The sequence below is a fragment of the Pongo pygmaeus genome, chromosome 7, assembly GCF_028885625.2.
Source record: "Pongo pygmaeus isolate AG05252 chromosome 7, NHGRI_mPonPyg2-v2.0_pri, whole genome shotgun sequence".
Taxonomy (NCBI): Eukaryota; Metazoa; Chordata; class Mammalia; order Primates; family Hominidae; genus Pongo; species Pongo pygmaeus.
The window spans coordinates 127,404,840-127,549,018 of record NC_072380.2 but is presented as its reverse complement, the minus strand read 5'-3'; the positions used below and the strand labels follow the sequence as shown (position 1 = coordinate 127,549,018).

General features: G+C 33.7%; 1 long non-coding RNA gene across 1 annotated transcript; it reads right to left on the bottom strand.

Annotated features, from left to right (window-relative positions):
• Positions 1–38,473: 38,473 nt before the first annotated feature.
• LOC129042776 (uncharacterized) lies at positions 38,474–125,654 on the bottom strand. The gene is made up of 4 exons (XR_008504202.1): positions 125,609–125,654; positions 110,946–111,125; positions 75,279–75,358; positions 38,474–38,585 (listed from the first exon to the last, which is right to left on the bottom strand). It is a non-coding gene; the product is annotated as an uncharacterized LOC129042776 (long non-coding RNA).
• Positions 125,655–144,179: the final 18,525 nt, after the last annotated feature.

The window sequence follows — 144,179 nt, the reverse complement described above, 5'->3', positions numbered from 1 at the left end:
CCTATACATGTATTTACTGTCACTTATTACAATGTGCCATTATATATTTATTTTAAACGTTTTATAATTTTTAAACTTTTACATTTGTCTCATCAGCTATCTCCGTGGGGTGAGCTTAAAGAAGTCAGGACTTACCACTGAACGCCCAGCAAAAGACCAGGCAAGCAGTCAGTTTTCAATAAATACTTCTAAAATAAAATGAATTAAAGAAAATGATAACATGAAGTTATACAAATCTTGAAAAACATTCATGTCGATAGGGATTTGAGTTTGATCTTGATATGTAGCAGCTGTATAAATATATATATCTTTCCATAATAGTTTGAGTCTTCTTGAAGCCAAAACAATCTTCTTTGATAGGCAAATACATCAAGGCAGTCAGACAGTGATCTGTAATGTGTGCCTTCTGCTTCAAGAAGAAAGCTTAAAGAATGCTTGATCCCAGGGATTCTGACCTGATTAGACACTTTAACAGACAAAATAATTTTCTTCTTAAAATTAAGTTTCTATTTTAAGTTAAGACATCGTAGGAGGGATTCATGTTGGTTTTCAAGGACTGATTTGTGTTAATTAGCTAAGGCCCTTGAGTTCCATTCAAATTTGAATGTGAGTCCGCTCCTATGTATAAAATCTAGCGGTGGTGCTGATTTCTCAGTCTTACTATACTCATATTTAGAGTTATTAACAAATATTGAGATTTAATCACCATCTTTGTATATGTAATAATTCATGGACAAAAACATACAGCCATAAAAATATTAAACTTGTCATCCATAGGTTTTAATAACCATGCATACATTTGTATATTCAGTAACTTTTAGAAAACATTTTCTTGTTTTACTTTAACCTGTCAGTAACACCAAATCTCAGCAAACCTCCATATCCCACTTATAAATAGATGTTACTAAGGTTTAAATAAATTAAAATGATTTTGTTTTTTATAAAAAACCAAAAGCATGACTACAGTATATGAACTAAAGGACTGAAATTAATGTTCAAATTTGAATGAGAAGTTTGACATTTGGGTTAATAAACTAATTTCAAGTAACATAAAATCGATACTAATAATAAGGAAATGTATTACTGTGTAATGTTTTAACAGGTGTTTAACTACGATGCAAGTAAAAAATATGTTTCATTTGAATATGTCAGGGCTAAGTTCAAAAGCAGAATAATAATATGTGGGTGAAATTATTCAAAATAAGAAAAAAACCCAGAAATATTCTATAGTAATATGTAAATTGTATTTGTTAAAACAGGAGGAACTGTTTTACTGACCTAGCTCTTCCCAAATCAAGCATATAAACTCTATTCCTATGTCTCCCTTTCTATTAATAGTCAGTATGTCCTATGAAGGTTAGCTTCCACATATTTTATTTTCCTACCATTTCAACACTTCTTCAATATTAGTCTCCTGTGCTATTGCAATACTCTTTTAGACATTCTTTTTTTTTGAGACAGAGTCTCACTCTGTCGCCCGGGCTGGAGTGCAGTGGCGCGATCTTGGCTCACTGCAAGCTCCGCCTTCCGGGTTCACGCCATTCTCCTGCCTCAGCCTCCCGAGTAGCTGGAACTACAGGCGCCCGCCACCAAGCCCGGCTAACTTTTTGTATTTTTAGTAGAGAGGGCAGTTTCACCGCGTTAGCCAGGATGGTCTCGATCTCCTGACCTCGTGATCCGCTCACCTCAGCCTCCCAAAGTGCTGGGATTACAGGCGTGAGCCACCGAGCCCGGCCTCTTTTAGACATTCTTTGACATTTTGGCATTATTTCACACAGCGTGCTCTACTGATTACTTGAGATAGTTGGCCAATAAACAAATCCAATGGCTAACAATTGTGTAAAATGCTGCATGCATTATCTCTATGTTTGAACTAAGTGATCCACAAAAATCTCAGAGATGCGTGATTGAAATCTCTGATAACTTTTTAGCAAGCCCCAAACCTCTTGTTTTTATTTTGGTTTACTCCAAAAGCAACTAATAAACAAGGAAAAGGTAAATAGAAGGAAAAGATTGCAGAGAAGTAATAGATCTCTGTTGATTTCCTGATTTCTTCAGCTGGCACATCTAGGTCAGTGGTATTGGAAGCTAACATGAATTAAAGTATTTGTCAGGTGAGAGAAGCCAGAAGAGCAAACAAACTGCCTGTTATATCCTCTACTCCTGTAAGTATCCAGAAACAATTCATACTACTCTTTAAGGGAATGCTACTGCTTTTCAGCAAGCCACATCTCAATGCCCTCATGGCTTGATTCTTCACCTTTAAATTCTTGTTATGTCAGCAAAAGAGGCATATCCTGTTATCTATTTCTCCAAAATAAGACCAGGAAGTTTCCATTTATATTCCCTTAGGGACTTTTATTATATATTGCCTACTGGCAGTCTCTGGTAAAGCAATCTGTTTAATTTTGCTTAACCCAATGCTCCCAAACAGATCTGATCAAATAACTTTTTCCAACTTCCAGTTAGTGTTTGGTACAAATATGCTGTAGAGAATGCAGACCTACATGGTCATCTCTGCCTGTATTTGTATTTCTACATGAATCCTATTAGAATAATATATTAAAAGAACTGAGACATAATTTCTGTGATCTCAGTGAGCTAAAGCTACAAAATTGCAACTGAATACTTTCTATGGAGCATATTTTTAATGAGAGTATACAACAGCATAACATACATACTAAAGTTAAATGTATAGGGTAGAGTGTGGTTTCTTGTATCAGCCTCCAACTCCTCTTGTCTAAGAAACCTTTACCCAGTGGGTCTAAGGAGAGAGTTCCAAAGTAATTCCAGGTCTTCCTCTGTAGACTTCATTCAGTTTCTGTTGCGATATCCCTTTCTTGCTACAGATCAACCTTTGTTGAATTTTGTTTTTAATTTTATTTACTTATTTATTTTTTGAGATGGAGTTTCATTCTTGTTGCCCAGGCTGGAGTGCAGTGCAGGATCTCGGCTCACTGCAAACTCTGTCTCCTGGATTCAAGCAATTCCCCTGCCTCAGGCTCCCAAGTAGCTGGGATTACAAGCACCCGCCACTATGCCTGGCTAACTTTTGTGTTTTTATAGAGGCAGAGTTTCACCATGTTAGCCAGGCTGGTCTTGAACTCCTGACCTCATGTGATCCACCCACCTCGGCCTCCCAAAGTGCTGGGATTACAGGGGTGAGCCAGTATGCCCAACCTGAATTTTTTTTATTTAAATGACTTTCAGTTATTTCTGAAAGTGCTAAGAACACTTAATCCCGCACTGCCTAATTTCCTTTTTTTCCTTATTACTTCATGAACTGATTTTAGTAAGTCGGTATGTATTCTCCCAAACCTTCTCTATACTTATGTAATCATATCTTTAGCTATACAAATATGTGCCCTGTATTTTTTAAAACAATATAGTATATATTATATATGGTCTGGATATTTCTTAACCTCATATCACTGAAATCCAGTATATATAATTGGGCATGGTATGTATGTTATAAAGTATTTTGGAATATCATGTAGCTGGTGAGAATATAGGGAAAAGTATGATTGTATATTGCAGTGGAAAATGTGAATTAATATAGCTGTTTTTGGAGGGAAATCTGTTGATATCTATTACAATGATAAATTCAACAATGCTTTTATCTTTAAGAATTAAATCAGTACAATATACCTTTAGATATGTGAGTTTTATATGATGGTACAATTTATGGCAATACAAAAATGGTAAATACATTAAATACATTTCAGTAAGGTTATGTTTTTAAAAAAAATGGTGGTGTAATAGTCTTTTAACCTAATGTTCTCCTGTTGTCACCCTATTTCTATCTAATCAATCCTCAACTTTACTAAAAAAAAATTCTGACTTAAGAAGGTGCTAAAGAAACATATATTCCTCTCTGAGTACCCATTAAAATTAGCAAAAAGGCTATAGGTAGTTGGATATATAAGTCAATAACTCAGAAAGAAGTATAGGGCTGAATATTCAAAATTAGAAGGACACTACGCCGGTCCTGGTAACATTCTGTTCCTTGACTTGGGTACTGGTTACCTAAATGTGTTTATTATGGAATTTTTGGGGGCTGCATATTTATGGTTTGTGTATTTTTCCTTATGTATCTTAATGTCAATAAAAATTGCATTAACAAAAGATATACCTTCTTATAAAGTATGACTTTCCACATTATGCTGGGTTTTAATAATCTGAAAAGAATGTGCATTATTCCCCCCTTCTCCTCTGATCTTTGTAGTACAAACATGCTGTTAATTAGCAGCCATTTTAGAAGGGAAATGGGAAAATTTAAGTATAAATCTGGGTTTCTCAACCTTGGCACTACTGACATATTTTTGCTGGAATAATTTTTATTGTGAGAGGCTGTCCTGTTATATTGTAGGATACTTAACAGCATCCCTGTCCTCCATCCACTAGACGTCAATAACACCCTTCCAGTTGTAGCAATGAAAATTATATCCCGACACTGCCAAATATCCCCTGGAAAGGAAAATTTTCCTTTGTTGAGAATACCTGGTCTATATAAACTAGACATGACAAAGAAGAAATGTGAGGCAGAGTCTAGAGAAATACAACTAGATCATTACCCAGATTAAAAATCCAGATGGAAAATATGCTGAGAACCTGTCAATAAAGGGAATCAGGTAAATTTCATGAAGAATGAGCAAAATTATGAAAGCAAAATCTATACCAGAGGGATTGTAATACCAATACTATGTATCCTTGTCTTCAGTCATAAAACCAAATTTTAAAATTCAAGAGAAGACCAAGTTGTCATGCAGAACTGTTTTGACAAAAGGAAGACCCATAAATCTACCATTATAATCACTGATTGTATGTATTTCTGATAGTCAGCCATACATATTCTTTCATCTCAGTCAGTAAGAGTGCTATTTATTATTCTAACTTCATTTATATTTGATCAGTTTTAGCATTTTTGATATTGTGAAGAACACCAATGATTCTAAGGAACAAAGGTTTATGTCCAAAAGAAATGTATCTCAAAAGAATGCTTTTGATTATGTGAGTTCTTAGAGGTGAGCAGTTCTTAGTCAGCTTGTACTAACATTTTATATCAGCTGCTATGGTGAATGGGGTATACCTTAAATACTTCTTACTTTCGGTAACATCTTTAATGGAAAGTGCCATCCATCAGCTACTGTGTAATATTTTGATCTAAGTGGTTGTGTTAACCTAGGTGACCCTAGAAAGTAAGGAAACGAATATATCAATGAGGATGTAACTGCTGGCAGATTGTGAAGATTTTTATAGCTTATATAGTTAAAATTCGCCATATTATTAAGTGCTGTTGTACTTTAAAGGATAAAATATTTTCATGGGAAACGGCTTCTGTTTGTGTGGAATGCCTTCGGGGACAAACTATGCATAATGCAAAACCCTATGAATGAGGTATTCACTATTATAGTGATTTACAGAATAACTGTAGAGTAATACACCCACAGATGCAGAGAGGATTGCATTTATCCTGCTCCTTCCGAGGTGAGGGCCATATTTAATACATTTCATATGTAATAAGTCTTGAATTAATAAATGCTTTTTATCAATCTACCTCTCATAGGAGCTGAGAGGACATCTAATCTCTAAGACGTTTGGGTACAGACAAATAATGTTTAAATAAATGCACTGTCAATACAATATTATAATGTATTTACTAAATATTATTATGTTTTATCTCAGTTACAACTTTCATCTTATGTGTATTAAAAAGCTTACAGAGTTATTTTTGAAATTGTGTAAGGACTTATCGTACTGAAAACATGGTTTTGGAAAATAAATGATGCCTGAGCGTAACATTCCCCATTCTCTATTTTTCTTGTGCCATACTCAATACTAATTTTAGAACTACATTGAAGATGCTTTGCCCAGATGTTAATATTTTTGAGTTTTCTGCATCTGTATTGCTATATAAATGGTAGAAAAGATTGTGTAGGGAAATCCCAGCTGATAAAACATTTTACTCAGTCCTGTGTAGATTTACTACTCTGCATTAAGGGACCTTTCCTATCCCAACTCGCTGGACTTATATATACACACATAAGGTTTTTAGAATTCCAAAGGATTCTGAGAGATCTGGCATGCTGTGTGATTGGATGAGCATCCATGTGTGAAATGCCGTACATGATTAGAGCAAGGAGGAAATATTTCTGCGTCTCAGTCAGGTGCCAAGAGCAGTTCCATGTCTTGAATAAATTTTTCCTGTGTAAACAGACTTTTCAAGGAAAATTCAATCCCATCTCTGTGGTTTGAACTCTCTTTGGCTACAAGTGGAGATAGAGCATTTTAGGGTTGTGTGTATTTTAGGGGACAGTCTATTGATATTTACAAATTTTTAATAAGATTTGCTAGTCTTTTGTGATCACAGATTCTTTGCTGTGGTAAAGGGTACAGCTCTGAACCATTGTTGGCCCTTGCATCTTTAGGTTTCTGAAATGCAATACTAAATTGAGTTTATTTTTTGAAAAATCATGTGCAGCTGACTCTGCTCCCTGCCTGGATTAAGTATATGTGTGATAATGGAAGCTCTGGCTGGGATTTGGAATTAGTAGTAGTTTTAGGCTAGGAGCCCTGATAAGGAGTAGGCTTGTTTTTGGGAGAAACAGAAGGGGGAGATACTGACAGAAGATTCTGTAACACGTGTTCCTAGTGTTTACAAGCAGCTAATATTTTGTGGCATTTGATGATGTTACTTTTACCATAAAGACCTGTTTTCTAATCTTGGATCTTTTCTTACTGGTATTTTGTCCCTTGCTAATTTTCCTAACCTCTTTAATACTCACTTCTCTTATTTATAATGGGAAACAGTAGAGCTTGACATGATTATTTTGATAAAGAAGGTAAGCATTAAGTAACTTTAAGGCAACTAGGTGGTTGGCAGGAAATTTGAGTTGAGTTTTGAGATAATTCTCCTCTCCATTGTCCAGTATGACACACTGGACAATGGATTCACAAAACAGATGTAATTTATTAGATTGAAAGATTCAGGGGTCATGGACTATATCTAAATTCACTTTACATAACAACATTCATTGCAGTATGTAGTATAAATAGTTGCAATGTGTGTTGAATGAACTGATTGATGATGGAGTAGATTCATTTTTGGAGGAGAGAGGAAAATCTGGCACTGTACTGTTATACCTAGTTGTGTGCTGCAGAATGGAGTAGATGAGACTGGAATCTGGTTCTAGAATTTTCTCATCATCACAGATGCAAAATATTAACTTACTGACCAAAGTATTAATGTCATGTATAAGAATTATTTTCTTGTCATTTTTTAGTCTACAATCAATATGATTTCTTTGATAATTTTAGGAAATAAGCTTCATTATACACAAATACTAGATAATTTATTATCATGATGCTACTCTAATATTAAGGAAATTCTGTCCAAGATGTAATTTAGTGCATATATTTTACACACTTATGGAAGATATTCCTTTATTCTCCTCACAAAAATGGAATATTATATTAAACTTGGAGTTAGTATATGAAAAGTGTACTTTAAAAAGGTAACATTTTAATGGGTAATTCATAACATTTGTTTCTGCTTTCTTTTTGTGTCACCTCTTTATATACATATTATTTGTTTAAAATTGGGCTTCAGGGTAGTTTTTATATTATCAACTTCACATATTTTTGATGTATTAGCAAAGTACTGTAATATTGGCCTATTACTTACAGAGGAATTTATTTGCTAGAGAAAATAACCATTTTAGTTATTTGGTAATTAATAAGAACTGTATACAGTTTCTAATATCTTAATGTTTAGGTCCTTTAAAAACTTTAAAAATTCTTCCTGCTTAGATTTTAACAATAACACAGCATAACTCTAACACTGGTTTATTTCTAAAGAAGATGTTTAATTCTATAGTTAGTATGCAAAATGTAGACCCAATTTATTTGTACTATTTAGGCCCATATGAGAAAAAAATAGATGTAGATATAGATAAAGAGATAGATTTAATTTGCATTAAGACTGGCTAAGTCTCCCTTTGGGGGCCACTTATCCCAGGTATTACACCAATTTCTGGTTTACCTGAGATCTTTTCAAGATTAAAAAGCTTGGAAGGCTTCTATTAAACATAACCAAAAATAAAAAACAAAAAACCCTGAGAAAGGGGAATAATATTTGTATTGAAGAGTTTCACTGGTCAACTAAACACACAAGGAAGACAAGGAAAAGGACCCCACTTTCTTATTTAATAAAAGTAAATTCCTTCAGGTTGAAATGGCAGGATCCTTTCAGAAATGGTAAGAAAGAGGCAAAGAAACTGGGAGAGCACATTCCCTATAAAAGAAGAAAAGAAAGGCTGTGCAGGGGAAAACACTGATTTTCAATACTGTAAGTATTTCGGAGGTTTGTTATCCATAAAAATAAGATCTTATCTAAAGTTTTGCAGCTATGGAGAAAACATTATGCCAGATAGCCCTAAATGAATGAATTTGTTGTGATCATTTACCTGACATCTGTGAAAGTGGTTTATAAATGGGAAATTCCCCTACCAGTGTGATTCTATTGTGTCAGATTATATGGACTCAACCTTGCTTCATCCACTTTCAGAGATTTCCCAGAAATTTGGACATTCTTGGGAATCTCTTCTTCTCAATTATTTAACTATTTCAGCACCCAGCAAAAAATATTTTATTCTATGTCCCAGAGAAGAAAAGCGAAGCTATTATTCTGTATTTACCACTATAAAACTGTAAAATTACTAAAACCTTACCTATAATCACTTGTCTCACTTTTATCTATTCACTAAGTTTTTTTCTCCTGAAGGAATATAATTTACCTACTGTGCTATAGACATATCTCCTTCAGATTCTTGGGGAGATTTTTACTCTATGCACTCTTGGGTGAATCTTTTTCACAAATATGTTAAATATGCTCAAATTTCTCCAAGCTCTCAAAATCCTTATTGATTCCATATCCTTTTCTTGCTCACATATAGTAGCTGATTTTTCTTTTAACAGCCAAACTTAAAAAAAAATCCTCTTCATTTTTTTTTCTTATTTCACTTTCATTGCTATCTAATCTGTTGAAGACTGGTTCTTCTGCTACTCCTAAAATAGCTTTCTTACATCCAAAGGACAGTCTTCAGTCTAACAGTCTAACAATTCTGAATAGTATTTAGTACTTCAGTCTTTCATGGGCCTCCATTCTACTGCACTTTTGTGGTAGTTCTGTTCCTACTTATGTGGTCATTCCTTGACAGTCACACGTGGTACTTCATTTTTCTCTAACTGGTAATGAAATATTAAAAACAAAAGTTTTTCAAAGCTCTTAGATCATACTTTCTCCCTAGTGACACTTATCCAACTCCCTTTGTCCAGTCATGATCTACATTTCAATGATTCTCAGCTTTAAAAAGCTGAGATTAAAAAACCGAATTAAAATCCAGTTCAGGCCTCTGATCTGAGCCTTAACATGCCTTCTTATTCCATATTTTTACATGATATTTCCCTGACTCTCCCTTCACTCTCTACTTACAAGTCATAACCAAATGTTGCACATTATTTCTCTTAAATATCTTTAAAATATGACCTCTCCCTGTTATGATTATGATGCAAGTACGAACTAATGCAATTTATTATTTAAAATTGTGTAATATGATATCTCATTGATTTCACTGCATTCATTCTAATCTCCTTATGTCTGTCATTCATTTTGTCACTAAAGGGATCTCTAAAAATCTCAGGATTAATTTTGACCCCTAAATTACACATTTTCAACCTTGGAGAGATTGCCATTGATTCTTGCATAAAGAATAAAATCTTAAATGTGTCTGTGCCTCAAGCATATACTCCATGCATTTTCTGGTCACGGTGTATTGCTCTATTCTCATTTCATATCAACCTCCAACTTTTCCTCTGAAGTTGAGACAGACTGACCTTATGGTTCCTCAGATCACAGTCCAGAGATTTTGAATGAGTTGTAGACTTTGTCCAGAAAATTATTTTCCCAATCTTCTCTCTCCACCTAGTTTAGTTTGAGCCTCGCTTCCTTACATAAACTTTCCTTAACCGCCAGATTTGTTTGTGTTTCCTTTTCATGTTCTTTCTTAAAATTACGTTCTTTTTCTCCAATTTATCTCACTTGTAAGTATACTTTTTCTCATATGTGTGATAATTTTTATGCCGGCACCCATCACATCTCCACTAACTTTTAAGCTCCATGAGAGAGGGATCTTGATTGTTCATGCTTACTACTGAAAACTTTGGGTCTGACACTGGGCATGTCACATAGCACATACTGATATGGTTTGGCTATTTGCTCACCCAAATCTTATCTTGAATTGTAATCTGAATTGTAATCCTCACCTGTCCAGAGAGGGACATGGTGAGAAGTGATTGGATCATGGGACCAATTTACCCGATGCTGTTCTCATCATAGTAAGTTCGTTCTCACGAGATCTGACTTCTTTTTTTTTTTTTTTTTTTGAGACGGATTCTTTCTCCGTCCCCCAGGCTGGAGTGCAGTGGAGTGATCTCGGCTCACTGTAACCTCTGCCTCCCGGGTTCTCGCCATTCTCCTGCCTCAGCCTCCCGAGTAGCTGGGACTACAGGCGCCCGCCACCACGCCCAGCTAATTTTTTTATATTTTTAGTAGAGACGAGGTTTCGCCCTGTTAGCCAGGATGGTCTTGACCTCCTGACCTTGTAATCCGCCCGCCTTGGCCTCCCAAAGTGCTAGGATTACTGGCGTGAGCCACCGCGCCCGGCCGATCTGATGGTTTTATAAGGGGCTCTTTCCTCTTCATTCTCTCATGATTGTGAGTTTCCTGAAGTCTCCCAGCTATGCGGAGCTGTGAGTCAATTAAACCTGCTGTCTTTATAAATTACCCAGTCTCGGTGTGTCTTTATAGCAGTGTGAAAATGAACTAATACACATATTCAGGACTATTTATCAGACCAATAACTAAATTAGTTGCACTGGCTAAGGAAAGCAGTGATTCAGTTTCAAGTTGGAAGTTTGAGTTCCCGTGATTTCTTTTCATTCCTTTAACTTATTGGCAATTATTTCTTGATACTTGTTGAGTACAGGGCTCTGTGATGGGAACAGAGGAAGCTATAGAGATTGCCAGTGTCCACAGAGCTATATGACTATAGCTATATGAATTACATAATGTATGTAAGAAGAATGGTAGTTACTTAGTCTGCCTTGTACTTTTTGAATACCTAGAAAAAGATCTTCAATAAATTGTCCTATTTTGTTAGGACTTCTTTTATTAGAGTTCTTGCATAGTACCCCAAACACCTCTCCATTATTACTCTTATCATGTTTTATAAAATATCATAACAATAAGATCCTTCAGGCATAAAATATGGACAATTCAATTTTTCCATTTTCAAAAAATTATTTGGGGCTCAATAGGATACTCAATAAATCATTGTAAATCCATTGCTACTAACAGATTTTAATTGTCCAACATAATTGGACCAGTATATAAGTAGGTATGAAGAACTAAAGAGCCCAAAGATGTGGTCTATTTTTCTAGTTAGAGAGACAGAATTAAAATCTGATGAAGAGGATGTCAAGAAAAATGATGAAAAAATAAAAACATCCCTCTAGGTTCAGGGACAAGATAAGGGTGCCTACTTCTGTCATATCTTTTAAATAGTATGTTAGAAAATATACTCCATGTAATTTTTCAGGAGAAGTAAGTTAACAGCAACCAAATCAAAAAGGAATAAGCAAAACTATTTGCAGTTGACATGATTTCATGGTCATGAAGAAGCTACAGAAACAAAAAACCAGCAGAGCCCAATAAATTCAGCAAAGTTGCAGGATACAAGATTAGCAAACAAAACTATTGTATTTATATATATTGGCAATGAACACTTGAAAGGAAATTAATAAAATATTAGGTTGGTGTAAAAGTAATTGCTAGTTTTGCCATTACTTTTAATGTGTCCAGGGAGGGACCTGGTGAGATGTGATTGGATTGCCATTACTTTTAATAGAAAAAACAGCAATTACTTTTGCACCAACCTAAGAATTATTTTTACACAGCATCAAAAATAACAAAATACCTAGAAGGAAGTTTGTCCCAGGAGGGGCAAGACTTATTCACTGAAAACTAGAAAACATTGCTAAAAGAAATTAAAGAACTAAATAAATGGAAAGATATCCCATATCCATGGATTGGAAAGCTTAATATTTTAAATGTTCTCCAAAGAGATTTACAGATTTGATGCATTCATTATTAATACACTATGTTTTATTAGAAAGGTGGATAGTGATCCTAACATTCTTGTAAAATTTCAAGGAGGCCTTAATAGCAAAAATAATCTTGAAAAAGAAGAACATAGTGGGAGAACTCATACTTCCTGATTACAAAACTTAATACAAGTCTTTAGTCATAGAAAGTGTAATACCAGCATAAAAATAGAGATATAGCTTAGTCAAATCAAATAAAAATCTATAAATAAATTCATATATCTATGTTAAATTGATTTTTGACCAGGGTACCAAGACCATTCATCTGTGAAAAATAGTCTCATAAACAAATGGTACTGGGACAACTGGATAGCCACATGCAAAGGAATAAAGCTGGACCCTCATCACATACCATATACAAAACTAAATGAATATAAACATAATAAACTATATAAACATAATAGATTTTTAAATCTTGAAGAAAATATAAGGGTAAATCTCCACATCTTGTGGAGCATATGATTTGATAGAAGAAATAGACATGAATCAAGTTTCTTCAAGGTTTGCCAATGGATTCTTAGATATGGCACAAAACCATAACTAAATGAAGAAAAAAATAGAGAAATTTAACTTCATCAAAATTAAAACTTATATGCCACAAAGGACACTATAAATACAGTAAAAAGACAACACATGGAATGAGAGGATATATTTGAAAATCATAAATCTGATAAGAGACTCATTTCTAGATTATACAAAGAACTCTTACATCTAGAATAAAAAAGAATACTTAATTAAAAAGTGGGCAAAGAATTTGAATAGACATTTTTCTAAAGAAGATATACAAATATCCAACAAATGTGTAAAATGATGCTCAAAGTTATTTGCCATTAGGGAAAAGCAAACCAAATCCACAACGGAATACCACTTTGTAACCCCTAGGATGGCTATAACTTAAAAAAGGAGAATAAATGTTGGCAAGAATGTGACGAAATTGCAAGTCTTGTACATTACTGATGGGAACAAAATATTGTGCCACCACTGTTGAAAATGGTTTGGTGATTTCTCAATATATTAAACATTGAATTACCATGTGACTCAGGAATTTTCCTTCTGGGTGTATACCCAACAGAATTGAAAGCAAGGGTTCAAACTAGACCTTGTACAGGAATGTCTGTCACAACAGTATTCACAATAATTTAAATATGGAAAAAATGAAATGTCCATCAACTAACCAGTTTGTAAATAACGTTTGTATTCTTGCAATGGAATATTATTCAGCACTTAAATGAAATATAAATAAATGTTGCAAAATGAATGGGCATTATAAATGTCATGATGAATGAAGGAGCCAGAATAGGTAAATTCATGGAAATAGTATGCAAATTAGTGGTTGTCAGAGGCTTGGAAGAAAAAGGAATTGGGAATTAATGAGATTGGAGTTTCCTTTTCATGTGATGAAAATGCTGTGGATCCAGATAATATTGACACTTTCACAACACTGTAAATGTATTAAATGCCACTGAATTGTAGAGTTTCAAATGGTAAAATTTTTATATATTTCACCACAACAAATGTTTTTGAAGATGTGTAGGGTATCAAGAGGGGCATTAATTCTAGGTTAAGATTTATTTGAATTTGAAGCCCAAATTCATAATTTATTAACTGTGGTTTCATCGGCAAGCTACTTAACTTTTTGAATTATAAATTAATTAACTATATTATGGAAGACCATTCAATCACCAGATATTTCATGGAGTCAGAGACTGTGGTATAATAGGGAACAAAACCAATATTGATTCTTCATCCTGTGGAGCTTACAGTTCAGTAGAGGGACTAGATATGCAACAAGCTTCTACAGAATGAAAAATATAATAATAACATTCTTAATGTTTGTCACTGTTACTTGAATTAGACATATGCACTGCTCAGTGAAATAATAAATACAAGGTTGTGTTATTGTTATTAAGCTTTTAACTTTCACCTAAAACTTATTCTATTCCAGAGTGAATATCTCATTTCAACCATCTTGAAAATGTGTTCAGTGAGTCATGAGAAGTTGACACATTGATATTTATGGCTAACTCAGTGAAAATCATTAGCACCTCTGAGGTTTTAAATACACACTCAAGCAGGTATGAAAGCACACTTACACATGTACAACACACATCCACACACACGTGTTCACACACACAAATATTACTGAAAATGTACAGAACACCTTTTTGTTACGTCAGAAAATAGCATAGCTCTTAGCTAGTGAATATTTCTAATCAACTCATAACTCTACTTTTCCTGTGTGTATTTTCTGTGTGCGATACAAGGGAGCCTCGTAAAGCCATAATGAACTTCTTTATGAAGTTTATAGCAAGCTAAAATCTATATGTTCTTTTCGAACAATATTAAACCACATGTACTTGGTGTATGCTGTGAAACCACAGTTCCATTTACAATATTTGTATTAAATCTCTTGGTGGTATCTGGCTACTTCAGATTCTAACCATATGTAGTCCCTCGATGATAAGCCTTTGATCTTGGAACCACAAAGAGAATAAAATTCAACCAATCTTATATTTAAACACACTGTTGCATATTTAAACACACTACTATATAATAGACACTACATAGTTGCAATAAATATTCAAATTCTAAATTTAGAATGATATATTTTTGGCAAATAGCAGAGCTCCATGAGCCCACATATTATTCTTAGTGTTGCATCTTATTTTGGCATAGTACAAATATACTCACACTGCTGGCAAAGCAAGAGCTCCTGAATCATTCCAATCAGCTAACTATAAATTCTGACAACTGAAGAATCATCAATTTCCTTCCTCCTTTGTGCTATGCTGACACATTTAAATATTTGGACAGACATTTTTTTGTTAACTGATCTTGCTCCATGGATTCAGGCTTTCCAAGACACTGTAGTGGTAGCCCATTATATGCTCATTTGGCTAATGTTTTCCTTTGCATAGACACTTATTTAGACTTTAGTGTTTTCAGATGGTTCCAATATAAAGATTCTAATAAAGTCAAGATTTTGCAACCATTGGTATTATCAATATGACAAATAAACCAGTACTATCTGATATTAAGCTTTAAAAACTTGAAAATAGCACAATATAGTATATGATTTGTTTTAGACCATGGTTATATGAGACCTCAGGACATCCATGGTGTCATATTATAAATATAATATATATAATGTTTTTCTCATTATAGTAACGTGTTTTCTTTAACTTGTAGTTTTTCCAATTTGGGGACATGAAAACTCTCTTAACTTGGAGAGCTATTCCTCTCTCATTTCCAATGTAGTTCTCATAGGGCCAGAAAATCATGCTCATCCTGAGCATAGCTCATTGATAGAGTTTCTGAGCATATTACACATTTATCCAGATAACATTCTTATGGTATCAGTAGTCGTTTTTCAACAGAATTTAAAATTCTTTCGTTAAAAAAGAATGAATGTTGAAAGAAAGACTACTGATACCATTAAAGATTTGTTCTGGTTGCTCCTGAAGCCACCTATATTTCCCGTGGTTTGGCTGGTCACGAAGTTTTCCTTTTCCCCAGGCAATCAAAATAGATTTTCTAATATATTCATCTACAACAATGTTTTTAAAATGGCAGGTATGCTTGCTGGCTTACTGAAAAAGAGCTAAAGGTGTTTTCAGGTGAATTTAGAGAGGTCATAGGAACAGGGGCAGATGTTGCAGGGCCTTATAGATCATTGTACAGACTTTGGTTTATACTCAGAGTGAATTTGGAAGCCATTTCCAGATTTTGAGAAGAGAAGTGGCATGATCTGACTTACGTTTTTAAAGAATCACTTAAAGTGTTAAGAATCAGAATTAAAGGAACAAAGAAAAGAAACTGAATTGGAACTTCTTCAGTAAATAAGGTGAAAGGTATTATGGCAAGTTACTCTGTAACCAGGTAGTTACAGTGGTGATAGTGAAATGTTAAGGTAGAAACAATAGAATTTCTTGATGGCTTACAAGAAGGGTGTGAGAGAAAGAACGATCTGTGATGAGCCTAAGAATTTCAGTCTGAGTTTCTATCAAATGAAATGGAGATTATATGAGTAGGTTTTCGGAGTTCAGGATTTCAAAAACAAATGAATAGAAGGAGTGGTCAATAGTATCAAATAACTACATAGTTATCTGTATTGCAAAGGCTGAAGAAGTATCGGATTTGGTAACTAAAGGTAAATTTGTGAGAGACAATTTAGTGCATTGGTAAAAAAGATATGAGACTGGAAAGCTGGAAATAAGAAATAATAGGCGAGGATATGAAAATGGTAATGAAAGTCGTCTTTTCAAGAAGTTTAGGTCTGAAGATGTGAAGAAACAATTGTGGCTAGAGGAGGACATAGGATTGGAGAGAATATTTACACATAATATAATAGAAATAGAAATAGTTTCCTACATTTTTGAAATACATTTTATTACATAATATTTACATTTCTTACATGTGTCCAATGCATATAGCTATAATTTACCTCTGGGAAATGTAAAATATTTTCCTGCTTTCAAGAATATTTATCTCAGGATGAGCTAAATAATGAGCAATTTTCAGTGAACACGACTTTCACTTTAACAAATTATAAAGAAAACATACTTTCTTGGGCACCATCCAATATGATTAAGATAATGAAATGTAATATCTGTTAGTACATTTACTTTCTTCTAACTTTACATTGTGTTTCCTGAAACTTTGGCACTCCTAAAAAGTGTTTGCAATCAGCTGGTGACAGAATATTTTTAGAAAAATTAGGAACAATTTATTAATGACATATTCCTTTGTCTTAGTTATATGTTATCTTACCTCACTTTCACAGTGGTAAATTTTTTCCTAAATGATGTAAGAATCATACTAACTCTTCCTTAAAGTTCTTTATGGTGAATGTGACATTTTAAAACTCACTGTTGTTATTTTTAAAGCTGGTATATAAAACTTGTTAAAATTTACTCTGTTTGAAAGAGATTGATGGGTAAACCCAATAGCTGTCCTTCTTTCTTCCAGAGTAAAGAACTCTTGGTTTTTAGAAGAGTACATCATGGTAGAAAGTAAATCTTTTCTTTCCTAACCTTCTTTGTTTCAAGTGATTAATGTGATAAATTTCAGACTAATGGCATGAATAAATATAGCCTTGTGGAACTTTCCTTAAATTACATTTGTTTCACGCACTTTTTCCTTTCTTTTTATTCTTTCCTCAGTTCTCCTGCCTGAAACAAGGTGTTATTGTTATTATAGTTTTTTAGCCATTGTCATATGCAATGAGAACAAGACTCATACATCAGGAATTGGAAGTAATCACTGGAATGAGGTGTATCCTTGAGGACTTTGGGCAGCAAAGCTAACATGCCAGCCTGAATTTTTTTTAATAATAAAAATGTATATATTTAGGCTGGGCACAGTGGCTCACGCCTGTAATCCCAGCACTTTGGGAGGCCGAGGCGGGCTGATCACGAGGTCAGGAGATTGAGACCATTATGGCTACCATGGTGAAATCCCTTCTCTACTAAAAAAAAATACAAAAAATTAACCAGGCGTGGTGGTTGGCGCCTGTAGTCCCAGCTACTTGGGAGGCTGAGGCAGGAGAATGGTGTGAACCCGGGAGACTGAGCTTGCAGTGATCTGAGATCATGCCACTGCACTCCAGCCTGGGCGACAGAGCGAGACTCCATCTCAAAAAAAAAAAAAAGTATATATTATATATTTAAAGTATGCAGTATGATGTTTTATATCCCTGATCTTCTTACCTGTAATTTCTTGTTCAAGATGGAAATACATTTTTAACTTATTTAAGTCACTATTTGTGGTCTCTGTAATTTATGCCCCTTAAGTGATACATTGCGATTATCATTATTAAATTTTAGAACACTAAAATTCCGAACAATAAAGCATATTCAATATTTAATGAAGTGTATTTAATATGCCTTTCAAATAGAATGACAATTACTATTCTATTTCTATGATCCATTTCACAGCCATATTTTAATGCCTGTAAAAATACATCTTTAAAGTATTATATACACAGAGAAAAATATAGAGTTCCTTAAGGGAATCCAGTTGTGTAATCCATGCTGAGATACAGAAATAAAACATTTATAGCACACCAGAAGATATCCTCGCATAAACTCTAGGCTTTTACCATTTGAAGGTAAACACTACGTTTACTTCCAACACGGTTGATTCATTTTGTCTGTTTTTGAAATGCATATATTTAGAATTATTCAATGTATAGTCATTTTTGAGGGGGTGGTGAGTGACTTCTTTCACTAAATGGTATGCTTATGAGGTATCATGTAGCAACTGTTTGTTCATTATTATTCTATTATAGCTTCCCATTGAGTGAAAAATATATAGTTGATTTGGAGATGTGCCACCTGGATCTCCCCTCTACAGTGGGTTTGTTGTCCACTGCAGGGAGTGTGGTATCAGATGGTTTCCAGCTCTAAGCACCTTAGGATCTACCTGAGTTGCAAAGGACCACTTTCTTCTTTTTTTAAAAATTATAGACTTTAGTTTCCTAGAGCCACTTTAAGTTTACAACAAAATTTAGCAGAAGGTACAGAGATATCCCACATATTATCTGCCTTCACTTGTACGTAGGAAAATTGTACAGAAGATACAGAAAGTTCCCACACACCCACTGCCCTGCAATCCATGACCTCCTCTCCTATGAACATTCTGCACCAGAGTAGTACATTTGTTGCAACTGACAAACCTACATAGATACATTATTACCCCAATCCATAGTACACATTAGGGTTTAGTCTTAGTGTTTTATAGTCTATGGGTTTTAACAAATGCCTTTTCCAGATCATCATACAGTTGGAATCAGAGAATATATAATCTATCCAAACTGCCTTCTTGCACTAAGTAATATGCATTTTAGTTATTTCCATGTCTCTTCATGACTTTATAGCTCATTTCTTTATAGCCCTGAATAATATTCAATTGTCTGGATGTACCAGTGTGTATTTATCCATTAACCTACTGAAGAACATCTTGGTTCTCTCCAAGTTTGGGCAATTATAAATAAAGCTGCTATAAACATCAATGTGCAGATTTTTTGTGTGGACATAAGTTTGCAACTCATTTGGCTGAATACCAAGGAGCACGCTTGCTACATCATATGGTAAAAGCATGTTTAGTTTTATAAGAAACTGACAAACTGTCTTTCAAAGTAGCTGTATCGTTTTGCATTACCACCAACAATGAACAAGAGTTCCTGTTGCTCCACACCTTTGGCAAAATCTGGTGTAGTAGATGTTCTGAATTTTGATCCTTTTAATAGATGTGCTGTGGTACCTCATTGTTGTTTTAGTTTTCATTTCTCTGATGACATATGATGTGGGACATCTTTTCATATGCTTATTTGCTGTCTGTATATCTTTTTGGTGAGGTGTCTGTTGATGTCTTTGGCCCATTTTTAATTCATATGATATTTTATTTAACATAGAAAGCTCTTAGGTAATATTGGCAATTTTACTCCATATATATTTACTTATACTTATAGTTTTAATTTGTAATTGTAAATTGACAAATAATAGCTGTATATACTTATAGGGTATAAAGACATGTTATGATTTATACATATAATGTGGAATAATTAAAACAAGTGAATTAACATATCAATAATCTCAAACACAGTAATTTTTTGGTGGTGAGAAGATTTGAAATTTACTCTCAGTGATTTTGAAATATACAATGCATTATTATACACTATATTCACCACACCCTACAATATATCTTAAAAAATACCTATTCTGCTTGTCTGATTAACCTTTTCACCCTTTCAACATCACCTCCTCATTCTTCCACCCTCTTTCCCCAGTCTCTAATAACCACCATTCTATACTCTACTTCTTTGAGTTTGATTGTTTTAGATTTAGCCCATTTTCTAGTCAGTTTTTTTCCTTATTGTTGAGTTTCAAGAGTGCTTTTTGGATGATAGTCCTTTACAGATACGGCTTTGTAATATTTTTTCTGTCTGTGGCCTGTTTTTTAATTCTCTTGACTTCTTTCAGAGAGCAAAAAATTTAATTTTAATGAAGTACAGCTTATTATTTTTTTCATGTTTTGTGCCTTTTGCACTATATGTAAAAAGTCATAATCATATCCAAGGTTATCTAGATTTTCTCCTGTTATCATCTAGGAACTTTATAGTTTTACATTTTACTTTTATATCTGTTATCAATTTTGAGTTCATTTTTGTGAAGTGTGTAATATCTTTGTCTAGATTTTTGGTTGGCATATGAATGTCTATTTGTTCCAGCACCATTTGTTAAAAACACTATACTTTTTTGTATTGCGTTTGCTCCTTGGTCAGGGATCAGTTGACTAGATTTAAGTGTATCAATTTCTAGCCTGTTTATTCTGTTCCATTGCTTATGTTTGTCTATTCTTTTACCAATACTACACTGTCTTGAATGCTGTAGCTCTACAGTAACTCTTGATTTAGGGTGGTTTCATTCCTCTGACTTTATTCTTCTTTTTCAATACTGTGTTGGCCTTGTGGTTCTTTTTACCTCTCCCTATAAACTCTAGAATTAGTTTGTCAATATTTACAAAATAACTCACTGAGAATTTGATTGAGATTGCATTGAATCTATAGATCAAGTCGGGAAGAACCGACATCTTGACAATATTTAGTATTCTCATCAACGAACATGGACTATCTCTCCAGTTATTTAGTTCTTTGATTTATTTCAACAAAGTTTTACAGTTTTTATCATACAGATCTTGTTAGATTTATAACTATTTTATTTTGGGAAGTGTAGAATTTGGAAATTCTACTTTTTCATTTCTGACATATAGAAAATGATTGACTTTTATATGTTAACTTTGTATTCTGCAACCTTAGTATAATCACTTACTAATTCCAGGAGATGTTTTAATGAATTCTTTTGGATTTCCCACAAAGATGATCATATCATCTACAAACAAAGTTTTATTTTTTCCTTCTTAATCAATATGCTTTCAACTTCCTTGCCTTTTCTTAGTGCATTATCTAGGGCTTCCAGTATGATGTTGAAAAGGATAGGTAAGAAGGGACAATACTGCCTTGTTCCTGACTTTAGTGAGAAAGCTTGTAGTTTCTCATCATTAAGTGTAATGTTAGCTATAGTTTTTTTTTTTTTTTGTAGAAATTCTTTATCAATTTGTTGAAGTTTCCCTCATTCCTGGTTTACTGAGAATTTTTATCATGAATGGGTATTAAATTTTGTCAAATGCTCTTTCTGTATCTCCCCATATACGGTTTTTTTAAATAGCATATTGATGCTATGGGTTACATTAAATGATTTTTGAATGTTGATTTAACCTTGCATATCTAAGATAAATTCCATTTTATCATGATGTATAACTTTTTTTATACATTTTTGGACTTAACTTGCTGGTAATTTGTTAAAGATTTTTGCATCTATGATCATGAGAGAAATTGGTCTGTAGTTTCCTTTCCTTTTGATTTTTTTTTTTTTTTTTTTTTTTGAGACAGGATCTCTCACTCCTGTCACCCAGGCTGGAGTGCACTGGCACAATCACAGCTCATTGCAGTATTGACTTCCTGGGCTCAGGTGATTTTCCTACCTCAGCCTCCCGAGTAGCTGGGATTACAGGCAAGTGTCACCATGCTCGGCTAATTTGTTGTCTTTTTAGTAGAGACAGGGTTTCGCCATGTTGCCTCAGCTGGTCTAGGACTCCTGGGCTCAAGTGTTCTGTCTACCTTTGCTTCCCAAAGTGCTGGGATTATAGGCATGAGCCATTGTGCCAGGATATAGTTTTTTTTTTCTTTTAATATCTTTGTCTAGGGTATTAGGGTGATGCTGGCCTCATAGAATAAATTAGAAAGTATTTCTTTTGCTTCTATCTTCTGAAAGAGATTACGGAGAGTATACCAATATACCAAATTATTGGTATAATTTTTTTCCTTAAATGATTGATATAATTCATTAGTGTGTTTATCTGGGCTTGGTGCTTTCTGTTTTGGGAGGTTATTCATTTAATTTCTTTAATAACTATATGCATATTCAGATAATGTATTTCTTGGTTACTTTTGCCAGACCATGTTTTTCAAGGATTTGTCCATTTAATCTTAATCTATAAATCTATAATTACTTTTATAAATCTATAACCAAATTTATACACATTAAGTTGCTTATATTATTTCATTATCATTTTACTGTCCATGGGATCTATAGTGATGTCTTCTCTTTCATTTCTAGAATTATTAATTTGTGTTCTCTGATTTCTTAGTTATCCTAACTAGAGACTTATCAATTTTATTGATCTTTGCAAAAAAAAAAACAGCTTTGGATTTTATTTTTCTTAGTAATTTCCTGTTTTCAATTTCTTGAATTTCATTGATTTTCAGTTATCTTTCTATTAATAGTTTTTATTTTAATTAGACCTTTAATGATATGTATTCTTTAAAATTTGTTAAAGTGTGTTTTATGGCCTAGAATGTGATCTATCTTGACAAGCATTCTATGAGAGCTTGAGAAGAATGTGTACTCTGTTGTCATTAGATAAAGTAGTCTATGAATATCCAGTTGGATGATGGTGATGTTGAGTTTAACTACAACAACAAGTTAGATCTTTACTGGTTTTCTGCCTTCTGGGTCTGTCCATTTCTCATATAAAGGAATTAAAGTCCAGCTATAATTGTGGATTCATTTATTTTTCCTTGGAGCTCTGTTAGTTTTGTATTTTGATGCTGTGTTGTTAGGTGAATAGAGATTAAACATTGTTATGTCTCTTTGGAGAATTGACTCTTTTATCATTATGTATTGCCCCTCATTATCTCCAATAAGTGTCCTTACTTCGAAGAGAGAGGCCCTTTTTATAGACCTTGCACCTTTCTCCAGGGCAGCTTGTATCTGCTGTAGAAGGTCAAGGGCATAAAGGCCTGTGTACTTTGTCCCAATAAAGGACACTCTGATAAGCAATACTCACTCCAGATTAAACCTCTTTCTCAGCATTTGCTGAGGTTATGTCATGCCTTCATTACAGTTCAGTTCTTCTGCTCAGTCATGCTTTAACTTCTCCTTTCCCTAAAAGACACTGATTCCCTAATAAACACCTTGTTTTCATGTCTGCTTCCAGATATTCCATGCAGTGATATTTGAAACCAAAAAAGTATTTAACAAAATAGGGTTTTAGAACTAGAACATTACTATCTGATTGGCTATGAAGACAACATTACTGGTGGTAGGTGGAACACAACAACCCCACACACCAGGTCATGAACCAATTATTGAAACATTCACCAATAGTTAATTTGAAGAATGTCACCCATGGAAGAGAATGTACTAGCTGGCAAGATATATCAGGTATTAAATATGCATGAAGAAAAGAGTAACAATAAGGTAAAGAGATACAAGGGCTAATTGCCATTGCTGCTGCAGGACAGCAATGGCAAATAGGGACAAATAGGGATAAATTTACTCCTCATCGTACCCCAAACCCAGGAAATATTATGCAATGCGTGAAGACAATCTTGGCTGTCGTGATGAGGGAGGGGTGCTACTGGGTTATATGGGGTAGAGAATAGAGATTCTATAATTCACAAGACAGGCCCCATAACAAAGAATTATTTAGTATAAAACGTAAATAGCACTACTGTTGTAAAACCTTGTTCTATTCAAAGAGACTGAAGAAGCAAATTTACATATTAATAACAGGCAACTGAAACTAACTGTAAAAGCTAGAGGGTATATTTTGTTGTATTGAAAATCTCTCTTTCTCTCTAGAGACTGAGTGGGCACATATGGAAGCAATGTAATAAATGGAGTAGTCCTGACCAAGGTATGTACACTGAGTCAAAAGACCCACACAATGATTATTTCCCCAGTCTCCTAAATTATAATTTGGATTGACATAGTTGGCAGTTGAAGAAACCCCACATTGGGTTCTTTTGTCTCCAGGGTAAATAATATGACAGTGAAAAAGCCAAATAGAAGCCTCTGAAACTACTCTCCATCCCAGCCAAGATAGTAAATCAACGAAGCAGACACAAAAACAAACAAACTTATTTTACCCTGGGAAGGGGATGGTGGTATTTAGTACTACCTTTAAGGACCTAAAAGATACAATGGTGATAGTTCCTATATAATTATACTTAATTCAATATTCTGGATCCTGCAGAAATTAAGTATAACCAAGAAAGCAATTATACTTCTGCAGGTTTAACCAAATATTGGGCCTTATCTCAGCTACTGTGCCAGATATACCTTTGATAGAGCAGATTAATATGATCGCAGTGATATGTTATACTGCCACTGGTTTAGTGAATAGATTCTTTTTATCTCTGTCAGAAAAGAATATCACAAATACTTTTTAACCACACAGAATAATAATATATGTAGAAAGATTCTCCTCAATGCTATGGTAGTTCTCTTGTCTCTGTCACAATATAAAACACAGAGATCTTGATCATCTGAATATGTCATGGAGTATCACACTGATTCATCACATCAATGATATTGGACTGAACAGGAAAAATAAGCAACATATTACCGGTATAGTTAATGTAATTGTAAGACTCATGCAAGTATTCAGGGCCTGAAACATTTATAGAAGTTTCAGGGTTCCCATTGTCAGGGGCATGGCAGGAAATTTGTCTGAAATAAAAGAGACATAATTATATCTTGCACCTCCTGAGATGAAAAGGAAAGCACGAAGCCTCATAAACTTCTTCAGCTTCTGAAGTCAGTCTTCTAAGGAACTAGGAATATTGCTGTGGCCTATATATAAGGCGACACAAAATTGTACCAGCAACAAATAGTTCTAAAGCAGTTGCAGGATTGCAAGGAAAGCCATGTTACTAAGGCCAGACCACCATGCTTTATAATGTTGGAGATATCAGTGATGAAAAAAGATGCTGGGAACAGTTTGTAGTAAGTCCCATGGGATAATTGTAACACAGAATTCTGGAGTTTTGGAGCAAGGTTATGTTCAGCAGAAAATTATACACCTTTTGAGAAACAGTTCTTAATGCTACTTGGCCCTGATTGGAGGCAAAATAATGACTGTAAGATACAAAGGGTCATATATCTGGAACTAGAAAGAAGGTTGGTTTGAAAATGGATAGTAATTGCAGTACAGCCTTACTCAGGGGTGGCTATACAAGACGTTAGTAAGGAATAATTATCTCACTCAGCAGAACTTTCAGAACTTCAGGTGGCACACTTTGCCATCCAGTGTGTACAGAATAAGAAGTGCTCCAACGTTGTACTACATATAGATTTATGGGTCATGACAAATGAGCTTCTGGGCTGGTCAGGAGTTTGAGAGAGAGAGAGAGAGAGACTACACCACTTTGTTACTTTTGTTATAAATAATACATATAAATACATGTTGAAATCCTACTTTTTCCATTGTTTTATTGCTCAATCCTTGTGTCAGTACATACTGTATTGATTCTTACAGCTTTGTTAACTAGATAACTAAGAGTATGAGACCTCCAGCCTCTTCAAGTTTATCTATTTTACTCTTTTGGGTCCTTTGCATTTAACCATAAATTATAAATTGAGTTTTCTAATTTCTACACAGAAAGCAAAACCTAATGGGATTTTTATTTTGATTATGTTGAATATATAACTCTGTATAGATATCAAAAGATAGATAAATAGATATAGACGTTGGGTCATTTAAATATTAAATTTGTTTTAATTATAAAATAAAAGGTACAGTTTACAAAATATCCAGTTCAAGTCTCCTCCTAGGCATTAAAGCATATGTCAATCTGTCTTCCTAAATAAATGTTCCAAAGGATATCAAGATCAATATATCTGAATGAGATTTGTAATCTAAACTCCCCATAAGTTTTCTCATGTGTTTCCTGTTTCAGTTAATAATAGTTGTTACACCATTTATAAAAATATTAACATAATCATGAAAAATCATTCTTCCTCTTTCTCAAAAATCTAGCCATCTAATGATTCCTTTACTAATTTGTTGCTAATACCATATATGTGTACACACACACACACACAGAAACACACACACACACACATACACACACATACACAGGATTTGAACAACATTCCAGAGTTCCATGCCTCCAGATTTGAACATGTTGATATTGAAGACAGTGCTGACTGGGACAGTCTACCTCAAACCAGAATCTAAAACTTAGGAATTCTATATTTGAATGCCATGTAGTAAAATAACATAAAATGGATACCTAACTTCAAACAAAAGAATGATAAATTATCAAATATCAGTAATAAAAAGTGAACTCAAAAACAATATTGAAAAACGCTTGAAGTTGAGTGGATAACAAGATTGGGAAAATTATTATAGGCATTTATTAGGTATGTAAAATTCTTGCGGAAAGAAGTCGAAGACTCAAGTCTGTATAATGCAGAGAGCTGCAACTGAGATTCAGTAATACACATAACAGCCAAAAGTAATGTTCTATTTATGAAATAGAAATTTAAAAATATGAGCCTGTATCCTACAAAGAAGCCTGATGCTTATTGATATCTGTGGTAGAAAAATAGTCACATAAATATTTTGCAATGTCAAATTTGGATTATTCATGAAAATAGGAATAAAATACATATAATCCAAGACATTGACATGAAAAAAAATGTGGGACCATGAAACCCATTAGTCTCCCAGGAAAGATAATCAGGTGGACTGGACAGCACTGCGTTTCAGTGCAAAGCCACCAAATTACTTTGTTCTCTCTCCCCGGAGCAAACAGATTCTCTCCATGTCATACATCACTGCCAGGAAATAAGTAGGGGTGATGCAGGGAATGTAAGACTGTCTTTCCAGCCCCCTTTAGTGCCTTTTTTCTTGATATGATGTCAAATCCAGATATGTGGGTCACTTAGCTTATTTTTTTTATTTTTGTGAAGGTGGTTTCTTGTGTGGATAGTTTCTCAATTTAGTGCTCTTTTTGGAGAGGACAGTTGCCGGACTGTTCTATTTGGCCATTTTACTCGACTTCCTTCTCCTCTTTTTCTTTCTTTTTTTTAAAATTTTACTTTAAGTTCTGGGATACACATGCAGCACATGCAGGTTTGTTACATAGGTATACATGTGCCATGGTGGTTTGCTGCACCTATCAACTCGTCATCTAGGTTTTAAGCCCCACATGCATTAGGTATTTGTCCTAATGCTCTCCCTCCCTTAACCCCCACCCCCCAAAAGGCCCAGGTGTGTGATGTTCCCCTCCCTGTGTCCAAGTGTTCTCATTTTTCAACTCCCACTTATGAGTGAGAACATGCAGTGTTTGGTTTTCTGTCCCTATGTTAGTTTGCTGAAAATGATGGCTTACAGCTTTTTCCATGTCCCTGCAAAGGACATGAACTCATTCTTTTTTATGTCTGCATAGTATTCCATGGTGTACATGTGCCACACATTCTTTATCCAGTCTATCATTGATGGACATTTGGGTTGGTTCCAAGTCTTTGCTATTGTAAATAGTGCTGCAATAAACATACGTGTGCATGTGTCTTTGTAGTAGAATACATATATATTTTTAAGTGTAGTGTTGTTGGCATAGTGGTGAGCATGACTGCCTCCCTCTTTTTCATAATATCTTCTGTTCAAAATAATATTTTATTGTGAGTACTGATATAATCTCTATACTTTCTATCAGGCTTTGTGTTTTCTACATACTTGAGTCAGCAGTTCTTTCTGTGAATAAGTTTTGTGTAATTTGATGTGTGCATAATTAGTAATGTCATTATTTTATCTTGACTCTTGAAATATAGGTTATCACTGGAGACTCAGAAGGGTGAGAGGGTGATGAGAGATGAGAAATTACTTAATGGGCACAATGCACATTATTCTGGTGACAGTTACACTAAAAATCCAGATGTCACCCATACGCAGTACATCCATGTAACAAAACTGCATTTGTACCCCTTAAATTGATATTTAAAAAGCCTGTTTATATTGAGAGTTACCATTCATGACCACTGGAAATACTCTCCCATAGTCTTCTGTGGTGTGTTGTTGCTCAGGAGAAGTCAGCTGTAAATCTATTTATTAATATTTAAATAATCAATGTTTTTGTACTTTTAAGATTTTGTCAGTACTTTTTATTTTGCAGCATAACTGTAAAATGTCTACATATAGATTTTCTTAAACTTTCTTATTCAGGTTCACATATGCTCCTTCAAAATTTGAACACATACATTTCTTTAATTTATAACATCATTTGACCATCAGCACCTGGAATGTTGTCTTTCTGCCATTCTTTACCTTGTTTGCTTCTATAACCTAAAAATTCTCTTTTTTATTTTCTATCACTTTATTATTTTGTAATTATTTCTGGATAATATCCTCAAGCTTATTTTGCAATTAACGAAATACCTTCCTTTATTTAGATTACTCTTTAACACATCCGTTGAGTACAGTTATTGCAAGAACTATGCTTTTTATTCCAAGGATTTCTATTTGGTTTTGTTATATAACTAACTATCTGTTCATATTCAGTTCTGTTCTCACCTCATTCTTTATCTTCCTTCATCAATTTTTTTTTTGAGACGGAGTTTCTCTCTTGTCCAGGCTGGAGTCCAATGGCACAATCTCGGCTCACAGCAACCTCCCTCTCCTGGGTACCGGTGATTCTCCTGCTTCAGCATCCCAAGTAGCTGGCATTACAGGCCTGTGCCACCATTCCCGGCTACTTTTTGTATTTTTAGTAGAGACAGGGTTTCACCATGCTGGTCAGGCTGATCTTGAACTCCTGACCTCAGGTGATCTGCCCTATTCAGCCTTCCAAAGTTCTGGGATTATAGGCATGAGCCACCGTGTCCAGCCTCTTCATCAATTTTTAATCTTAATTGTAATATTTGTAAGCACATTTAGATTATTATTTATTGATGTGGAATATAAATTATTCTTTAATATTCTGAATTTCCCAACATTGTTCAATTTTTCACACTATATGTTTTTTTAAATTTGCGGTGTTCTTATCTGGAGTGTGTGATTATGCATTGGTGGGTGTACAGGCTGGAGTATTTTGAAGAAGTCCTATATGTATGTGTTGTAAATGGATCTTATTAAAGACCACTAAGGCAATACTTCTAAAAGTCTGCAAGATTTACAGCATTATTGGGTTTGGGGTGCTCCCTAATGCAGATATGGCTGCAGAGACCAAAGACTTAGATCACAAGATTCAATTCCCTTTGAATGCTTGGAAATCTTTCTCAAGATGGACAAGTGCAAACAAGCCCAGTATGCAAAGATTACAATAAATAACCTAACTCTTCAATGCCCAGACATCAAAAAACCATCCACAAGCATTCATACTATACATAAGAATATGACCTTACCAAATGTACTAAATAAGGAACCAGTGACTAATCCCAGAGTGACAGATATGTGAGCTTTCAGACAGAGAATTCAAAACAGCTGTTTTGAGGAGATTCAGCCAAATTCAAGATAGCACAGAGAAGGAATTCAGAATCCTATCAGATTCTTACAATGGGTTATAAGATATTATTTATGATAACCACATGTGGCCACATGGTAACCACAAATCAAAACACCTGCAACAGATACACAAAAAATAAAAAGCAAGAAAGTAAAACATAACACCAGAAAAATCTACTTTCACAGAAACAAAGGAAGAAAGAGAAGACCACAAAACAGCTAAAAAACAGTTTATAAAATGGTAGTAGTAAGTCCTTATTATGAACAATAACATTGAATGTGAATAGGCTAAACTCTTCAATCAAAAGACAGGTTTGTCGAATGGATGAAAACAAGACCCAACTATCTATTGCCTGCTAGAAAGAGTCTATGTGTATAAAAATACACATAGACTGAAAATAAAGGGATGGAAAAATATATTGCATGCCAACAGAATTAAAAACAAGGAGGAGTAGCTACACATATCAGAAAAAAATAGATATCAAGACAAAAACTATTAAAAGAGACAAATAAGGACATTATATAATGATAAAGGGGTCAATTCAGCAAGAGGGTATAACAATTGTAAATATATTATACTTTAAGAAAAAAAATAAATGTTTGCAAAAAAAAATTGTAAATATATATGTACCCAATGCTAGAGCACCCAGATATATAAAGCAAATATTATTACAACTCATGAGACAGAGAGATAGACCCCAATGCAAAATAGCTGGAGACTTCAACACCCCACTTTCCGGATTGGACAGATCATCCAATCAGAAAACCAACAAAGAAACATCAGACTTAATCTGTACTATAGACCAAATAGGCCTAATAGATATTTCCAGAACATTTCATCTGATGGCTGCAGAATACACATTTCTTCTCTTAGCACATTGACCATTCTCAAGGATATATGTTAGGCCGCAAAACAAGCCTTAAATTTTTTTTCAAAAAATTTGAAATTATATCAAGTATCTTCTCTGACAACAATGGAATATAACCAGAAATCAATAGCAAAAGGAAATTTGGAAACTATACAAACACATGAAAATTAAACAATATGTTATTGAATGACCCGTGGGTCACTGAAAAAATTAAGAAGAAAATTAAAAAGTTTAGTGATTAAAGAAAAAAAAAAAAGACTAAAACAAGGTGATTTCAGAATATGACCGGAGGATGATAGCATTTTTCTGAAGATTTTATAACTACAAAGTAATACTAAATATTATTAGTGGAACATACATATAAACAAATTTATAAACATGTATGTGCATCAATAAAACTATTTCCTCTGGAGAGAGGGGAAGGGCTAGGGATGTGCTGGGAAAGAGAACAAATAAGATTGAATTGTATCTGTACTGCTTTATTAAAATCAATATGAAGGCAAGATAAAGTCCTAAAAATAAAAAAGAAGCCAAAACATGCACAGTCCACATTATGTATTAATGAGCTCACAACTTAAAGTCAAACTAACAAATAAGAATAAAACTTTTTAAAGTGAAAACGCCATTAATCTTGTTAAAAATTTTAAATGGTTTTAGTTTGCCTCTGTAAGAGTCCAGACTCCCTAGTTTAGGTTAAAAATGTCTTTATATGTGCCACATTTTCTTAATCCAGTCTATCATTGATGGACATTTAGGTTGGCACACATGCATCATGGAATACTATGCAGCCATAAAAAGGATGAGTTCATGTCCTTTGTAGGGACATGGATGAAGCTGGAAACCATATTCTGAGCAAACTATCGCAAGGATAGAAAACTAAACACCGCATGTTCTCACTCATAGGTGGGAATTGAACAATGAGAACACTTGGACACAGGGTGGGGAACATCACACACTAGGGCCTGTCGTGGTGGGGGGAGCGGGGAGGGATAGCATTAGGAGATATACCTCATGTAAATGACGAGTTAATGGGTGCAGCACACCAACATGGCACATGTATACATATGTAACAAATGTGCACTTTGTGCACCTGTACCCTAGGACTTAAAGTATAATAAAAAATAAAATAAATAAATAAATAAAAATGCCTTTATGAACTAGTGTCTGCCTATTTCCCTAGCCAGTCTTTCCTAATCTTTGACAGCTGTTTTTTTCACAATGCACTTACGTGGAATTTATTTCAGATTCAAAAGAACCTGTTAAATCTGCCAAATCTCCTATCTAGACTCTAACTCATACTGTGCTTTGTTTGTTTCACAACTTCAGGTTGGTAATTCTTAAATATTCCTCAGGTTTCAGCAGTTTCTTCTTTGTAAGCCCTCCTCGACCACTTCAGAATTTTTCAGGTTATCTGCATTTTCTAGATTCTATGGTTATATGCTTTGTTATGGTTCTAATTTATTGCTCCCCCTACCAGTTCTAACACTGTCTTAAGGAAGGACTTGTGCCTGTCATAGTAACTATTTATCCAAGTGCCTCACATAGTAAATGGCATATAATAAATGCTTAATTTACTTGAGATTAAATGACCTTTAGATACATAGATCACAAAATAATCAAAAATAGTTATCTTCAACGATTCTTTTGTATTCAAATTCATTATTTTATAAAATCCAGGTATTAATTTCTGATTAACCCATGAAAAGGTACAAGACTAAAAATATTCTTGAAGGTTTGTTTTATTTCTGAGGTCAATAATTAAAAGAGATTCATAGGCTTGGAACTTAGTACAGAAACTGGTAGGTCCCATTTCTTTCTCTCTTCACTTTAAATTTCAGTGACCATATATAATGTTCTTTTTCCCCCCAGCCTATAAATTAGACAATAGAAAGGTATCACACATGATGAGTGATGAGTGAAACTGTCCATGACTTTCTAAGAGAAAGTCTCGTTCCTTCCTCTTAACATCTTTGTTCCTTTTACATGATTGGGCACACTGTGGTTTACTTGTATCCCATGATAGAAATAAGACGATTCAGCTACATAGATAGTAGTAACTACAGCAAAATTGCTGATAAAGTTTATGCATAATGACTGTAGCTCCTCATATCTAACACTCTGGGAGGCTAAACTTTTGCATAATACAGTAAAACCGTGAGTTCCTATTAAATAGCACACAGATAATAGTAAACATTTATTTGAGCAAACATTTTTGGCTGTTTTAATTATTTTGTTCAAGCCAATGTGTTTTCTCGAACATTTTCATTCCCTGGACTCCTTAAAGAAGTTCTGGAAAAGGATTGGTATCTTTAAAATAATAATAATACTATTAATAATATCCATTTGAAACTGGTTTCTGATTTGGGGCAGTAGGCAAAGCCAGAAATTCAATGATTTACTTTAAAGTGTGTCAATAAAAACAAGTGCTTTGTATGAGTTTCATGAAGTAGTGGATGGCAGGAGCTGTTGAAGGATTAGATGTATTAGATGCAGTTAACCCAGAATTGTGGTGTTAGAAGTAATTCTGAGGTTTCAGTCAGGGGACTCATCAAGTTCTCACGCTCTCTAAAGTTAATAAGGAGGTTGAGGGAGTTCAGAAAGTAGCGAAGAAGTTTTTTTCTATTTCCATATCACTTTCTGCACTTGATCAAGTTCAAGCAGCTGTTTCAAAACATTCTGCTGTCTTGAAATTGCCTAATGCCTTCTATTTTGGAATATGACTGCAAAGATATTTTACTGTTAAGTCTAAGCCCGTTGCACTTGAAGTCATTATACCCTTTTCTTCCTCCTCTTTACAAGTTTCCTCAGGCTCATGATTCATTCCTGATTCCTCTACTTCTTTCACACCTCACATCAAAACGTTCAGCCAATCCTGTGAGCTTTAGAATGAAAATATATCCTGAATCTTACCACTTTGGACCATTCCCCTTGCTACCATCTGAAGGTAAGCCACACTCTTCTATCACCAATAGTATTGTAAGACTCCAAATTGGTCTCCCCGCCTTCTTTGCTCTCTTAAAATCTCTTCTCAACACAGCAGACGAAATAATAATTTTCAGGTAACTAATCTATTCAAATCTTTCCATCAGCTGCCCATTTAACTCAGGGTAAAATCTAAAAATCTTAAAATAACCAACCGTACCCTCCATGAACTAAACCCTCATAGCCGTCCTGTCCTCATGCTCTGTTACTCTCTTCCTTGCTCATTCTAGGACCTCTCTCTGCTTTTGCTCTAACACCTTAGCTATGATCCCACCTTAGGGCATTTGTACTAACCCTTTCCCCTTCCTGAAATTCTTTTCTCTCAGATGTTTACATAGCTAACCTTTGTCTTCATTCAGGTCTTGGTTTAAATTTGTCAGTAAAGCCTCTCCTGACTAATTTATTTAAAATTGGATCCCCATTCCCTTTATTATTGTCTATAACATTTATCATTTTGTCTTTTCTCCCCTTCCTCCTTTCCTTCCTTCCTTCTTCCTTTCTTCCTTCCTTCTGTTCTTCCTTTCATCCTTCCTCCTTTCCTTCCCTCCTTCCTTCCCCCTCTGACTCCCTCCCTCCTCTTTTCTCCATCTTTCTCTCTTTCTCTGTCGTTTTTGTTTGTTTGTTGTTTTTTTTTTTGAGATGGAGTCTCGCTCTGTCGCCCAGGCTGGAGTGCAGTGGCGCGATCTCGGCTCACTACAAGCTCCGCCTCCCGGGTTCACGCCATTCTCCTGCCTCAGCCTCCCTAGTAGCTGGGACTACAGGCGCCCGCCACCACACCCGGCTAATTTTTTTGTATTTTTAGTAGAGACGGGGTTTCGCCATGTTAGCCAGGATGGTCTCGATCTACTGACCTCGCGATCCACCCACTTTGGCCTCCCAAAGTGCTGGGATTACAGACGTGAGCCACCGCGCCCGGCCTCTCTGTCTCTTTCTTTTAAAATCATGTAGTTGATTGAAAAATTACTTTGAATGATTAAATAACTGCTTTTGGCAACTAAAATGTAAGTCTCGAGGTCAAGGAGTTTTGCTTGTTTTGATCACTGCTGTCCTCCAAAAGTGTAGACAGAACTATGACAATAGGCAGACACTAAATAAATTTTTATTAAATAAATGAATTAATTATTTCCTTCTTTCCTTCACCATTGGATAGTGGAATAATGCCTTTCCAGTGTGAACTACCTTTTGTCTGTGTTATTGATCCTTTAAAATATATGCTCATTAATTACTCCTGTACCTTTTTCCTTTAGTATTTATCATCACTTATCTTATGAATATATTCAAATTTCCCTTAGCCTTGAGAAAACCTGTAGCACTTCACCTGCTTATCACATGGACATGTTGTTTTGGCACAGAAATTTACATTCAGCACTTTTACCTTGGCTCTTCCCTTCACATTTCATTCTTTACAACCTTGTTTCTGTTTTTTTAATGCTTCTGAAGTTTCCTAAATTGTTGTCAGTTTTGGCCTATTGTTATCATTAATCCATCAGCTTATTTCAGTCCCTAGGTGGTTTGATCTCTGGATAATATTTTGAGGTGGAGATCATTCTATTTTGGAGAAATTTATCTCATGATTAGTGAAGTAGAAAGGAATTAGATGACTGATTCACTCTTACTTCCATTTCTTTGACTTTCAAAACAAAGAGTTATTGGGAAATTTTCCTAATAAAATATTTCTGCAGCTTTCGATGAAAAAGACACTTTAGCTAACAACCTTAGTTTAAAGCAAATATCAATGACACTCTTTAACATAATCATCTAGCTAATACATATTTGTTGAAAATACAACATGAACATGGAAAGAAATATTTACTTAGTTCAAGAAAAGGAAAGCAGACTTTCTATTGTTAAATTAGTATCCTATTTATTATAGCATTTTTCTATAATATCAAGGATAATATAAAGGAGTAGAAATAATAATTTGTAACTACATGACACAGATGTAGAAAATATGTTTCCAAAAATAAACCTGTGAAAGATTTGTTGCGATAAAACTACAAGTTCCATGATCAGTTGAAAATGTGAGTGATAAAAAAAGTGCTTATAGGAAATATATAGTTCATAAAGAGTTTTGATAACATTTGGATTTTAAAATAAATATCTTATATATTCATGGTATCATTATTCTGAGGAAGCTTAACTTTAGAAAATTTATGGGTTTCACAAAAATTACACAGATTATGGACCTTAGTTAATTTTAGTCCAGAACTCAAGCTTTTGACTTAGTACTGTTGTACATGTTTAGAGAAGTTTGCATTTCCCTGCTTTCCAGTTTCTATGTGGAGGAATTTCCACTAATGTATTAGTTCTCAAAGTTCAGTTCAAAGACCCCTGGAGATATGGAGCCCCTTTCACAGGGTCCATAATGTCAAAATTATTTTTGAAATATTAAGTTGTTATTTGACTTTTTCTTTTTTTTTATTATACTTTAAGTTCTAGGGTACATGTGCACGACGTGCAGGTTTTTTACATATGTATACGTGTGCCATGTTGGTGTGCTGCACCCACTAACTCATCATTTACATGAGGTATATCTCCTAATGCTATCCCTCCCCTCTCCTCATCCCACGACAGACCCCAGTGTGTGATGTTCCCCACTCTGTGTCCAAGTGTTCTCATTGTTCAATTCCCACCTATGAGTGAGAACATTTGGTGTTTGGTTTTCTGTCCTTGTGATAGTTTGCTCAGAATGATGGTTTCCAGCTTCATCCATGTCCCTACAAAGGACATGAACTCATCTTTTTTTATGGCTGCATAGTATTCCATGGTATATATGTGCCACATTTTCTTAATCCAGTGTATCATTGATGGACATTTGGGTTGGTTCCAAGTCTTTGCTATTGTGAATAGTGCCGCAATAAACTCCCTTTCTTTCACAAAAAAAAGGTAGAGATTTCAAGAGGCTAGCTGGCATGTGGTAGGGTAACAGATTGAGTGCTGAAGCAGATTTGAGAAACTAGCTGTCTTCTATTAAACAAAGCATTATAGAGATTTGGGAAAATATAGAACAATGACACTTCTAACACTCTTATATTTTTTAAAATGTCATTTTTATAAAAATATATTCTTTATTTTAACATGTTATATGTTTATTTTAGATTAATTAATAAATAACTATGTTAAATATTTCTCAGCTTTTAATTTCCAGCACAATGTCAATGAATTTCATCCATAAATAAAAGCTTTTTAAGGTATCTGATAATTTTAAGCATCTAGAAGAGTTCTGAGACCAAACGTTTAAGACCCAGTACCCTAGAGTAGCGATGCTAGTAACACTTCTTGTCTTATTATCACTTCCCTGAGGAAGAAGGATAGGTCATTAGATCAGTGGGTTAAATCCATTGTACCATATTTTGACTGCCACTTGTCATTATCTGCGTCTGATTTCTTAATTGTTTGAACTTGAGAAAAGGGAGAAAGGGAGATTGTCCATTGCCGTCTCATGAAACACATGCTATGAAGAGAACAAAGGATTTAAATTTATTTCATTCTAGACTTTGGATATTAGAATAATCACCCTTCTTGTGGCATACATTTGTAAAATAAAAAAGTTGTGATGAATTAAGGTCTCACTTTTACTATCCTTTATTTTAAATAAAACCCATTGGTATAATGATTATATTATACCAAAATATGTTACCTCCCATCCTCCTTCATCTTAGGTTCTGTTTCTTATGAATATACTTAGAAGATAAATATTAACCTACTCCTAACAATTTTACATCTAAATATAAATTCTCAAACATCAAGAATTTTCCATTTGAAATATAGTTTGTCAAATGTTTACAGAGATTAATAGTAGCTTTGTTTCTGAATTAGTGATTTCTTTCCAGAAGAGTATTTGCTTATTGACAGAGAAAATGACAGTAATGTTAATATCTTTGATCAACACTTGAGATTTGAAGAAAATCACTAATGAATTAAGTTGGCATAAGAATCACCTATATGATGCAACTTTGATGTGCTGTGCAAAATTTGGTGAAAGTTATGGAAAAATAATCTCAGAGTGTTAAACATATTTTCCTAGGTTTCCCTCAGGCTTTGAAAAATATTTACATTGGATAATTTCAAAGGAAATTTCTAAAACCTGTCTGCCTAGATTGGAATATTTGTAAATCAACATACACAAAGGTAAAAATATACATAAACATAACCTGAGAATTAAATTCTAGATATATTACATGAGTTTTTGTATGCTATTAGGAATGAGGATAAGCTGTCCTGCACTTAATCTCATGTAAATATTTAAAATCTAGTGAAATATTATATTAGCTGTTTATTCAGAAAGTTATATTAGTGTTTTAAATTCTTAGCCAACATTTGTGATTTGAAAGTTTTAAGATGATTATGTTATGTTATAATACACCTTCTATTGAATACACGATATGTACTGGGTAGTATGGTAGGTAGCTGGAATAATAGTACTTTGAAACCTCTTAAAAACATAAAAATTCCTAGGCAGCTTCTGGGTGATTTTAGAAGCATAGATAAAAGCTATTAATGATTTGTTAAAATAGAAACACTTATGGATAATATGCTAAGAGAATGCAAGGAAGAAAGTAAATAATATTTCTCAGAGGAACTGGGAAGGAGTATAGGAACGGTTATATTTAAGACAAGCTTTTTAGAATATGCATTCTCCAAGTAGAGAAAGAAAATAATTTAATAATAAAGACTACAGTTTCAGCAGGGGCATGAAAGATTAAAATGCTTAGTATATCTGACAAATTAGATAATAGAATTAAATATGTTCAAATAGAAGTAGCCTTAAGAAAAGATAAGTAGAGTACCATGGTGTAGCAGACACTGTTGTGGCCTGGCCATGTCTCCTTGGGTTGTATCCTCTACTGCATCCTGACCTATTTTCAACTGTCTGAGGGCTCTCTCTGGTGGCTGAAGCCTGCTCTGGAAGTATTCTGCTCTGGAGAATAATGGTCCCCTGGAGCTACCTTCTGCTAATGAATACAGGTTAGTTGTTGTATTAATACTCCAGCTCCCTCACCTTTTGGCTGGCGAACTCTAAGGTACATGTTCTTCACTAATTCCTTGAACTCCCCAGAAGGATAAGGCTCCAATCGTACCATGATAATGGTTTTAATACTGCATTATTTATTGGCTGACTTGTTTTTCCTGTCTCACTTTCTTCTCTGTTGGTGTAGCCTGGAATTAAACATAAATAAATTAAACAGATTCAACTGACTGTCATACTCTCTGCTGCTTGTGGAATGTAAACTAAGACACATATATTTAATGGATATGTAATATTATCGGAGAACAATTATGCCTTTTCATATTCTATAGCATGGATCTGTACCAATATCTTGCTTTCTACTCTCTCAAGCTCACTAGACAAAGTATATGACAAGTAATATAAACGTATAATTTGGTGTAATGTGATTGTGAAAGCTGAACATTTCAGTGTTTGGCTAAACCCTAACCCTAATCCTAACCATAATCTAAGAAATATGACCTTTGTTTCAATGCCTGTAATGCTTTCTTACTTAAAACAGGCCATGAGCTGGCTGCTTAAAAGCTAAGAATTGAGAGACAGATCCGTTTGATGGTTAGTGTTCTACTTCTGCCATTTTCTTATTGTGCAACCTTTGACAATTATTAATATCTGTTTTTAATATGAAAAAGGACAATTATAAATGTAAAATAAAACATTCAAACTCTTAACAGAGTTCCTATTATGCACAAGAATACTCATTAATTGTGACTTACTATTTTTTTGTTGATTTTATTGTTAGGCTAGGTGTTAAGATACTCAATATGCAGCAAAATACAAATTGAGATTTTTAGCTTTAAAATTAAACTATATGTTCACCTTCCAGATTATTTTATCACATTGGTTATTTAGAATAATAACCTTTAGAATTCAGGAAACTTTACTATGTATGTGCCAGACTCTGTTAAGTCATCTTCGAATACTTCCTCATTTATGACCTAACCTAATAAAAATCTTATGAGGATATTCTATTTTTCCAGTGATTAAATTAAGGCAACCAACTGTCCATCCTGTTTTGCCTGTCTCTAAAGAGTTTCCTGTGACATGGGCTATTCAGGGTGAAATCCAGGAAACTCCCAGGAAAACCAGGATGATTGGTCAGATGAGAACAGAGTATCAGTGAAGATAGCAACTTCAATATCACAGAGATTGTAAGTGAAAATGTTTTGAGTTTAAACCTTACTCGTATTGATTAAGAAAACCATGTATCCTTGCCTCTTTGTAATAGGTTTGTTCACATTGTCTATTCCTCTAAGAGAAATTTCCATGTTATGTTGTCGTAAACCTCAGGAGGGAGCTGAAGACCCATTGGAGCTGTGTTTTCATCATGGGAAGTACTAATCCTCTTTGAAAAGCATTTTTGAAATACGGAAGAGCATTTTTGTTGCTACTATTATTCTGTGAGCACCTCTGGAATTAGTGGAATGGTCTCACAAAATAAAAATTTTTCTCAATTTTAACATGATTTTTGAATGCTGTGTTAGTCATTCATATAGTTATCCATTGAATCCCGTTTATATATAAATCACAATTTTAATAGATTTAAAGAAATAACCATTAAATAAGAAACATAAAGGATATAAACAATAGTTGATAAAAACATTTTATTGTTATTGAAAATTATAACAATGATTAAAAGGTGTCTTTTGAGCATTACATATTAAAATGTTATTTATCTGAGGGTGTCTATTTATTTCAGTCTTCTGGTAATGTCTCCACATTTCACTTATTTTTTGAGACAGAGTCACGCTCTGTCACCCAGGCTGGAGTGCAGTAGTGCAGTCTTGGCTTACTGCCCCAGGTTCAGGTGATTCTCCTGCCTCAGCCTCCCAAGTAGCTGGGAATTCAGGGGCACGCCATGACACCAGAAAAATTTTTGTATTTTTAATAGAGAGGGGGTTTTACCATGTTGGCCAGGCTGGTCTTCAACGCCTGACCTCAGGTGATCCACCGACCTTGGCCTCCCAAAGTGCTGGGATTACAGGCATGAGCCACCACGCCCAGGCTACATTTCATTTTCTGTATAGCTCATCTTACTTTTTCTCTCCAATTTGTCTTATATTACATTTAACTGAGTAAAATATATTTCCTTTTGGATTTTTTTTAAGTTTTAGAGTCTGAATGCGTGTCTTGTCAGGTGGTGGTAATTCAATATAGAAGATTTATTTTCTGTAGCACTTGCATGCTGTACCATAAATACAGAATTACGTGGACACTGTCCTATTAATAAGGCCATTTGTGACCACGTGACATTTTTTAGTTCCTCGTTTTTGGAAATCCTTAACTTGCTCTAATATTTTGTTTCTGCTTCAATTAAAACTATATAATGTATACTTTTTCTGTTTTCATATAACAAGAAAGTCTGGTCTATTACTAACTTACTGAAATACCGGTAGTTATTCTGATATCAAAGTTTTTACTAAAATTTCTTCTAATATTACTTCTTATAAAGCACAGATATGCATAAACATGTGGCCACTTTATTTTGTCTTCCATTGTAGTGATGTCTGAGTATTTATATATTAAAATTTACATAACAATTATAACTCATGTCCCATTTTCCTCCATTATACTACACTGGACATTATTATTGTTTTTAAAATTTTGTGTTTGGCAACCTATATTATGTACTAATTTAATTTTAAAATAGTAGAGTCAGAATTACAGTATACACTTTCAAAAAGAGGTATCTAGTAGGGAAGGGTTGAGAACACATACATTCTATGAGGTTGTCTTCAGCAATAGAAAGATTATTTACAAGTAATAGTAATAGTTTTAAGAAGTGGATTCACTTGATAAAGTCACTTTTCTCCAATAATGACTGAGTTTAAGTCTTGGGAATTCTATTTATATATGAGAATACATTATTGAGCAGGAATTACTAATACCTAGGATATAATGCATGGGATGTTTTATATATTTTGAGATGCAGCAGTGCCTGACATCTGAATGTACCATGACAAAGCACTTTTGGAGAAAGTTGGCAAGGATTGTGTGAAAGGAAATGTGATAAGTTACAACTACAGTGGTTCATAGAATCTTATTAAAAGAGGAGGGATGAACAAGAGAAGTAAGAGAACAAAGAACCATAATCCTGAGGATGAAGCCTCCAAGGGAAACTGGAAATAATGAGGCATATATGTGTGTAAAATAATACTATGGAAAAGATTAAGATGCAGAAAACCCCTAAACGTTAGAATTCACATTTTTAAGAAACTGAGTTGTGATTAATTGAGTATTCATTGAAACAGTTTTTGTCTGGTGATAAGGAATGTTGTAATCTGGGGGTATAATAAAGACCATTTGCCTAACAACATACTTGTGCAATAATACTTTTTGGTATTCCTTCAATAGAAAAAAATTTACCCTCCCACTATGATTTAGCTACATTCCAGGAAACAGGAAATAAATTGACTAAGAAATCTTGAAGGGTTTTTCTAGTTTCTAGTATGAACAACAAATACTATCTGAGAGTACTTATCTCATGCTATACATACTGGCCAGGAATTTTACATGCAATGTTGTTTATTCCTTTCAATGACCTCATGTGCAATATTATTTTACCCACTTTATAGATGACAAAGCTGAGCCTAACCAAGTAATTTAAACAATTTCAGAGAAATTATATACGATGGAGGTAGAATTCAAAAACTGGCATAACTTTATTATTTATATAAGTATTCATTTACTTATAAGTTCTACATATTCATGCTTAGAATAGGCTGGGTCTAAAAAAATAGATTTAAATACTATGATAGATTTGCTGACCTGAAGCAAAATTCAGGATGCTATTTATAAATTAGATCTTACTGTTTTAAAACTTGATCAAAAGGGTCTAAAAAAATCTGAACTCTATTTTTCCACTGTCTCTTTCTCTTTTCTTCGATTTTTGTGCCACATAAATTAATGCAGATCCTTCTACTTGACCTTCCATAATTAATGATACTACCATCTACTAAGTTTGATTGTGTTGGTGTTTACTCTCTTAGTCTTATCTATTTTTCTTTTTAAAATTATTTTTCATTTCAATTTTTATGAACACACAATAGCTGTACATATACATAGGGTACATGTGATATTTCAACACAAGTCTGCAATGTGTACTGATCAAATCTGGGAAATTTGGATATCCATCACCTCAAACATTTACCATTTCTTTGTGTTGGAAACATTCCAGATCTACTCTTTTTTGCTATTTTGAAATACACAATAAATTATTCTTAACTGTAGTCACCCTGTTGTGCTACTGAACAACTAGATCTTATTTCTCCTAACTGTATTTTTGTACATTTTATCTTTTAATAAAATAGCTTATTCAACAAATATTCACAAATTGCATTATATCTTCCAGATTTATTGACATTGTGTGCTATTTGAATCTCTCTCTCTTTAAGTTCTCTTGAATCTGACTTTTCTCCAACCATTGACTTATTACACATTTATCAGAATACCATGCTTGAATTATTGCATTGATGCTCTATCTATCTGGGCTATCATTTTTTTCAGCATTGTCTTAGAGTGTACAGCTTTAAATTAGAAAGGCATTGTGGTGACAAAAGAAAAACAAAGACGTTATATTACCTAAGATAATTATCTTCATTTCATCTAAAAATTTATCTCAGTACATTTCTAAATCCATTTTCTCAGTTTTCCAAGAAGCTGAGCCAACATCAAGGATGAGGTGCATTGTTGCAACACCAGCGATCTTAGTTTTCCCAGGACTGATGGTTTTCCCAGGATGTGAGACTTTCAGAATCAAAAATGGGAAACTCCCAGATAAATCAGGATGACTGGTCATCTGAGGAGGTATATATCATGTAATAAGTGAGTGGGAGGGAGGGACTAAGTGAGGGGAAAATGTAAAGGCAAGCAGAGGAGCTATACTAAGCAAGCATGGCCAACTGCCTGATCAATAGAGAAATTAATTACAGTAAAATTTTAAAAAAATAAAATAAAATCATTATATGATCATTTTTTAAAAAAAAGAAAATATTTCTCTGGAGAATTGGGCAGCTGTGAGACCTTTGCAGCCAACATTCAAGGAGGTCAAAGATGAATGCTTTCTCCATCTCTTCCATCAGCAGCAACATTCTATATTGCAAATTTAGTTATGGGTTTGTGTGTGAGGACTAGCACTGCCCACTCTTAAGTATTTTCTTAAATAAAACCAGCATTTTATTATTCTAATTGGGAGTATAATAGTGCATTACCTTCTATATCTTTAAAACTTGGGACCTAGAAAGAGTAACATCAAAACCAGTATGTGTCCTTTGGCAAAATAAATCTTTAATTTCTAGAAATAACTATATCTCCTTAATATGTCACTATGAAAATTTACTGCTTATGGGGAATCAAAGCCTTTTTTAAATTATTATACTTTTAGTTCTAGGGTACATGTGCACAACGTGCAGGTTTGTTATAAATGTATACATGTGCCATGTTGGTGTGCTGCACCCATTAACTAGTCATTTATATTAGGTATTTCTCTTAATGCTATCCCCCTTCCCCCAACCCCACTGGCAAGCCGAATCCAGCAGCACTTTAAAATGCTTATCCACCACGATCAAGTTGGCTTCATCCCTGAGATGCAAAGCCTTTTAATCCTATGGGATGAAGTAGCCAACATGTGCTACAGGAATGAAGCTCTGCTACAATAAAAGACCAAGTTTATTCCAACTGTTTTTACCTTTAGCTCATGAATTTAAATCCTCTCCAAATTCTTGGAATATTTGGCTAGTGAGTGTGATTTCTAAAGGAAATTATCTTTTCTAACAATAGTGTACTGCTTGCATTATAACACTCAGAGTTGTCAGGGGTGAAGCGGAACACTCGCATATTATAGATTTAAGGAATTAATAATTCAACCCTGGAAAGATTGTATATTTGTCTGTTTTATAAAATAAATATGTTTATAAAATAATGTGCCAATTCCTTGGTTTGTTATCTGTTTAGTGTCTAAAATAGGAATAACTCTTGTCAAAGTCGGCAGAGGTGGTAGAAAGAGAGCTGAAAAACAATGGTCAGTGCTAGGTAGACAGTAGTGAGATTCCAAAACCTTTCATATAATAAATACGAAACTGAAAGGCAAGATAAAATAGGGTAATAAGGAGTAAAGCAGCAGCAAGGAAGCAGTTACACAATATGATTTGGTAATCCAAGAGAAAATAACCTAGAGAAAAACGAGTATCATCTGAAGGTATCAAAATTCACCAGTAACTCCCACATGGAGTTATTTTTGTAAAGGAAAGGTCTACTCACTTGTTCCCATTTATATGAAATACAAAGTTTTGTGTGTTTCTTATTAGTCTGTATTTCCCATTTGACCTTTTTAATTGAACTTTCAACCTACTTTATCAGCCTCAACTTGTCTCATGCACCCTATGGTCTAATCACCTTGAATCATTCAGTATTTCTCAACCACATCAATACTTCATTCCTCTTTGTCTTTACTCATGTTGTTTTCATAGCCTGAGGATGTTTCTTCCTTATTTTCACCTATAAAAAAATCATGCCTATTTTAAGGTTAAGTTCAAAAGTTTCTACTACTATGAGAACTATCCAACCTCCACACCCAGAATTAACTGCTGTCTCTTCTGCACTGCCAATGCATCTTATTAATATCTACTATCACATATCTCGCTTCATTATGTTAGCTTACTTACCTCTTTAGGAAAAGCACCTTGATTTATTCAGTGTAATTCCACATGGGATACTTGACTGTAATGCCCACTCTGGGAGTTCAATAATATCAAGTTACTACCCATTAAGAATGGCATAGTTTGTAGGTACCCCCAAGGACTTGAGGGAGAAATGGGAAACCAAAAAATTTAACATTACCGATATTAAAAAGCCAGTCCTCCACATCAAATGCAAGGAACATATTTGAAGCTGGTACTGGGTAGGGTCACTCAGTTAATTTTTTTTTCTAGAGTCTCTCTAGAGAGGTTGTTCTAATATCCTTCCAGAACATTCTCCTTCCTTGCTTCAAGGGGCAGATTGATTTAGAAGAAAGTGGCAACATTATGTGGGATCATAGGAGGCAGAGGTAAAAAAATGGCCAAGGAAGTAGTTACAATGACAAGCAATTATGGAGACAAATGTAGAAATAGGAAGCACCAATGTTAGTACTAAATTTTTTTTCATTCATTTATTAAATATTTATTGGGCATTCATTACGTGGCAGGAAATGTTCAAGGAAATAAAATTAAAGCGGTGAACAAAAATAAAAGTAAAAAGGGACATTGAAATTATATTCTATTGGGGATGGGGCAAATATTAGGCAAATAAATATATACAGAGATAGATATCAGGTGGTGATATGTATTATGAGCCTGAAACAAAACAAAATAAAAATCAGAATACTGAGGAAAGAGAGTGCTTGGACAGGAATTGAAGTTTTGGAATGGCTACTTTGTGTAGGGTGACCAAGGATAGTCTCACTTGTCAGCTGGCTTTTGAGCAAAGACCTGGAGGAAAATGAAAATATGGAGAAGAGCATCTAGAAAGAGAGAGAACCCTGATGAAGGAGAATGCTTAACATATTTGAGTGACTCCATGAAGTCCAGTGGAAGCTGGGGGAGAGTAGTAATAGATGAAGTTAGGAAAGTATTTGAGAGACAGGAAGCATGGACTCTTGTAATCCATTTAAAGACGTTTCCTATATTCTTTGAGTGAAAGACATGGGGAACCATTAAAAGATGGTGAACAGGAGAAGGTTATTATTTATGTCTTTAAAAATGTTGCTGTTTTCTTTCTTGTTAATAGACTGTTATAGGACAAAGGGAATGCACTGAGGCCATTTCAAAAGCTCATTGCAGAGGAAAGAGCCAGGGTAATTGGTGTAGTAGTAGTGGGAAGAGGTAGTTATAGGATGTATTTTGAAGGTAGACCTATCAGGGTATACTAATACTGAATGTGGATATAAGAAAAGGAGAGGAATTAAGAATGAATCTGAGGTTGCAGGATTGAAATCTAGGAGTTGTTTAGGACATATTACATTTGAAATGCTTATATCTAAATAGTGATGTTGAATAGGCAACTGACTAATAAAAGCTGGAAGCTCATGTGAAATGTCTGAGCCGGAAATGTAAATTTATAGATTATAATTTTAGATATTGTTTAATGCTGTGATACTTAATGAAATCATCCAGGAAGAAAAGATATCTGAAGTATGTGCTCCACATATAGAAAATATGGGGATGAGAAGGATCTAGCAAAAACAATACAAAACAAAAAAACAAATATATATATGGACTCTTTTTTTATATATCTATATATATTTTTGCACTGAAAAGGAGACACTCATAGAAGAATTATCAAGAGGCAATAGTGTCATGGAAGTCACATGACAGCAATGTCACAAGTTGCTTCTAGGGTTCATAAGATGAAAGCTAATTATTTATAGGGACATAACAACATGTTAGCATCTTTGCAACCTTCACAGAGATCTTCCAATAGATTGATAAAGCTGAATGCCTGATTTGAGTGAGAGAATGGAAAGAATGAAATCGATAATACCAGATATAAGCAATTATTTGTTGTAAAGCGACTAAGGACGGCAACCACAAAAGCAGCAGATAACCAAATGAGAGTAATTTCTTGAACTTTTAATTTAATTTTAAGGATCCCGTGTCATCAGGCAGTACTGATGGGAGATCCACAGCCAAAAAGAAATTATATTTATCATTGATATTCTGGACATTCCCACAGTTGGTATTTCAAGGGAAAATAACTGTAATATTTGTATTTCTTGTTACCTATCAGAGTGACTTAGAGTAAGTACTTCATAAATGTATATTGACTTGCTGTGTGGATAATGGATAGATATGCAGATGAACAAAAAGTGAACCTTATGCATACGGTCATATGAAGTTAATTTCTCTACTGCCACACAAAACTTTGAAGTTTGGCTGAGAACTAGAGAAATGATATTAGTTAAATAAACAAAATATTGGGCTTTAGGAAAATAGAGAAAACACGTTTGCAGACCAGTTCTTTCAGTGGCTTTGGATGGACTCAATTCTCTCCTTTTTCTTCCTTGGAGTTCTCAAGAATATGTATAAATGTGCTGGGAATTATCTATTCTAAGATAGGAAGAAATTGCCTAAAACATCCTGAGTCCTGTTGCTGTCCCTCCTACAGAATATAATATCATGAGTTTGGGACAAACTGCCCAGGACCGCCTGGGGTTTGTTCTTTCTTCCCCTAGAAGCAGGATATCCTTGAAAGCTTTGCCCAGTAACTCACATTGTGCTTGAGATCTGTAACGCAGGGCAGGTTGCCTTTTGGGGTCTCTCAGCTGTGCTACAAAAGGACAGCCACAATCAAGCCTCCATTTGCCCAGGGCAGCTTTCTTGAGCCCTGGGGGACTGGCTCACCACAGATCCTAGGCTTTTTTGTCCTTTGCTGCCTTTATATAAGTAATAAACCCATTTTATATAATTTTTGCATGGGAGTGTTTTCCGCCTCACTGGACTCAGGCATTGGTAATATTGCATCCCGGCATGTAGTGAGAGAAGTGTTTGCACTCGTATTCCTGGTGATTGGCATGGTGATGATCTCTTGATGTCCTTTATGCAGTGGAGGGATTGGTTGTTAGTAAACTTACTTCAGAAATTTTCCTTTAAACAGTTAAAAAATAAACAATGTAAAAATCTGATTACTGAAGAGATTTCCAGGATCGTACAAAACTGTAAATTTAGAAAAACGATTATTGGAGCCTCCATCTTGGCACTATCATTTTATTCTTTGTCATCATTCTGTAGTTATGAAAAATGTTATCTCTGCTTTCTTACTAACTACTGAGATATGTGCCCTTCTTTTCTGTGTTCCGTTCATATGTTTTTTTTTTAATTTTTGGTAATACTTGAAGATAATAAGTCATGTTCTTGCTGTGACCTACCACTAGTATTTGGAAAACATCCTTGCTTTGTTTGGCATCAGAAACTTGTTATGGGATGTTTGCCACCACTCCACATGAGTATCCAACTCAGCCTGCTCCAGCATGTGCCTGCTTAGAGTTGCCCACTCCTGTAGAGATCTTCCTCACCCTGCTCGCGCTTTGAAAACTCATGCTGAGTTACTGGTCACTCTCCCAGCCTCAGCCTAGACACATAGCCTCATGCCATACGTGATTTAACCTAGTACCTTTGCTCTGAATTTTTCAGGAAGAAAGGCAAAATGACCAGAGAAAATAGAGCACAAGAAGAGAGAAAAACAAGAAGAGTCATAAGGAATGACAAATTGAAAGAATAAGGCCCCTGAAGTGTTCTCATGCTTAATTCTTGCATGGTGCATATTTTTCCAACCTTTTACTTTCAATACGTCTGTGTTTTTATATATAAAGTTTGTATTTTCAAGAAAGTATTGGGTCTAACAATCATATTGAATCTGCCAAGACTTGTGTTTTTGCGTTATTACATTAATGATTATGATGATGAAAATGTTATCTTTAATTTTTCACAGTTTATTTAGAGTTGAAATTGAATGACTTTATATAAAATGTTACAACTTTGAAAGAATACTATTTTATTTGCATTCATATTTTGTACTATTGTTGTCCCACATATTATATCTACATTCATAATAAATTTCATGTTATTGCACAAAAAGTTTTGCTTTGAACAAAATTAAGAAACTATATATATATAATATTTACATTTTCCCCATATTTATCCTTTCTGACATTTCTCCTTGTATTCTGTAGATATAAATTTTATTCTAATATCATTTATCTTTATCCAGAATGACTTTCTTCAGCATTTTTGAAGTTCAAGTTTCCTAACAACAAATTCTTTCATTTTGTAATATTAAATTTTTAACCTTTATTTTTGAAATATATTTTGTTAGGTACAATTTTGAGTTCACATGAATTTTTCAAAGATTCAAAACTTAATGCTATTCCATTGTCTTCTGGTCTCCATTTTTAATTTAAAAAATTTTTTTAGAGACAGGGTCTCACTTTGTCATCCACGCTGGACCGCAGTGGCAAAATCATAGCTCACTGCAGCCTCAAACTCCTGGGCCCAAGCAATCCTTTGCTCCAGCCTCCCAAGTAGCTAGGACTACAGGCACACCACCATGCCTAGCTAATTTTTAGTTTTTTTCATAGAGATGGGATCTTACTATGTTGCCCAGGCTGGTCTCGAACTCTTGGCCTCAAGTGACCTTCCTGCCTTGGCCTCCCAAAACGTTGGAATTACAAGGGTGATTCATGGTGCCCAGCCCTTCGTTATTTTTAATGGGAAGTTAGCTACAGAAATATAGATGTTTCCCTTTATGTGATGTGTCATTTTCTCTGGCAGCTTTCAAGATTTTCATTTTATCTTTGGTTATCAGCAGTATGACTGTTGTACTTAGGTGTCATTATCTTTCTATTATTTGTATACTTGGATCTGTAATTTTATGATTTTCCTCAAATATCAGAAGTGTTTGTCATTACTTATTAAGGAATGGCTTTTCCCCACTCTAGTTCTCATTTCTTTCTGGGATGCTAATCACATAAATGTTAGACTGCTTCAGATTGTTTCATAAATCACTGGATTTGTGTGTTTACTATCATTCTTTTCTCTGTGTTCTTCAGACTGAGAAATCTGGTTGGTTGGCAGGTGCTGAAATCTCTACTGCCACTCTTTCAGCCTTCCAGCTGTTGCTTATCAGTGGGTCCCTTGCAAATACCAAATGAAGAGAAAAACAAAGATTTGAGTGAAGTTTTTATGTAGATTTAGGGCTCACTCTCTATATCTGGGTTATCTTTCTGTTTCCTCTCAATCTTATAACTTCAAACTTTATTCTTTAACTATTCAAGCCAAAAAGTTTGCAAATTTTTGTTTAAATCCTAGCTATCTTATACTTACTGAACTGGAATTTGTGCTGATTGAAAATATAGATCTCTCTCCATTCTCTTCTTTCAAGGATCTAGTACTGTTTAGTTTCTGGTCTTTGTTTTCTTTCCATCGTCAATTTTTATTGTATATTAGGCTTATAGTTCATATTTTATCTATAAGAGAGTTTGTTTAATAAAATCTACTATGCTATTATTGGAAGCAGGACCTCCCTTGTTTTGTTATTTTTAAACATTAAATATGGGCTATATACATTTATTTGTATGTATGCTATATTTACCAAGAATAACATTAAAAATTTTAACAATGTGATTCATCATATTTACTAACAAAACAATTTTATTATACCTCAAAAAATCTACAAATATTCATTATCTACTTGTTTCTAGAAAATGAGAACTAGAAATCACAAGCAAACTTTTCTATGTAATGAACTAGCTATGAAAAATTTACAGTAAATATTATACTTAATGAAGGAAGCTCACATGTGTTTCCTTATTTGGGTGAAGGAAAAAAAAATAAAATTCAATATTTTTACTTTTGGTATGTAACATTATTGTGGATATTATGGTCAAAATAACATACCAAAAAAGATGCCTAAGAATTAAAGAGGAAGAAATACAACTATTTAACTTAGATGATATAATTATTAATACAGAATGCCAAAGAGAATGAAACATAATGTATTTACACTAATAGTAGATTTAGCCAATTTTGCTGGAGAGATCCACTTGCAAAATAGATAACAATTTTTTTTCTGTATCATAAATACACAGCTAGAAAATAAAATATAAAATAAGGTACCATTTAAAAAGACAGCAAAATATCAATTCTGATCATCTATATAAAAACATTTAAAGAAGATATGACAAAATTGAGAGATAAATATTATGACAGATGGGGCAACAGTTTTTAATGTAATTTTAGTGCAATCCCAATCTGAATTACTGCAATTTATTTTGTAAAATGAAATAAATAGGTTCTAAAATTTTTGTGGAAATGGATTCCCACTGGTAACTAAGTTGAGGTCTAGGAATAAAGAAGTGAGGGGGAAAATTACCCAATCAAATTCTAATGTAGAGTAGTTTTAAAAACAGCATTATGATAGATTTATAAGATTTGAAACACAGATCAATAAAATAGACTGTAGAGGTTAGCAACACATTTTATTATAAATGGTAAGTGTGGTATAATAATTCAATGGGAAGGACTGTTCATTATATGTTGCAGTTAATATTGGTTCATTGCCTATATCCCTGTACAAACAGCTCATTAAAATATATAAAGCTATGTTTTTACTTTGCACCATAAAATTGAATAGCATTTATTAGAGGAGATTGTCTAAATTAGATATTTGAAATTATAAGACTAACAGAAGAAAGTGTAGGAGGAGAAAATATCTATGATCTAGAATTTGCAACAGAATCCCAAAAGATTTCAAAAGCATATAAAAGAAAATGAAACCCCGATTTTATTACCTTGAAATTAAGTATTTTTTTGTTAACAAAGATACAAAATGTCAATTAAATGACAAATGATATACTTTAGAAAAAAAACTTTCAGTAACTAAAACCATTAAGTAAAACTACGTTTTATCAGCTTTTACATGAATTTGACTTTTTAGAAGTATCATTATTTTATGTAACATCAAAAAATTTTAAAATATATATTAAATGAATTATGGTACAAAATTTTTATTATCCTTTAGAATGTTTAATTTACAAATATTGGAAGCATCAATTTAATATTACTTAGATATAAAAGTGATATCTGTATAAACATCTGTGGCCAATTTTATGCACGTAAAATACATATGCATTTTAGAGATGTTTTCATATGTAAATAAAGTTTATTTTATATAGTACATATGCTGATATTTAGAATTTATAAGAATTCCTGCAAATCAGCAAGAAATATATTGATATCTAATTGGGAAATACAAAAAGGACTTGGATATTCAATTCTCAGAAAGAAAAGCATAACTGAGATGGGTTTAATTGCTAGTACTAGATAATTGCAAATTTTAAAAATTTAGACCCTCTTTTTAGAACCATCAAATTGGGAACAATTAGAAAATTATATAATACAATAATATGCTAGTACATATATATACTCAATATTCATATATATAGTAATCTCTATAGTCCATATATATATATATATGTATATATATATATTCCAACTCACATTAGTCCAAAAGCTTGTATGGGAATATTCTTTCCAACATATGCTAATGAAGAGCTGAAAGCAACCTATGTGCTCATCATTAGGGAAATGAACAAATGAAATGTGATATATACACACTATTGAACACTCTTAATACAAATAACTAGTTTGTGTATAGCAACATAGACAGAATTTAATACAATGTTAGGTAAAATGGGAGTGAATGAGTTAATAGCAAATACACTTATATGAATCACACATGTGAAATAAAACCATGTCTTTTACAAAGATACATACATATCTGAGAACTTATAACAAATAAATTAGTGAAGCACAGGTAAAGTGGGAAATAAAAACAAAACCTAGTTAAGTGTTTTATGGACAAAAGTTGAAAGTATCACATGAAATGAGGAGCACAGCTATTCCAGGCTATGCTTCAATTATTCCTACACAGAACTGTTTTTCTCCTAACATTTCCTCACTCTCTTATTACCGCTGTAAATATTTTTCTCCATTGGGGGTGCAAATAGTTGACAGGATAGGTTCCTTAATTTGGAAATGTTACTATTTGTTATACATGTGTCTTGAATAATCCAAACAACTGAGCTTTCTAACTTAAATTTTCACTAGCCTCATTTTGTATGGGTACCATTAGATTTTAAAAATGTGATTTGCTTTCTGTTGTCAATTACACAATTAAAACCTATTTTTTATTATCCTCAGATTTTTAAAGCATTTCACGGGCAATGATATGACTCATTCCCTAAAGGGGCTATCATAAGGAATATGAATATCATAAGGGCGTGAAAGAGCGTTAGATTTTAGCATGCGTACCATGCCACAAGACTAAGGTATTATCTTTAGTATTAGGTAGTTGTATTTGACATAATTGAACTGTCAAGAGAATTAACACATAGAAGTAGAACAAATCTCGCTGAAGAAATTTAAATAGGAAAACTTGTTTCAAATTATTTTAGAGAAAGTGCATACTAGATATGCCAATGGGAAAAAGGTAGATAAAATATATAGTAAAGCTATAATTATTTGTTTTAAGAGTGCAGAGTATACATAATTTGGAAGTTAAATGAGAATAGACAGTAACACATCATTTTGAAACATTTCTCCAGTTCCCACGTTCTGTTCCTCTAAGGGTTTTGTTTTCTTTTTGGAGATGTTTCATGCGCATACCCACATGTTTGAGAACATATGTATTTTAGTATATGACATGGTGTTTAAAATACATGACTGATTACTTGATATTTTATTTCATCAAAAGTAATTCTTTGTAAAATAAAACAAAATTAAAAAATTTGAATGGTCATTGAAATCCTTTACCCGTTACTGAAAACAGATATGATAAAACCATCAGGTATTGGTAAACTGGTTTAGTATCTAGTCGCAAAGACAATCATAAGCTACTGAATCTGCCAAACCATTTTCTATATTTGGGTCACTCATACAGGAGCTCATTAGGCACAGAGCTATTTAACTTTCAACTTTCACTCTAAGGGTTAAAATCCATATTATTTATTTGAAAAGCTAATGTCCTTGTTGGAACAAAAACCCTTAAAATTTAAACAATCCATTTAGGGACCAATTTCCTTTCATGCCTCGGGAAGTATAAATCTAGCGCCTGTGCAGTACTAAGAGGTTTTCATGCATACTAAAATTATTTGCTATTGACTTACTATAAAGGTGAAATTAAATATTTCTAATTTGTAACCAGAAATCTTGTTCGAAGTTCATTCCTATAATCTCCCTATATTGCAAAGTAGTGAAAAGTAGAAAGTTGTTCCCTATAATAAAATTTGATTATTAAATGTAGGTATCTGAAACTAATGTTATGTTCAATATATACATGTTTGTATATTACATATATATGATATATATTTGCATGCATGATAAAAACTGCCTTTGGCACGATGATTGTATTAGAGTTTATAGAAGACATGAAATACTATAGGAGAAAATAATAAATTGCTATTGTAGTGTTATACACAATAGTAAACACAATAGTTATACACAATAGTAAACAACTGTTTACTGAATGCACAATGTATTTTCAAAGGTATTTAAATATCTGCTTTATTTAATATTATTGACATACTACTTATCTTCCAAGATGGTCATTCTTTCTTAGTTGCTTTTAGTGGTACCATAATTTTGTAATTATCACCTATGTTCTCAGGAACTTTAAAATAAAATAAACAAAGAAATATGTCAAATTGGCCGTAAATGTATAACCCAAAATAACAATATACCTAAAAAGACATAAGCTATGAATCTTTTAAAATCTAAATAAATAACTGATGTAATTTTTTTCAAATAGTTTTAATAAGAAAGAATCCCTCTTGAATATACTTGAATATACTCATCATCAGAAAAGTGTTTCACCTTAATAAAATTTGATTATATGGTGGAAAACATTTCTTTTGACATTTACGCTTCTGGTAAAATGAAAAATGTGGAGCAATAAGTGATTCCAACTCAGCCCTTGAAAGCTCACTGCATCATTTGTTAAATGCATGCATCCAGAGAAGAGACACAAATGTGGAAGAGCTCACGAATTCTCAATCATAGGCAAACCTCTACAAAAGTCCTTGAAGCAGTCATATAGACTGCTGATATGGCATATCAGCCATATGCTGATAACTGCATTCAGAAAGCTCACTCATAAGAAAGGATGATGAATAGTTATGCTGAGTCAGTGGTTACAAGTTGCCAATAAACTTGAAAATAGAGGTCATTTGTTAGACTGTATAGTACAAAGTTCTGCCTTGAAACTCAAAATATTTTGTTGATAAAGTAGAATTGAATTGAAAGTTGTTATAGAAAACTGCTCCTGGGGCTGCATTCTGCCAAGTGATATACAGAGAGCAAGGAGATGAAAAAAGGGTAAAAACAGTCCTTTATAGCTATGTAGTATATATTATGTCAACAATGTGATCTCAAATTTCAGAAATAAACCAGATACCCATAACACAAATTGTATCCTTTTTTCTAGAGTTTATTCAGAGATATGAATGCCACAATTTTGAATCTCGACATTAGTTTATTGATATTGCCATGCTCTAAATCACATTAGCCTGATTAAATTCAGCAAGTATATATTGAACAACCATATACAGAAGGTCTATGCTAGAGATTACAGAGTAAAGGATGTGATTTTTGCTCTTAAAGAAGAGGTTTACTTCCTCCCATAGCTCTCTCTAGGTACTGATTGAAAATACTACTGATATTTAATTCCCTACTCCTCCTCCCTCACTTGATTATAATATAATATAGTTCAGTAATCCATTGGTATTCACTTCTGTTTTCTCAACTTCTAAAACAGGACCTGATTATAAAATAAGTATGCTTTACTCTTGAGATGATTGATCCAAAATAACGATTTCCTATTTTTTTTGGTGATTATATTTACTGGTGGGAACATGGAATGTTATGATTCCACATAATACAAGTTGATCACTAAGCTCCAACTATGTAGTTATGTTTTTGTTAAAGGAGTAATGACTCATTAATGGCTTCCTTCCTCTTCCTTCAGTCTCTCAAAAATTCTCTTCTTCCTTTATTTCCAGGCCTTTCTTTACTTCATATTTACTTCCCTTCCCTTTTTTTTAAAAAAATGTTCACACTGAAGTAATTTTCTCTGATAATCAAACTGGCTTCAAAAATTCAACAGCTACTTCTAGGTAAGTGAATTTCATAATACAAATTTTAAACTTTCAGTGTGTTCCTTAGTTTGGAAAATTTCTTGTTATTGATGGGCATCTTTGCTTGGATTTTAAAATTACATCAATTATTCTGTGTGTTCACTGAATTAGTAATTTCCTCTTTCTGGCTGTATTACCCAAATGAGCTTTACAAACTATTTTTAATTAGCATATTTATTTAACAAGTTTGAAAATAGAACAAGTTTTTGAACTATAAAGTATATTGCAAACACAATACTATTCAATATCGTATCTTACTGTCTCTCACAAATTCTGTCTTTCTACCATATCGTGTGTGGTAGTGATTGTATTTAAGGGTGCAGGTTTTGTGATGAGACGGACATGGATTCCTATACCAGGACTTTTTTTTTTTGACACATTAAAGCCAAGCCTACTACATCTATATGCCTACCATATGCCTATTTCTATACCTTCTTGAGTGTTCTTCTGCATTTAAATTTTCAACATTTTACTACTCATCATTAGCATCAATCCAAAATGAACCATGCTAATATCCAAAGTCATACCACTGTTAAAAAGGTCTTTAATGCTTCTTTTGCTCATGGAGTAAATTAGTCCTAAATCTCACAGTCTTTGCATGGTGCTCAAGGTTCTCCATTATCCAATTTTGTATCAGTTTTTCAACTTAGTTTTTCACCATATAGATACTATGTTAAAGAAAAGGTCTGCAAAAAATTTGTCATTTTTTCAAAATATATAACATTCCTACTACTGGGATATCATCTATATATTTGACTCTTAAATTTAGTCTCCTAAATTGTTTGGGCTTGAATTGCAATTTCAACATTTATTAGTTATTTGATCTTCAGAATTAACTACTCTAAAAATTGTAGGAATGCTAATATTAATAACAATACCAGCTAAAACTTATTACATATTCACTACACACTAGAAAGTGTTCTAAGCACTTTGTGTATTATCATGTTTAATTATCATGACTGTATATGATTTACAGTATATTATTGTTATTCTCATATACAAATTTTAAAAACTGAGGTATTGAAATAAGTAACACATGTCCAATATTACTCGGCTATGAAATAGAAAAGCAATCAGAGTTACTTGAGTGGTTAACCACTAATATGTACTTCATCAGGAATGGATTAAATTGAACTAATAATGTAATTGATCTCACATCGTCATTATAAGAACATAATCAGTAAAAAGCTGGGAGTATACTACATGCTCAATAAACATAGCTTTTATTGTTTTCTAGCTCTTCTACTTCTTGGGCAAATTATTTAACTTTTCTTGTCTCACTTTTCTCATCTATAAAGTAGGAAAAGTTATAGTACCTATATTTTAGGGTTGTTGTTAGAATTTAATTATTTAATACCTATAAAGACTGCCTAAAATGGATATATTGAGACAGATTTTCTAAAACCAGAGTAAGCAAGTAATTTATTTAAGAAATGCATGCAATAGAAACCTATAAGGAAGTGAGGGAAGCAAGGTAGGACAGGAAAAGAAGCTAACCAAATAAATCGTCTCAGATGGAGTAAAGCTGCAGTCTGATTTCAAGAAAAACAGTGGAGCATGAATTGCAACATAGGATAAGTCTCACTTTGAGGCAATGGAGCCAGCCATTTCGCCCATGATCTACACATATTATCCGGTTTTATAGTTACTTTTAAACTGTTAACTCCTTAAAGGGCAGGATGCTGCATGATATATTCCTGTATTATACACAGTTTTTACAAAAATTATATTTTCATTACAAAGTTTTTAAAAGATTCAACAGTTCTCAGATATTGGAGTTATAAATGCCTTATGCTTAGTAGGTACTCAACTGGCAGAATTAATTAGATAAATGAATGTATCAATAAAAAACTAAAATAGATATCATTACATAAAGCTTCTAGAAGTACGAGATGTGACTTTGTAATATTCCCATAAATATGTTATCAGTTCTTTCCCCTTGTGTATATTCATTCATATGCAAAAATGTGTTGACAACACTTTGCTAAGAATCAAACACACGAGAAAAACTTCTTTCAATTACCTTGAAGTTAATGTATTTTAAATTAGTTAGAACACATCAGTTTATCTTCAATTCAGGGGACATATTATCAGTATTAATTGATTTTTTTTTAAATTACCAAAGAAATCAGTACTTCATAGGGTAAGCTAAGAACTAGATAAATTCCATTAATAAAAGTTGTATTATAAATCCACAATTACAGGTAAGACAGTGAATATAGTGCTTAATCTATTTATACTCTTAATCGGTAAGGGTGAAGCTTTCCAACTTAAAAGGGAGAAAAAAAGTACATGGGAGATAAGATCAAATGCCTTATAACATCCTCAAATAGATGTTTATCATTTTGCTTTAATACCATAATTAGCAAACTAATTTCTAACATGTAGAAGTGAAGCAAAGATGTGGATATAAGTTAAATGTTATAAGCAATTATATTTTTTCAAAATTTAAAAAGACTTAAATAGTCAATAATTTGTGCTTGACTTGACACTATTTAAATACAAATAAATAGCACAAAAATCATTATACAAAGAGAAAATATACCTTATGAAGGTAGAAATAAAACAATACTTGCCAAAGACAAATATATTAATTTCCATAGGCATGGCATCAGGATTTACAATATAATACATTTTTATTTAAATATGAGTTTCTAGGATGGATGCTGTGGCTTACAACTGTAATCAGAATCTCTGGAGGCCAGGAGTTCCAGACTAGCCTGGGCAACATAGCGAGTCCCCATCACTACAAAAAATTTTGTTTAACAATTAGCCAGATGTGGTGGGGGGGTGCCTGTATTCCTAGCTACTCAGGAGGCTGAAGCAGGGGCGTCTCTTGAGCCCAGGAGTTTGGTGCTGGCAGTGAGCAGTGATCACACTACTGCAGTCTAGCCTGAGGCTGAGTGAGATCCTGTCTGTATAGGAAATAAAAATAAGTAGAATAAAAAAAGCTTATATGACATGCCCCAGAGGAAATTATCTGTGGGTTTCAAAAACTTATGTGATTAATTTCTTTGAAAATGAATGTGGAGTATATATATGTATACATGTATATATGTGTACATATACATTAACTCATTAAACACATTTAAAAATTTTTAAACTATCATTGTAATGAAAGCGTTATTTACAAAAGAGAGGGTGGAGATATTAGTAATTGTCCCATTGTATCCAAATTTCAGATATCTGTGAAAAAGAAAGGTTATACCAGTATAAAGAAGATATTAATGAATGTGTCCAGTGTATACAGATTCATGCCACGAGAAATTTGGAAGGATTCTCTCTTAAGAAATATTTCTGAATTAAGGAAAAGATTTCGTAGCAATGCAACAGGGATGGCTTATATTACCCATTTCCTACTATTTGTTATGGAGCTCATTTGGAGATAATCATGAATTAGTTACTATATTGTTCAACAAAACATTGTTAGTATACATAAAATTGCCTGTAATTGTGAAAACAGGACAGGTCTAATTTCCTTTTAATTATCACAGTCCCCAAAACAGGCCATACTATTGTAAAGGGGTTTTGATATTGATAAAAACAATGCAGTACATTTATTTGTATTCTATGCATTAACAAGGCTTTTTCATATACATTTTAGATATGTTTTATTAATGTACTCTAACCAAGGAATAGTTTAAAACACATGATATCAATTGATCCTTTCTCGATATACAAAAATGTGTCAAGTATTTTAAAGCATTTTGCTAATATGTTAAAAACAGATAAAAATAACTAAACGATTAAACATATTTATTATAAAGTCTTTTGAAATAAATTTCTCTACCCCCAAGTAATAATCATATTTTTAAAGTCTTTAATCTTTTTAAACGAATTAAAATAAAAATGGATTATTTTTGTTCCAGATATTAGTTTTTACAGGCAAGTTAAGAATATTCTGTTAACTTTGGCACTCCATTAATTTAATATTGCATGTTTGGTTTAATGATTCATAATATAATGTGATGAATTCTTAATGCATTGATGCAAATTTATGTTTTTGCATCCATTTTTAATTAACTGAGCATGCAATATGGTAGCATTTCCTTTGGGCTTTAAAAACAGAACTGAGAAAAATGTATTCAAAGATAGGCATTTCCCATGCAGTGTTGTGTGAGTGACTTACTGAATTACTGCCATTCATTTATTCTCATTTATTTTGCATTTATGCTTATCAGACTGTAATAGCTATTGAGCAAAAATGTAAGGAGAAAAGGATATGGCTAGTGATCTTTGTGAACTTATACCCTAGAGGTTTTCTGGTATTTTAACATGTTATTAAATAAACTATTGAAAGTTTGGGGAAAAAAGTATCTATTTCTCAATGTTTTAGCCTTATCTATTGCACATTTAATGCTTTAAAATCCTATATTCCAGTATAACCAATTTTTATCTGTATATTTATTAATTTACTCAAATAACCATGTATTGTGCATCATCAATCATGCATTGAGTAAAATAATGTACAAAAGTTTTCCTAGTTTGAAGGAATTAAATAATAATAAAAATATTCTTCAATTATAGGAGTTTATAGTCTAGCAAACAATACTATCATTCTATATATCTTGTATTAATTATTGGACACAGATTAAGGTAGATAAAATCATTTCTATAAGCAATATCCGATAAATAAAAAAATTATATATACTAGGCTATATACTGAAGGTTAGGGACACAAAGAGTCACAGCAACAACGAAATCAGTAGAAACATTTATGGCAATAATAATTGCTGACAATTATTAAATGCATGTACTCTGCTAGTCAATAAGTTAAGCACTTTGTATGCATTATTTATTTTAAATATTTTTCCCTTTTAGTATGTACCTGTATTTGGTTTGATAATATATTGTTGAGAAAATTTGTATCCATATTCAAAAGGGATAAGGTCAGTAATTTTATTGTATTGTCTTTGTCTGGTTTTGGTATCAGGATAATACTGGACTCAGAAAATGAAGTAGGTTGTTCTCCAGTTTTTTGGGAAGAGTTTAAAAGGGACTACTGTTGATTCTTTAAATGTTTAGCAGAATTCATCAGTGAAGCCACTGATCCAGGACTTTTCTTTGTCAGGAGATTTTCTTATTATTGATGCAATCTCCAATTACAAAAGTTATATGGAGATTTCCTATTTCTTTTTTAGTCAGTTTTGGTAATTTGTGTGTTTTAGGAAATTTGTCAATCCAATCTATGTTATCTAATTTGGTGTATAATTGTTTATGGAATTCTCTTACAATTTTTATTTTTTTAGGTTGGCATTAATGTGGCCACTTCATTTCTGATTTTAGTTAATGCGTCTTTTCTCTGTTTTTTTTTTGTTCGTCTAGCTCATAGGTTCTCAGTTTTGCTGATCTTTTTAAGGAACCAAGTTTTCTTTTGGTAATACTCTCCATTAATTTTCTTTTCTATATTTCATTCATACTCACTCTAATCTTTATTGTTTCCTTCTTTCTTCTAGTCTTGGGTTTACCTTTATTTTATTTTTCTATTTCCTTAAGGCATATAGGTAGGTTTTTATTTTGAGGTGTTTCTTCTTTTTGATGTAGGCATTTTTAGCTATAAATTTCCCCAGAGATGTATGTTCACTATATCCCACAGGTTTTTGTATGTTGTGTTTTCCTTTTTATGTATTTCAATGTATTTCCAATTTCTCTTTTGATTTCTTCTTTGACCCATGTTTAAGAGAGTGTGTTTTAAATTATATGTAACTGATATAGTTTGGATATGTATTCCTGCCCAAATCTCACGTTGAAATGCAATCCCTAGTGTTAGAAGTGGGGCATGGTGGGAGGTAACTGGATCATGGGGTTGGATATTTCTTAAATGGTTTAGCATGATACTCCTTGGTACTGTCCTCATGGAAATAAATGAGTTATTATGAAATCTGATTGTTTAACAGTGTGTAGCACTCCCCCCTTCACTCTCTTGCTATTGCTTTTGCCATGTGACATGCCTGCTGCCCCTTCACTGTCCACTATGATTGTGAGCTTCCTTTGGCCTCCGAGAAGCCAAGCAGATGTCAGCGCCATGCTGTAAAGCATGCAGGACTATGAGCTAATCAAACTCTTTTTTTGTAAATTACTCAGTCTCAAGTATTTATTTATAGTAATGCAAGAACAAACTAACAAAGAAAATTGATATTGGGAGTGGGGTATTGATATAAGGATAGCTAAAAATGTGAAAGCAGCTTTCGAATTAGGTAACGAGCAGAGGTTGGAAGAGTGTGGAGGGATCAAAGAATACTGGAAGGTGAGGAAATGTTTGAAACATTTTACAGACTAGTTAAATGGTTGTGACCAAAATCCTGATAGTGACATGGACAATAATGTTCCGTTTGAGGAGGTCACAGATGGAAATGAGAAAATTATTTGGAACCAACGTATACGTCACTTTTGCTATGCCTTAGCAAAGAACTTGGCTGCATTGTGGCCCTGCCCTAGGGATCTGTGAAACTTTAATCTTGAGAGTGTTAATTTAGGATATCTGATGGAAAAAAATTTCTAAGTAGCAAAGTTTTCAAGATTTGATGGCTGCTTCTACAAGCCTTTCTCAGATGTGTGAATAAAGAAATGACTCAAAGCTGGAACTTATATTTAAAATTAAAGCAGAGCATGTAAGTTTGGAAAATTTGCAGCCTGGCCATGTGATAGAAAATAAAATCCCATTTTCAGGGGAGAAATTCAAACAGTATGCAGAAATTTGCATAACTAAAAAGGAGGCAAATGCTGATAGCCAAGCCAATGTGAAGAAGGCCTTGAAGGCATTTCAAGAGATCTAAGAGGCAGCCTCTTCCATCACAGGCCCAGAGGCCTAGGAGGACAGAATGGTTTTGTGGGCCAGGCCCAAGGCCCCACTGCCCTGTAGAGCCCCAGGACACTGTGCCCTGCAACCTGGTGGCTGTAGCTGAAGCCATGGCTCAAGGGTGCCCAGATACAGCTTGAGCTGCAGCTCCAGAGGTTGCAAGCCATAAACCTTGACAGCTTCCATGTAGTGTTAAGCCTGCAGGTGCAGAGTGCAGGAATTGAGGCTTGAGAGCCTCCACCTAGGTTTCAGAGGATGTATGAAAAATCCTGGGTGTCCAGGGAGAAGCCTGCTTCAGGGGCAAAGCCCTCACAGAGAACCTCAACTAGAGCAGTGCAGAGGGGAAATATGCAATTTTGAAGCCCCCACACGGAGTACATACTGGGCACTGCCTACTAGCTGTGAGAAAAGGGCTGCCATCCTGCAGACACCAGAATAGTAGATTCATGAACAGCTTCCATCCTGTACCTGAAAAAGCTGCAGGCACTCAACAACCTGTGAGAGTGACCTCCAAAGCCAACAGTGCAAAGCCACAGGGATGGAGCTGCTCAAGGCCTTGGGAGTTTACCCCACACAGTATTGTGCCCTGGATGTAGAAAATGGAATTAAAAGAGATACTTTTGAGGCTTTAAGTTTTAATGGCTGCCCTCTTAGGTTTTGGACTTGCATGGGTCTGTGGCCCATTTCTTTTGGCCAATTTCTCCCTTTAGGAGTAGGAATGTTTACCCAATGCTTCTACCTCTATAGTATTCCTCTGTCCAAATTTCATATTAAAATGTAACCCCAATGTTGGAAGTGGGTCCTGGTGTGAGGTGATTCGATCATGGAAGTAGATATGTCATGAATGGTTTAGCACCATTCCACTTGGTACTGCCTTCATGGTAGTGAGAAAGTTATCACAAAATCTGATTGTTTAAAAGTGTGTAGCACGTCCTCTCTCACTCTTTTGCTCTTGCTTTCATCATTGAGGTACCCATTCCCCTTGACTTTCCACCATGATTGTAAGCTTCCTGAGGCCTCACAAGAAGCAGATGCTGCTATGCTTCCTATACAGCCCTCAGAATCATGAGCCAAATAAACTTGTTTTCTTTATAAATTACCCAGTTTCAGGCGTTACTTTATAGCAATGCAAGAATTGACTAATACAGTATTTGTGTTATTTTTAATTTTTGTTTTTCTGTTATCGATGTTCATATTCATTGTAGGATAGTTGGATGAGATGCTTTGAAGAGCTCAATATTTCTAAATTTATTAAAACTTGTTTTAGGTATTCACATATGCTCAATCCTGAAGAATGTTCTAAGGGCACTTGACAAAAATTTGTAATATGCTGTTATTAGGTAAATATTAGATGGAATGTTCTATCAATGTATGTTAGGTCTAGTAGGTTTATAACATTATAAATAATGTTATAAATTATGTTATAAATAATGTTATAAATAATCCATTTACCTGTCTTCTGTCTGCATTTTTGGTCCATTATTGAAGATACAGATTCTATTTTTTTTTAATTTTCTATTTTTTCTCTTCAATTCAGTCAATGTTTGCTTTGTGTATTTTGGTGCTTTGTTAACTGATAACTATATATTCAAATTGTTATATATTCTTGATTAATCTTTTATCAATATATAATTTACCGTATTGTTTCTTGAAAAAGTTTTTATTTAAAGTATATTTTGTCTGGTATGAATACAGACTACAGTTTTTCTTTGGTTACTCTTTTTATCAGATATATATATATATTTTTTTCCTTTTCAACCTGTATGTGTCTTTGAATCGCAAGTGAGTATATAGCATATAATTGAATCATTTAAAAAATATCCCTTTTGTCAACTTTCTTTATTGATCCTTTTACATTTGAAGGAATTGCTATTAAGGAAAGACATACTTCTGCCATTGTGCTATTATCTCCTGTATGTCCTATACATTGTTTTTCTCATTTCCTCCATCAGTAGCTTCTTTTTCGATTAACAGGTTTTTATGTGTTGTGTCATTTTAATTTCTCTTTCCATTTCCTTATAGGTATAGTTTTTATATTTTCTTTTTGGTTTCCATGTTAATTACTATTAAAATTCTCAATTTATAATATTTTGAATTGGTAGCAACTTAATTTTTATAACATATAAATATCTGATTTTACATAGCTCCACCTTCTTATGTTGTTACTGTCACACATTACAACTTTATGTATTGTCTACCATTAACATGGATTCATGATTACAGTTTCATGAATTCATCTTCTAAATCTTTAGGAACCAAAAAAAGTTACAACTGAAAATTCAGTAATAGAGGCTTATATCTTTACCAACTGATATAGTTTGTATATTTGTTCCTGCCCAAATCTCATGTTGAATTGTAATCCCTAATGTTGGAGGTGGAGCCTGGTGGGAGGTGATTGCATCATGGAGTGGATTTCTCAAAGATGATTTACCCCACTACCTACTTGCTGCTGTTTGCGTGATAGTGAGTGAGTGAGTTCTCATGAGATCTGATCATTTAAAAGTGTGTGTTGCCTCTAACCCCACTCTCTATTGTTTGCTCTTGCTTTCACAATATGTCGTGCCTACTTCCCCTTCCACCATGATTGTAGACTTCCTGAGGCATCCCTAGAAGCTGAGCAGATGCCAGCACCATGCTTTCTGTAAAGCCAGCATAACTAAAAGGTAATATTAAACCTCTTGCCTTTATAAATGACTAAGTCTTGGGCATTTCTTTATAGCAATGCAAGAATAGTCTAATATACTAATGTAGTCACTTTTGCCAGCATTTTAAAATTCTTCCTATGACTTTGAGTTATTCTCAAGTGGCATTTCATTTCAGCCTGAGTGATAACCTATAGCATTTCTTGCAGGTAAGGTCTCCTAGCAGCAGCTCAGGTTTTATTTACCTGGGAATATCTTAATTTATTTTTCATTTTAAAGGATAGTTCTGCCTGAAGTATAATTATTGGTGGGTCTTTAAAAAATCTTATTGAAGAGCTCGTGTAGGTGATGAGTCACTTCTATCTTGCTACTTTCAAGATTATTTATTTGCCCTTAGTTTTTGACAATTTGATTATAATGCGTCTCAGCGTGGATCTCTTTATGATTATACTTCTTGGAGTTTATTGTAATTCTTGAATGTGTAGATTCATGTCTTTTATTAAATTTGAGAAGAATTCAGACACTATTTATGTGAAAATTGTTCCTGATCCTTTTTCTATAAATTCCGTTTTTGATATTACCATTCTTTATATATTAGTATGATTGATGGTGTACCACAGTTTTCTCAAATTCTTCTTCTTCTTTTTTTTTTTTTTGAGACGGAGTCTTGCTCTATCACCCTTGCCCAGGCTAGAGTACAGTGGCAGGATCTCGGCTTATTGCAAGCTCCGCCGCCCAGGTTCACGCCATTCTCCTGCCTCAGCCTTCTGAGTAGCTGGGACTATAGGTGCCTGCCACCACGCCCAGCAATTTATTTTTATTTTTATTTTTAGTAGAGACGGGGTTTCACTGTGTTAGCTAGGATGGTCTCGATCTCCTGACCTCGTGATCCGCCCCTCTCAGCCTCCCAAAGTGCTGGGATTACAGGTGTGAGCCACCGCACCTGGCCTCTTCATTTTTATTCATGGTTTTTCCTTTCTGCTAATCGGACTGGGTAATTTTAATTGACTTATTTTTAAGTTTGTCAATTCATTTTTCTGGATGCTTAAATCTATTATTAAAACCCTATAGTAGGTTATCTTTTATTTTAATTTCAGTAATGATATTTTTCAGCTCCAGAATTTCTGTTTGGTTAATTTTTTTTTTTTTTTTGAGACGGAGTCTCGCTCTGTCACCCAGGCTGGAGTACAGTGGAGCTAACTTGGCTCACTACAAGCTCCACCTCCCGGGTTCACACCATTCTCCTGCCTCAGCCTCCCAAGTAGCCGGGACTACAGGCACCCGCCACCACGCCTGGCTAATTTTTTTCTATTTTTAGTAGAGACGGGGTTCACCATGTTAGCCAGGATGGCCTCGATCTCCTGACTTCATGAGCTGCCCGCCTCAGCCTCCCAAAGTGCTGGGATTACAGGCCCGGCCCATTTAAAGTCTTTCTCTAGAAAATCTAATGCTTTCCTTAAGGAAAGTTTTTATTTATTTCTACTTAATAGGCCAATTTCTATTTTCTTTCCATGCTCCATGTTTTTTTGTTAAGAAACTAGATGTTTTGAATATTATAAGATAACTCTGAACATCAGACTCCTCTTTTCTTGTATTTTTCCCTTTGTTGTAGGCTACTGCCTTCATTTGTTAATGACTTTACTAAAGTTTTTGTGAAGTTTATGTTTTTTTTTTATGTTTGGTCTCTGAACAGTCTCTATTTTTCTTAGCTTGCATTCAGCTAATACTTTGAGAGAATTCTTTAACTATAAGGAAAATGGATCTATCTTCCTATCTATCTCTCTATCTATCTGTCTATCTATCTATCATCTATCTATCATCTCTCTCTATATAGAGAGAGAAATAGAGTTTGTGAGAGAGAGAGGTGAAAAATCCTCTGCAAGGCTGCAGAAAAATTTTTGCTGGGATGCTCCTTCAATCTGTATTTAGGACATTTACAACACCATCTTACTCATTATTACCTGCTCATATTTTATTTCAGTATTTTTCTATCTAGAATAATGAATTACTGTATTTACTACACATGAGAATTGTCAAGTAAAATTGCAAATGTATGTTCTTATAAGCACTTAGAATAAATATGTTGTTAATATAAAAGTTACATAATTTTAATCTTATTTTTCACTTTTATAAAAAATGTGTACAAGTCATACAAGTAACATTAATCAGTATTTTTGAAATGAAACTTTCTATATTTTCCAGCTCCTGGTTTTAATATCAGTATTTGAAATAAGTCTAATAGATATAGCAATAAATGTGAATTGGTACTCAGTTTTTTATCTATAGCTCTGCTTATTTTTCCCTTCAGAGAAAGAGGAAAGAGGGAACTATTAGTAGGCAAATGACTTAATAAAAATATTGTTTTGAAGTAGCCTAAATACCAGACAACAGTAATTTCTGCTCATAACCAAGTGAAAGAAAAACTACTGTGTACTCTGTCATCTTTTATAATGATAGAAATTATATCATTGTCACATTAATATTTGTGATGCTTTATTGTCGAAAAGTTCTGCATTGTAAGCATCATTACTGTGATTTTTTTGAAGTATAATCAGTTTTTATTCCCGTAAAATTATAACTGAGAAGTAAAAAAATTAAGTCTGGGTCTTATTGAAATGATCTCAGCAGATCATGCTAAGATTACAGCACTGAGTGTATAATGGCACCCTTCTCAGAATACCATCATACTCCAAAGAGAGACTTTGTTAGCCAGAGTAGCAGAGTCAATGATAAGTTTCATAAATAAAAATAATGTATACACCTACACAGTTCTCATTTTTATGGTAAAGATAATACTTCACATAATTTTCTTCAACTTATAATATAGTAAGCTTATTTTATTAACAAAATACACACAAAGTTTTGCTTAATCTTTTTAAATATAGAGAAATGCTAAGCAGACACATTTCTGGTGCAGACTTGCATTTTTTAGATTAAAGGGTTACATGTGCTTATTTATTACATGGATATTACATGTTCAATGGTGGAGGTTGGGCTTCTAGTGTACCTATCACCCAACATTGTGACTAATAAGTAATTTTTCAATCCTCACCCTCATCCAAATCAATCCCTTTTTGGAATCCCCGTAGTCTATTCTCTCTGTCTTTATACCCTGTGTATCAGTTATTTAGCACCCACATGTTAGTGAGAACATGCAATATTTGATTTTGTGCTTCAGAGTTTACTCAGGATAATGACCTACAGCTTCATCCATGCTTCTGCAAAGGACATGATTTCATTCTTTTTATGGCTAGGTAGTTATTTCATGGTGTTTATATACCACATTTTCTTCATCCAATCAACTACTGGTAGACACTTAAGTTGGTTCCGTGACTTTGCTGTTAAAAGTAGTGCTGTGATAAATGTACAAGTGCAGATATCTTTTTTATATAATTATTCCTTTTCCTTTGGATATATAGTCTGTAATGAGATTACTGGTTCTAATGGCTGTTCTATTTTTAGTTTTTTGAGATTATACTGTCTTATTATACTGTTTTTCCTAGAGGATGAAATTATTTCCACTCCCACCAACAGCATATGAGTTCATCTTTTTCTCCGTATCCACACCAACATCTGTTACTTTTTGACATTTTAATAAAAGCTACTCTGACTAGTATAATGTAGTATCTTAGTGTGGTTTTAATTTGCCTTTCTGTGGTGATTAGTGATGTTGAGAGTTTTTTCATGTTTTTTGGCCTCTCGTATTTTTATTCTTTTGACAAACGTCTGTGCATGTTCTTAGCCTAGTTTTTAATTGGGTTTTTTTTTTCTTGTTGAGTTCCTTGTAGATTCCAGATATTAGTTGTTTGTCATAGGCATAATTTGTGACTATATTGTCCCCTTCTGTAGGTTGCCTGTTTATTATGTTGACTATTTCTTTTGCTAGTCACAAACTTTTTAGTTTAATTAAGTCCCATTTATTTATTTTTATTTTTGTTGCATTTGATTTGTGGTTTTTGTCAGAAATTTTTGCTTAGGCTGATGTCTTGAAGAGTTTTTCCTAGGTTTTCTTCCAGAATTTTTATAATTTCTGATCTTATGTTTAAATATTTAATCCATGTTGAGTTAATTTTTGTATGAAATGAGAAATAAGATTCCACTTTAATTATTCTGCATATGGCTAGCCAGTTTTCCCAGCACTATTTATTGAAAAGGGTATCTCCTTTCTTCCTTGTTTATTTTTGTCAACCTCATCAAAGATCAGTTGGGTGCAGGCATGTGGCTTTGTTTCTGGGTTATCTGTTCTATTTTATTTATCTATGTGTCTATTTTTCTACCAGTAACAAGCTGTTTTAGCTGTTATAGATACGTAGTATAACTTGAAGTCATGTAAGATGATGCCTCTGAATTTGCTCTTTTTACTTAGAAGTGGTTTGACTATTCATGCTATTTTTGGTTCCATAAGAACTTTAGAATTGCTTTTTCTAATTCTATGGAAAATGACATTGGTAATTTGGTAAGAGTTACATTCAATCTGTAGATGGCTTTGGGCAGTGTAGATATTTTAATAATGTTGATTCTTCCAATCCATGATCATGTGATTTTTTTTCATTTGTTGGTGTCATCTACAATATCACCCATAATTTTTTACAGTTCTTTTTATAGAGATGTTTTGCCTTCTTTGTTACATATATTCCTAGATATGTATTCTTTCATAGCCATTATAAATCAAATTGAACTCTCAGTTTGGTTCTCAGCTTGAACGTTATTGATGTATAGAAATGATACTGATTTTTGTACATTGATTTAGTATCCTGAGACTGTACTAAAATTGCTTATCAAGTCTAGGAGTCTTTCGGGTTTCTAGGTATACAATAATGTCACCTGCAAAGGAATATAATTTGACTTTTTCTTTTCCAACTTGGATGCATTTTATTTCTTTCTCTTGGCAGATTTCTCTGGCTAGGACCTCCAATACCTTGTTGAATAAGAGTGGTGACAGTGGGCATCCTTATCTTCTTCCAGTTTTTAGAGAAAATGCTTTCTACTTTTCTGCATTCAGTATGAAGTTGACTGTGGGTTTGTCATACATGGCTCTTATTATTTTAAGGTATGTTCCATCTGTGCCTAGTGTGATGAGGGTTTCTATAATGAAGGAATGTTGGATCTTTTTAAAATCCAAAATGTTACTGCATCTATTGATATGATTATATGGTTTGTGCTCTTAGTTCTGTTTTTGTGGTGGACCAGGTTATTAAATTTCATATGTTTAACAATCCTTAAATCCCTGGAATGAAGCCCACTGAATCGTGGTAAATTATCCTTTTGATGTGCTGTTAGATTAGATTTTCTAGTATTTTGTTGAAGATTTTTGCATCTGTGTTCTTCAGGAATATTGGCCTGCAGTTTTTTGTTATGTTCTCCACTGATTTTGGTATCTGGGTGATACTGGACTTGTAGAATGAGTTAGGGAAGAATCTTTCCTCCTCAACTTTTTGGAGTAGTTTTAAGAAGATTGGTACCAGCTACTTTTTGTATATCTGCTAAATTTCAGCTGTGAATCCATCCAGTTATGGACCTTTCTTTCCTTGGGATATTTTTTATTACTGATTAGATTTTATTACTCATTATTAGTCTGCTTAGGGTTCTATTTCTTTTCTTTTCTTTTTTTTTTTTTTTTTTTGACACAGTCTTGCTCGGTCACCCAGGCTGGTATGCAGTGGCATGATCTCGGCTCACTGCAAGCTTTGCTTCCTGGGTTCACACCATTCTCCTGCTCAGCCTCCAGAGTAGCTGGGACTACAGGCACCTGCCAGAGCACCTGGCTAATTTTTTGTGTTTTTAGTAGAGACAGGGTTTCACCATGTTGGCCAGGATGGTCTCGATCTCCTGACCTCATGATCCACCCTCCTCGGCCTCCCAAAGTGCTGGGATTACAGGCGTGAGCCACCGTGCCCGGCCCGGTTCTATTTCTTACTAGTTCAATCTTGGGAGGTTTCATAAACTACAATTGTTTCATAAATGCAGTATGAGTTTTGTTTCACTATTTTCATAGGAAGAGTCAGTTCTAGTAATTTGTCTATTTTTCCTCTTTCTTTGCCTATGCTTTTGAGGTCATATCCCAAAAATTGTGGCCCAGGCCAATGTTGAGGTGCTTTTCCATTATTTTTTCTTCTAGTAATTTTACAGTTTTTAAGTCTTATGTTGAATTCTTTAATCCAGTTTGATTTGACTTTAGTATCTGATGTCAGATAAGAAGGCAATTTCATTCCTCTGCAGGTAAATGTCCAGTTTTCCCAAGACCATTTATTGAAGAGATTGTTCTTTCCCTATTGTGTGTTTCAGGCAATTTATTTGAAAATTAACTGACCCATAAATGCTTGGATTTATTCTGCGCTTTCTATCTTGTTCCATTGTTTGATGTGTACAGTTTCATGGCAGCACGTTGTTGAACTTCCTATATTTGTGTATTTTCCAAGATGCCTTCTGTTGTTGATTTCTATTTCATACTGTCTTAAAAGATACTTGATATAATTTTAATTCTTTTAACTTTGGGCCAAGTGTTGTGGCTCATGCCTGTAATCCTAGCATTTTGTGTGGCCGAGGCAGGAGGATCACTTGAGCTCAGGAGTTTGAGACAAGCCTGGGCAACATAGGCAGAACTTGTTTCTACAAAAAGTTTGAAAAAATAGCCAAGTGTGGTGGCACACACCTGCAGTCCCAGCTTCTTGGGTGGCTGAAGTGGGAGGATCACTTGAACCCAGGAGTTTGAGGTTTCAGTGACCTGTGATCATGCCACTACACTCCAGCCTGGGCAACAGAGTGAGAGCTGGTGTTGAAAAATAAAATCTTAACTTTGTTAAATTTCTGCACAACAAAGGAAATAACTAGCAAAGTAAAGAAAAACCCACAGAACAGGAAAAAATATTTGCAAACCATATATCTGATAAGGCTATAATACCAAAGATATATAAGAGCAAAAAGCTCAATAGCAATGAAACAAGTACATCAATTAAAAATGGGCCAATAACTTAAATAGACATTTCTCAAAAGATAATATAAAGAATGCTAATAAGTACTAGAAAAAATGCTCAGCAACACTCATTACTAAGGAAATGCAAATTAAGATTACAATGAGATATCACCTCCACCTATTTGAATGACTTATATCAAAAACATGAAAAATAATAAGCACTGTTGGAGATATGGAGAAAAAAGAAACTATTATACATTGTTGGTATGTGAATTAGTATAGCCATCATGGAAAATAGTTTGGAAAGCCCATAAAAAAATAAAAACTTAACTATCATTTGATCCACAAATCCCTCCTCTTGGTATATGTATCTAAAAGATTTAAAACCAATATGCTGAAGAGGTATCTGCACTTCCATGTTCACCACAACATTATTCACAATAGTCAGGATGTGGAATCAATCTAAGCATCCATCAGTGAATGAATGAATAAAGACATTACCATATACATACACAATGGAAAATATTCAGCATTTTACAAGAAGAAAACTGTCATTTGTGATAATGTAGATGAACCTGGAAGACATTATGCTAAGTGAAATAAGCCAAGGTACAAAAAGATAAATACTACATAATCTCACTTCTATACGGCAGCTAAAAATAGTTGAACTCATAGAAGTGGAGAGCAGAATGATGGTTACCAGAGGCTGTCCTGAGTTAAGGGTTGAGGAGGGAGGAAATGGGGAGTTATCGATCAATGGAAACAATGTTTTGATAGAAAGGAGCAATAAGTTTTGAGATCTATTTCAAAGTAAGACAGTACATTTCAAATGCCTCATTATATAAATAACAGGTGTATGAGATGATGGGCATGTTAATTAGCTTTATTTATTCCTCAATCGTATCTATGTCAAAATATCACATTGTACCTCATAAGTGTATACAATTATGATTTGTCAATTAAAACAATTGTAATTTTTAAGAAGAAAAAATGTTCTAACATAATATTTCTCACTCATAGGCTAGTGAACCAATGTGAGGATTTTGTCATTTGCTGAGTATGTTTATTTCAATGACAAATCCTAGAATTCAGAAAAAAACTGTGTAATATTTTCATAGATGCACTGGGTTCTCCATGGTCCTACTCAAATTTCAGTTTGGCAGGTATTCAGTTACACCTTAAAAGTCTGATAATTTCTCTTCCTGAGTGACAGACTTGGTAAATGTCCAGCTAAATTACATTGCCTTAACCATATGCAGCTTTACTTTTCTCACATAAACAAAGTCCAGGATGGTGTATCTACTAAAAGATATGATCAAGGAATCCCTCCATCTTTCAGTTTTATTTTCATTAATGTATGTTTTTGGTTCAGCCTATGATGGGAAGGCTTTTCTTTTGGTCTGGTTATCCTCACAGAGATAATTTGGTCAACAATCTTATTTCCTGTTGAAATTTTTGTTTGGTATGCATATATTATGCTTAAAACTATTTGGGGACTATTAAGAAAGTGAATTAGGGTATAATATATAGTAGTGAAGCAGATTCTTTTTCAGGGGTACTTGGCCTTCTCTTTAATCAAGAAAATCTGGATGTTTGAACTGGGTCAAGTCAAACTTGGTTAAGGGACTAGGGATCTCCAGTGTAATTGTTTAATTTTGACTTTATTTATTTTTACAAAACTCAGAATTTTATCTTTTTTACAAGTTAAGTCTTCACTAGGCTGCCCATCTATTTCAGTGCAAGGTACAATATAATCAATTAGCCAACATCAAAGATCTCTGATTAAAACATTTAAATTTAAAAGATTAAAAATGTTGATGACTAGTTTATTTTATTTTATTTTGCCCAGCAGAGTAACAATGTCCACTACATCTCTAGTGATTAAGTGCTACCTTTGGTCACCCCAGGATCCAATCAGACTAATTGAATCCAGGGAACCCGGCATTATGGCAGCCATTCTTATAGTCATCCCTGGCCTGCAGAAGATATTTAACACAAAGCTCTTCAAGGGTGTTGAAACTCTCCTCACCAATAGACTTCTCAAAACCTTGGTGAAGCCAATATTCATAGAAACACTCCAGGAAAAATAAGGAGAAGGTGTGTGAATAAGTATTTCATAGAAAATCCATTCTAGCACTCCGGTTTCCCTAGGCATTTTAATACATTCCTCTATGGTACACCAATGAAATTGTGGCATTTCACTTAATACACTGTAGAGTACTTTGGTGTCCAGGTTTCAGTTAACCAACTAAGCAACGTTTTAGAGCCATTCATAGCTGCTTGAGCTAGCAAATTGAATCCAGTACATCTGCCTAACCCATTTATGAAGAGCTGGGACATAATCCAAAATTATATTCATTTTCTTCTTATCCAAACTTCATAGGATCAATTCCTATGCATATTCCCCAGGTTTCAGTTAATATAAATTGGTAAACTCTTGCAATATTGAAATGCTTTCAGTGTACATACTAACAATTTTCCATAATCTTTATACCAAATTCATTTCCGATACCAATAGGGAACCAAATCCCTAGGTGTATTGTAGAAAAGGAATTTACTATAAGAATTAAACCTTACACAATTATGTGAGAAGATATGGAAATAAATATTTGCAAGGAAGAATTGAGTCATCCAAGGCAGGTCATTCATCAACCCTGGTATGGATGAATGAGCCTCATCTCACATGGTAATCTGGAAGATATGGATGTGTAGCTGCTGCAATAGGACTGTACAAAGTCTATGGAACATTGTTGGCTTTTTAGGTCTTACCTCTTTAAATGTCCAGCGTAGGGCTAGGTTTGCTGTTGGTTGGCTGGGTGAACAGTTGGAAATAAAATATAGACACTGAGCTGGAAGAACAAGAACAAAATGGCATCACTTTGTCTGCCTCCCACCACTTCTAACCAATGGTCACCTTCAGAACTTTATGACTAACATTTTGCTTTCACCTTCCAAATAATATACAACCCAAACAATATGATTGCAATGTGGAATCATATAAACAAGGGGGTTCTGGAAAACCAAGTTGATGATACAACAATCCAACTTAATATATTCATCCCAAACAAAAATCTCAACAGGAAATAAGATTGTTGATCCAATTCTCTCCATGAGGATAACCAGACCAAAAGAAAAGCCTTCCCACCATAAGCTGGATAAAAAACTTACATTAATGAAAATAAAACTGAAAGATGGAGGGATTTCTTGATCATATCCTTTAGTAGCTGCATCATCCTGGACTTTGTTTATGTGAGAAAAGTAAAGTTGCATATGGTTAAGGCAATGTAATTTGGCTGCCTAATACATGCAGCCAAATATAATCATAGTGGATAAATAATTTGGTACTGGAAGTGTGATACCAAAAAGGGGAGAAATTTCACCAGCAATTTAGACCCTAGCTCCAAGATCATGCTGTCCCAGAAGATAAGCAAAGGATATCAGACAGCATGTGAGGAAAATGCTTCCTGAGAGCTATCAGCATATCAAAGCCATAGCTCCAGGAAGAAGAACTAAATGGAACAAGACATTATAAAATAAACAGAAGCAATAATCAGGAATATAAATTAGGGTAGAAGAGATAAATTTCTTTCTTTATTGTAAGCCACATAAATATCCAGAAACCCAATGTCAACTCTGTATTCCAAAATCTTGGATGACTAATACTGAAGATTGTATTTGATAATATAGGAATATATGATCTAAGAGCTGACAATTTGCCAGTAGAGATAAAATATAAAAACAAAAGTAGGAATGTGAAATGTGCAAACCTAATTAATGAAGGAACCTTATGTACATCATCAGTCTCAAGGATGAAAATTGGAGTGTTGATTTGAAAAAGTGTGTGTGTTTAGTGTTATGAAATCTGCTGTTCCAAACACGCCTCCTCAGGTACTTGCCCTAAGTTGTGAATAAGAGATTAAAATAATCAGGCTAGCTCAATTATGGCTCCATTGTTTCAATGTAGAATAATGGATTTATTCTACAGAATTAAAGAATTGTTTCCAACTTCAGAAGTCACATATCTGTCTATGAGTCACTGAGATGGTTGATGAATGGAAATAAGATGGAATAAAATGATAATGTATAGGATTATTATTTAATTCTTAATTCTTAAATGATAGAAACAAAAGCTATATTTAAAAGAACAGAATGGAAATGTATCTATTAAGCTTCCTATGCCTATTTAAGTCAATATAAATCAAATGATTTTAGTTTTTATGAAATCCAGTCCTTAATGACTTGCTACTCTAGTAGATACTAGATCAGTTATACACACTCACGTATAACTGGTTATAGCTGCAAGGCAGAATAATATGGTGATAAATGCCTAGACCTGCATTTGGTTCTTAGCTCTACCATACATTGGCTATACAATCTTGGGGAAATTTTTAATCTTTTTGAGTCTCAGTTTCCTATGCTATAAAATTGAACAGTAATGTATATTAGCAAGTTTTTATGTGGACTTTATGTGTTACTTAATGTAACATAATAGGTTGTTTTTAAAAGTAGCTATAGAGAGTTTGTTTCCATATTTTTTCTTGGAAATCTCAGTGTTTTATGAAACATCCTGGTGAAGACATCTGGAGACTGGAGGGATGTCACAGCAATATAGGTCTGCTACAAGTAGCTCTGCTTTTTTCTGTTTTTAATCTTGAGATTTCAAGTAAGATTTTGTTTAAAATTTGGCTAGCAATAGAACTGTAATACACTTCTGGATTTGATCTTTACAGTTAAGAATATTCAATCCCCATGTTTCCTTTTTAGTTCTCATAACTGTTTGAAAGAGATGTTTCAACTCTACATTACAGAAAAAATAAAAGAAAGCTTTGAGTTTTAAGAGTTATAACTAAAATCTGTATCTTTGAACCCTAATATCAGAGTTTTTGGTTCTTTAAATTTCTCAATACCTTTGTGAGATAGAAAAGACAGTACCAGTATATGATGAAAAATCTCAGAAGATGGGGTGTGAATTGAATGTGTTGAGGGCTAGAACAGAGCACTTTCCATACTGCTCCAGTACTGTCTTTTGCTCAGCCTTCTAAGAGTCAAATTTATACCATGCTGTGTTATTAGATGGTTAAGGTATTAAATAACTTTTTATCCCAGACATCTACCTTCTTATATTATCTGTGCCTCAACATTTTAGGTTGTAGTTAAGAGTCATTGTGCTTCTGATTTGAAAATAAATATATCCGCAATCCCCAATTATCCGTTTCTTAGTAATATTAAATTTCATTTGGTTTTTATAATTTGAGAAGTGTTTTATAAAATATCTCCCAATTTTTCCTTTGGTGAATTTTGAGTCCTGATGTTTGAATCAGTCATATTTTTGACAGAAAAATAATACTTCATAGTCAAAGCACTCTAATATATTTATATTATTGAAAGTTTTCTTCTGAATCATTGACATATATATTAAAAAAAACTGTTAAGTTTATATTTAGAAAACAAAATAAATTTCTATATATCATGCTTGTATATGTGTTATCATATATACTGTGTATGTAATATATTACGTTTTATCTGTGTATCTGTGTGGTGTGTGTCTGTGTGTGCACATAGGATAAAATTTATTATTTTTATGTTAAGTTTTAAGTTAATGTACTCAGGATGAAATTATTATTTATACATGATTTTAAGCCAAACACTTGGTTATTCTTCCTGTATTCAAATGCAAAGCCAAGAATAAGATTATCTAAAAACTTCCAACTACTAGAATACAGATTAAACTAATTAGTTAGAAAAAGAGACATTTCTACCCTTCTCCAACAAACAGAATAAAAATATTTCGAATTTTTTCCTACTTATAACTGTTCTCTATCTAATTTTACCACGTTAGGTTTTCTCTTTCTTGAGCTGTAGTGGCTGGGCCCCTAAATTTTCATGCTATTTGAAACTTTGCGCCTTGAATACCTAGCATCACTATCATACATTTAGTAAATTTTCATTATTTTCAAATGCATGTTCTAGAAGAACCAGTTCTTAGAAGTGAATATCTTCAATATCAACAAGTATTTTGTAAGAAAGTTTGTTTGGGAAATAATGGGAACAATTATATTAAATTTATTTATTTACATCTTACAGTGTTACTATTTTTCACAGAATACATCAAACTGATAATGTTTCATGGGACAAAGTCTGAGAAATTCTGACCTACTTTATGATATGTTTTCCTGTTTATATACTTGAAAGAATGTGCTTAATGCATAAGGAAACCGGAATGAACAATGCAGATTTTGAAATTTTATTTACGATCGTATTTCATACTGTGAGAAAATAGCTTTTCTTCTCAAGAAATAGTAATTTGGTCAGAATCCTTGTAAAGGATGATTCAGAGAAAGAGGACACTATCCTTTCTCTTTAATATATACTAATCCAAAGCAATTATAATGCATCTTAGTTCTTAAATAAGAATTTAATTGAGAGTACAAATACAAAGGATATTCAAATAGTATCCGTTACAGAGTTCTGGATAGGTCCTCCTTCCCTTTAGCTGTTTTCATTTCCTTTGTATTCTTTCTTCTTTAAACATCTGACTCTCACGTTGTCCTTTAGTTCAGTTAGCACACAAAACTTTTTATTCTTCTTGCATGGATACTACCTGTCACTCAGAACACGGCAGAATTTCTTCCAGGGCTTTGTACTTTTATAGCTGCTTTCATCCAGGGATGTCATAAAACCTGGCAAACATGATCTCATTATTCCTCAGGTTATTCCTGTGAAGTTGGTGGGTGGTCAGTATTATTATTCCAATTTTGTAGGGTATTTTGTCCAGTTTGCATAAAGTATTACTGTCTATATTACGCAGCTTTTATGAGTGAGAAATCTTATCAAGGACACAGAGAATACAATGTAGACCTATAAAAAAGAACTTGTGCTAACAAGAGCAACCCAGGACCTCATTCCTTTAGACATTGCTTCTCTTCTGTGTTGTAACAGGCTGTTGCTCAATTCTGACACATCATTGTTACCATTTTAAAAAATGGCTATAGTCCTTATGAGGATTATGTTATTCTGCAGTTATTTTTTCCTGTCTGTCCTAAAGATAAATAGTCTCTATAAAATACAGTCTAGTGTATTAGGTGTATGTTGAACACTATTATAAACCCACTAAAATACCTTTAAATAGCTTCATTTATATTAATTATTCATTAGGAATCACTAAATTCATCAGCCCTATTAATTCAGAATGCCTATCAAGTAAGAAATATTCTTTAAGCTCTCATAATTTATTTGGCAAAAATTTGACAAAATTTGTTTGAGTGCTGAATTGGTTTTATATATTTAATACATGTTCCAGCGAAGACATATGAAATATATACATCCTTCTCTCAATGATTTTAGAATACAGTTGGGAAAAACTAATAAATGTAATACTATTATACATTGTAATAAATTATATAGAAGAAGTATATGTATCTTGATATAGAACATGAAGAAGAGTTTTTTAACTCAAAGTGTTTTTAGGGTAAGTTAACTTGAACTAAATCTTGAAGGCAAGAAGAAGATAGGTGAAATGAGAAAATAAAAGCTGCCAAATGGAGATGTATAAATCATTAGTTATATTTCAAGTAAAACCATATGCATATGAGTCTAGGGATTATTGATATAATAATTAAATATAGAACCCAAGACAAACACGGTTATATATCTGCTTTCACTTTATAATCATGTTTATAACAAAAGAAGTTGCCTCTTTTTTTGGTGCAAAAGACATAGACTTAGATAAATTAAAAAAAAAGGATTTGGATGGAGAAGTCTTGGGAGAGGATATAAATCTTATAAAAGACTGATATATTCATGACAGATAGGGGAGGTTACTTTTTCTGTCAGCCCCTGGAAAGGGGTTGAAGTGTCCTCTTTGAAACTAAGTAATTTACACTGGCTTTAAAAAATATTCAATATTTATAGGTCAATGATTTTGTAGTTTGTAAAATACAGATAGCATATTTTAAGATTTTTAAGTATACAGAAGTAGCTGCCAAGCAAAAAGATTGTTAGATATAGACGAATCACGAGGTGTGTTATATAAAAACAAAAATGTAGTAAATAAGACATATGCATGTTAAATATAAAGAAAATATACATTGGGAAAAACAATGTATATTTAAAATTCATGAGGCACACGAGTACTAGATATTAATAATAAGCCAACTATATATGAGATTATATGCACAATTGGCACTAAATATTCAGAATATACTAAATACAGAGAAACACTTAGTATTCATGAAATCTTATTTAGGCACACGTTGGTGACATCCATTCTGCTCCTATTTCTTCTCTATCTCCCAAACACAAAAGAAATCCATGGCTGTTTATCAGGCATGTTCCTGTACCTTTCATAGACCAGGAATGTTTCACTAGATGAAGGCATATTTCATCTGATATCCCCTTGCTGCAACGTCACTTCTCATACTCATAACCTCACCAGTAATGAAAATACAGATGCAGGAGACAGAGAGAGAGAGAGACACACACAGAAAGACTGAGAATGAATGTGAACATTGTAAACCTCAGGATTCAGGTATCATGGTTCTGTATTCCTATTGTACATGTGTTAATTGTTCATAATTTTTCCTTTCACTTCTTGATATGTGTGTTTTAATCAATCTTAATAATCATGTGATTCAAGCATTTGAATTTGACTGTGAGTATCTGTTTTACCACCTCTGGGATGGCTTGACATACTTACAGGCTACCATTGCATCAAAGAAAGTTCTTAAACAATGATATTATTTGCTCAATACCTTCTCCCACTTATTTGTGAATATATACAGTAATCTGTAACTAAATGATACATACTAAAACACATCGTTGTGAGTTTTCAGGTTGGAGAAGCATGGGGTACAAAGGACGTAGGAGGGACATACAGACAACTATGAGGATGTCAAGTACGTATCAGGGTCAGTTTTCAGCCCATACTTGGGCTCAAATATGAACAGTGACTAGGGATTACTTAGATGACATGTGTTTCAGAATTCTGTAGGCAGAGAAAATAAGTTATGCAAAAGCTTGAGATAAAAGGGAGAAGGGTTTGTGCTGAAAAAGGGAGCTAAAACTGACCAGAGAGTGTATTGAGATGGAGAGCCTGGAACTGATACCTTTATTGAGATAAAGAGTGGAAAGTCCACTAAGAACAAAGGGGAACCTTAAAGGGTTTGCTGTCTTAAAAGTACACTCTGGCTACAATAATGGAATGGATGGGAGAGAGAGAGAGAGAGAGAGAGAGATACCACTGAATAGAGATCACTTAGGAAGCAGTAATTCAAACAAGGGTTGGTGATCATCTAAATCCACAACAGCTTAATAGTAAAAGTGGAGCAGAAAATAAAAAGATTTGGATGACATTTAGAAGAATACATTATAACAATTGCTGATTGATTAATTACCTAGGGATTAGAGAGAGAGCATCTGGGATGATTCCTGCTGAGAGCAGCTCGGTGGGGAGACCCTAACCCAGCAGCACTATAGGAATTAAACACACACACAGAAATATAGAGGTGTGAAGTGGGAAATCAGGGGTCTCACAGCCTTCAGAGCTGAGAGCCCCAACAGAGATTTGCCCACATATTTATAAACAGCAAACCAGTCATTAGCATTGTTTCTATAGATACTAAATTAACTAAAAGTATCCCTTAAGGGAAACAAAGGGATGGGCCTAATTAAAAGAATAGGTTGGGCTAGTTAACTGCAGCAGGAACATGCCCTTAAGGCATAAATCACTCATGCTATTGTTTGTGGCTTAAGAATGCCTTTAAGCAGTTTTCCGCCCTGGGCGGGCCAGGTGTTCCTTGCCCTCATTCCCATAAACCCACAACCTTCCAGCTTGGGCGTTATGGCCATCATGAACATGTCACAATGCTGCAGAAATTTTGTTTATGGCCAGTTTTGGGGCGAGTTTATGGCCAGATTTTGGGGGGGCTTGCTCCCAACAGATTCCCATATACCTGGCTTCAAAAGTTAAGCCATGATTTTAATTTCTGGCAGTCTGGTAAACAAAATACCCTGAAAAGTTTTCTGATATAAAAGACCTATACATTCTCAATAAAAAATTTTAAGCATCTTTAACAATACAGAGTTAGGTGTGCAAGAAATTAGGCTGACTTTCCATGGGCAGCAGCAACGAGGGGAGGTGAAAATCAGCACTGCAAGTTGACAGCAACACTATGAGAGCCTGGGAGTATTTCAGATGTCTCTATGATAATCAAGAATGTAGAGATTTAACCATCAATCACTGGATGAAAAACAAACAAAAAACCCCACCATGCTGTGCTTTTGAATTGAGAAGCTCTGACTACAAATGGGACAATCTAAGAAATACCAGTTACAGAATGGTAGGCTATAAACCATCTACTTTACCATGCCAATAAATTCACAGCAGTTTCTTTTTAATAGTTCTTCAGGTTGTTTGTTTTTTGAAAGAGGGTCTCCCTCTGTCACCCAGGTGGGAGTGCAGTGGCATGATTTGGGCTCACTGCAACCTCCACATCCCAAGTTCAGGCGATTCTCCTGCCTCAGCCTTCAGAGTAGCTGGGACTACAGGTGTCTTCCACCATGCCTGGCTAATTTTTGTATTTTTAGTAGAGACAGGGTTTCACCATGTTAGCCAGGCTAGTCTCGAACTCCTGACTTCAAGTCATCCACCTGTCTCGTCCTCCCAAAGTGCAGGGATTACAGGCGTGAACCACTGTGCCGGGCGTTGTTTAGAAGACCAAAAAAAAAAAAAAAAATCAAATAATTATTCAAGGAAAAAGCCCTTCTTCCAGACTTCCCCAATTTCTCCTCAAAAATCCTTACCAATCATGAGCTAAGAAATTTGAAATGTGACATTACTAAACATGCAACAAAATAAGCCACCATAAATAAAAGCCAGCAAAAACAACCAATAAGAATGTTAGGCCCTGAATAAATTCAGATAATAAGGTATATTGCAACATAGGCTGGGCCCGGCCACTCACACCTAAAATCCCAGTACTTTGGGAGGCTGAGGCTGGCAGTTTGCTTGAGCCAAGGAGTTTGAGACCAGCCTGAGCAATACAATGAAACCCTGTCTCTACAAAAGAAAATATATATACAAAAATTAGATGCTCACATATAGTCCTAGTTACTCAGCAGGTTGAGGTGAGAGGATTGCTTGAGTCTGGGAAGCCGTGGATGCAGTGAGCAGTGATTGTGCCACTGCACTCCAGCCTAGGCAACAAAGTGAGACTCTGTCTCAAAAATAAATAAGTAAATAAATATAAAAATATATTGTCTTAAAGATCATGGAACAGAAATATTTTTGGTTTGTAGTCCACAAGGTCTCCATCATAACAACTCAAATCTGCCATTGTAATGCAAAGCCAGCCACACATACTACACAGGCAAATGGGCATAGCTGTTTTCAAATAAAACTTTATTTATAAAAATGGAAGCTAGGACAAGTTTGGTTCACAGGCTATAGTTTTCCAACCTCTGTTATATACTAGAAATTGTGTTTAAAATGCTTTAAGAAAATATAAAATTATAAACATAAGACGCATATATAACTTTTTTTAAAAGTTGAGGCAGATTTGAAAAATAATCAAATAGAACTTCTATAATATTTAGAACATAAGGGAGCCCATGAATTCTCAATAAAATAAAGCAAACAAACTTTTATAGTACTAGAAAAAGGCAGAAACCCACTAGAAAAACAGAGGTAAAATATGAATAGATAACTAACAAAAAAAGGAACACAAAGGGTCATTTATATGAAAGATGTTTGAGATCATTATCAATGAGAAATGTACAAAGTAAAACTTTAAGGAGATAATACTTTGCACATCTTTGACTAGATAGATCAAGCAATACCAAATGATGGCAAGGATAGAGAATACTCTGCACAAACTCTTCCACTGTTGATAAAAGTAAAGGTTAATATACATAATTCTAAGATGAACTTGGCAAGACCCAAAGACCGTGGAATATTTTATGGACCAACAATTTTACTCTTAGATTTATGCCCTAGGTAAATTTCCACAGTGTACAGAAGTAAATGTCTATGAAATTTTCATAGCAGCTGCATTTGTAAGAAAAAAAGCTGAAATTCACCTAAATAGCAACAGAAGGATGGATTAGCATCTCTCAGATATGAGATATTTATTTTATTGCTTTCAAAAACTGTAAACTAGTTAAAAGTTCTACCAGGTATAAATCTTAAAACATTAGTATTGAATCAAAGTAGTGATTAATAGAACAGATGTGATGCAAATACTTTAAATGATTTTTAATGCACAAATAGTATTTTATATAGTTTAGGAATGTATAACCATTTAGTGAAATACCAAGACATTCATAACAAGCATAAATGTTAATTTTTGGATAATGGTTATTTCTGACTTTAGGAAGGGTAATATGATACAGGAAGGAGTATTCAGAAGGCATAGTTTACAATACTTATTATTTAAACTGAGTCTGGGTGTAAGACACATTTTATGTTATTACTTGTTGCTTCTCTGGTATATCTAATATTTCATGATAATTATAAAGCAACATTTATGATGTTGCCAAGCATTAAGATAGATTGTTCAGATAAGTAATCAGATTTGGTGATGGGGTGCTTGAAGAGTTGAAATAATTTGTAGATGTATTATGTTGCAGCATCTATTTTACACAGGAGGTGCTAAATAGCAAGTGGAGATTTGATGCCCATAAGAGAGAACTGAAATGGAGGTCTTGATTTGGAAGACATGACATGTCAATGCACTGAAGCTAAGGGAATGAATAAGATCTTCCTGCGATTTCATCTTGTAGACGAATGAGAAGAGGGAAATATCTAAGATTTAGTGGTGAGATAAAGCAACTTTAATGAAACGATCAGAGGAAAAAGATCCAAGTAATAAAAATGTCACGAGTATTCAGCTCAGAGTGCAACAAAGTGCCCCAGGCCCTGCCCCTCCTCCTTTTTTAGGGGTACAATGGTTATCTGTAGCATTAAGTAGTCTGAGATATTGTTGGTAGACATTCTTCAACCATTCTGCAAAAAGTTTAGTTGTGATGGGAAGAGAGAGAGAGAGAAGAAATTGAGTGATGAATGAAGGGATTGTGGAGGTTTTTATTTTTTTTAAAAAAACAGATGGGGAAATATGAGTGTGTATAAGCAAGTAGCAAGTCATAAAAATAGGAACTTGATGACATAAGAATACAATAGCTAGTCTGCTATTAACACTTTATTATGCAGCAATAGATAATGAAATTAATTAAAATCCCTTAGAAATAAAAGGTTAAAGTCATGTAGAAGAGGTCCAATTCCATAATAAATAACATAATAAAATTATAGCTTATACTTTCAGGACTAATATACATCAGTCAATATTCTAAACAGGTTACATATGTTAAGTCATTTGCATCTTACAATTCTATGAAATTGTACTTTTATCCTTCTAATTAACACGTAGGAAAGTGTTGGGAACAGGCCCCAAAATCTGGCCATAAACTGGCCCCAAAACTGGCCATAAACAAAATCTCTGCAGCACTGGTCATCTGCAGCACGTGGCCATGATGACCACACCGAAAGTTGTGGGTTACTGAAATGAGGGCAAGGAACACCTGGCCCACCCAGGGCGGAAAACCGCTTAAAGACATTCCTAAACCACAAACAATAGCATGAGCGACCTGTGCCTTAAGGATATGCTCCTGCTGCAGATAACTAGCCAGACGCATCCCTTTATTTCCTGTAAGGAGTACTTTTAGTTAATCTACAACCTATAGAAACAATGCTTATCACTGGCTTGCTGTCAATAAATATGTGGGAAAATCTCTGTTCAAGGCTCTCAGCTCTGAAGGCTGTAAGACCCCTGATTTCCCACTCCACATGCTGTATTTCTGTGTGTGTGTCTTTAATTCCTCTAGTGCCACTGGCTTAGGATCTCCACGAACAACTGGTCTTGACAAGAAAGTGAGACACAAAAAAGTTAAGAAACCTTTTTGAGATTTGAATCTCGGATATGGGCTTTCAGGTTCTTCACTATTCGTTATTATGCTATGCTGTTGTTCTAGGTTTATGCCTTCAAGACAGAAAAAGGAGATGAGGAAGACCTACAAAGGATCATGCATTCACTGAGCAGTGAAACTGGAATCCCAAAGTGATGATTAAAACTTAGGCTTCTTGAGAAGTGGTGATGAAGACAAGGAGCAAAAATATGTCGATCTAGTTATACCATATATGTATTCTGGGTTTGTCCTCTTGGAAATATTTTCTCGAATTGCTAAATTATAAGGTAAAATATTCTTCCAATGAAATTATAAGAAAATTGGTTCATTGAGGTAAACAGACACATATAAATAAAAACTATGATTACCTCACAAGTAATCCACCAAAGAAAATGCCTAGTTTTTTTTATTACAGTGGTTTTTAGCATACTTCAGAAATGTACCATGTTTAAATAGTTTTGGAAATAATGTTCTAAAATTAGGTAATATTTGTGAGTTAAAATGTCTTTTCACTTGTCTATATAACATTCACTATTGAGTTTTGGTGGTCATATGAGTTAATAGACAAGGACATTTTTGAATTAGAATAAAAGTGAAGAGGAAAAATAGGTGCTTTTATCTAAAATGAGACTGCTTTTCCTGATCTGAACGTAGAGAATAAGTGAAAGCTGTAGGTACAGATTGAGAATGATAAACGACCAAGCAAATGCACTGGGAAAATAAACATACATGGCTGTGACAGAAGTTTTCAGTTCAAACTGAATGAGGCAACCAAACTAATCTTTGACTTCAACATCCAAAGAGCGTTTTGGGTTCTCATGTCTTTGCTAAGATAAAAGTGCATTATACTGATAGAAAAAAAGACTCTAGCCTGTCATTCCATGCATATTATCTGCATATGGAAGCAATGTTGAGATTAAGTTAGTTTTCTGTTCTACTTTTTTGCTGAATATAACTTCCTTTTACAAATGAAATAATAACAATTAAGCATAACTAAAAGTTATGAAATTTAAAATGCTTTAAGAAACATTTTAAAAAGAATGTTTGAAATAGAGCTTTCTTTGCTTTTTGAATGAATTCTTTCCAAATTCAAAATTCTAATTAAAATTCCATATTGTCTACTCAGTTATTACATGTTTATGAGATTTTCTAGTTTTTCCTTCTTGATTTTTGTTCCCTTATTAGCTAATATTAGGTTACAAATTAGCTTAAGAATAAAGTGACATTTTAATATTTCTACTCAGTATATAATGAATGTACACAATTTTAAAAACAAAAATTTAAATTACCTATATCTTATAATCACTACACTCAGAGATAAGCATTACAAATATTTTTATATATAGCTTTTCAGTTTATTTCTACAAAATGTGTTGTTTTAAAGGAATGATTATACTGCACATACTTAAAAACCACTTATTTTGAAATCCTTTCAAGCTTATAAAAAGGTATTAAAAAGAAAAACAGTACAGAGAACACACATCTCCCCTGTACTTAGATTTAACTATTGTTAACATCTTGTGCCATCTGCTTAAGTACATATTATTTTAATTCTCTTATCATTTACTATGTTCTGGACAATGTAAATATCAGTAAATATTATTGCATAACTTAATGGATGAAATATTTAATTGCATGTTTACAAGATAATAAAACCCTAATTTAAGTGCTTTACATGTCTCATGTCATGAAACTTTACAATAATTTTGTTTTATGCATACTTATTCACATTTTATGTATTAATCTACTTAATCATATTTTACAGATCAAGAAATTGAAAGTAAAAGAACTGCTAAGTAATATACCTAAAGACATCCAGCCAGGAAGAGAAAGAATGATAATGTAAAGTCAAGTGCACCTGTTTTTTGTTGTTGTGTAACAAATTCCTATAAAACGCTGACTGGAAAGAGCAAATACTTATTATCTCTCAGTTTCTGTGGCTAAAGAATCTAGCAGTGGCTTTGGTGGGTGGCTCTAGCTTAGGATATCTCAAAAGACTGTAATCAAGTTGTCAGCCAGGACCGCCATAATCTCAAGATTCACCTGCATGAGGATCTGCTTCCAAGCTCATCCACACAGTGTTGTCAGGCTACAGAAGATCTGTTCCCAGGCTCAGGGATGGAGCAGCTGGCCTTCTTTGGAATGAGCAATCCAAGAGGAAGTGAGAGAGCACACCCAAGAGGATAGCGACTGTCTTTAAATAACCAAGCTTGAAAGTGACATCCCATCACTTCTGCCATATTCTCTTAATGAAAAGCAAGAATATTTTTCCAGCCCACCATGGAGGAGATTACACAATCTCATGAACATCAGAATATAAGGGCCATTGTGGGCCGTCTTGAAGGCTGCTTTTAACACCAGGTTTTTCTGACTTCAGAGCCCCTGCTTCTAATAGTTAGACCTGATGCTTTCCTACTGCACAAGATATTACTCCCTTGTGAGAATACACCATATTTTTTGAACAAATTCACAAGTTTTGCTTATTCAGATTGCTTTAGATTTTCATTTGCTATTATGCACCCTGCTGTGACAAATAATGCTCATCCATTATCATTTTCTTAGTAACTTGTACAGTAATATTTACCTATCTATCTAATGTCAGAGGGAAGTAGTTTTTCAAAAACCACTGAATTTAGAGCAAGAATGTCTGGTTGTACAATAAATGAAAATCTATTTTACTTCTTAAACCCAACTTATTTACCTGTAGGTGTACTTCTTGAAAGGCAAAAAATGCCACTTATTTGTGGATCCCCAGATCTTATCACAATGGCTGAATTTTCATAGACACAAACTATAGCTTCTATGCCATTTATGTGAAATATTGAATGGGAAATTATTTGACAAATTACAGAAAGCTATAAAAATTTAAAAATCTTAAAAAGTATTTAAGAATTGGTTTTATTTAATTGTTAGAAGAAGTATAATGACTATTTTTGAAGTACTTTTGATTTCTTAAATTCTACTTTAAGCTGGGTGCGGGGCTTATGCCTGTAATCCCAGCACTTTGGGAGGCTGAGGCGGGTGGATAATCTGAGGTCAAGAGTTCGAGACCAGCCTGCCAACATTGCAAAACCCCATCTCTACTAAAAATAGAAAAATTAGCAGGGCGTGGTGGTGCCCACCTGTACTCCCAACTACTCCGGAGGCTGAGACAGTAGAACTGCTTGAACCCAGGAAGGGGAGGTTGCAGTGAGCCAAGATCATGCCACTGCACTCCAGCCAGAGCGACAGAGCAAAACTCCATCTCAATAAATAAACAAATAAACAAACAAATAAATAAATTCTACTTTAATGTAAATTCTAATTTCATACAGTCCTATTGCTTCTAGTATTTATTTAATTAATTAATTAATTTATTTTGTAACTGCCACACAGTTCTCATGGGCTGTTCTGCGTTCGATACAACAACTACAGTATTTTTTTTAAATTGTTTATGTATTTTTATTACTTGGTCACATGATAATCAGATCACCTCTGTTTTACCTATTCAATACTGTATGGTATTTTGGCAATTCAAATGTCAGAAACACCTTTCTCCCTTCAGGTTTACTACGCATCCTTTTCTTTTCAGAATTTTTTTTTTAATTATTAACTCCTGAAAGTTTTCTTGATTTAGTGGACTTCAGGCTCACAAAGCCACACCTTTATGGCTTCAGTGAGTTTATACACTAGTATGTAGGTTGGTATTAATTTGATTTATTTCAACAGTTAGTTTTAAAATATGTTCATTGCAGTAGCCATTTGTCAAGTCTGCATCCAAGTATTTCCTTTTTTTGACAAATATCTATCTTTGAAAAAGCTATTTTGGTCACACAAGGCAATGTTAGAGTTCTAAATTAATGACATAAATTTATATTAATTATCTCACTAAAATGTATTGAATTTCAGATATTCTTTTCAATGCAACAAATATTTATGGAGTTTTCATCATGTGCCAGGGACTGTCCTTGGGACTAAGGCTACAATAGTGAGCAGAGCAAAGACCATGTTCTCCTAAGGCAACATTCCAATTTCCAGAGGTAGATGATAAATTAATCTATAGTTTTTATTTTGCTGGTAAGTATCACTAATCAAAGTTAAGTTACCTTTCCATTAGCTTTTCTAGGAACTGGATATGTGGGAATTAAACACATCTGCTTATTAAAAAAAGTTTAATCTTGTAAGTTATTAGATTTACAAATATAAGTAAATTCACTTTTTTTACTATTTAGAAGAGTTTATTGTTATTATTAATTTATTTATTTTTGAAGCGTAATCTCTCTATATTCCCCAAGCTGGACTCAAACTCCTGGGCTAAAGGGATACTCCTGCCTCAGCCTCCCTTGTAGCTGGGACTGTAGGTGTACACCAGAACACCCAGCTATTGATAGACTTATTAACTAGTCTCAGAGGTGATGATGACATGAACCTACATGAACACAATTCTTGATTTTGGACCCAAAGACAACTGTAAACATGATCTGGGTGTCAGGGTGTCGTCACTACTGGGCAGAAAGAGACACATCAGCCCACCAGGGGCTTACTTTAAAAAGTTAATCCCATGTCTCTTTCCCTGAAGCTTCCGATTTGAACCATCTGCACATACTCATTGTGGAACTTTTCCTGTGCTTCTTCAGCTTCTTGGCTTTTCCTTTGCTCAATTCTTTGTCTTCCATGTCATCAAGTTTGGCACATTTGTCACTTTCTGTCAAGAGCATCTCATTGGGAAGAATCTTCATCTTAGTCACATTTGTGGCTTCTTATTCTTGTTTTTTCCTGGCTGCCTTCTCTTCTTTCTGCATTTTCACCCTTTTTCTTTCTTCTCTCTTTTTTTTAATAAGATTTCCTGAGCTACAATTTTGATCATATTCGGAGTTTTTGGTCTGTCAGTCCAACTGCTGCATAGTGACCCCAAAGAGGCCCAAAGAAAAGGCCCAACCTGGCTCTGCTGTAGAACATGGCTCTGTACCTCACCCAGATGTGGAAGATCTTTGAGGCCATAGAAGAAGAAGACTCCTTGGGTTTCACAATCAAAGGACCAGCAATGATTCTAAATCTCCAGTCCACAATCATGTGTTACCTTCAAGTGTTGTAATTCAGAGGAGTGCAAAAGATTCTCAGAAGGAAAAACACCCATGAGGCTCCATCACGGCAGCTCAGTGACACTTTGCCGCCACTGCCCTGCCTGAGTTTGAGGTACGGTTTGAAGATCAATTCACTTTTTAATGTATACCCATCTCTAAAAAGAGTAATTCTTAGACATTCTAATTATATAACACTTATAAATAACAGAGAGACAAAACAATAAACATGGATTTTTCATTTTAGTTCAGAAACCTTAGTTTTGTGTTCATCAATGCAGATAGTTAAGCATGCAGTGCTTAATCACCAAATTGTTTGAAATAATGTCCTATTTTACATATCCAACTTACCAATGGTCCAAATAGTTGCCAAGATCAAAATAACAGTTGAACCATATTCTTTTTATAATTCATCCAGTGCCCAATAAATAACAAAAGGGTAATTTTTCTTTCTTTTCTATCAAGGTCATGCATAGCCACAGATTTCATATGTAAGTGAAGACCGTTTTAGTAAGCAAAATTATCAGATTAACAGTATTAAAAATTACATTCAACACAGACAAAACAGTGGGCACTAATGTTGGACTCTCTTTGACAGCTACATGATGAACCATGTTTTGACAAGAAACTGTCCCTCTATATCACTGAATGCTTGATTTTTGAAAGATAATACTTCCTACATGGAATTACTGCTTGTTAAAACATTTGTTGGCCATTATGGAAACATAAATGAAGTGCTCTTTGATTAGGTATGGTAAAAACTAATGATCTTATATTAAACAGTAAGCATTTTGACATTTTCATATTTTGTGTTTTTGTGAAACTTTTTATTAGACACATACTGCTACTTATACACTGTAAATTTGGCAGACAGGACATTTAGCATCTTGTCTGGCAGTAAAAGCAGATCATTATTTTATTTTAATTCATTTTTAATCTGCAAAAGTAAAAGAAGCCACACATCAATAAATTAAACATAAAAACATAGACCCAAAGGCTAGTAAGTGACAAGAGATGGCACTTTTCAATGTTATATTTGGAATGAATAAATAAAAAAATACAGGCAGGCAAGCATGTTTGTTTGAACTTGAGACAAATTAAATTTTATCTTTCAACTAAGCAAATCATTGTAACTCATGGTTTACAAAGTTATGGTAGGTATTTTATGTTTCTCAATATTACAGTTACTGACTAAAATGTAATAAAATGTTATTTCTAGAGGAATTTGAGGTCACTTGCATTTGTCCAATAAAACTTAATAAGAAAAAATTTCTGTTATATATGTTTACATACCTAACGAATTTAAGAGGAATACTAAGCCATCTGGCAAAGTCAACAACAGGATCATTACCAAGGTAAACTAGGGGGATGCCATTATTAATGAGGCTATAATTTGCATCTTAAATGTTAGTATTCACTCACAAAATTATTTCTTCAGTTAGGTGTCCACACTCAGAGAACCTTAGCATAACATTAAAAGTCTTGATTAAAGCCTCTCTCTCTGCTATTTTTGGCAGTTGGCCAAGTCACTGACTAGTTACAGTTTTCTTATTAATAAAATGTAATTTTGAGACAATTTAATTTGTGAGGAAACATCTTGAAAAATGTAAATCTATATAAAATTATAAACATTTGTGAATATTTGTTTGCAAATTATGAACATATTTCAAATATATTTTAAGTATATAAGTTATAAATAAATATATTTAGTTAAAGTACATTTAGTTATTTTAAGTTATTAATAAATAATGGTGTTAGAAATAAAATCATAAACTGATATTTTTACACTTGTGAGTCTGGAGGATAACCAGAAACTCTGTGCATATATCTTCTGAAAGAAAGAGAAATAAATGGAGATAAATGAAGCAGGAGAGAGAGAGAGAGAGAGAAAGAGGAGAGAGAGTGACTGGGAGACAAACATACATAACCTTCTTTTTAACATGGCTACAGGCAGAGAATATTACAAACACCAAACTACAACAGAGCTCTTACCAAGCAAGATTCGCACCTATCGAGAAAGGGAGCTTAAGAGGAGAGGGAGGTGGATGATATAGATAGAATATAAACAAAATTGCTGCTAGGAAGAGCAAGTCAACACTTAGAGTTCAACTGTCACAGACATAGTTCTAGGAAATGATATTTCACAACACTCAACACAAGATGCACGTTTCAGAGTGTGTAGGAAAACGGTGAGTCTCATGGAGATATTGCCACTAGGGAAATCCACTTAAAGAGGGAAGTGGTAATACCCCATTCATATGTGGCAATAAAGAGGAAGAACAAGATAACGGAAAATTAAAACGCTTACGGAGATGAAACAAACAAGATATCCCACATCACTCACAGATCAATCATATTGCATTATGTACTTCACTTTACTGTCAGAAGAGGGTGCACTTGAACTACAACCAGTGTCGACAAACTTCTAGAAGTAGGAAAAAAAATTAAAATCATTCAAATTTATTGAATAAGAAAGTCTGTAAAATTCAAATAAAAATGTTTTAGCTGATGAAGCTTCCCTCCACCCACACACACAAAAAAACAAGAATTAAAAGAAAACTGAGTATCACTAAACACTCAAAACTGAATGAAATATATTCAGACAAACATTTGGAGATATAAAAATAAGATAATAAATTCAAACACATAGGGGAAAAAGACAAAAAAAACTCACGAAGAATCTCAACCAAACAGAGAAAAGAAACTTAAAATACCAAACCATATAAGAAATAAAGAATAAATTATAAACTTCCCAAGGCAGAATAGAGTAACAGACTTAAATGAACATCTAGTAGCAAGCATTAAAGAATTGTAAGAAAATAATATACAAAATAAAACTGAAATAAAGATAAAAGTAAAAAAAAGGCAAGGTGGTGGGAAAGCCAGACAGAAAAAGAAGTTTACTGTAATAACTGAAGAAGAAAAATAAACAACAATGGGTATAACTAACAAATAAATGTTATTCCAAGAGAATAGGCCAGAAATAAGAGATTATATGAATAATCTCTTACATATTTGTGTGTATACATATATACATGTGTGCATATATATATATATATATAAAGATGATTATATATATATTATGTATTCCAGGGAAATATATATATGTGTATATATGTATGTATACATATATAAAACTTTCATGTATATATAGAAATGTGTGTATATATATGTTATATATGTGTGTGTGTGTATATATATATTTCCCTGGAATACTGGCCTAAAAGTTCAACTTCAAGACATGTCACAATAAAGCTGCTAAAGTATGAGACAAAGAAAAATTTAACATGGCTTCACAAAAACATCATAACATTACATATAAAAGTCAGAAAATTAGGTTAGTCTTACTTTTTTTTCAAGAGCAACATACAAAGGAAGACAAAAGTGGAACAGTATGTTCAGGAAAGTCAAGTGAAAAAAGGCAGGGGAAAAAACTGTACATCCAACCAAGCTGTGCTTCAAATATCATACCTATAGGAAAACAGTTTTTAATATATAAAATTTTAGAAAAAACTATAACATAAGCTCCTCCAAAGAAATCTACTAGAGGTTGAGCTTTATATAAATAGCACATAACCTTAGAAATTTTGGGCAAAAGACTTATGATAAGTGTTTATTATAGTTAATTGTATACATAAAGTCAAAATAAGAATTAATACCTGATAGAAAAGTAATTGGAGATGTTACATATTCTGACAAAGTACAATAGATGAAACAAAAAATGGAAGAAAACAAAGAAGATATAAGGAAAGTAAAATCAGTCAATTGTCTATAGCAGAAGTAAATGGTAACAGAGTCAAAGTTTAGCACTTAAAACTGACAAACCAGTGAGTAAATATTTAAATGAGCTCCATAAAGAGCATGAATGAAAAGGTAATATTAGAACAAAAAATATAAATCTTTCTAAACTCCAAAAGAAATTAACAATATGCAAAACATACCAAATAGAGAAAACTAGTAAACACAACATAACGCACATAGTAATTATAAAAGAGCATTAAAGCTCTGAGAAGAAGCCTACTCATGATATCAGTATACACGAATAGAATTAACTATTACACTTTTTAAAATTACAAATTGGCTGAATAATATCCAACTTTATGTCACATACAAGAAGCAACTAAGGCAGGAATTTAAATAGCACAAAATAAATGGTTTGACAAAGTTATATCAGGCAAATAGAAAATAGTAAGAAAACATAGCTGTGATATTGATGATAGATAAAATAGAATTTGGGCCAATAGACATCAACTAATACAAATAAAATTATATAATGTTTAATAATTTAAAATAAAATATAATAGATTTTAATATCTATGTTGCAAATAACAGAGCAGTCACATATACAAAGCAAGATGAAGAAGATGCAAGAAGTAAACTCACTTAAAAATAGTAGATATTGACAAGCCAGTACAATACAGTACAAATGCTCAGTCTACCAGTAAAAAAAGAATGAGATGTACAAAACTACAAAACATTATGTAAGATCTAAGCAGCATAAAGAATCATGCAATTCTTATAGTTTTCAATTGAACACTATATCCCAATAATATAAAATATAACTTTTATCAAGGACTAATGGAACATTCATTAAAAGTGATTACATATGAGGACACAAAGAAAATATCATTAAGTTCACTAAGGTAGAAAGTTTACAGAAAAAATTATGACAGCAAAACAAAAAAATTATACATCAAAATTTTTTAAACATAATTTCCATCTGGAAATGAGAAAAAACAAAAATTGTATTATACATTACTTTGCTTAATGGAAGAACACACAGAAATTGAAGAGTTTTTTAAAATTATGATAATATAAACACTGCATATAAGAATCTATGAGATACATTTAACAATGTGGACAGAGAAAAAAAAAACCATTACCTTAAACTCCTATGTGATAAGAGTAACAAAGCTGGACACGGTGGCTCATGCTTGCAATCCCAGCACTTTGGGAGGCTAAGACAAGTGGGTCTCCTGAGATCAGGAGTTCAAGATCATCCTGGCCAACATGGCAAAACCCTGTCTCTACTACAAACACAAAAATTAGCCAGGCATGTTGGCATGCGCCTATAATCCCAGCTATTCAGGAGGCTGAGGCAGGAGACTTGCTTGAACCCGGGAAGCAGAGGTTGCAGCAAGCCAAGATCCTGCCACTGCACTCCAGCTTGGGCCACAGAGCGAGACTTCGTCTCAAAAAAAAAAAAAAAAAAAAAGGCTAATAAACAAGTCATATTAATATAAATTTTCAACTCAAAAATGTAGAAAATTATCAACAAATTAAAGCGCAAGGAAGAAGATAATAAAGCAAAAGGTAGTAAGAAAAAGATTAGACAGGAAACCAATAGAAAAAATCAATAAATCAACGTCATAGTTCTTAGAAAGTTTAAGAAAGTAGACAAGATTTAGTTATTGGAATCAGAAAAAAAAATGAGAAAACACAAGTATGCAAATATAAGAAAAAGGGTAATAACCAGTGACAAAAAATTTTTAAAATCACACTAGTTTGAACTTTTCTATGCAAATACATTAGAAAAGTAGATGAAATAGATAAAGCTCCTAAAAATGGAATTTACTAAAACTAAGCTTAATAGAAACAGAAAGCTTAAATACATCCAATTTTCATGGCAGATGTACAGAAAATTATTTAAACTCTCTCCAAAAAGAACCAAGTCCAAAGAGTTTCATAGGGAGTTCTACTAAATCTTAGAAAGTACGGGCCGGGCGCTGTGGCTCAAGCCTGTAATCCCAGCACTTTGGGAGGTCGAGGCAGGCAGATCATGAGGTCAGGAGATCGAGACCGGCCTGGCTAACACGGTGAAACCCCGCCTCTACTAAAAATACAAAAATTAGGCGGGCGTGGTGGCGGGCGCCTGTAGTCCCAGCTACTCAGGAGGCTGAGGCAGGAGAATGGCGTGAACCCGGGAGGCGGAGCTTGCAGTGAGCCGAGATCGTGCCACTGTGCTCCAGCCTGGGTGACAGAGTGAGACTCCGTCTCAAAAAAAAAGAAAGTACATTATCCGCATAATCCCCATGTGACATAAATTGTTTTAGGCTATTCCTGAGGAATGAAATGGTTGTTTTGTAACTAATTTGATATGTTGTATGATAGCACAAAAAGGTATTACAAACTAATATGACTTATCAATATCAAAGCATATATTTTGAATAAAGCATTAATAAACAGACTTAAATGCTAGTTAAAAAAATATACTAAGACTAAGTGGGTTCATACCAATAATGCAAGAATGACTCAAGTCTAGGAAATCAATTGATGTAAATCACCATTTCAATAGGAGCAAGGAGAAATATCACATGATTATCTCAATAGATGCAGAAGAAAACTTTGATCAAGATGAATACAATTCATGATTAAATAGGAGTAAATGGATACTTCCTTAGGATGATTCTGTGTGTGTGTGTGTGTGTGTGTGTGTGTGTATGTTTGTGTGTGTCTATTTCCTAAAGTCAGCATCATACTTAATAGGAATACATTGAAAGCATTTACACTCCGATTATGAATAAAGCAAAGATGCTCACTGTCTTCACTGATATTTAACATTGCATTTTAGGTGTTAGTAACAATTGGATAAAAGAGTAATACAGACTGAACATAAACAATAAAACTATCTCTATTTGCAGATGATATGATAGCATAGACTTTTAGAAACCAGAAAGGGTCTCAGATTTTACCACTGCTTGCAAACTAACGAGTAAGCTTGCCACAGTTTTATGGAAACTGATAGGGAACATGAGACTCCTGGGTTAGAGACAAAGAACTTTATTAACTCATGACACAGCAAGCACCATGATTGTCAGATTACTTGCACCAATCTTTCTTGTCCACAAAACCCACAGCAGTGATGCAACTGAGCCCAGATGAAAGTCTGCATACACACAAAGCTGTATTACAGAGAGGATCCTTGAGCTTGGAGAACCAAATGTTTCCTAAGAAGCAGTAACTACATCTGTTTTATGCCGCAGATATAGCTCAGAAAAAAAAAAAAAAAAAAAAAGACAATGCCTTGCTTTGCAGGATATGCAAAAATGCAGCAGATCCATGGAGAATTGTATCCCAGCCTAGAAAATTCTAGATAACTGTGATACACGGAATCCTAAAATGCCCCCTGTATTCATTTCCTAAGACTGCTGTTACAAATTGCCATAAACCTGGTGGTCTAAAACCAAACAAATATATTCCTTCATAGTTCTGGAGGCTAGAAGTACAAGCTTAAGGTGTTTGTAGGTAACATCATCAGGCCCTGAAGCAGCATTGGGTCCATGACTCATTCCTGGCTTCTGGTAGATGAAGATAATTATTCCAAATAAGGTCCCATTCTGAAATTGCAGAACATATATTTTGGGGGCCATTATCCAATCCACTACAGCCACCAAGATTCCTGACCTCTGCTGTACACACAACTTCTCCCAGTTATTCAATTAAACACCAAGTACTGCTGGAAAGGATTATGCAGATTTAATTAAGGTACCAAATCAGTTGACCTTAAAGTAAGAAGATTATCTGAATGGGCTTGGTCTAATCATATGAGGCCTCTAAATCTGTGTCTGGAGATTAGAAGCAAAGAAAGTCAGAGATTTGAAGCATGAGGGAGATTTGACATGTGAGAATTTCTCACCTGGAAACAGCCACGTGAGAATGCACATGAGTATCTTGTAAATGCTGAAAGAAGCACCTAGTTAAAAGCTAGCCAGAAGAAGGAGATCTCAGTTGTACAACCACAAGGGACTGGGTTCTGCCAACAACCTGAATAATCAAGGATGAAGAAACTGAACCTCAGATCAGAGTAGCTCTTTCAGCATCTTGATTTCAGCCGCTGAGACCCTGAACAGGGAGGCTAGCCATGCCATGCCTAAATATCTGACATCTGACATTACAGAACTGTGAACAAATAAGTGTGCATTTTTTAAAGCTACAATGCTTGTGGTAATTTTTTATAGCAGGAATTTAAAATAAAACAATAATCATTGAAAAGAAGATTCAGGTATTAAAAGTATTCAACCACTTATTGGAATACAAATTTACATGCAAAATTCAGCAACCTTTATATATATAAATATAGATTATTAGAAGAATTAATAGCAGATCAAATCTCATTCATAATACTAAAAAAGAAAACATGTTGCATTAAATTTAAGAAATACTTAAAACTGAGGAAACTTATGACACTTATAAAATATATACAAATACACTTGGACAAAAGTAAAATATGCCCTTGTTATTATTAGACTGCCACTACATCAAGATGTTAGTTTTCTTGTGTTAATTTGTAAATTTAATATTCCCTCGTTTAACGCTCAGGTTTTTCTGGAGCTAGAAGATATGATACTAGAGTTAATATGGCAAAATATACAAACAATAATACCCAGGAAAATACTGAACAAGATCTGAAGGTGTACAAATTCAGAAATATTTGCAACATATATTACATACAAAGGGCTAATCTCCCTTTGTTTATTATTTATACATAAATGGTTATTTAATTGAAAGAAAAAAATGAAAACCTCTGGAAAAAATGAACAGAAGATGACTCATAAATGAAGGTGCAAAATAACTTCTCCATATGAAAAGATATTAAGCTACATTCTTAATTACAAAACAAAAGTAGTTAAGTTTTTATCACTAAACTTAACAAAAATTCTACACTCAACAAATCAATTTTGTAGGTGAGAATGTGGGGACGAAGTGATCCCTGGGTATTGTTGGTGGGAATAAAAAAAAAACATTCATTCCAACATGGAGGGGAATTTGGCAATATCTAACAGAAGTACTTATGTATTTGCATTTACGCTTTAACTTCAGAATCACATATCCAGGATTTCACCCTGAAAGTATCCCATACGTGAAGAACAAATGAGAAAACAATGAAATTTGTTCTCTTTAGGAATGTTGAGGATAAGGAAATGAAAGGAATAAAAAAGAAAGTGATAATAAACTTTCTTGAAATGAATGCCACCTTTTTTTTTTTTTTTTTTTGAGACAGAATCTCGCTCTGTCGCCCAGGCTGGAGTGCAGTGGCGCGATCTCGGCTCACTGCAAGCTCCGCCTCCCGGGTTCACGCCATTCTCTTGCCTCAGCCTCCCGAGTAGCTGGGACTACAGGCGCCTGCCATCACGCCTGGCTAATTTTTTGTGTTTTTAATAGAGACGTGATTTCGCTGTGTTAGCCAGGAGGTCTTGATCTCCTGACCTCATGATTCTCCTGCCTCGGCCTCCCAAAGTGCTGGGATTACAGGCGTGAGCCACCGTGCCCAGCCTGAATGCCACCTACTTAAATTGGTTAGTTTCTCTGAATCAGATAATTTTCCTGATCATGGCTTGTCCTAGTTCTAAAATAAAGCAAAACAAACACAAACTTTAATAGCTCCTTATTATGGGAAGGGTAAAGTTCAGACTGCCAAATCTGCCATCCAAATTTCTTACTAAGCAGATGACAACACACTGCACAACCCTATTTCCTATCTTCTCTCTTTCCCCCAGTAAGTATCTAAGACCAACTACAGAAAGTTACGTGTTCATTCTAATCTTTTCTTTCTCAGTACTCTCCCTCTTGTTGTTTCTTCTCATCTGATCACCTAAATCTTCATTCTCCTGTCTTTCGCTCGCTTTTCAGAATTTAAGTATAATCTTCAAGGGGTGAGATTGTCTGTATCAAAATTTCAGAATTTTATTTTCCACACCCAGGATATTCACAAATACAAATTGCACAGCAAATGTCTAGTGTGTTCTAAGTAAATTTCTTAACAGTCAATTTGAATTTTCTCAGAATTTAATTTTGATATTCTATACTAGCTGCAATCTAAATGAAAAACATTGAAGTTAAAAAGTGATATTTAAATATTTACAGAAAATTGTAATTGTATCCTATTTTACCATATGCATAGTCAATTATAAGTATTTATTTCTTATTTTAATGTGATTAGGACAATGAGAGAACTACAAAATATTTTTTTCTTCTGAACTCTGAAGATACTATATTAGGATGTGGGGCGTTAGTACTCAGAACAGCAAACATGCTCCTTGTCACATTATGCTATTGTTCCCAGACCAGTTCAAGTACTACCTGCTGTATAAACTCTTGACAGTTCTGTTCTGGGAAAATTAGTTCCTTCCTATTTGTTTCTTCACATTTGCTTTAAAACTATACTCTATATAGAACTAAACACTTTATTTTTGCCATTATTTATGCAGATTTCACCTATTAATAAAAAGTGCTTTAAAGTAGGATTATTTTTGACAGATTTTTTTCAAATTCCCTACAGTGCTCAGATAATGTCTTGCACATAAATACTTATATAATTCATCCATTAGTTCATTTGATTTATTTATTCACAAGGCTTAGCTTGCTCAATTAATAAGAGCTCCCCCTTTGTATCGTACCTCTTTCCAAATAAATAAATACAGGCATAGCTCAGAGAGATTTCAAGTTTGCTTCCAGACTGAAATGAAGTGAATATCATATAAAGTGAGTCACACAATTTTGTTACCCAGTACATATACAAGTTATGTTTATACTATACCATAGCATATTAAGTGTGCAATAGCATTATGTCTAAAACATGTACATACCTAAATTTAAAAATATTTTATTGATGAAAAATGCTATTATCTGATCCTCTAGCAAGTCTTCATCCTTTTGCTGGTGAAGGGTCTTGTCTCAGTGTTGATGGATGCTGACTTATCACTGTAGTCATGCTGAATGCTGGGGTGGCTGTGGCAATTTCTTAAAACAAAACAACAATACAGTTTGCTGCATCTATGAACATTTCCTTTTGTGAAAGATTTCTATAGCGTGTGATACTGTGATAGTATTTTCCCAAAAGAACTTCTTTCAAAATTGGAGTCAATCTACTAAAACCTTGCTGCTCTTTTTTATGAACTAAGACGATGTAATAGTCTAATTTTTTATTGTTATTTCAACAATGTTCACAGCATCTTCCCCAGGAAGTAAATTCCATCTCAAGAATCCACTTTCTCTGTTCATCAATACAAAGCAATTTTTCTCCTGTTAAAGTTTTATCATGAAATTGCAGTAATTCAATCATATCTTTGGCTCCACTTCTAAATCTAATTCTCTTGTTCTTTCTACCACATCTGCAGTTCCCTCCCGCACTGAAGTCTTGAATTCATGAGGGTTGGAATCAACAACTTCTTTTAAAGCTGATATTTTGACATTCCCCCATGAATCGCAGAATGTTCTTAATGGAATCTGGAATTATGAATACTTTCCAAAAGGTTTTCAACGTATTTTGCCCAGATTAATCAGAGGAATCACTATCTACAGCAGCTTTAGCCTTACAAAATGTATTTTTCAAATACCAAGATTTAAAAATTGAAATTAATTCTTGATCCAAGGACTGAAGAATAGATGTTGTGTTAGAAGGCATAAAAATCTTTAATCTCCTTGTACCTTTATCAGAGCTCTTGGGTGACCAGGTGCGTTGTCAACCTTTTTAAAGGAATCTTTTTGTTGTTGTTTTTTAAGCAGTGAGTCACAACAGTGGGCTTCAAATATTGAATACATCATGCTATAAACAGATGTCCTGCCATCCAGGCTCTGTTATTCCTTTTATAGAGCTAAGACAGAATAGATTTACCTTAACTCTTAAGGGTTCTGGAATTTTCAGAATGATAAGTGAACATTGGCTTCAACTTAAGGTCACCAGCTATATCAGCCCCTAACATGAAAGTCAGCTTGTCCTTTGAAGCTTTGAAGCCTGGCATTTACCTCTCTTCTCTAGCTATATGAAAATCTTGGATGGCATCTTCTTCCGATATAAGGCTATTTTATATATATTGAAAATCTGTTGTTTAGTGTAGCCACCATCATCAATGATTTTAGCTAGAAATTCTTGATAACTTGCTGCAACTTCTCCATCAACGCTTGCTGTTTCACCTTGCACTTTTGTTACGAAGACGAGATTTCCTTAAATCTCATGAACCACCCTTCGCTAGCTTCAAAATTTTCTTCTGCAGGATTTCTTAGCTCTCTCAGCCATCATAGAATTGAAGAGTCAGGGCTTGGCTCTGAATTAGGCTTTGGCTTAAGGCTGGTTTGATTTTCCATCCAGATCACTACAACTTTCCCCACATCAGCTATAAGGCTGTTTCACTTTATTAAAATCTGTATATTCACTGGAATAACACTTGGCAATTTTTTTCAAGGTCTTTTCCCTTGCATTCATAAATGGCTGTTTGGCACAAGAGGCCTAACTTTAAACCTGTCTTGGCAATTGATACATCTTCCTTACTAAGCTTAATCATTTCTAGGTTTTGATTTTAAAGTGAGAGACATGAGAGTCCACTTTTCACTTGGAGACTTAGAGGTCATTGTATGGTTATTAACTGGCCTAATTTTAACATTGTTTTGTCTCAGGGAATAGGAAGGCCAAGGAAAAGGAATGAGACAAGGGCACAGTTGATCTGTGGAGATGTCCAAATACAGACCACATTTGTGGATTAAGTTGCCCATCTTTTATGAGTACAGTTTGAGGTGCCCTCAAATAATTACAATAGTAACATCACAGATCACTGATCACAGATCACCATAAGAAATATATTAGTAATAATAATTAAAAGTTTAGAATATTGCAAGAATTGCCAAAATATGACATGAAGTGAGAAGAAGCTGTTGGAGAAAGGGTACTGACAGACTTGCTTGAGGCAAGGTTGCCACAAACCTTCAACTGGAAAATAACATAATATTTGCAAAGTGTCATAAAGCAAAGTGCACAAAAACAAGGTACACCTATTGATAGAGTGTCTTACTTTTATTCTCTCATTAAGTAATAAAGTAAATGATAAAGAGAGATTAATTTTCCCCTGCCCTCATCTTGTCATTAATCCACCAAATTCTATTAATATTTCTCTCTTTTCAAACACTCTGAGTTCTACTACTTTTTCTTCTCCCACCCAAATTCTCCTTGTTATTTGATTTTTTTTCTTTTTAACTTTTATTTTAGAATTAAGTGATACATGTGCAGGTTTGCTACAAAGGTATATTGTGTGATGCTGAAGTTTGGGGTGTAACTAAACCTGTCACCCAGGTAGTGAGCATACTATTCAATAGTTAGCTTTTCAGCCTTTGCCCGCATCCTTCCTTCTCCCCTCTAGTAGCCTCTAGTGTCTATTGTTGCCATTTTTTGTTCATATTTACCCAGTGTTTATGTCTCACTTGTAAGCGAGAACATGTTGTATTCAATTTTCTATTATTGTGTTAGTTTGCTTAAGATAATTGTCTCCAGCGGCATCCATGTTGCTGTAAAAGACAGGATTTAATTCTTTTTGTAGCTTCATAGTATTCCACGGTGTGTAAGTACCACATTTTTTAGAATTCAATCCACTGTTGAAGGGCACCTGAGTTGATTCCATGTTTTCACTATTTAAATAGTGCTGCGATGAACATACAGGTGCATGTGTTCTTTTGGAAGAAAGATTTGTACTTCTTTGGGTATATACCCAGGAATGGGATGGTTGGGTTGAATGGTAGTTCTGTTTTAAGTTCTTTGAGAAATTTCCAATCTGCTTTCCACAGTGGCTAGACTAATTTACATTCCCACTAACAGTATTTAAGCATCTGCTTTTCTCCACAGCCTCACCAACATCTGTTAATTTTTGACTTTTTAACTAAAGCCATTCTGACTGGTGTGATATGGTATCTTATTGTGGTTTTGATTTGCATTTCTCTGATGATTAGTGATGTTGAGCATTTTTTCACGTGTTTGTTGGCTGCTTGCATGTCTTCTTTTGAGAAGTGTCTGTCATGTTTTTTGCCCATTATTTAAAGGAGTTGATTTTTTGCTTATAAATTTAAGTTTCTTGTAGATTCTGGATTGTAGACCTTTGTCAGATGCATAGTCTGCCAATATTTTATCCCATTCTGTAGGTTGCCTATTTGCTTAACTGATAGTCTCTCTTGCTGTACAGAAGCTCTTTAGTTTAATTAGGTTCCACTTACCAATTTTTGTTTTTGTTGCAATTCCTTTTGAGGACTTAACTATAAATTATTTGTCAAGGCTGATATCGAGAAGAATGTTTCCTAGGATTTTTTATAGGTTGCGGCCTTACATTTAAGTCTTTAATCCATCTTGAGTTAATTTTTGCCTGTGGTAATATGTAGGGGTTTAGTTTGATTCTTCTGCATTTGGATAGACAGTTTACACAGCACCATTTATTGAATAGCGAGTCCTTTCCCCATTCCTTATTTTTGTCAACTTTGTTAAAAATCAGATGACTGTAAATGTATGGCTTTATTTCTGTGATCGCTATACTGTTCCATTGGTATATACATCTGTTTTTGTACCAGTGCCCTGTTGTTTTGGTTACTGTAGCCTCATAGAAGGAATATACAACTCTTGTGAGATAGTTTGTAAGATAAACATCCCCAAAGCATATAGTCATCAAATTCACTAAAGTCAATGTGAAAAAAAGTCTTAAAGGTAGCTAGAAAGAAGGATCAAGTCAATTACAAAGGGAATTTTATCAGGCTAACAGCAGACCTTTCAGCAGAAACCTTCTAAGCCAGAATAATTTGGGGGCCTTTTTTCAGCATCTTTAAATAAAGAAATTCCAACCAAGAATTTCATATTCCACTAAACTAAGCTTCAAAATTAAAATAGAAATAAAATACTTTTTGGACAAGCAACACTGAAGGAATTCATTACCACTAGACCAACCTTAGAAGAGATTCTTAAGGAAGCACTAAACTTGGAACAAAAGATACCTGCTACCACAAAAATACACTTATGTATATAGCCCACAAACACTATAAAGCAATTACACAATCATGTCTACAAAACAGCCAGCTAACAACACCATGACAGGATCAAAATATCACATATCAATAGTAACCTTTAATGCTATTTGAACTTTTAACACAATAGTCTTCCAATATTTGTAGTTTCCTTCTTTATTAAATGACAATTTACAAATCATGAAATGGGCTTCTTTTAATTGTGCAGATTGATGTCTTCTGACATATGATACATGCATATAACTGTCAGCACAATTTAAATATATCAAACATGTCTATTATCACAAATGATTCTCTTGGGGTCCATTCAAGTAATCTCCTCATATTTCACTGCAGCCACAAGGCAATGATTGATTTTTAAAATTATTAACAAAATAATTGCTCATAATAGTTTATTATTATACTTAAATATCTGTAAAATACTTCCATCTCATCTTTCATTTTTTTATATTGGTCACTTTGTATAGAGTTATTATCAATGTAATTATTCTTTAAAAATTCACTTTGAATATTATAGATTATTTTAATCACTTGTATTTTTTATCATTTCGAAGTTCTTTCTTTCCTTCTATCAACTATGGATTTAATTTCCTCCTTCTGATTTCTAGTTACTAAGGTGAAAGCTTAGATCAGTGGTTTTAGATCTTTCCTCTTTTCTAATGTAGTATATAAAGCAATAGTTTTCCCTCTAAGTACTGCTTTAATTTCATCCCACAAATTTTACATGTAGAGCTTCCATTGTCATTCAGTTCAAAGTGTTGTATAATTTACTTTATAATGTATTCTGTGGTGCATAGCTCAGTTAGTCATGTGGTATTTAATTTAAAAGTATTTGTGTCTCTTAAAAGATATATATATATATATATATATATCTGGAAAGAGATATTGGTTTCTAATTCACTCCTATTGTGCTCAGAAAATACACTGTGTAATTTAATCTATTTTTGAGTTTGTTCAGATTTGTTCAAGGCTTGGCACATAATCTGCCCTGATGAACATCCCAGGTGTACTTGAATAAAATATGTATTCTACTGAGGTTTATAAATTATGAGTGAAGAGTGTTGCAATTACCAAAAGTAATGACAGATTTGTCTATTTTTTCTTGGTTTTGTCAGTTTTTCTGTCATGTATTTTGAAGTCCTTTACTGGGTATAAACACACTTAGGATTGTTATACTATTTGCCTTGTTGAATTGAATACTTAATCTTTGTACAATATACTTTTTGCTGTCATTAGCAATATTTCTTTTTATAGTTTACACTGATAATTACATAGCCACTTAAATTTTATCATTAGCATTTGCATGGTCTCTTTTTTCCTCATTCCTTTACTTTTAACCTATCTGCATATTTGTATTTTAAATTGATTTCTTACAGACAGCATGTATTTGGGTTTTATTGTTTTATTCTATGAGAAAACTCTGTAGCTTAATTGCAGTGTTTAGACTGTTAGATATAATATTGTTGTCAGCATGTTTGGGTTTAAATCTATCAATTTATATGATTTTTATAGGCTCCATCTGTTCATTGTTTCTCTTTTCTGCTCTCCTGCCTTATTTTGAATAAATTATTTATTTTATAAAATTTCAAATTATTTTCACTGTTTTTAGTATACATCATGATTGATTGATTGATTAGTGATTGACCTAAGAAAGGCACATTTTATCTTTTACTTGCTGCATTCTACATTCAAATACTTTCATACCACTTCAAATACAATATAAGAACTTTACACTTGGACCCTGCCATTTCCCCTTGCTTTTTTGTGCTATTATTTCTATATAGTATATATATATACATACAGGTGCTTTGAATTCTATAACACATTGTTAGTATGTTGGCTTTAAATAATTACACATTTTTGGAAAAATATTTACTTCCAGAACACTATATCTACGTTTCCGTCTGGTATTTTGTCTTCTTAACAACTTCTTTTAAACATTTCTTTTGCTGGTGATATGCTGGCAAGAAATTCTTTGATATTTTTATAAGAAAATATTTTTAAGGTGATAGGTACACTAAAAGCCCAGGATTCACCATTACACAATGTATACACGTTAAAAGTCTGCACTTGTATCCCCAAAATCTAAAAAACAACTTTTATTTGCCATTATTTATGAAAGGTATTGGTTTTGGTATAGAGCTGTAGGTTTCTGATGAGAAGACTGTGATGAATGTGCTCTTTTTTATTTTGTGTGTCATTTATCTCCAGCTATTTTAAACTTTTTCTGTTCTGTTTTTTAGGATTTTTAACTACAATGTGCACTCGTATGGTTTTTTTATTTATTACTCTTATCAGAATTTATAACTTGAATCCGTGGGCTTATAGTTTCTTTAAATTTAGAAATTTTCAACGAACATTTCTTTCAAATATGTTTTTGGTTTACTCTCCACCCCTACCCTCCACTGTTTTCTGGAGTTCAGATACATGTATATTAGACCACTTGATACTAGGTGTTTATAAGTCAATGATATGGTTTGGCTGTGTCCAACTCAAATCTCATCTTGAATTCCCACATGTTGTGGGAGGGACCCAGTATGAAGTAACTGAATCATGGGGCAGGTCTTTCCCGTTCTGTTCTCTTGATAGTGAATCAGTCTTACAAGATCTGATGGTTCTATAAGGGGGCGTTTTCCTGCACAAGCTCTCTCTTTGCATGCTGCCATCCATGTAAGACGTGACTTTCTTCTTGCCTTCTGCCATGATTGGGAGGCCTCCTCAGCCATGTGGAACTGTAAATCCATTAAACCATTTTTACTGTATAAATTACCCAGTCTCAGGTATGCCTTTATCAGCAGCATGAAAATGGACTAATACGGTCACTAAGACGCTATTTTCCCCAATGCTTTCCTCTTTGTGTCTTTCCTTCCCTCAGCTAATTTCTTCTGCTGTGTTTAAGTTTACTGATCTGTTATTTTAAATAAGTAATAGATAAAATATATTTCTGTTTAGCTAATTTTGCCTTTTAGATATTGTATTTCTCATCTGTAGGAGTTCTTTCAGGCTCTATTCTACATTTCCATTTCTCTGCAAATTACATTCATTTAAAAAAATAATGGGGCATGTTATAAAAGCTGTTTAATACCTCTGGCTGTTATTTCTGAGTCTCTTTCTGTTGACTGATTGTCTTCTGTATATGCATTATATTTTATTGTTTTCTGGATCTTGGATATTTTAAATTTTATATTGTTGGGTCTGGGTTTTGTTATCTTCTTTTAAAGAGAACTGAAGCTTGTTTTGGCAAGCAGTTAATTTACTTTGGTTCAATTTTATCCTTGGAGACTTACTTTTAAGCTCTGTTAAGGTGTCCTTTAGTGTAAGTATAGTTGAGCCCAAATATTAAGTGTGGCCTTTCTGAGGTTTCTGTTGAATACCCAAAGTAATAATTGATGACTCTCTACCCTAAATGATTGAAATTCGAACAGTTCCCAGTCCTACTATTACACCGGGATAAATTCAGCTCCCACCTCTCTGATTCCCCCTGCTCAGACTCATAGAGTTTCACCCTGTGGATATACTTCTTAGTAATCAACAAAGCTTTAAGGGGTCTCCTAGAGTTCTTTTATTGCATACTGCCTCCCTTCTAACACAGTCACATAATTTCTATCTGCCTTAGCCTACTTGATTCATCATGAACACTATGCCTTGTTTGGTTATCCCTCTCTTCTTACACATTCAAGAAATTGAATTCAGGAAGAAAGCTAGAGCAATTGTATGGCTCACTTTATTCATTTCCCTTTTCTCAGGGATCACAATTCTGTGATATCTTTTATTCAATGTTTGAAAAATGTTGTTTTGTATCTCTGCCCAGTTTTTCAGTCTTTTTTTATGGTGAGAGGGAACATCTAGCCCTTGATATCTTATCATCCTCAGTATCAGAATTATCTCTACCTATTAACCTATTTATCAATCTACCTATCAATTTTGCTTTTATACACAAGCGTTTCACAGACATGGTTATTAGCATTAATTAAATGTTGTTTTTTTCCCTTGCTAGTTAGGTAAACTGAACACAAATATAGGCCTTCAATGTAATCCTAGGGCCTTTACCTTTTCTGAGCTGTTTTCCTTATTTGCCACTTAAGATATTTGTTGTCAAGAAATTTTCTAGCTCTGTTTTAGGGGTTAAATTTTTGAGCCCTGTTTTTGGGAAAAAATGACTTCTTTGTCCTGATTATTTTTCTCTCACGTCCAGATTTAGCATTCTACATATAGGCTATGTTAATACGGTGTTGTATAAAATTATTTTTAAATATTTCTACCAGTAAAACTTTTTGGTAAAAGGGGGTTAAGGATATAAATGAGTTGATGGTTCATGACAACGATCACTATGTCAGTGTGACTAAGTGTGAAAGGTTTTCACGTTTAATGTTATGTTGAAAAAAAGTCATTTTTCTAATGCTTCTGAGAATGAAATAAAAAATTACTGTCTTCTGATAGTTTGCCTACCAATGCATGATAGATAAATCATATTAAGAAAAGATAAAAATAAATTAAGGAGGATTTTTTTTCTCCAGTGAAACATATGATTGCCTGGTTTGATTGATAAAGGGAGAATAAATTGCTTTCTCTTGTACTGTTCAGAAATTGGTACTCATTGCATGATTAGCTGACAACTTACACTTGAAATGTGCTGATTAGCTTGTTTTACCTTAATAACTCCATGATAGTGGCCGCCTTATCTTGCCCTTTAATTTGAAAATTAATGAAGTCATCATGTATTGTGGTCTCTTCCACTGTTCTGCCCAATTACTTCAGTGCTGAAAGGTACTTTGCATTCTTGCTGGTCCATTAGTTCCATATCATGCTCTTTCTTAACTTCTCTATTCAACTACAAGATAATTAAATGCCACATTTTAGCATCTTATAACCTTGACATATAAATTCTTTTTTCTCAGTGGTTCAAATTAATGGACAAATGACATCTACTGGAAGATGTAGTGAGACATTGCTACTTATAAAATGTTAATGCACATTAAATGCTAAAGAAGAATCAATAATACATGGCTATTACTTCATATTACTTAGTATTAAGTTAATATTAAACTTGTAAACTATCACTTGTTTGTATGTATAAGTATGTATATATTTAAAATAAATTCTTTGCAAATTATAACTTTATTAATGTTCCTACTTTGTTTCTAAATCACTGTAAGATATATATATATATATATGCATATATATGAGTACATCCATGAATGATAGTTATATTAAGAAAACATAAAAATATATTAAGGAGGTTGTTTTTCCTTCATCGAAACATATGATTGCATGGTTTGATTGATAAAGTGAAAATAAATTGCCTTCTCTTGGACTATTTAAATATATATATGATACATAACACACATATATATGATACATAACACATATATATGCTATGTAGAACACATGAGAAGGACAACCTTATTAATGTTGGAAGAGTGAATCAGGATAAGTGTTTTGGAAGAAGCATTTTGGAAGAAGAATTCAAATATGAATTATGATTTGAATTATTAATAGAAGTTAGTCAAGGCAAATATAATAAAGGAATGAATAAAATAACATTTGTGGAAATGTTGAGGTGAGCAATATGCTAGTGCATTTGAGGACAGAAAAGAAAGCCAGTGTAGCTTGAGTAAAGATTATGTAAGATGATGTTGGAGAGCTTGCTGGAAAGATTTTATAAATGTAGAATGACAAAAATAAAGGGAATGTGAAATTTTCATGTATTTAATTATTCATGTAACATCCGTAATGTTGTTATTATGCTTTGTATCTGAGAGTAAAAAATAAGTGAGGTTTGGCTGGTTACTTAAAGGATCATGAGCCTAGTTAGAGAACAGACATGAACAAGTACTTAAAATGCAGTGAGTTAAGTGTGACATGATATAGAAATCGTTATCAAACTGATGTAGCTATATATTCCTAGGGATATACAAATTTTCTCCAGAACTATTATTTATTTCTATACGAACTCTTTCTTATTAATATTGAACAATAGGAAACTGTACATATTTAAGTTGTATAAAAAATGGCAATTGTATATGATTCAATCTAATAAAATTGACTACTGAGATCTCATCTATGGTTGGCATGTCACGCAGTTCTTCTTTCCAAACTTTTTTATTAAAATCATCCCTCTCTGTCTTTCCAAAAAACAAAAACAAACAAAACAAAAATCTTCCTCATACTAATCTAGAATCTTATTATGGCACATCCCTCAGATGGAAAATAATTATCAAGAGTGGAAAAATCAAATAAATGCATAATTAGAACACCTTTTGCACCAAAATTCATGATAAAGCTTTTAAACATTTCTGATATGGGCAAATAATAGGGTTAGAAACAAGATATCTTGGCCTCAAATAAGGTAACCTGAATTCATATATGATTATAATTTATTTACTGACTTTTATTATTATAATCCATTATTCTTTGTCTCTAGTAACAATTTTTGTTGAAGTCTATTTTGCCTGAAATTAATATAGCCATTCCAGCTCTCTTGTGGGTGCTGTTTGCATGGTATATATTTTCCAACCTTTTTGCATTGAACTTATTTACTACTTTGACTCAAAATTGTTTGTTTTTACTTTTTATACTACTAATCTCCTTTTTTATCTGTCTCTTGGTACTTTTACATTTATGTATGGACTGATCACATAGAATGTATGCCTGCCATTTTGCCATTTTTACGTATCTTATGTCTTTTCTGATCCTGTATTCTTTCATTACTGGTTATTTGTATTAAGTATTTTACAGCACAACACTTTAATTTGCTTGTTATGCATTTTGCTATATCATTTGAAATACTTTCTTTAAAGTTGTCTTGGGGATTAAAATTACATTTAATTTAAAGCAATAGACTTTGGATTAATGCCAAGTTAATTTAAATAATATACAAAAACCTTGCTAAAATACAGCTTTGCATCTCTTTCCTCCTTGTATTAGTATTGTCAAACAAATTACATAGTTATATGTTATAAATACATTAAACCAGTTTCGTAAATATCACTTTATGCAGTTATTTTTAAATCAGGAGATGAGTTACAAATAAAAAATAGTTTTTAGTAATAATAATCTAATTATTCAATAATAATCTTTATTATTTAAGTGTATTCAGATTACACTGTAAGTGTCCCTTCTTTTAAGCCTGAAAGTCTTACTCTATTATTTCTTCTATGGCACATCTGATAGCAAATAAATTCTCTCTGTTTCAATTTATCTCAGGGCATCTCAATTGTTCCTTTGTTTGTGAAGGACAGTTTGGCCAAATACACAGTTCTTGGCTACATTCTTTTTCTTTTATCACTTTGAATACAACATCCCACTGCCTTTTAACCTACATTGTTTCTAATTAAGTTAGTTGTTAAAGATATTGAGGATGCCTTGCTTCTCTAATTTTATTATTTAGTATTGGCAGATAAAATTGCATATATTTATTATCTACAATATGATATTTTGAATTACACATACATTATGGAGTGACTAAATGTAGCTAATTAACATGTGCATTACCCCACATAGCTATCATTTTTGTGATGAAAACACTTAACATCTATTTTAATTTTTTCAAAAATACAAAGTATTGTTATTAGCTATAGTCACCATATTATACAATAGATTTCTTGAATTTATTCCTTCTAACTGAAATATTTGTATTATTTGGCTAACATGACCCAAACCCACTCCCCAACTGCATCAACCCTAGGTAACCACCATTCCATTCTTAGTTTGGTGAAATCAATTCTTTAGAATTGAGAAGAGTGAGAACACGTGGTATCTGACAACTGTCAGGATGGCTATTGTGAAAAAGACAAAAGCTAATAAGCGTTGGAGAGGATGGTACAAAAGTGAACCCTTGGAAACTGCTGTCTGGGTACTTTTGGTGGGAACATAAATCAGTATGGCCGTTATGGAGAACAGCATGGAAATTCCTCTAAAAATTGAAAATAGAACAAACATATAATCCAGCAATACTACTACTAGGTATATATTCAAAGGAATTGAAATCAGTATGTCAAAGAGATATCTGTACTCCCATGTTTATTGCAGCATTATTCACAATAGCCAAGATATGAAATCAATGTAAATGTCCAACAATAGATGAAGGAATAAAGAAAATTTAACATACATACACATAAAATTCTATTCAGCATTTTAAAAGGAGAAAATCCTGTCATTCGTGACACCATGGATAAATTTGGCAGATATTATATTAAATTGCTTCTCTATTTTTATTGCAATATTTTTCTTTTGTCTTGAGACAGTTTAACAATAATGTGTCTGGGTGTGATCAGCCACTGTCCAAGGAATGCTGAAAATAAATGTGTCTAGGGCTGAATCTCTTGCTTTTTCTTCTTCGAATTTTTAAGCTTCATGGTTGTGCAGGTTAATGTTTTTAACATGACATGTTAGGTTTTGATTTTTATTTATTCAAATATTCCTACTGCCCTTTTCTCTCTCTCTCCTCTTTTTTCTTAGAAATTATGCATATGTTGTTATACTTGGTGGTGTTTATAAGGCTTTGTTTATATATTTTTTTTCCCTTTGGGATTCTCAGACTAGAAAGTTTTAAGTGCCCTGTGTTCAAGTTTGTTGTTTATTTTTTCTGCCATTTGTAATGTGTTGTTGAGCCCCTCTAATACATTTTCATTTCAATTATTGTAAATTTTAACTTCAGGATTTCTCTTTAGGTCTTTTAAAACAAAAGATAGTTTACATTTTTATTATTATTTGCTGTTTGGTAAAATAATCGCTATCACAGTTTTTTCTGATCATTTAGACATATTTTCCTTTAGTCTTTGAACATATTTTTAATAGCTGAGATATTTTTATAGTAATACAAATATCAAGGCTTTCTCAGCTACAATCTCTATTGCCGGCTTTATTTCCTGTGTAGAGCTCATACTTTCGTGTTTCTTACATGTCTTTTAGTGTTTTGATGAAAAATATATTTTAAATAATATATATTAGCAACTATAGAAACCAGAGTTCTTCACACACACCAAAGTTTGTTGATGCTGCTGTGTGTTGTTGCTGCTGCTGCTCCTGTTTGTTGTGTAGTGACTTTCCTGGACTAATTCTGTGAAGCCTAAATTGCCTGCCACATATGGCCACGGAATTCTCTGTTTACTCAGCCTAGGCTTCATTTCCTACTTCACAGAACCTAAAGATCTGAGAGGTCAGAGCTTTCGGCCTTCTCAGGTCTTTCTTGCATTAAAGTGTGTTTTTCTAGGTTTCAAGATTCATTGGGGAGCTTTTCAAAGCCCCTTGTGAACATCACATTCCTTAATTTTTCTCTTAAGTTTTTTGTTGAGCGTTTTGTTAAGCCCGATTGATAATACCACCTCAGTTGTGATCTTAAGCAATTGTCACTGATTATTTCTGACAAATCCCCTGTGGCTAAGGCTGTTTTTGTAAAGTAAGCTCTGACTTGGATTAAACAGAGACAGACTCTGCAACTGAAACTTTTAGCAAGCTACCAGGTCAAATAGTAAAAGTTCTCTGGGCATGAGACGTTTGGAGAACTCCAAATCCATCATGCCAGCCTTTTCCAATGGCTACAAGGCTCCTAGTTTCCTGGCTACTGTAGTTGTGAAACTCTTGGCTTTCAAGGCTACCATGGAACTGGGGTAGGGAGTTGTGATCAGCACAAGTTAATACGAGACTGGCTCTTCTTACAGAGATTTTGCTATCTTCTTGAATAAATAACTGTAGATTTCTGTAAGTCCTTAGTTAATTTTCAGAGTTCAGAGAAAGTTGGATTTGACAGCATGTGCGTGTGTTCTCATCGCTTTTATCAAGGGGTAGATTTTTGAAAGTCTTTATTGTACCATTTCAGAAGTTGCCTCTCTGGATACTTTATAATCCAGTTTGTGTTTACATTGGAAATGGCTCACAATTATCTCAACTAATGTGACTGATGAAATGATTATGCATAGACTGGCTTTCTTACTCATATTTATGCTGTGAAACTACTCAATAGAAAAATCCTGAATCCAAAAGCCAGAGAACTTGGAGTTCTGATGTCCAAGGACAAGAGAAAAAACGTGCCCCAGCTCCAGGAGAGAGAAAGAGAATTCATCATTCTCTGCCTTTTTGTTCTATTCCACCTCTAGCTAATTGGATGGTGCCTGCCCACATTGAGGGCAGATCTTCCTCACACAGTCAATGGACTCACATGCCAGTCTCCTCTTGAAACACCCTTACAGATACTCCAAGAAGTAATACTTTACCAGTTCTCAGAGCATTCCTTAATGCAGTCTAAGTTGACACCTAACATTAACAATCACAGACCTTTTCAATTATTTATATGGTCAATATTTTTTCCTACATCGAGCTAAATTAAAAGCTACAATACTTTTGCAACATTATACTTGAAACACATCATTGTAACCTGAAAAATATTGTATATAAAATGTTTTAATTTATAACAATATCAGTTTTACAAACTTTTCTTAAATATCCAAAAAAATTGCCTTTAAGTAAAAGAGTACTTGATATAATTGATCATTATTGCTAAGTTTTAACATTCAGTATTCGGTTTCCTTTGAGGAAACTGAGCACATGGCTGTAATGACTGGGCAACAAAATCGTTTAAAAGAAGATAGGTTCCACCTCTTGGGAACACAACCTCCAACTCCTCACTGCAGGGCAGCTGTGTCAGACTTTCTGATTGGTGGGGCCTAGGATCTGTGTTTTGGTTTTAGGATCAGTGCAAATTCACATGACGCAATATTCCAAACACACAGAGGGGCTGGCTCTTACCCACTTCTGGCGCCTTAGATGTCCACTTTCATCAACTTCTTGTATTTCTGGCTTGTTTTCTTTAGGGAGACCAGCAAATACAATACATGGTCCACTCTTACCTTTCCCCTTTCAGAAAATAAAGATGTCATATCCATGCTTCAAAAAAGAAAAGAAAAAAGAAAAGAAAAGAAAGAGAAGAAACGAATAAAAAGTAGATGGGCTTCAATTCTTTTCTTTCAAGAAAAATTGAAGGAAGGTCCAATCAACTAACCATTTCTCTTTGTCACACCTTGGAAAGAGTTCAGACTTCAGTGATGATGCCACATCAGAACTCTTTACACTCCTTGATATTAATTGATTGATTGATTTACTTATTTTAAGATGGGTGTCTCACTCTGTCACCCAGGCTGGAGTATACATTGGCAAGATCACAGCTCACTGCGGCCTTGACCTCCTGGGCTCAAGCGCTTCTCCAACCTCAGCCTCTCAAGTGGCTAGGCGCGTGCCCTCCATGCCCAGCTAATTATTTTTGGATTTTTTTTGTAGAGATGAGGTCTTATTATGCTGCCCAGGCTGGTCTCGAACTCCTAGACTCAAGTGATCCTTCTGCCTTGGCCTCCCAAAGTGCTGGGACTACAGGTGAGCCACTGCATCCAGCCTATTACTTTGTATTTTTGTGAAAAAATTTCTTCCACCTTTGCATCTATTAAATGAAAAACTGTAATACAATTAATAATGAACCTTGTCTCCTTGTAGTAATAAATACTATGTGGATACATGAATCATGTAGAAAAAAATATTGTTTTGTATTCAATTAATATTTATCAAGTTGTAATAATACTAATATTGTTGTGATCAATTCCATTAATAACTATAGTGCTCACTTCCACAGTACATGTACTAAAATTGGAACCATTAACAACCATAATGACAATTGAATTCAAAAGAAAATTTCTGACAATTGAATCTTCATTGTAACAGCAAATTTAAAATTAAGTAAATGTCAATTTTCACCGCAAAGAAGTATGATAGGACAACCTATGAAGAACATTTATTATATCATATGCATTCTGTATGAGACTGAAAATGTTAAAGCAATGTATAAGTTGGAACTTAAAGATAATCTTATTCAGATTTCACAAGATAAAATTGACACAGTCATAATATTTAGATTTTATTGAACATATTTATATATATTCATTGAACATATTTAAAAGAGTTTTTGAAATATTTTACATATGCTAAAAATTACATTCTTTATATGCTTTTGAATTTCCAGTGAGAATATTTAGATGTTCCCCTAAAAATATGTCAGGTGGTATAACGATTTTTGAAATTCTTACTGGAGCACCAGACATAAAGCATCTGAACATTAACATCTTAGGACACAAGCAAGTAATAATTAATTTTACTTGAGTGGGCAAAAAATAACTGTCTGAAGGATTTTTAAATAAACGATTATTAATTGAAAGTAATATATGAAGAGAGTAAAATATTAAAATTAAAATATAAATGAAAATAAATTCTTCATCCTACCCCAGATGCAAGTATTAATAGTACTTTCTTCAACATTCTATGTGCAAAAATGTTGATATGTACTTTTTTACAAAAAGTTTATCATAATATTCTCTTTACAGAATAATCTGCAGATCTTCCTATATAATTATTTACAGATGTAGCTGCTTTTAATTCTTTACAACCACATAATACGTTATTGTAATATTCAGAAACTAACTAGATTGTTTTCAGTATTTGACTGAGAAAACTAGATTTAAGATTAGTTTTAAGCTGCGTATGGTGGCTCACACCTGTAATCTGAGTACCTCGAGAGGTCAAGGCTGGAGGAGCTTGAGACCAGCCTGGGCAACAAAGTGAAACCCCATCTCTACAAAAAATAAGAAAATTATCTGGGCATAGTGGTGTGTGCTCCTATAGTTCCAGCTACTTGGGAGGCTGAAGCAAGAGGATAGTTTAATCCTGGGTGTTCGAGGCTGCAGTGAGCTATGAATGGACTTCAGCCTGGATGACAGAGCAAGAGCCTGTCTCTGCAAAAACAAACCAAAAAGAGATTCATTTTCAAGGCTGAATAATAGTTTTCCATTTAGGCTTGATAGTAGAAGGCATTTAAGATAGAGAGGACTCTCATGGGCAAGGTGCAAAAATATGCAACAAGGAAGGAGTGTGGTCTAGGATTGCTGCCGCTGACCGTCCACAACCAACACAGCAGAGTACGGGGGTGCATGGCGAGGAGAAGCCCCATGTTAAAACTGTGTATATTACTTCCTGTTAAAAATAAACACAATAGCAAATAAATGGAACAACAACAAAAAAGCCAAACCACCAAACTCAAATTCTAAAATATAGCTTGTTTAAACAATGCTTATATTAACAGAATTGCTTACTTTAGGTACTGTAGTGTCTAAAAAATGTGCAAATTTTAAAATATGGTTTTCTAGAAATAACAGATTTACAGCATATTTTGTACCAGTATTAAATGTATACTAAATAATCATAAATTCATGTAAGTAGTACTGGCTGTGATACTACAGCAGATACTATTTCATAATTGTGTAGGTGTGTACATGCTATACGTATTAGAGATATATCAAGTGTCAATGAGAGGAAACCAAAACTCTGTTGGAAATCTAGGGACTGAAAATGACTTACTAAAGTAGTAAACAAAATTTTATTAAAACAACAAATATATGTCAGTTCATAAGGACTGTTAGAATTGTGTAATATAAATCATCTCACTGAGTGCTAGGATTTGTCATTACATATACATATTTTTAGATTATATTGATCACTTTGAAAAGTCATTTACATTTCTTCCTACATTAAGTGTTAGACAAGATGTTTGATAAAAGCCCCACAGTAACAACATCCTCAGACAACACTATGGCATGAACTTTATTTTAAATAATATTTAGACTACCAGAAACGTCACCTTAAACTATATATTATAGCAAACCCTACAACCTCATCTATATATTAAAGCAGGGTAAGATAATTTCTTCTTTTGCCTACATAGTTGAAATGATTAGCAGGAAGCTTCTCTTTGTTTGTTCATAAAACTTTATTTTTTGCATATTCCAGAGACTACAGCAACATGGAAACTTTAAACTCAGAAGAATCTGAAAAATAAAACCCTCATTTTATAGATAAATAATTTATTCTCAGGAATATTAAGCAACTCACCTAAGGTCATATACTGTGTTGGCATCAAAACTGAGATTAAAATCGAAGTCTTTTGTTAAATGTTGAGACCTTTAAAAAGCTGTAGCGTAATTTCATTGTGTGAATTTATCAGTAAATTGGCAAAGTGCCTTTAAAAATGCTGGTATGTAAGTTTATACTTTAACAAAATGCTGACAATGATTTATTTTTCTCATTCTCACCAGTCTCTCTGTGCTCCTCTGATTCCTCCTTCACTCAGAATTACACCAAGGCTGAGTCAGGACTTGAAGATTGAAGTATAATATCGAGACTGGACCCAAGACACTGTTGACTTTGAATGTGATGGAAAGAATCTCTTTCAAGCAAAAGGAGGTTGCAAGGAAAATTGCACCTGCTTTTTAGAAGATGAATATGCATTTGAAATTGAGATCAGAGTTTAACTCAACTGCATGTGTTACTATTATTGTTCAAATAACAAAAACAATGGCTTTAAGTTGCAGATTTGACCCTTAAATATTCTGTGGCTAGACTGTTTAGGGAAGCAGGGGAACTAGAAGGCTCGTTAAACACTTATTCTAGGGAGACAAATTCTAGGTAAATACATGCAAAGAGGGTATTAACTCTATAAAGTAATAGGGGATAAGGACTCCTGCATATGTGGATGGTAGAAAGCAGGTAAAATCATCTTTTGAAGGCATATAGTCATATGTAAGAGACCATGCATACTGGTGTTCTCCAAATACTAAGTTGTTTAAGACTCCTAACTACAGGGCTGCTTCAGACCCAGTGGATACGTCTAATGAGAATGCACCAGGTACTCTCTATTTGTGAGGGAGCAGGATAGAGGCCTGGATGGAAATACTATCTACCAGTGTCTCTAGTGGATCTTTCCTCACCCAATTAAAACATCACTGGGGAGATAACCCTGCATGTGTCTGAGGAAGAGAGAGTCAAAGGAGAATGGGAGAGATTTGGTATGCTTTCCTGATAATCATTGCATCACAGTGGAGAATATATTTCCGAAATGATTGACTTTGCCCAAGTACAAGTCTAAATACACAAGTTTGCAATTGTTTTTATTCCATAATGTTCTAGCATAACATATACAGTTGTTCATTGCTTAACAAGGAAATTGTGCATACAATTTAAAATGAAAATTTGACTTGAAATAATACCCATTTTTAAAGGCATGAAACAGATCTCTACCTCTTTTTGACATAGAAACTTGTCATATCATCTAAATCAGATGCAAGCATGGTTATTCCTAGGTTCTCTATGTTTTATAAAGCATTTACATATCACTCATTGGCAACTTTCATAGAAAGATATAAAAAAACTGTTCTTGATTGTCATGGGCATGAGTGACACATTTAATTAATATTTTGTTTTTTTTCTCCATTTTATAAAAAGTAATGGACTTCTATTTATGACCAGAGGTAGTAGAAATGATTAATTTATGTGCTTATAAGAAGCTGTTTATTCTCTTTAAGCTAATAAAACCCAGGATCACCAAATTCCTTGAAATATATATGAATACATGGAGAAATGTATAGGATCCTGAAGAAAGTAGGAAAATATGCAAAAGGGGTGTAGGCTCTACAAATTCAGATAAGCATTTTAATATGTTACCGTAAGGAAAATTGTTGAGATGCTAACTGATCATTCCGAAAGTCACACATCTATGGCCAAACCAAGAATGTAGGGGTAAACTCAACATTCTTTCACTACTTTCTTATGACTGCAAGATTCTGATCCTTCTCAGCTATCACGACTGAATATCCCCTTTCTTCTTAAAAAAAAAAAAAAAAAAAAAAAGGTATGTTAGAAAACCATATCCAGTGTGGTATTTTGGTGTCTCTCCTCTGTAGCATCTGTTTTGTCTTGTTTTCTAGATTAAGGAAGAGCTGTTAAAGGCTTTAATTAACCCTGTCAGAAGAAATCAATTATAAAATTACTCCACGTTTCGAGGGCACTAAAATACCCACAGAGACTTTTCTGAAAGGCAGAAATCTTAGTAAAACTGACAGTTGCAATTTTGCCGGTAAGTTAAATCTCAAGTCTATTATTGCTTCAAAATAAAAATCCACATTCTTAATTTTTAAAAACAAATGTGTTACAACTCAAATACATTTCACTTTATGAACACTGTCATGAAATGACTTTTTAAAAACCAATAATGCCAAAAATATACTATAAATATTTAACCTTAAAGATTTTATAAATATTTAATTTTGGCCACAAGTTTGGAAAATTTTATAGTGAAATTGTTTATCCATACCAATTTCTTGATATTAAAGGGACATTTCTTGCTGTATCTGATCAAAAAAAATTTTTTTTCAACTTTTGACAACGTTGTGTAATTAGATTTATTAGCAAATGACATAAGCAGTGATATCAAAGATTGTCTCAAGGGTAAAATCAGTTTCTGAAAAATGCTTTCCAGGAACCCCAAGATCCTTCCCTTGACCTGCTGCTTTGGATTTTTACTCTAGAGTGCCATGCGGTAGCCTTTCATACTTGAGTCCTTTCCATTTGTGTGTGTGTGTGGGTCCGTGGCATGAGCAATTCCCTGGTGGTGTGCCTAGTTCCTCCAGTTACCTGCTTTCCCACTAGTGATTCTGATGTGTCTCTCTATCAGAAACAAAGGCTGGTCAAAAATCATTCCTCCAACAAGTAGAATAAGAAAGAAACTTTTTGAGAAAGTATTTCCTAGAGAATAGTTTTGCATAAAGAAAATGCCATTCAAAGTCGAATATAAGGGATATTGTGGAATGATTAAACGTGCCAAACTCATTTTTCAAGGTAATGATTCTTCAAAAGAGGACGGAAGGAAATGTCATCTTAAACTTATAAAACGAAAGGCTAAACAAAATTATGCTTACTGTTTTAACTAGCTTTAAGTGAGCAGTTTAAAGAAACGCGTGAAGATACTTTTTAAAACTGATTTCTTCTAGATGTACTTTTTCTAAGACATGTTGCATAATTTACAACACAAAGATTGTAAAAGAGAAAAAAGGTTAAAGAATATTAGTTAATTTTGGGAATTTAAGCACTGAAGCTTGTAAATATGTATTATTTTTAGTTTTTGACTTTATTACACGATGCGAAATTCTGACATTTAATAACAACATTTAATGACAATTTAGGCACTTGGGATTATCCACACTTCATAATGCTATGGGTACTACTAACCTTGCAATAGTTATTAGTGTTTTAATTAATTAATGGTGATTATAATTTTTTCAATTCAGTATAATGCCTACTATCTCTTCACCTTGATTGTATATTGTTTTCAAATTATTTATGTATTTTTAAAATATGCTTTTTAAGCTGGGTGTGGCATTTCATGCCTGTAATCCCAGCCCTTTGGGAGGCTGAGGCAGGAGGATAACTTGAGATGAGCCTGGGCTACATAGCCAAACTATGTCTCTACAAAAAATACAAAAATTAGCTGGGCATGGTTGTGAGTACCTGTGGTCCCAGCTACTTAGGAGGCCCAAGTGGAGGATCACTTGAGCCCCAGAGGTGGAGGCTGGAGTGAGTCCAGATCGCACCACTGCACTCTAGCCTGTGTGACAAGGTGAAACTGTGTCTCAAAAAAAAAAAAAAAAAAGCTTTTACAGCAGATTTTCTATATGGCTCTAGAATGTTGGTTATGTGAATGAATTTTGAAATCAGATTGAAATTTATGTTGTGGCCCAACTACCTACAAGCTTTATGGCTTAACCAAGTGAATAACTCTTCTGGTCTTCTGTTTCATCATCTTTCAAATAAAAGCTAGGAGGAGGTGAATTAAGAAGAAGGTGAAAAAAATCACACAGCATTGACACAGATGTTTTTGAAAAACACAAATAATTTTTTCTTTTATTTCCAGGAAAACAAAAGCTAAAGTGGTTAACTTCAGGTTGATTTTATTACATGAAAACCTACCAAACCTGTAACTAATCCCTTTTACTGCAGTCTAATTTATATTAATAGTAACAATAGATAATATTTATTGAAGGATTTTATGTATTAAGTGCTGTGTGGATTTCATCCTTGCATTATTCCTGAAGCCATATTGATTGAATTTAAATCCCAGCTCTGCCACTTTTCACTTACACGACCTTGGGTACATTGTATAACCTCTATTAGTTTCTTCAGGTGTGAAATGGGAATCTTAATAGTGACTACTTGATTCAGAAGTTGTAAAGACTGAAATAACATTAAGATAGAGAGACCCTCACACTTGATCAATTTTCAGTAAGTTTGGCCATTATTAGTAGCTTTAGTATTATTTATTTGATTTTACAATTTTGTTTAGGCTAATTTGACACCAATGTTTTTCACTTTGCAATCACAATGCAAGAAAAGATAGACTATGCCTAATAAAACAGTCAGTGACTCCTTCATGGGTTCAGTGAGTATATTTCATTGGATATAGGTGTTTTTTTTTTGTTTTTTTTTTTTTTTTTTTTGTTGATATGAGTTCTTAAAAGTCTTTATTGTTTCTGGTAAAATGACACAAAAGTTGTGAAAAATCAAATACCTCAATGAAAACAAAAATTCCTTGCTTGTCCAATTTCCTTTTCTATGAAATGAAAGAAGAGAATTGCAACAAATTATGGTCTTTGAAACAAATTATAACTAAAGAGCATTTTTAAAATTATTTCCATAAATGTCAAGAGCAATTTAAGCTTTCTAAAATTTGTTACCCTGGTGAATCAGAGTAGTTTTGCTTTATAAGAGCTTTCTTAAAGTTTGCCACAAAATTTCAAAATACATAACTACATTTTCATCAATAGAAATAAATGTTGCTGTGACATTTTTCCAGTAAATTTTAACAGGGATTTTTATTGAACTGCATCTACTCTTTGATTTGAAATACATTTATGCAGAGGCTATTATGTCCTAGGCATAGTGATAGAATCTTATTGTTACAAAGTCAAATGTTACATGGCTTCACTTCTCCTGTCAAGTGCAACTTTTTTTTTTTCTTTTGGAGACAGAGTCCCACTCTGTCACCCAGGGTGGAGTGTAGTGGCACTATCTCGGCTCACTGCAACCTCCACCTCTCGGGTTCAAGCGATTCTCCTACCTCAGCCTCATGAGGAGCTGGGACTGCAGATGCATGCCACCACGCCTGGCTAATTTTTGTAATTTTAGTAGAGGCAGGGTTTCACCATGTTTGCCAAGCTCGTTTCAAATTCTTGACCTCAAATGATCCACCCATCTTGGCCTCCCAAAGTGTTGGGATTACAGGTGTGAGCCACTGTGCCAGGCCCTGAATGATTTCAGCATTCTGCCTAGAGGTGAAATATTGGACAGGCATACCTCTTAATGATCTCTCTAACGTGTTCCCCTAAAATCATTTTAACAGAAATTTAATTACCAGAAACTTAAACTAGTAGGAGGAAAATCACAGCTAACCTTTTCTTGGCCACCATGTTTCAGTCTATGGATGACCTTCACCAGTGACAGTTGAAGAGAAAAACGGACAACCTCACCTACACATTGCTGGTTCTATTGCATGCATGCTGATGTGCTAAGGGGCTCTCAGCATTTCCACTTTATCATGTTCTTATTTTCAGCAACTTCCTATACCCTTCCTGAATCCAAAGGAGAGCTACATATACCACCTTAAATTTTCGAAAGCCCCATTAAAAAGCAAGAGAAGCAGGTACATTTACGTTTAATAACACATTTTAATTCAATATATCCTAAACATCATTTCAATACCTAATCAATATATTTAAAAAAATGAAATCTTTCACATTTATTCCTTTTTAAGTCTTCAAAGATGTGTTTGTATTGCAACACATCCCAATTCAGATTAACCACATTTCAAGTGCTTAATAGACATAGAGGGCTGGTGGCTATGTACCCATCATCACATATCTGCAATGCATATTTTTCTATTTAGTTGTCTCAGTAAGATGATTTGAAATCTGGTGGCCACACCTCATAGACTTAAAGAAGGGTATAGAAAAAAAATAACAGTGTACGTCTATACATGCCACTATTTCATTTCTCTATACACACATTTTCCTCCCTTTCCTTCCATTTTAGGGTAGAAAATAACCATAAATGGTAGATAATATCCATTTATCATAGGAATTGCATCCCAAATTTGTTTGTGTATTCCTTTCTGTGATATTTCCTCTATTACCCCATGTTTCCCATTAATGACAACCTGTTTCACCATGACTATAGTCACATCACAACTATAGTTAAATTTTATTTTATTCACATTGTGATTCCCCAAATGTTGAAGAGTTGGAATTAACATTTACATTCCCCAGATATTCTCAGAAGCAACTGCATATCGCAATTTGATGTGAAGTACAGAAGTTAGGAACAAAAGTGCTCCTGAAAGCAAAATTATTGGGCACTTTTGTCTTGTATTCTTCTTCTGGCTTGAAATCAGATCTTTTGTTGGAACTACAGTATGTGCTCGCCTGAAAATTCACCCTGTGGGCACATTTAATGGATGAGAGGGCTAAAACAAACAGGAAAGATTAATTAGCTTGTCTGAGGTCACATGACAGGACAGTGGCAAAAACACTGGCAGAGATACAAACCCAGAAGCATGAATTTGTAATAATTCATTCAAAGTACTTGGGAATTTCATTTTCTTTGATGAGAAAATGTAACTATAGTATAAAGAACAGCAATTCCTGGATGCCAACCCTTTAAACTCATTTAAACAACTCAGTTATATTAGTGTCATGTAATGCTTTTTATTAATTTTGTATTCATTGTCAATATTTCTCCCATGAAAATTGATCTGTATCTTTGTATTATAGTAGACTTGTAAAAACTAAGGGCTGTTATTTGTTACGTAATCTCACGAAAACACGTGTTTGTTGTTTAGCTCCCCAAATGAGACTTGCGTTTTGTTTTCGTGAAAATAGTTGACTTTGATATCTTACAAAAAATCAAATAGAAGAGTTCATAAAATCTACCAGTTAGTTACTGGTTAGATAGAGATTTTTTAAAATTTAAACTGTGTATTTCAATACAAAATACTGCAGTTATATATTGTAAATGTGACATTAGTGCAGATTACGTATCTTATAAATAATTCTTGCATAAGAAGATAAGTATATAATATTAAGATTATATTCTACATTATAATACTGCAATTCTCAAAGTTAGGGTTGGGGATAGAAGAAAATAATCTAGGCTAGTGATGGTGGTGGCACTATACATGAAAATATTTCATATTAAATATATAAGAGCTGGGCAAGGTGGCTCATGCCTGTAATCTCAGCAGTTTGGGAGGAAAAGGTGGGTGGATCACTTAAGGCCAGGAATTCAAGACCAGCCTGGCAAAACAGCAATACCATATCTCTACAATAATAAAAAATTAGACAGGCATAGTGGCATGCACCTGTATTTCTAGGTACTAGGGAGGCTGAGGTGGGAGGATCACTTGAGCCAAGGAGGTTGAGGGTATAGTGAGCTGTGACCACAACACTGCATTGCAGCTTGGTTGACAGAACAAGACCCTGTCTCAAAACAAAACTAAACAAAAGAAACAAAACAAAACAAAAAATATATATGTATATACATGCACATATATAAATATACAAGGACAATTAGGATATATACATAAAATATAGACATATCTGTCAATAGCTCTCTGTATACATAATTAAGATGGCCTTAATATTACCCTTGGCTCAATTAAACTTTAGACATGTTTCTTCCAGATTATAGGACCCTGACCTCTCTTTTCTTGCAGCATTTACTTTAGAAAACTTGCCATTGTACCTTAAACCTTTGCTTTTTTGAGATGTAAATCTTTTCCCAGACTCTTGCCAGTTTTACAACCCAGGAATGTCTTTCTTAAGGATTTGAAAGCCATGTCTTAGAAATGTAAGCACGAAATGAGATAGCGACCCCATATTCAAGCTTTTGAGGAGGGGAAATAATCTAACTTAGATAAGTGCTAATTAACAAGCAGATGGTCGAATCACATTGACCAGTTTTCTCCATAATGTACTCCAGTACTTTTCTGTTAGCTTACCCTAGCCCTTAAAAATCCTTCCACCATTTGCATCAGCAGAGTTGAGTTCAGCTTCTTTCTCCTATTGCAACAGTCTTGAACCCTATTACAATAGTCTTGAATAACCCTATTACAATAGTCTTGAATCATCCCGGTCTGTTTAACTGTGTTGACTGTCGTTTTTCTTTGAATATATATATACGTATATATAAAGTTTAAATATATAAACATACATATATATTCTTTGAAATTTATATATATATTCTTTGAATATGTGTGTTTGTGTGTGTGTGTATATATATATAAAACTATATACAGTAAGTCTTCACTGTCATCAATAGGTTCCTGGAAACTATATAGTTTCTTAGTATAGGTTCTTGGTAACTTTAAGCAAAATACCACGTAGCAGGTTCTCAAATAGTGTTGTTTCCTTCAAAGTCTTTTTGTTATAATGTTGATGAGAAAGAGAGAATCGGTTTTTATTATGTCATTCACTTAAAATCACAATTTCCAAGAACCTATAGACAATGTTAAGTGAATACTTACTGTATATATTATGTACACATAGAATGTTACATATTATATATATGGTTTTAGGTGTATATATGTATAAGAATGCATTAAAAATAATAATCATATATTTATGAATAAAGATGTTTTAAACATAGAACATTGGTTGGAATAATAAAACATTAATAACAATTTAAATTTTCAATAATAAAGGACTATAATATGGAATATTATACAAATTTAAATTCATGCTTTGAGACTTCTTTAAAATACGGAAATACTCAAGCTGTGTTTGCAGTTTAAAGAGTTATAAAACAGTACATATATCATTGGTTCCCTTTTAATTTGAATGCATTTGTATAAAATAAAGATAATTTTGAATATATTTGTACAGAATAAAACCCCAAATTCAAGATAGGAATTGTTGGGTTTGGTAGATATTCGGCAACTTTATTTTCTTAAAACTTACTATATCATGCAACTTCTGGGCAATGAAAAAAAAATTATATAATCAAGAAATTTTGATATTTTCTTTAAATTAAAAAAAAGCATTCAAATTTCCTTTTGTGAATTTATGACTTTTTATAAATTCAGGCCAAAATTTCCTAAATATCTGGTGGCAGGCAAAATTGACTTCTGCATGTTTCATTATCCACACAGCTGTCTTAATTACTAGTAAATCTGAAACAGTAAAATTTTTTTTCTGCCACATACCCTTCAGCTTTTTTTAACTTCATGTTTCATGCCTTATGATCAATTGAAATTAAAATAAAGTTGTTTTAATGTAAAGCAAAAGTTAATTGTTCAGCCCATTCTAAGACCAATTAGTCTGGTCTTAAGTCTGTAAGTAACTTGCCTGAAGCAATACCATTGCAGCTACTCAAAATGCATACCATTTGAAGGATATATGTGTTTTAAGACTCTTTTAGCAAGGCTAGCCACAGTTTCCTTCTGTTGTCAGTGTGTAATGATAATTTCACTGAGCTAAGTATTATATTGAGCAGAGCTAGTCTTCCATAGCCTGTAGCAAAGCAGATTAAAAAAAAAAAAGAAAAACTAAAACCCTCGCCTTCCTTTTCACGAGATATGTTACTATAAGACACTATACTGTATAGACTCCACCATCTGGAGAAGAGAAGAAGAAATAATGGGGTAGGAGGAGCATTGTATTTGTGTGTGTTGTATACTATATATATACACATTGTGAACTATAGCCTAAATGGAATTGTAAACAGATGATATATCTACACATATATATGTATAGATATATACATATATATGTATAGATGTATATATACATATATGTATACATATATATGTATAGATGTATATATACATATATGTATACATATATATGTATAGATATAACATTTCAATACCTAATACTATACTTAAAAAATGAAATCTTTTACATTTATTCCTTTTTAAATCTTCAAAGATGTGTTTAAGTTTTCAAAGATGTGTATTTTATATATATATATAGTCTGTTTACTATATTTCTTTCTATCTATCCATCTATCTATCTATCTATCTATCTATCTGTCTGTCTTCTATCTGTCTATCTATGGCATCTACTTTATGAAGGCATATTGGAAAAGAAGATACTTCTTCAATATTCTGGTATGCAAAACAATTGCCATGCCATCATTCAGAATTGATTTGCAAGGTTTGGAGTACGACTAAAACAAAAATCAATTTTGGGCTAATTTTTTTCTCACTTATTCAAGCTGACTAAATTTTATTTAACCTTGGATAAAATACTTCTAATTTTTATATCCTTTAGACTTCATAATCTCTGCTGTAAAATGCTTCTTTCTTTTCGTGCATGTTTTGGGGTCTCATTCTTTCACTTTTATTTTTTTTAGAGCCAGAGTCTCACTTGATCATCCAGGCTAGAGTGCAATGGTGCAATCATAGCTCACTATAGCCTCAAACTTTTGGACTCAAGTGATCGTCCTGCCTCAGCCCACTGAGTAGCTGGAACTACAGATGTGCGTCACCATGCTTGGCTTGGGATCCCATTCTTATATTTACAAGTAAGCTCACAGTGCCCTACACATTTCCCTTCACTTTTGTCACTGACACACACATGTGCCTGACTTCAAACAGTCTAGGAGATTTCTCTGGAGGAAAGAGCTATGATTTTGCTCAAGACAGGGCACTAGAGCCAGATACTTTATTACCCCAAGAGCACTCAACCAATGACAGACACATGTTGCTGTATTAATACTTGGGCTTCCACAGCCCTCATATGGGATGACTTTGACTCTAGAACATTGAATTTAGTGTCACAGACTCCCAGAGACCATAGTATGCTATATTTGTACTTATCTGGACCTGGAATCTGCATTCATATTACCTTGGTACATTGATCCTAGTCCTGGTCTCTTGATACAAAAGATTTTTAACTATTTGATGGCATATCCCACTGTTACACCATTCAAGTTTTCTTATTTCTGTGTTAAAAATGAGTCAGTCTCCTGAAACATTCCTTATAGAAGAGACACAATTTTATATAGACAAGGAGTAAATACTTATTTTTTAAAGTCAAGGTAGTTATACTTGTTAAATCAAGTTTAGCCTAAAGCTACCTCCTTCCATATTTCTTTTTTTGTATTTTGCTTTAAGCTCTGGGATACATGTGCATATGCAAGGTTGTTACATAGGTATACATGTGCCATGGTAGTTTGCTACACCTATCAACCCGTCATCTAGGTTTTAATCTCCGCATGCATTAGGTATTTGTCCTAATGGTCTCCTTCCCCTTGACCCCAACCCCCTAACAGGCCCCCAGTATATGATGTTCCCCTCCTGGTGTCCATGTGTTCTCATTGTTCAACTCCCACTTATGAGTTAGAACATTGGGTGTTAGGTTTTCTGTTCCTGTGTTAGTTTGCTGAGAATGCTGGTTTCCAGCTTTATCCAAGTCCCTGCAAAGGACATGAACTCATTCTTTTTTGTGTCTGTATAGTATTCCATGGTGTATATGTGCCACATTTTCTTTATCCAGTCTATCATTGATGGGCATTTGGGTTGGTTCCAAGTCTTTTCTATTGTAAATAATGCTGCAATAAACATGCATGGGCATGTGTCTTTATATTACAATGATTTATAACCCTTTGGGTATATATTTAGTAATGTGATTGCTGGGTCAAATGGTATTTCTGGTTCTAGATCCTTGAGGAATCTCCACACTGTCTCTCACAATGGTTGAACTAAATACACTCCCACCTTATATATTTCAAGTTCAGCCTGAGTGTTTCTCTATACATCGTGAACTATACCCTAAATCGAATTGTAAACAGACAGCAGTCTACTTTTGTGCCAATCACTGAGTTCTGGCCAATCAAAATGTGGCCAACTGTTGAAGCTGTGTTCAAATAAGATGAATGCCAGGCTATAAACAATTGAGCTCTTTCTGTACCTGACTTTCATTTTTTTATACATCACTTTCCTTTTTCTGTCCATAAATGCTCTTCCACAATGCCGCTGTACTGGAGTCTCTGAGCCTCTGGCTCAGGAGTTTACCCAATTTGCAATAGTTCTTTGCTCAGTTAAACTCTTTGAAATTTAATTTGGCTTAAGTTTTTCTTTTAACACACTTCAGTGAGCAAATTTTTCAATAAATAAAAAACACTTCTAAAACAAATTTATAGCAACTGGAAAAAACCCTCCACACATTTAAATTAGCTTTCCAGTTTTAAGTAGTTTAGTTTTTCTCCTCAAAATATTTTATGTCCTTTGCATATGGGAAGGGTTTTTTTTTTTTTTTTCTCCTGTTCTCAATATTTTATTCCATGTGGAGAGATCTCATCTCACCCATAATGTGGTCCCTCTCCATGTCTTCACATCACTCCTGTTCAGTAAAGGAGGTGTAATTTTTCTTCAACTGTATGAGCTTTAAAGGAGCCATTCACATATGAAAAAAGGAATCCTCTGCCATTGGACAGCACTGCCTATCAGCAGCAGATGTGAATTAAATGCTTCATTATTAGCTTGTGTATCTTAAGTTGTTCCAAACTTTGGTGAAGAAAATCAGCGATGTTTAATTGATTTCCTTAAACTCTAATAAACATTTCAGTCCTGGTAATAATAATGTCCTTCTACCTAAGACAAGATCATTCTCTGGTCTGGAGAAATGCTATACAAACTGGTACAGAGCTTTTATTTATTTACACATTTTTGAATTCTTAAAAAAGTCTACTGGAATGGAATTGTCAATACTTTTCTTTACACAGTCACAAGTGGTAACTATTTTAACAAAATGTCCCTATTAACTTTCTTAGATCTTTGATATATTCCAAATAAATAAACATTCTAAAAAATTATATATCAATCCGGAGTATTTTTAAATTTGAATTAATATTTTACTTTAACAAAGTTATAATAAACAACAATAAAGTTTTAATGACATTTTATAACATTTTTTTGTAAACCAAAAAGTGACTGAAGCAGGTCTCAATTGATTAGAGCTTGCCCAACCCACAGCCCAGGGGTCACGTGTGTCCCAAGATGGCCATGAATGTGGCCCCACATAAATTCGTAATCTTTCTTAAAATATTATGAGATATTTTTTGTGTTTTTTTTTTTCTCATCAGCTAGCATTAGTGGTACTGTATCTTATGTGTGGCCCAAGACAATTCTTCTTCTTCCAATGTGGCCCCGGGAAGCCAACAGATTGGACACCCCTGAATCAGAGGTCTATTTTACCAAGGTTGATGACACGCCCAGGAAAAATAAACACAAGTCACAATGGGATCTGTGACCTGTGCTTTTTCCAAAGATGGTTTTGGGAACTTCAATATTTAAAGGGAAAAGTGTAAGCAGGAGGGGAAGAAAAAAAAAATAGGAGGGTGCCTACTATGTAGGCAATGAGGCAAATGGTTACACTCTTGTAAGGCTCTACATTTTACATGTGAAAAGAAGGGTATAGAGGAAAAGGTCAATTATGCATTTGTTTCATGTTCTGTAACTCTACATTTTATATAACATAAAGTAAGCATGTGAAGTTATGGCTATCTGTTTGGGAACAAAAGGAAGGCCATTTTTTGTGTGACTCAGTTCCCAGGCTTAACTTCCCTCTGGCATAGTGAATCTGGGGTTCTGAGATTCTATTTTTCTCTCACATTTTATAATGAAACAGACTGCCTAGTGAGAAGTCTTAAATAAAATAGCACCATGGTTCAGAACTATAAGCTCAGAGGAATTGTCAGGGAAGATTTCTTTCACATGTGCCCCTCAAACAAAATTTCTGCTTTGCTGTGATTTAGAGTTCAGGAATCAGGCCCAACTCAGTTCTTTCCTCCCCTTAAGGTTTGCTGTAAGACATAACTTTGTTTTGGAAACCAAACAAATAGGTGTTAGAAGTCAGGTCATATCCAGGGTTTGGTCTTGCTAAGACTCAGTCACAATATTTCTTCTGTGCTATAAGGAATTCATTGAGTGTGTGTTTTAATTCAACCAACATGAAGAGAAAATTGTTTGATATTATTTGACTAACAGACAACATTTTCTCCAGGAAGGTTTAGATAATTAAATTTATTAAAATCATAAAGTTTCATCATTTCACCAAGTGTTGAATCTCTGGGGGATGTTCTAGGAAAATTACTCTAGGTGATGATAATGCAGTGTGAATAAGTCATTATGGTCCTTACTTTCACTTAGCCATGGGCTGTTTATAAGATTATAAGAAATTATAATGTTATATAATTATAAGATTATAAGAAATCAAATGAAAGTTTGCTAGCTTCACACTAAACCAAGAGACTTCTGTTAGCTCATACTCTAAGAACTGAAGATTCTTTTTGCTGTTCTTGAGAGGTTATAAAGTTTATTAAAAATCATTTTACCTTATATATATTAAAATTTCTGGTAAATGCAATCATTTGTATGATACTTGAATGCATATTAGTGTGATCTAGTTAGTATTAGATCAACTAACATATGATCATTGTATTTCTTTGGATATTACATTGGAAGGTTGATCACCAACTGTCATCCACATGAACTGATTTGATGATGAAGATGGTCATATATTAAAGCTTGGTTGTTTCCATCATTTAGAAAACTAAACTGTTCTAGCAACTGGTAAAATGAATAAAATTTTTATAGATCACACAGATAAATATTAATTTCAATAGGATATCAATTTTTATGATAAGTACAAATGAATCATCTTCTTTCTTTTTTGGTGTCATGATGTTTGTGCTATATTCTTATTTCTACGAATCTATGTATCTCCCTTTCTATGTATCTACAAATCATCTATCTACCTACCTACCTATGCATTCATCTATATCACTTAGAATTCTACTTTCTTCAGAGAAAGTAACATAAGATTAAAATTAAAATCAATTAAATAATAAAAGGACTTTATTGGCTCACAAGCTGAAAATTTTACAGCTAGTGGGTACTTTGCTAGATGCAGAGATTCACAATGCCAAGGCACATATGCATTTGTTTCTGATTCTTTAACAGTATCTTCCTTGTTGTGTTGTTTCTGCCTTAGCCTGTCAGTTCTCTTGGTGGCTAAATGGTTGTCTGCAGTTTCTTGATCTACTTTTTTTTTTATAACTTCTAAGAAAAGAGCATTGCATTAAGCCTGAAATTATCTAAGAGAAATGTTGAGATTCTCTCAAACTGGATTTCCATGGCTTCCCAGAACCTATCACTGGGGGATAGGAGAATATCATCTGTTAATCTGGCTTACTTTTAGATCATTGCTTTTTACCTTGGAAAAATCACCTTGACAAACACCAAGAGCAACAGCAGCAATAACAGAATTACAATGATTAGCTTAACCCAATCAGGGCTTCAGAGGGTCAAAATCCAAATAGCTGTCTGAAACAGAGGGTGTGGCTTGTTTCTTCAAAGTAAAATCAAGGTACTGTTGTAAACACAATGTTTTGGGATATGGATATGCATCAGCAAGTGTATATATACACATATACATATACATGTACATATACATATACATATGTGTACATATACATATGTGTACATATACATATGTGTACATATACATATGTGTACATATACATATGTGTACATATACATATGTACAAGTATATATGTATACATATACATATGTATACATATACATATGTACATATGTACATATACATATACAAATGTATACGTATATATATACTCACATATGTATATCCTTTTATTCATTCATTCATAAATCCAATTTATCCATCTATCCATAATCTCCGTCAATCTGCCTCTCTCTTTGTCTTCCTATACATGCAGCATGCTTTCCATGTAAGTAGTGTAAACATAGAAAAACAAGAAATTTAGAAAATCACAAGCAAAGCAAATGACTTAAAATTATGCAACCTATTAAGGACTATGTTATTACTATGTTATTACCAAATTCTATGTTATTACTATGTTATTACCTAATTCTGATAAAATAGTAAAATCTGAGATGAGAAATACTTAAATATACCTACATTTTATTCATTTGTTTATTGACATTTTGCTTATATTTCTCATTATTGATACACGAAAAATAAAGATAGGAAAAACTCATTATGTTTAATAAATTACTCTAGAATACCAAAATGATGAATAATGTTTAAATTATAATTGCTCCATAAGCATGTATTGAGGTTATAGTACTACTATTATATATTCTTGTTGGACAAGAAAAGCTGTTAATGTAGAGGCTCTATTGAAACATAAACGAGACACTAAATTATTTTATTAATTCCTGAAAACAATTTTTAAAAGATTATCCAAGGTTCAGCAAAGTCTCAGGATACAAAATCAATGTACAAAAATCACAAGCATTCTTATACACCAATAACAGACAAACAGAGAGCCAAATCATGAGTGAACTCCCATTCACAATTGCTTCAAAGAGAATAAAATACCTAGGAATCCAACTTACAAGGGACATGAAGGACCTCTTCAAGGAGAACTACAAACCACTGCTCAATGAAATAAAAGAGGATACAAACAAATGGAAGAACATTCCACGCTCATGGGTAGGAAGAATCAATATTGTGAAAATGGACATACTGCCTAAGGTAATTTATAGATTCAATGCCATCCCCATCAAGCTACCAATGACTTTCTTCACAGAATTGGAAAAAACTACTTTAAAGTTCATATGGAACGAAAAAAGAGCCCGCATTGCCAAGTCAATCCTAAGCCAAAAGAACAAAGCTGGAGGCATCACGCTTCAACTATAATACAAAAATAACTGACTTCAAACTATAATACAAGGCTACAGTAAACAAAACAGCATGGTACTGGTACCAAAACAGAGATATAGATCAATGGAACAGAACAGAGCCCTCAGAAATAACGCCGCATATCTACAACTATCTGATCTTTGACAAACCTGAGAAAAACAAGCAATGGGGAAAGGATTCCCTATTTAATAAATGGTGCTGGGAAAACTGGCTAGCCATATGTAGAAAGCTGAAACTGGATCCCTTCCTTACACCTGATACAAAAATTAATTCAAGATGGATTAAAGACTTAAACATTAGACCTAAAACCATAAAAACCCTAGAAGAAAACCTAGGCATTACCATTCAGGACATAGGCATGGGCAAGGACTTCATGTCTAAAACACCAAAAGCAATGGCAACAAAAGCCAAAGTTGACAAATGGGATCTAATTAAACTAAAGAGCTTCTGCACAGCAAAAGAAACTACCATCAGAGTGAACAGGCAACCTACAAAATGGGAGAAAATTTTCGCAACCTACTCACCTGACAAAGGGCTAATATCCAGAATCTACAATGAATTCCAACAAATTTACAAGAAAAAAACAAGCAACCCCATCAAAAAGTGGGTGAAGGACATGAACAGACACTTCTCAAAAGAAGACATTTATGCAGCCAAAAAACACATGAAAAAATGCTCACCATCACTGGCCATCAGAAAATGCAAATCAAAACCACAATAAGATACCATCTCACACCAGTCAGAATGGCAATCATTCAAAAGTCAGGAAACAACAGGTGCTGGAGAGGATGTGGAGAAATAGGAACACTTTTACACTGTTGGTGGGACTGTAAACTAGTTCAACCATTGTGGAAGTCAGTGTGGCGATTCCTCAGGTATCTAGAACTAGAAATACCATTTGACCCAGCCATCCCATTACTGGATGTATACCCAAAGGACTATAAATCATGCTGCTATAAAGACACATGCACACGTATGTTTATTGCGGCATTATTCACAATAGCAAAGACTTGGAACCAACCCAAATGGCCAACAATGATAGAGTGGATTAAGGAAATGTGGCACATATACACCATGGAATACTATGCAGCCATAAAAAATGATGAGTTCATGTCCTTTGTAGGGACATGGATGAAATTGGAAATCATCATTCTCAGTAAACTATCACAAGGACAAAAAACCAAACACTGCATATTCTCACTCATAGGTGGGAATTGAACAATGAGAACACATGGACACAGGAAGGGGAACATCACACTCTGGGGACTGTTGTGGGGTGGGGGGAGAGGGGAGGGATAGCATTAGGAGATATACCTAATGCTTCATGACGAGTTAATGGGTGCAGCACACCAGCATGGCACGTGTATACATATGTAATTAACCTGCACATTGTGCACATGTACCCTAAAAGTTAAAGTATAATAATAATAAAAAAAGATAATAATTTTTAAATTATTTACACTGTATGAAATTTTACATATGGAGGATAAGAAAATCAATGTCCTACTCTAGAGTTAAAAAAGGTCAGAGATTGCAGTAAAGCCATTTAATTATTGTTGAATTTCATTATTTGTTTACTATCTTTGACAACTAGGAAAAAAAAACTTACCTAGTTGGTGAGAGAACCAAGTACATAGTGGGTATTTCAGATATGGAGAAGGTGCACATATAGTTTGCTTTCACAATATAGAGGGTAAGAGAGAGGTTTAGTGGTAAAAGATGCAAAGTTTGAGAATGCATGGTTTGCTTGTTATTTAAGTGGAGAAATGTGTGTGTGTGTGTGTGTGTGTGTGTCTGTCTGTCTGTAGATCAGAGAACAGACACTAGAAAATTAAAGATAGAAAATAGAGAGAATAATTGGTTGAACTGGGAGGTTGAGGGGAAAAATTGTTGATTCTATTGATCAGGTGAAGGAGTTATCTTTTCAAAGCAAAGGAATGTGTCTTTGTCATAATAGGCAGTTTCTAGTGTAGAGAAGATTTAAAAAAAAAAAAAAACTGAGGAAACCAAATGGAATCACTACAGTACTTAGGATGCAGAATTATCTTCCAATTGTATTAATGTTAAAGAGAGATCGAGGGCGACATATAGTGGAGAAATATTGGAAAGGCTGTTTTTGATAATGTGATAAGGGATCAATTAATTATAAAACTGAAACCAACCAGGTCCAAGTTACATGGAGCAGTCAATATGGCAGAAGAATGCTGATAATCTGGGTGGGTTGGAAAGATTCAAAGAGCTGATGGCATTCACAGACAATTTGTTGTAAAATCAGAGGCATTTGATTCCAAAGTCAATACTTTTAAATAGTATGTTATACTACCCATCAAAAAAGGGGAGGAGGGGAAAAGAAAGAAAAGAAAAAGACTCAAAGAGAGTAGAGCCTCTTGTAAACTACATAATAAAACACAATTCTCTTCTGCTTAAGCAAAATACGTATTTTCAGATAATTATATGTCTGACCCTTGAATAATCGGTAAGTAAACTATTGACTGCACAAAATTGACTTTTTCCTTAAGTGGATTCAACGCTACATTAAAGGTACATTACATCTCTTCCTGTTCCCTCCCTCCCTTCTTTCCTTTTTACCTCCTTTCCTTTCCCTACCTCCCTCCTTCCTTCCTTCCTCTGTTTTTCTATGCACAAATATTTTGAATGCCAAATATATGCCAGTTATTGGAATAGACACTACTAATTTATAATCATCTTTTGACTAGTAGGAAAAAAACCCAACACAGATGTTTCCATTACAGAGTCGTAGGATATGATAGAGCCCAGCAGGCAGTGTTATTGTGTTAAACCTTGAAGAATGATATATAGGATAGATTGCAATATTGTTCACAAATATCCCTTGTCTCCCCCATTTTCAGAGACCCCTCCTAAACCCAATAACCTTGGCTGTGTGACTTGCTTTTGCAATGAAATGTGGATGAAAGTGACAAGCAAAAATTATAGAAGCCACTGTGTAATTTCATTTTTCCTGTCTGGTATGAAACCCACAATGTTCTAGAGAAAAGCTACTTTTCTGTCTAGATCTCAGACTGTAGTAGGTATGGAGCAGAACATTCACCTGCTCACAATGAACTGCATATAAACGAGAAATAAACATTTGCAAACTACTAAGATCCAGTTGTTAATAAGAGCATAGCATATTTTGGAGTTGAAAGTATCAGAGTTTAATCAGGTTCAACACAAAGGTGGAAGTGGAAGAGAAGGTGAAAATAGGTGAGTGTGTACTTATGTGTGTGTTTGTGGTAGGGGAAACTGGTGGTGTTTTGGTGAATAGATTTAAGGAGAAATGAGACTGGAAACTCCAAAACTAAGAGGGTATTCAATAATGTTTTTCTGTAAGAGTTTTCCAGGTCAAGTCTCTTTGACCACCCCTTTACAGGCAGCTATCAGCAATAAGGAAATTCAGTTTGTGTTGTTGCCTGAGTGATCCACAGAATCTGGAAGCTACTCATGGTCATTTGGACCCAGGCTTCTTGATCTTGCTTTGATTATAACCTGCGTGAAGGTAGAGAACACGTGCCTCATGTTACCTTTCTAAGAACTTGTATATTAAAGTATTTACTTATAAAAGAGCAAGCAGAGGGAAATAAATGGAGATTTATCTTACCTATATTGGCTCAAATGTCAAAGGTCTCCCAGAAGAGTGTTTCTTAAAATGTTTATGATAAAAGACTCATCAATTCATCATGGACTAATACTTTTGTAAAATACAACAAAATAAATTGCTAAAAAATAATAAGACATATAAAATACAAGTTTATTTTTGTAGCTTCAACAGACATAATTATTCTGTCAAATTTCTATGATCATTTCTAAGTATTTAATTTTAAGTTTTGTGCTAATATTGTTATAAATTTAAAAAAATGTGCAGAACAAATCTGCTTTGGGGCTGGTTTTGAATAGCACTATTGAAGAAGACTCATTATTTTATATATTTTCTAACATAGAAAACACACAGACAAAAATATCAAATAAAGAGGTAAATTGTAAAGTTCACTGTTTGTAGAAAGTGGTCTTGATAGCTTTATTATTTCCTATTAGAATAAAACTCTCCACCTTGAAGCCTCTATGCCAAATGGACATGTAATTTAAAATGAACAATTGCTCATATTTTATCAGAATAATATTGTGAAAACAATTCTTCAAATTAATTATCTTCAATTGCTGAAAGTCACTTTCTCATTTTTTATAAATTTTATTTATATAGAGAAATCATAACAAAATGAACAAACACTAAAATGGTTAAAATAAGACAAAAATTCCCATCTACGATATAGAATCAGTAAACCAAACTCTCTCTTTCTCTGTTATTATGTTTTTGAATGTGCCAGAGTTCCTAAAATCAAAGTGCTAATAACTAACTAGCTTAGTCACATAAATCAGGTTGATTTGTTAACATTTAAGCTCTTGGCAAAATCCTGATATTGAGTCTCTTTGGATTGGCCATTGTGCTTGAGGTATGACCTTGGATTTTTAGAAAAAGTGTTGCGTCAGGTGTTCCTCTTGTTTATTTGTAAAGAAAATCCAGAACTCATGGTAATTATTGGCATTTCAATTAATAGCACATAAAGTGCATTTTGACCTTTACTAATTTTAACACCTTAATAATAATAATAATTTCCAAATGTTATGTTTATTTTCCTCCAGTATGCCGGCACCATCACTAGCAGCAGCAGTTGAGTCATTGAAATAAATATAATTAATTTCTCCACTGACAAAACCTCAATGTATGTACCCCAAACATTTCACAGGAATGATAATAATGTATTTCAACATGTTATTTCTCCTACTTTATAATTTCTCATAAAGTTTAATAACAGATAAGTTTATAAATAACATCTGGTAAATATGCTTTCAAGATATAAATAGGGTTATGAAGCTGATGGCTTACAAAAAGTCTTGAGAATGTTAACATACACTTCAACATTTTAGTTTAAAAGATGTACTTTATATGGACATAGAATATGAATAAGATAAGTAGTGGCTCTCCATGTTGTGCTAGAAAGATCATGTACAAACTTTTATTTAGTAATAAACAACATCATGGCAAGAGAGCATTTGATATTTAGGACTGCAGAAAGCTTTTCTCTTCAATACAAGGATGACTACTGAGCAAGGGGACCCTCAGTCCTCTCCATTTTATCATAAGAAAATAAATTAAAAATATATAAGAAAATAACAGCAACATGAACAAGAGAAAACCCATGGAGTGAAAATTTGTTAACTCCCTAGGAAGAATTCAATAACAGGCAAGTGAGTCCTTTTGTTAAAAGGTTGCTTCACACTGGGCCTTCAGGGGCCTTTGTTCATGTGCCAGAGCACCTGCTATTAATTTCTTACATCCCACTTCAGGAAGAACAATTCCTCTGTATGTCTTTCTCACCTCTTACATCACGTTCTTTTAGGAACATCTAAAAATAAACCAAGACAGATAGCTAAGGGACATGGGATTTTGAACAAACTTTCTGCATTATTAGCCCCCAAATATTTTATTTGAAGGGAATTAAATATAAGTTGGTTAAGTAATGTCAAACCCCAATTTTCATTATTGGAAAAAGATTAAAATATATGCAGGAAATTAAGTATATCTGGAGAAAGTGGACTTTTTGTAATACATATATCAGATCTTCTTAAATTTAGTGCATACTCGTTTCATTGTAGATATAGTGGCTGCTCACCAAAATGGTTTTTAACTAATGCTTTTAAAATTTCTTCTCTAGTTATAAGATTTAGTAAAATTAGTATCAATTTAAAATGGTCATCTTGAAAGACTACAGGGATTTTCTTTTCCATATTGGACTCTGTCTACACTAGCCAAAGACTTGGAAAAGCAAATTACTTGGATGACTAGGAAGGGGTTGTTACTCATGGAGACCTCATTCTAGTATACCCTAAATGAAACTCCTAGTACCATTACTGAATCCACATTTTAATGTTTTCATAGTTGTTCACTCCAAATATTTATAAATAAAATATAATATATAAATAAAATGAATTTAACTGGGCATAGTTAATAAAAGCATGTACATATCTTGTGCATTCAAATAATTCTACAAATACTGCTATTTTGTTTTGTTTTACCAAATCAGAGCTTGAAAGTCTCGTTGAAAAAACAATTGCATTTTAAGACGTACCTTTAATTGCAACTTATTTCTACTAGTTCTGGGCAGTGTGAGAATGGATTTGTCATACATTCATTTTCAAACAAAATGCATCTCCAGGTACAGGCAACTCCCCCATGGAGAACATGCGTTTGTTGGTTCTGGTGGTTATGCTGATAAGAACCTTGAAGAAAAGCATTAAACTCTTTTCAAACGAAAAGCATTAAACTCTTTTCAAAGCATTAAGTAGTTGGAAACCATCATGGAGTCAGGACTTGTTTTTGCTACTGTTTTGTGTTTACCTGTTATAGCAGGTGTTATGATCCACTACAGAAGAACACAGGTAAGTCCCAAGAAAAAGTGATGATGATGATAACGTGAGGTTTTCTAACTTACATCCTCAAATTGAGCACGAGCACAATGAACATGACCTATAATAATGTTGTTCAATTAAACTTTCTGTAATGGATATGTGTGTGTGTGTGTGTGGTGTGTGTGTGTATGTATATGTGTGTGTGCTTGTGTGTGTATATATATATGTATGTTGGAGTCTTGCTCTGTCACCCAAGCCCGAGTGTAGCGGTGCAATCTTGGCTCGCTGCGACCTCTGCCTCCCAGGTTCAAGCAATTTCCCTGCCTCAGCCTCCAGAGTAGCTAGGATTACAAGTGTGCGCCACCACACCCAGCTAATTTTTGTATTTTATTTATTTATTTATTATTTATTTATTTTTGAGATGGAGTTTCTCTCTGTCGCCCAGGCTGGAGTGCAGTGGCACGATCTGGGTTCACTACAGCCTCCACCTCCCGGATTCAAGCAGTTCTCCTGCCTCAGCCTCCTGAGTAGCTGGGACTACAGGCGCACACTGCCATGGCCGGCTAACTTTTGTATTTTTTGGTGGAGACGGGGTTTCACCATTTTGGCCAGTATGGTCTTGATCTCCTGACCTCGTTATACACCCACCTTGGCCTCCCAAAGTGCTGGGATTACAGGCTGAGCCACTGCTCCCAGCCGATGGACATATTTAATATATGCACTATCAAATTTGATAGCCACAGCCATATGTATCATGTTCTCATGTTTCTATATTTGTTTGCATCTTGTTCTGATTTTAATCTGTTTATCCTATAGTATTATTTTCTGGTGCATTCTTTTAAGTTATTTA